Raw genomic sequence first — 144,179 nt, 5'->3', positions numbered from 1 at the left:
TTTACAATTTAAAAATTGTAGAAATTCTCACCAGCACTTTCTGAAATTGGCCTCACTCCTGGTTGTTTCTTGGTCTATCTATTTTGTTGAAAACGGAGATCACCTTTTCATACCCTCAGAAAATGCATGTGCATGCAAACCAATACTTCAGATTCTCTGAGAGCACCCGATTAAAAGAGGGCTTTCTCCCCTCTGGTAAGTAAGCAAGTTCCTCAGGACATGCGCTGGATAATACTCAGAGCTGAAGGGAGCCTGTGTGCGAGTTGAGAAACGGGACCACTTTCGATATACTCCAGAATTATTTGGTTCTTTTAAGGGGTGGTAGTGAATCAGAGATACAAATAACTAATTAGTATACGGTACCTATATCTATGAATAAACAGTAATCTTTATATGTATAATATGGAAAATATATATTGCACATTGTTTTTGTGGCAGGAGATATTTTTGAAAGATAGCATTGAAGGTTGAATTGGGCAATTCAAAAGGAATGGCTTAGGAAGCCAAAGAAATACTTGACATAAAATATGAAAGTTGGAACACCTTTGCTACACACCTCACCAACGAAATGGTTATATCATACCTAGCCTCAAAAAAATTGGAAATTTAACCAAAACATATATAATAGCTTCCTAAAGCTACTCAAAGAAAAATAAGACCTCCTATGACCCGCCCTTCTATAAATAATTCAGAATAATCATGCCCAGCCTTCTTGCCCTTCTCTGAATAAGTCCTTCGTATTCTAACATCTTGTCTTTAAGATACCTTATATATCTGGAAGAGCCTTTGAGATAATTGTTTAAAGACATATAGTGCAGATGGCCCTCATGTGAAAAGCCCATTCCCTCTTATCAGAAGTATTTTTTTCCTCTCTGGGTACTCCACATCTTGTTTTGCTGTTGTTGTTGTTGTTTTCATCAAAGTATAATTGATATACAATGTTTCTTCAATTTCTGTTGTACACACAGTTCCCTCTGCTGTGCAGTAGGACCCTTTGCCCATCCATTCCAGATGTTACAGTTTGCATCCACCAACCCCAAACTCCCCATTCATGTTCATCCCACACCCTCCACACAGCCCCTCCCTGCCCTGCCCCTCCACCCCGCCCCGCCCCGCCCCGCAACAAGCCTCACAAGCCTGCTTTCATATCCCTGATATATTTCTTTTTTTTAACCTTTTATTTTTTTTTCTCTACTGTACAACGTGGTGACCCAGTTACACATACCTGCATACATTCTTTTTTCTCTATTATTTTTTAATAGTTATTTCCCCAATAGAATTTTTTTCCTACTGTACAGCATGGTGACGCAGTTACACATACATGTATGCATTCTATTTTCTCACATTATCCTGCTCCATCATAAGTGACCAGACATCCTTCCCAGTGCTACACAGCAGGATCTCATTGCTAATCCATTCCAAAGGCAATAGTCTGCATCTATTAACCCCAAGCTCCCAGTCCATCCCTCACTTAAATAAGCCAGCATACAGATCTAAACGTGAAGATGTTAAAACAAAAAGACATCAAAATCATACAATGTGGGAAGTAAGAAAATACAGATCCTTTTTTATTTTAATGATGTGTTTGAGCCTATATCCCTGATATATTTCTATTTTGTTTTAAAATTTCTGTATGAAAGTATTGCCCACAACCTGCCTTCAATGGGATTTTTTCCTAAGCGTGTATTAACCACGAATTTTGGATCTATAAAATTCAATAAAATTATTCCCTGAACACAGTAAGATATGAAAATGTAAAAAATGTTTATGTTCTGTGCACATTTGAATAATGTCAAAGGTAGGAAATTTCAAGAGAAGGAGGGATAGAATAACTTTTTAGGTAGTAAACAAGCGAAAATTATATTTAAAAAATTAGAGTAAAAAGATAGTACAGAATATGTTTAAATAATTTGAGCATGACTTATACAAATGTCAATACTTATTAGGTTGAAGACCTCACGAAAAATGATAGAATGCTGGCATTGATTAATTTGCAGGGGAATAAGAATTTAAGCAGTAGTTCCTAACAATTTTGACTCCAAGGACCCTCTGGTAATCCCATAAAAGCAAAGGAAAATGTACACATGTGCAAACTTTCTCTCCCTCCCCCCTTCACACACACGCACACACACACACACACAAACACACTCATTCTGTAATTTCAGACAATACACAGCTATTAAATATCTGCCAAACATCAGTTCCAGGCAGTTGCTCCAAACCTCATGAGCCAGAGTCCATTTAGCGGAGGCAAAGACAAGATCAAGCATTTGTCTTCTCACTCATCATTAAAAATATGACTTTGTAGTAATAATGTACTAAGATTTAAAAACAAATATTTGAGAGGACAATTAAAACTGAGAATCCAGGAAAATGGACATTATATCCTAAAGCAAGATGCAGAATTTATGGTAAATGATTAGACATCTGGTTTCGAGTCCCTTAAGCCTCCCACATTTCTTGAGGGTGTAATAGGATCAGGGATTCGAAATCAGAGGAGGATTTTTGAAGAGCATTTCTTTTTAGAGAGCTGCAGGCCTAGGAGACGTCCTTTTTTAACAGAATAGAAAGGTTTTGCTAAGATCATTTGGAGCTTGATTTTACTCCTTTGCAATTTAAAAGCAACATCCTAACAACTTGTCTTTGAGATGCCTTAACTATCTGGAAGAGCCTTGATAATTGTGTAAAGACATAGAGTGCAGCTGGGCCCCATGTGAAAAGCCCATTCCTGCTTATCAGAAGTATATTTTAGAAGTAACAGGGAAGAAGTCCTCATTCTCATTTGTCTGATTTAGCTGTTTTAATGTCAGAATAAATAGAGGTTGATGAAAGGAGCATCTGATTCTTTTAGATCTCAGCAAGACAATGAAATGTTTCCAGTGATCGAACTGAGGCCACATGCAAAAAAAGGCTTGTGTGAGGTCTTTTAAATGAGACCACCTGGAGAAGTAAAGAGAGTCCAGTAACTGAAGCTAGAGGTATCACTAGATGACCAGAAGCTGAGGTGAGAGTTGGTGAGCAGGAACAATGGTACCTTCAGGCTGTCAGAGGAATCACGAGGTGATTGATGTCTAATATTGGGATGGACTCCATGAGATTCAGTTTTAAACACCTGTCGAGATTGGCAAGCCCTGTCGGTAGATCATCATCATTGCAGGAGGGCACTTGGGATTCTCCCTTCCACTTGCCTCCTCTCTGTCCACATGCTCCAACTCTGGAAGAGTCAGGAACTTCAACATCAAAATCTCCTAAGTACAAAGAAAAATAGGCCACGGGAGCTCCCATGATGGCTCAGCAGTAATGAACCCAACTAGGATCCATGAGGATGTGGGTGTGATCCCTGGCCTCACTCAGTGGGTTAAGGATCTGGTGTTGCTGTGAGCTGTGGTGTAAGTTGCAGATATGGCTCGGATCAGGCATTGCTGTGCTGTGGTGTAGACTGGCAGCTGTAGCTACCATTCGACCCCTACCCTGGGAACTTCCATATGATGCGAGTGTGGCCCTATAAAGCAAAAAAAGGTGGGGGGGGGGAGAAATAGGCCAATTTATTTTAATTACAAACTTAGCTTCAAAAATCCTATGTTACAAAAATAATACATCATGATCAATGAGTAGATTCCAGAAAAGAAAGGATGATTCTAGCCACGTGATATTCAGCTTCAAAGTTCAGACGGAAAAAAATTAAAACAATCATCATATTAGGAGTTGAGATGCCTTTCATGAAAACTAGCACCCGATGTATAAATAAAAGTTCTTAGAAAACAAAAAATGCTGGATGAGGCCGCTCACAACAAAAGAGGAAGTTCCTCTCCCCAAAGGGAATCAGATCACAGGTGCCAGACAAAAAGGAAATAAAAGCAGCACCGCTCACATCAACAGAAACCTCTGACAACAGAGCCAGTCACCCTCCCAGCCTTTGCTCATGTGGGAAGCCAGCTGCTGTCAGATCCAACAAAGCCGGGAGAATCAAGGCTGCTCTGTAAAGCATCTTCCTCTGAAATCGTAGTTTATTGTTTGGACTTTTAGGAAACGTTGACTCTTTTTTACCCCCTTCTATCTTTACTTGTCTCTCTGCAAACAAACCATCTAGAAATATGCATACGTTTCTAATGAATGACTCAAATCAATTGTAGATTGTTAAACAGGCAGGTATTTTCCCCAGGAAAAGTCAGTCTCAGTAATTTACTATTCACAGTTTCCAATGGATAGAACAGAATATGCAAAACAGAATGAGCTAGAGAGTTATTTTGAAAGAAAGTTGTCAGAGTCATATTAAGCCGAACATCCCTCATAGAAGCAGCTCTGCTTTCTTGTGAAAGAATCCTGTTCTGAAATTAAGGCCCTATCAGACTGGCAAAGAAAAAAAAATGTGCTTGGAAGGACCTAGATTTATCCTGCTGTCTCAGTGAGGAAAGAGGTTGTGACTACAAAGGACCACGGTGCAAACTGTGCCTCTAAACCATCTACATACGAGTATCTTCCCTGCGTCTATAACCTGAAATTCGATTAAAAGGAGGACTAAGTCTTATAAGCCAGGTTTGATTTATTCCTATGGTTTCTCAAGGATTTAATTCCTATTTAATTTTTATTACTTTTTTAAAAACAGGACTAACATGTGGCCATGGGAGGCAGAACAACTCAGAAGATGCTTCAGGGTCTCAATGGCTGGTAAACTGAGTACCCGGCTGACCCTGTTGGGGCAGCTGCCCAGGGACACCCAGCCTATTGCGGCCCTCGTGCATATTCTACCTCTGCTTTTCTTTGGAGAAGCTCTTTTTTGCTCATGCTCTAGAAATAAAGAGAAGCCCAGCCCCAGAACAGAGCTTTGCTGACAACCACTGTCAAAGAACAGCTGGTACCCATGGAAGTATATCCCCAGTGACAGGATCCTCTTTGGATTTTTGCCCCAGTCTACGCTGTAGTTTGCAATGGAGACAAGCAAAGAGGAATGGGGGAGAGGAGGACATCTGGCTTAATTAAACAGAGGATTTGAAACGTATTTGTTTCATGTGTGGGTAGGAACAAGGATTCTGTGTTTAAATCTGGCCTGATTTTTTAAAAAAATATGATGACGTGAATAAAATCTCTTAAAAATACAGTGTTTTTGAGAGCAAGTTTTCCTAGCTCTGTGATCTTTGATATGTCATTTAAACTTTCCTAACCTGGATTTACTTATTTGTAGAATAAGTGTCTGCCCTTCCCATCCCAGAAGTCAAGTTGAAATAATGAAAACACTTAAGCACAGCCAAACTGAAGTGAAATGGAATTATTTCAAGGAAGCAGCTGGATGTAGTGCAAATAACATAGACATTTCATTAGGAGATCTTGGTTGAATTTAAGACTCTTTACTTAATATATAGGTATTTATTTGGATAGTTCAGGTTGCAAGAACTCATAAGAAATAGTAGAGATCATTAGCATAGGTTGATAGCCAGACAACATAGGTTCAAGTATAGATTCTGCCACCTAATAATACTTGGTATTAGACAAGTACCTTCTCTTTAAGACTCAGTTTCCTCTCTTATAAAATGAGAATAACATTCTCTACCAACACAGGAATTTAACTTCTGCTATGCCAGAATTAGGAAGAGAAAATCAAAATAAAAAAATAAGGCAGCCTTAGATGCAAAAAGAGATGAGAAAATTTAAAAGGCAAAAATAAACTAGGCAAAAAGGATAACAGTGGCTGCAGTTTATAAAGAACAAAAAAAAAAAAAAAGCCAATTTTTTTTTAAGCTATTTAGACAGGCTGTAAAGGCAACTTTAGGAATCTAAACCTTTCCAATGATCTTCTTTAAGGACATCAAAATGGGTCAGGATCTTTTTCCACCACATATTCAGCAATAAGCAATGCAAACTGCATCGATGAGGTTTTTCTCAGCCTAAGTACCTAGGAAGATAAAATATAAATATGTCACCAGGGCATGTTCACAAGGTTGCATACCTTCTTTTCACAGTAAGTTGCCAGTGAGCTTTTCTGAGGATTCAAGCAACTTGTATTTATCAGTTTTTAAGATTTAGATTCTGTAGAACACAGAGGCAGTTTGAAAGCAAACTTTCAAAATTAAAGCAACTTGCAGCTAAATTACCAACATGCTATCTCTGAAAGCTATGTTAAAATATTTATGAGGCAAGAACTTCAGAATGAAGATGAGTAATAGGTTGGGTGCATATTTGTGGAATATATTGCATTTTAATTTGTAATTTCTTTCTGAGAAGAATTGAAGCAAAAAGCCACGTGGAATTCTAGCTATGAATAATTCAGCTCTGTATGTTTGAGTGTAAAAGATGTACAATTTTTAAAAATAAAGCTAGACCCTCTCTATATTAATGATGATAGTGATCATATAATGAGGTTATTGTAAAGATGCAAATGAATTAAATCCAGTTTTAGTCCGACATCTATCCATCAAGAAAACCACAGGAGTCCAGAAATCTCAGCCCAGAGGTGTATACTTTCATGCCGTGTCCACCACTGAAGTGGTTCATTACCGCCAGATATCTGCTTATTTCTGACCTTCACAAAGTGTCTTCAAGTGACTTCCTTTTTTTTCCCCATATTAATCTGTTAGGATTTTCATTCCCATCTTCTTGCTAATGTGCGACTCTCCTAATGTGCAAGCTCTTTATTTGTTGTTCTTCATGCTTTTCTTTCCCTTCCTCGAGATTCCCTCTCTTAGATGTGCTGCCGAAGTTAAATAAGGATTCAAGCTTGCAGACTTGAGTCTTTTTCCAATTTCCAATTCCAGTTGGCCCCAGGTTCCCTGTACACGCAGCGCCATCTCTGGTCATGATCTGGAACTGCAAGGCAGAAAAATTCCTATCTCATTAAGCCCAGCAGCGCTCTCTCTAACGTGCTTTGGGAGGTTTTTATCCCTTTATCTTCCAAAGAATCTGGCAATGGCTTGCTGCCACACTGCCCAGTCTTAGAGTACAGTGCCAAGCTAATGAATTTATAACCTCAAAAGTGTAAAGTTTTAACTGAGAACCAATTAAGTGAGTTTGAGGCGAGACTACATACACTGCACAGTGAAGATGAAATATGCTCTTTTTTTTCTAGAAAATATCCATTGTTATTTGGATGTTTTAGGTATATTCATTTTGCAGGGCTTCAGTAAACATGTAATTATGTAAACAACTGCATCAAGTTTTTCTTTTGTGTGTTTCAAACACATTTTCTATATTTATGCATTTTAATTTTGTATGGCATCATGTTCAGTCTTTCTCTATTTTTTTTTCTACCAATCTTTCTATTTTTCTCCTTCATCCACAGTACTATTTTTTTCCTCTTCCTAGGCCAGAACTTGTGTGGGTAAACATTTAAAAAATAGGCACTTCATTCTGCTATGGTTAAATTGAGTATAAATCAAATTGCACTATTTAAAAATAATAGTTTATATATGAACAAAATGTTATTCTTTTCATTTCGTGAGAATATTTTGGTTAACTAGTATGCTTTCGTGGAGTTATAAACAGTTGCACTTGTTCTTTTTATTACAGTTATTTTCCTCGTGGTTCTGAATACTTTAGAAGAATGAAAACTATAACCATAAAGAAGCAAAATATTAACTCTGATCTTCTTGCTCAAAATAAAAGTTACTGCAAAGTGCCTGCCAAAATAAAGAAGCATAAAATTCTGGACATTAAAAAATGACTTTTTGTTTAAATAAAGTACAAGAGAGCATGAGAAAAGTTGGAAATGTAAAAATGATTAACCACATTAAATGACCGAATGACATCTGTTGTAGAGTTGTATAAAAAGAATGCCACTAAAATATGCGCATTGCAATGGAAACTTGCAAAAATTAAATATTTCTTTAAAAGTTTTGTTAACTCCAAATCTGATTTACCTTTTATGACTCTTCTCTGGCTCCTACACTTCAGTCCAAGCCATCCAAGGACAAAGACTGTCTTCTCATCCTGTTCTAGCAGAAAGCACGTTGCATTGTTATTCGAGATGCACTCTTAATGGTGAGCTGCAAGTCAGCCGTAGTAGAACTCTCTTCATTTAGATGCAGTATCTTCAGCTTCTGTGCTGAAATCTGGTAATAGCAGTTTTTCCTACACAGTAAACTTTCACATGCAAAAGCCAATTTACCATTTTAGGAATACAAGAGGCAAGACAGCAATAATATTTTTTTCCATATTGAATTACTTCTATGAGGAGAAATCCTGCTGTATGAAATTCTTTAAACTCTGAAACAGAGAATCTGTTTGCAGCCTGTCTCAAAGCCCAGGTGACTTTTGTGTAAGAACAGACCAAGCACAAACAGCAGACAAAGTCCAGTCTTTATTTGTTCGTTTGTTTAGCGAAGTTTTGAGCACCTGTTTTGCTGTAGATACTGTGTTACGCCCTGGGCTATAGTGACAGATAAGCCCAGACACATGAGGGTCTTATACAAAAGATCACACAGGAATATAAATTACTGTGCATACATTATATATACATACAGCATGTAATAAACATGTATGTGAATACGGGCATGAGTTACTGTGTAGCAAAACAGTGTATGAAAATTATCATGTACATTTTATAATCCTGCTGTTCAAAAGAGATTCCCACTACACCTTGCTGAACCATACTCTGACACTTTATAGTTGCCTCCTGTAAGTACTAGGTTTTCCAAGTTTCTAATTACCTCATGCTGCCTCATACCTGTAAGCACAGTGGGATGAATGTCAGAGAATTAGTTACTAACACATAAAATATTACAGCCCTTTTTTTCTACAGTCTGATTATAAATTGCTTATTTGGAAATCTATATCTTTAAGATCCTACCATACAGTATAGCTTGATTTTCAAGATAAGATGTTATTATTCAATATAATGAATCTCTATATTTTACTTTTTAAAAATGTTGAATTTTAACTAAGTCTTTTTTGGCTTCCTATAAAGAAGTACGTCTTCTGAAAATTTTTACTCTCATTTCAGGGAGTAAAGAGGAATGTTTTGGGGCTAGGGAAGATAACGGAATCCCTCAACCCATACTACAGAAGAGTTTATCTTTTTACATCCTTATTTTGAAGGAAAAAAATTAATTGGCTATAGCTATGGGATTTAATTTTCACAGCTATAAAAAATATATGCTATGAAATAAAATAAATACAAGTCAAATATATGCTAACATAAGTTGAATTGATATATAGACATTGCAAATAGTTATTAAGTAATTTCTAAATTAAAATAATAAACTTGATTGAGATAATATCTGTACCACCACTATTGAAATTTTTACGGATTTGTTTTTTTATACTTTCCTAATTTTTAATGTTTTTCCAGAATTTTTTTTTAATCTAGAGAAAGACTGATTATCTAGATTATCTATCCGGAATGTGGTCTGTCGTTTGTTAAAGAACTTGGTAACTACTTCCACGGTATCACCGTACATTAGACTTTATCCTGTCAAAGATCTAACCCCTAAATGTGTATTCAAACCTTAATACTGTTCCTTATGTTAAACAATGGCATATATTTTAGGTCAAAATATGCTTGAGCACTATAAAAATTTATGAAGAACAAGAATAAATTATTGATGTATTTTCATAGCATAAAAAGATAAACCTATTTCTCTGTGCCAGGTTAAGTTCCCAGGAAATAAAGCATCAGCAAGAAGATGCCCTCTATTTCAGTTATCAATGGAGGGAGTCAGAAATCAGCCAAATTCCTGGTTTACAAATTTATCTTGCGATATTTAATTAAAAATAAAACAGACCCACAACTTTAAGACAGATCCGCATCTTCATCGCTCCACTCTTAGAATTTGGCCAGAGGTAAATGACTGACACTTGTTTAGGTGGTCCGGTTAAAAGCATCCTCCAGGGAGCTGTCACACCCAAGAGAATCGTGAAGAAATCAAGAAGAAGGCGAGAGAGGGCTAGACCCACCAGACATGAAAATAATCCAATCTATAAAATCCCTATTTTAAAATAACGTGAGATTGTGCACTGTTCAAACAGAATCATGAAAAAAAATATTCTGAAATACACACACAAGTAAGATATGATTAAAGAACTATTTTAAATTTGTGGATATTATTTTTTAGTGAAGTTGGGATAACTTGATAGTCATCTTTATATACAGTCAAATATTCCATTACTCACAGCATACAACAGGATAAGAGCTTCAAAGGGATCAGAAATTTAAACAAAAACTGAAGTCATACAAGAACTAGTAGAAAATTAGATGAATTACTCTATAATCTGCAATGAAAATATCTTACCCATCTAAGATTCAAAATCCAGAAGCAAAAAGAAAAGAAAAAGTAATACAAAAATTGGGTGAGGTGAATAAAAAAGTTTAGGGAGTTCCCACTGTGGCTCAGTGGTTAACGAACCCGACGAGCATACATGAGGATGCAGGTTCAATCCCTGGCCTCACTCTGTGGGTTAAGGATCTGGCATTGCTGTGAGCTATGGTGTAGGTCACAGACGCAGCTCAGATCCTGTGTTGCTGTGGCTGTGGCATAGGCCAGTGGCTGTAGCTCTGATTAGACCCCCTAGCCCGAGAACCTCCATATGCAGCAGGTACAGCCCTAAAAAGACAAAAGACAAAAAAAAAAAAAGTTTGAATTGTTAAAAAACACTATAAGCAAAGTAATAAGATAAATGACTAGTTTGTAACTTAAATCATAGAGAAATAATCAATATCTTTAATACGTTGTGTTTCTAAAATTAAAAATGGACAGTGCCTCTATAAAGATGGGCAATAGAAATTAATAGCCATTTCACAGAATAAGAAATGCAAATGGCTTTAAACATGTAAAGAGGTATTCAACCTTGCTCATAATAAAAAATATGCAAATTAAAACTACACCAAGATAGTGATTTTCACTTATTACTTTGGTGCAAAATCATAATACATACTCCATTAACAAAAGGGTAGACAAAGGAGGACTTTTACTTCTCTTTAGAAAGAATGAAACATAGAGCAATCTCTTTGAAAAATAATTGGGAAATATCTTCCAAAATTACACAGCAATTATCTTTTGACTCAGCAATATTTCACTTGCTCACACTCTCGAATCTATCTCATAGATACACTGGCAAGATAAATTCTTCTGTTAGACTGTTCTCAGTACAAGAATAAGAAGATATAGGTGTAAGATGGAATATACTGGGTACAATCTCCATTGTCATGAATTTGCTTTGGAAGTATAAATATGAAAAGATAAGGAATATCATCTTTTATTCAAAGAAGTAAATAAAATAGCTCATTAAGCAGGTCTGGGCAGAAAATAAAACAAGCTGAGCCTAAAACATTTTGTTATACCAGATATAAATAAAAGACTCGTATGTTCATAAAAAGAACTCATGACCCAACTTATGAAGACTCCCATTGACCAAAACTAGGTGAATAAGAAAAATAAGTCAATAAGAAAAATAGCTAAAATGAGAGTTCCTGTCGTGGCGCAGCTGAAACGAATCCAACTAGGAACAATGAGGTTGTGGGTTCGATCCCTAGCTTCGCTCAGTGGGGTAAGGATCTGGTATTGCCATGATCTGAGGTGTAGGTCGCAGACATGGCTTGGATCTGGCATTGCTGTGGCTGTGGCATAGGCTGGCAGCTACAGCTCTGATTAGACCCCTAGCTTGAGAAGCTAACCTCCATATGCCATGGGGTGTGGCTCCAAAAAGCCAAAAAAAAAAAAAGCTAAAATGGATTAAAAAGCATGAAATATAGATCTGTCATTAGTTCACAAAGATTCCAAATAAACATTTTTAAAATTTTAGTTAATTAATATTTTGAAAACTGGTAAATTAATGAGACTTGTAAATAAAGGAATATAAGCTCTACCTTACTGATAGCCAAATAGTAAATGAAGAGATGTTTCTATTTATTAATCTAACTATTAAATGAGAATAAATTGATAAAATTGTGGTACTACCAGCTGGCAGCCCCTCATGAATTAATGAATCAATGGTGTGAACATCTTGCATCATAAAAATAGAGGTAACCAGACAGTATGTGCTCCTGAAAGAAAAACCATACTTCCTCTGAAGTAATCTCATTAAAAAAAAATTGAAGCTGCATGTGATTAAATCTCTAGATCCAACTACCAACACAAACAAAAGAGATTTCAGAACATTATACAATATTGAAGCCATTGGCAAAATCTTGATAGTTGGAAACTCCTCTGGATAAATAACCCAATTTCCTCTGCAAATAAGTTGCAAGGAGAAAATTTTGGAGAAAAAACCTGTAGATAATATATATAAAAGTAAGTCATTGGCACTGTTTGCACCCTGTTTCAACTCAGATCCAAATAGCAAACCATAAACCATATAAAAATTAGAAAAATTCTAAAAAATTATAACACATGTGAAACAGTTGAAAATTAAATACTGAATGGGTATTTTGTATTATTAGTAATTATTCTGGATAACATTGTGATTTGGTGAAAATAGTTTTCTTTAAAAGGTATATACTGAAACAGAAAAAAATAATATGACAGTATTTTGGAAATTAATCGCTTTTTTGTTTCTTCATTTGCAAATATTTTCTCCTATTCTGTGGGTTGACTTCATTTTGTTTATGGTTTCCCCTGCTGTGCAAAAGCTTTTAAGTTTAATTAGGTACCATTTGTTTATTTTTGTGGGTTTTTTTTTTGGGGGGGGAGGGGTGCATGACTGTAGCATGTGGAAATTCCTGAGCCAAGGATAAAAAACCCTCACCACAGCAGAGAACAGAGCTGCTTCACTGACACCCCTATCTTTATCCCTCTGTGACACAAGGGAGCTCCTGTTTTTTGTTTTTATTTTCATTACTCTAGCTGGTGAATCCATAAAGATATTGCTGTGGTTTATGTCAAAAAGTGTTCTGCCTATGTTCTCTTCTAAGAGTTTTATAGTATCTAGTCTCATATTTAGATTTTTAATCCATTTTGTGTTTATTTTTGTGTGTGATAGAGATTGTTCTAATTTTATTCTTTTACATGTAGCTGTCCTGCTTTCCCAGCTTCACTTATTGAAGAGGCTGCCTTTTCTCCATTGTATATGCTTGCCTCTAAAATATACAAACAACTCATGCAGCTCAATATCAAAATAACAAACAACAATCAAAAAATGAGCAGAAGATCTGGAGTTCCCATCGTGGCACAGTGGTTAATGAATCCGACTAGGAACCATGAGGTTGCGGGTTTGATCCCTGGCCTTGCTCAGTGGGTTAACGATCTGGCATTGCCGTGAGCTGTGGTGTAGGTTGCAGACTCAGCTCGGATCCCGCGTTGCTATGGCTCTGGCGTAGGCTGGTGGCTACAGTTCTGATTCAACCCCTAGCCTGGGAACCAACAAATGCCATGGGAACAGCCAAAGAAAATGGGAAAAAGACAAAAAAAAAAAAAAAAAAAAAAAAAAAAGAGCAGAAGATCTATATACATTTCTCCAAAGATATACAGATGACCAAAAAAAAAAAAAAAAAAGATACTCAACATTGCTAATTATTAGAGAAATGCAAATCAAAATTAAAATCAGGTATCACCTCACACCAATCAGAATGACCATCATCAAAACGTCTGGAGAGGGTGGATGCTGGAGAGGGTATGGATGGAGAAAAGGGAACCTTCCTACACTGTTAGTGGGAATGTAAATCGGTACAAATTATTATGGAAAACAGTAAGTAGGATGTCTCCTCAAAAAAGTGAAAATAGAACTATAATGTGATCTAGCAATCCCACTCCTGGAAATAGATCCAGAGAATACCATAATTTGAAAAGATACATGCACCCCAATGTTCATTGCAGCACTGTTTAAATAGCCATGACAAGGAAGCAACCTAAATGTCCACTGACAGAAGAATGGATAAAGAAGATGTGGTACGTATATACAATGGAATATTACCCAGACATAAAAAAGAATGAAATAATGTCATTTGCAGCAACATGGATGGACCTAGAGGTTATCATGCTAAATGAAGTAAATCAGACAGAGAAAGACAAACATCATATGATATCACTTATATGTGGAATCCAAAACAAAAAATTACACAAACTTATTACAAAGCAGATTCGCAAATTTCAAAAAAGATGAACTTATGGTTATGAAAGGGGACAGGTGGTGGGGAGGGATAGAGTCATGGTTTGGGATTAGCATATGCATACTATTGTATGTGAAATGGATGGTCAACAGGGACTTGCTGTATAGCACAGGAAATTCTACCCAGTGCTCTGTGATAATTTATATGGGAAAATAATCTGAAAACGAAGAATGGATGTGTGTATGTGTTTAACTGAATTACTTTGTTGTACAACAGAAAATATCACAACCTTATAAATCAACTCTACTTCAATAAAAACTTCAAAAAATGCAAAGAAATAATATGACTAGTGGAAATGCTTCAAATAATTAAGCAGGGATGAAATATATCTGAAAAATATTTGTCATGAATTGAGTTTAAGAAAAGTAATGGTTCCATGGAATTTCATTATAATTTTGTCTATTTTTTTTTATATGTTAACAATTATCTACTAAAAAAGAACAATAAGACTGGTGCTCTTGAAAGACAGATGAAACTTAAGTTAGAGGGTAAGGAAAAGATTCTAAGAAAGAATAACAAATGGTGTAGAGGTGTAAGGGAGCACATTTCAAGAGAGAGACTTCATCTGCAGAGTTGCTGCCCAGAGTTAAAAAAGCAGAGAGGATGTAAAGTTGGAAGGGTAGGCAGAGGTCAGGTCTTGGAGGATTTTCTATCATATGAAAAAAGCTGTACTTTATTCTGAAGGCAATGGGGAACCATTAAAATTTTTTAAGCAGGATAGCACACCAATGGAATTGGATGTAGAGAGCAAGATAGCACCTGTGAGGAGAACTGATTGAAGTGAGAATAGACAGTCTCAGAGCAGACTGTTAGAGTAATTCAGGAAAAAAAATTTTAATGGAGATAAAATTGGCAGGACTTAGTCATTGGATACAAGAGATCAGAAATAAAGAAAAAATCTAGGATGACTCCCAGATATGTGCGGTTTTTTACCTTAAGGATGGGGATATAATTAAATAAAAATAAAAATAGAATTAATGTTTCAGGTTTCTGGGGACTCTCATGTATCTTATACTAATGAGATGCCTGGGTGTTACAAACAAGAGCTGCAAATCACAACCAAGAGGCAATTCTGACACAAGTGTCCACTTAATATGAAAATTGACAGTCACATAACCTGGTTCTTAGAATCATGCATGCAAATACTTCTCTACATGACGGTAAATAGACATTTAAATATTCTGAGCCACAGTTCTGCCGTCTTGACAGTACAGATAAGAATATTTGCTTCCCAATCATTTAGTAAAGACACGCCAAAAATGTTAAGTTTTTCTGGATTGAAAAAAATGATATTTCTAACTGATGGGCATTCAATAGTGTTTGCCAATTTAAATAAGATGTGAATTTCATCCATTTACTATAATTTTCTGAGTTGCTCTCTATAAAAGATAGGGCTTTTAATAGCTGTCTTCTGGTCTATTCCTTTAAGGTTAGTATGAAAGTGTATTTTTAATATTAAAATTATGATTCTAGGAGTTAAAAGTGATAGGTGAAACAATAAAGAGGGTGAATTTCTTTTCCTTTTTTTTTTTTTTTGCCATTTCTTGGGCCCCTCCTGTGGCATGTGGAAGTTCCCAGGCTAGAGGTTGAATCAGAGCTGTAGCCACCAGCCTACACCACAGCCACAGCAACTCAGGATCCGAGCTGCATCTGCAACCTACACCACAGCTCACGGCAACGCTGGATCCTTAACCCACAGAGCGAGGCCAGGGATCGAACCCACAACCTCATGGTTCCTAGTCAGATCTGTTAACCACTGAGCACAACGGGAACTTCAAGAGCGTGAGTTTCTTAAAGAGTCTATAACAATGTGATTCCTTCCACAGCTAAGTCACTAGCTTTGTTTGTTTTTTGGGTTTTTTTTTTAATTTTTTTAGGTTTTTATTTTTCCATATAGTTGATTTACATTGTTCTGACAATTTCTGCTATATAAAAAAGTGACCCAGTCATACACACACATATATATGTGTGTGTATATACATATATATGTATATATACATTCTTTTTCTCACATTATCCTCCATCATGTACCATCACAAGTAACTAGATATAGTTCCCAGTGCTATACAGCAGGATCTCATTGTTTATCCACCCCAAATACAATAGTTTTCATCTAATAACCCCAAATTCCCAGTCCATCCCACTCCCTCCTGCTCCCTGCTGGCAACCACAAGTCTGTTCTCCAAGTCTGTAAATTTGTTTCTTTTCTGTAGACAGGTTCATCTGAGCCATTTATTAGATTCCAGGTATAAGTGATATCATATGGTATTTGTCTTTCTCTTTCTGACTTACTTCACTTAGTCTAAGAGTCTCTAGTTCCATCCTGTTGATGCAAATGGCATTATTTTGTTATTTTTTTATGGCTGAGTAATATTTAATTGTGTATATATACCACATCTTCTAAATCCGTTCATCTGTCAATGGACATTTAGGCTGTTTCCATGTCTGCAATGAACATAGGGGTCAGAATGGCTATCCTTAACAAGTCAACAAATAACAAATGCTGGAGGGGGTGTGGAGAAAATGGAACCCCCTACACTGTTGGGGTGAATGTAAATTGGTACAACTATTATGGAAAACACTATGGTGATACCTCAGAAAACTAAATATAGAACTACCATATGACCCAGCAGTCCCACTCCTGGGCATATATCTGGACAAAACTTTTGCAGGGTCACTGAATTTGACGGCTCTGGAAAAAGGAGAAGGGGAAGTTCAGAGGAAGTATCTTAAAATTAAATTCAGATATGAGGTGTAATGCTTGTATTTGAACGGATGTTTATTTGCATGGTTTCAGGAACTGATGGTAACTGAGGTAAGCTAAAAAAACAGTTAACATTTGGGTTTGCCGTTGGTCACTATGGAAGGCTTTCAAGTTTAAAAAGCCTGTTGGCCTCAGTTAATTAAATCCAAGGAGGCAGAGAGATGGCACTCTCATTAAATAGTCCCAACCAATGTGTCATGACTTGAGAACAACCACAGTGCACATGACAACAAGCCTATAAAATGTGAAACCTATCTCACCACTGAGTAAACTACATCTGCTTCTTGGGGGTTCAATATTGCTCAAAACTGGGGCTTAAGCAGGATGTTTAAAGTTAGTTTAATAAACTAGTTAATATTCATTTTAACTGAAAGGCATATAAATATTCACACTACAACAAGCTCCAATTTTTCTCCATTGTTATTTATTCCATGGGGAAGAATTTTATAGACAGCAAAAATTAACAGACACCTTCTCTGGTTCCCTGCCACAGACAATATAAAGAGCAGAAAATATGCTTTGATTAAATAACACAATGCAAATTGGAGACATTTACCTCCAGGACTCATGACCAGTTTATTTTATAGAGTATTGTTCTCCTTTTCTTTTTGAGCGTTGACTTTAACAAATAATGCTAGTGAGATTCTTTGCTCTATAATTCCATTTGATGAGATTTTGGCATAAGAAACTCTGAGTTCAATGTCTAGGAAGTGAGGAAAAAAATATAGAAAAAGTGTATAAACTATGAACTAAATATGTTTGCCACTCCCCACTTGAGTATTAATTTCTTTTAGAATAAGCGTTTTGTCCACTTCAGATGTAACTTTTTGTGATCCAGTAAATTTGAAAGAACAGATTTAAAAGGCTCTTAAGTAATGTTAACTTCATTATATTTTATATCATTATTGAAAATTACAGAAAAATATTCTCTGCTCCCTGAAAATTATTTGCTCTGAACACACACACACACACACACACACACAGACACACACACAGACACAGATATACACATACACACATACCACTTATACAGAGTGATATAAAATATTGATGAATAATTTGGTTATTTTCATTTTATAAAAATAAAAATTTATTTAAACAGATAATAAGAACATTTGAAGCACTTGCCCAGACATTTTAAAGCATAAGAAAACTATTCTATTTGCTAAAATAAGAAAGACACGATTACAATATTTTCAAGCTTTAATAAAAACCCTAAGTCATTGTCTGAATTTTCTCCTTTTACAGAAGTGTGTTTGAACTATTTTACACTGATAAGATTCTAAGAATTGTTGAGAACAAAGGATGCATATTAAGGTATGGTTGAATACCATCTTCCAGACTCAGCCAAGATGTTCAAACAGTCCTGGCTATCTGATAAGTAGCATTTTGTCTTGCAATTAGGATAATAGCAGCTATTACAATATATCATGTGATAATTCTGGGTTCTATGATGGTAAGAAAATGAAATTCAATTTCTGTAACTTTCTGTTCTTTTGGCATATTTATGTATGAATTTTCAATTATCTATTTCAAACCCTTAAAAGCATAAATGCTACATATATTAAACATTTCTTCATAACTCATTCTGCTCTTGTTTAAGGCCTTAAGCTCTGCATGTCAGCTATGTACCAGGCAGCTGTTGCTAGGATGTATCTGTTTCCATAGCAATAGATGAACTCTTCAGATGCATCTAGAATTCCTCTTCTTCTTTGCTATCCCTGTATCCCTTGTCAAATGTAAATGAGTGCAACAGAATCATTTGAAGTAATAATACTCTACACTTAATACTCATATATGTGCAGTATAGTGCAATGCAATATTGGCCTTTTTTCCCCCTTAAGCTCTGCTTTCCCAAGCTGTTTAGACTGTAGAAATCCCTATGACTTGAAGATTAACACTGTGTCAAATTAATAAAGATCAGGAACATTTTCTGCTAATGCACTTTTCATAAACATCAATTAATAGGAGAAAACAACTAGGTGCAAATTGAATTCTTTCTTCTTCAAAGAAAATAATTCAATAGGGAACCAAGTATGTTATAAAACTAATGGACATAATCACCGCCCCATGAATTTGAGCCAGTTCATTTTGGACTCGATCTCAAACTGCACACATAGGTTAAGATTGACCCTTTTGAAGGGTTTCCAATGTTCTCGAGTTTTTGATGTATGGTGGCACCATAGTTTCTCTGGCTATTGAAGAAGATTGTCATGTGATAACTCCATCTGGGTCTAGAATTGCCACTACAGGTCTTACTTTCTGATGCTGTTGCTCAGGAGCTTCAAAAATCAGTAGGTTTTGTAAATTCACTCAACCATCTAGCAAGGTCCTAAAGAAATAGAGAGAGAAGCAGTAGTGCTATCACAAGATTCTTTTCATTAGGCTCTACAAGTTCTGACAAGTGCTACACAGACGGAGAACTTTGCAACATCTGGGAGAAATAGAAAAAGTAAAGACAGCGGAGAGAGAAATCTCCACAAGTAATATTGGGGTGGATTCTCGGAACAAACCCTTGTTCTGGGAGCACACCCTCGATACTGGTTTTTACACAACTTCATTCTTTCTGAAAGTAAACATCACTTTCAGTGTCATGTTGCTGTTCAAACACCAGCTCTTCCTTCTGTTCAGGAAGCATTCCCACTTCTCTACCTGTCTATCTTCCCTAGAGGGAAACACAAGGCTCTTAAACGAACAACGTAAGCTTTTTCTCCAATTATCTATGACAAAGGAACATATAATGGTTATGTTAAATCCATCAACACTTATTTTTTTCATTATGTTTCCTAATGAAAATACACTGACTTTTGTAGTAATCACTATTACCTAAAGAGAAAATAAATAGAAACTTTGAAAATAATCTTCCTAATATATCTTTCATAAAATAGATTTAGAGATAAAAAATATGTTATCCCATTTATATAAATATCTTAGGAAAGAAGTTGGACCCTTGAAGTAATGTGTTATTAATGTAATGTGATGTCTTCGATGTTACTTTTATAAATGGAAGTTAAAAAAAACAAATTGTATTTAAAAATACATATTACCTACTTTTTAATTGCTGTGCAACAACTTCCACAAATAAGTACTAAACACATTAGAAATAGCAGCCTTGCAGTTCCCTGGTGGCTCAGCAGGTTCAGGTTCTGGTATTTTCACTGTCGTGGCTCAGGTTGCTGCTGTGGTGCAGGTTTGATCCCTGGCCCAGGAACTTCTGCGTGCTGCAGGTTTGGCCAAAAACAATAAAGAAACAGCATCCTCTTCCAATTCCACAATTGGATCTGACTCTTCTGTAAAATTAAAATATAGTTGCTGTACACTACTATATGAGCTACAGGTATCCAGTAAAATGATTCGCAATTTAAGGTTTATACTCCGTTTATATTATAATCAAATATTGGCTATATTCCTCAGGTTTGATTTTAAGATTATGAATGGCAGAGAACTAGGACGTGTCTTCTCTGGATGAGGATGAACTGCAACTGCTTAACAACAGCTGGGGACTCTTTCCACCAGCATTTGGCAACCTGGTGGTGTCTCGTGTCATGTCCATTTCTCTTCTGTCCTCATTGTGAGAAAACAGCGGAAGATAATTTTCAACACGGATTATATTCCTCACTAAGAATTCGATTAGAAAAAAAGGAACTAGCTCAAATAAATATCCATTTCAATAAATGTTTCTCATAGATTTACTCTGTATCAATTTTTACATTCAACATAGAAAAAGAAAAGAGTGATTTAGAAATCCTGAATTCAAATTACTTCCCCAAACATAAAGTTTCATTCATTCAGGTTTAATCATTCCTTAAACAAAATTGTAGACCTACTATAATTCAGACTTTAATTAATTTTTTTAGGTCATGTAGTTGAGTCATATATAGTCTCTGCCTTTGAGGAGTTTTGTTTAATACTTTTTAAAAGGTATTGGAATTTCTTCCATTTATTATGTTACCAAGAAGAAATCATTCTATACAAGATATTAGAAAGGTAATAAAACATTCTGTGCAAAAGGCATTTTGACACTTTAAAAATTACTGCGTCTTGATTTCGCCATTGAATCTGAACAAGAACCTTGCTGGGTAGAGTACTCTTGGTTATAGGTTTTTACTTTTTATCACTTTATTTTTTATTTTATTTTATTTTGTCTTTTTGCCATTTCTAGGGCTGCTACCGCAGCATATGGAAGTTCCTAGGCTAGGGGTTGAATCGGAGCTGTAGCAGCCGGCCTATGCCAGAGCCACAGCAATGTCTGAGTCTGCAACCTATACTACAGCTCACTGCAACACCAGATCCTTAACTCACTGAGAGAGGCCAGGGATTGAACCTGCAACCCCATGGTTCCTAGTCGGATTCATTAACCGCTGAGCCACGACGGGAACTCCAACTTTTTTATCACTTTAAATGTATTGTGCCACTCCCTTCTGGCCTGCAGAGTTTCTGCTGAAAAATCAGTTAATGACCTTATATGGGTTCCCTTGAATGTTTGCAGTAGTAATTATTAGTATGCTAAATATATAAGATAATATTTAATGAATATAACTTTTAACAACATTCTTTGTAATTTAATGTTACATTTATAATGAAAAGGAAAAAGGTAAAAGTTAGATAATTTATAACTGCTTTCACAAAGCCTTAAGATGGCCTTCTTGTTTCTCGAATTTGCTTTAATAAAATCATAAGCGTTTATGAAAAGAAGAATGTACAAGAATAGAGATTGGTTAAAATGATGAAATATCCATACAATGGATTTAATTCAGCCTTAATGTCATAAGATAGAAGTGTGTTTAGCAACTTCTAAACTTACAAAATTTGTTACGCAAATAAAATGATTACATTTCAATCCACTTTTAAAAACACATCAAAGTGATAACAAGGTAGTTATAGTGATAGCATTATAGGTGATTTTTCTTCATTTTATTTTCTAATTTTTATAATGAACACATACAGGATTTTCTGTTTTATAGAAATAAGTACCTTATCCCAGCACCAGATATTCTAAGAGTAAGAAGTCAAGACATCACAATGTTTCTCGTGCTAAATTACCAAAAAATTGCATCTCAACCTGATAAACAAGATACCGGAGTTGCTTTCAAATCCACAATACCTGGTCTGAATCCTAAAATAAAGTAAAAATAGTAGGGACATTTATATGAAAAATCCATCAAAACCACAACACAAACTCTTTTTTTTTTTTTAATCATAAATTTGATGAGAACTAGACAACATGGAAGTTCCTGGGCAACATGTGTTTACAAATAAACCATGGAGTTCCCATCATAGCTGAGCGGTTAGTGAACCCAACGAGCAACCATATGGATGTGGGTTGGATTCCTGGCCTCACTTAGTGGGTTAAAGGTCTGGGGTTGCTATGAGTTGTGGTGTAGGTCACAGACACAGCTCAGATACAACATTGCTGTGGCTGTGGCATACGACAGTGGCTGCAGTTCTGATTGGCCCCCTAACCTGAGAACCTCCATATGCCACAGGTGTGGCCCTAAAAAAGACAAAAAGAGCAAATAAATAAATAAAAATAAAAATAAACCATGCACTGAAGGTGGTTTGTGTGAGCATAGCTATATTTGCAAGGATATGTCCCTATCTCAGCTAATAGAAATGGAATTTTATGAATGGTCATCCAGTTAAACATAAGATTTACATTTCTGTTGATGGTTTGTCTGAAGAAGTGCTCCATGAGAAATCTGATTGCAAAACGCTCTCATTATTTCATTTGAGAATGGCATAAATCGCCACTCCCAGAGCACAATTTCCGGCCTCAAAATCTTTTGATCTTGCTGTTTGCTTTGCCAGAAATAATCCTCCAAATTTTGCCTAGAGAGACTCTTTCTCTTCTTTAAACTCAAGCCTGTTTTGTTCACTTCTGTTATTCCCTAGTGCATGAACCAAGCCTGGTACATAGTTAGAGTTAAATAAATATTTGGTGAATGAATGAATTATTGAAATACTCATTCTCAATGTCTTTCATTTCAGGCAAAAGTGTTTGTGCCTGCCTCAAAATACCTTTAATATTGTGTTGGTATTTTTCATAAGCTACCTAAAACATGCTGCCTAAAACTATTATTTTGTTCTTAGATAGATTCCTCCCCTATAAATGGAAAGACTATGAGTGACTACTGTTTTAATTTTATTTAAAGGAATTTGTTTAAGAATTTTTTTAGGGCCACACCCATGGCAGTTCCCAGGCTAGGGGTTGAATCTGAGCTGCAGCTACCAGCCTATGCCACAGTCACGGCAATGCAGGATCTGAGCTGCATCCAAGACCTATACCACAGGTTGTGGCAATGCCAGACATTTAACCCACTGAGTGAGGCCAGGGATCAAACCTGCATCCTCATGAATACTAGTCAGATTCATAACCCAGTGAGCCACAACAAGAACAAGAGATAATCTTAAATTAACTTCTCCGGCAAAGCTGAAATTTTAATTTAAGTCCTTAACAGTATAATTGGCTAAGTGAGATGCTACGAAGGCTCTATCTTGGTTGCCTCTCTATACACATTAGATGTCTCAAAGATTAGGAAACGTTCTCCCTCAAGACCTCTTGCCCATTCAGAAGAACTACTACTTGGAAATACTGTAAGATTTTCTTTGCAGTTTCTCTTTGTGCTGCAATGTGGCAGCAAATGAAAAATCATGAAACAATATTTAGTTGACCAAAGCCTCAAATGGTAAGAGTCAGGCCACCAGAAACAGACTTAAGAATTATTGGATTGTTATGATCATTATACAACTATAGATGTGACAAATTCATTTGAGTAATAAAAAAAAAAAGAAATGAAGTCCTGCTGTACAGCACAGGAAACTATACCCAATCACTTGTGATGGAACATGATGAAAGATATTATGAGAAAAAGAATGCGTATATATGTATAACTGGGGCACTTTGCTGTACAGCAGAAATTGCCAGAACATTGTAAATCAACTATAATAAAGAAATAAAAATTTTTTAAGTTTTAAAAAAGAATTATATGGAGCATGATAATGTGAGAAATAAGAATATATACATGTATGTGTAACAGGGTCACCTTGCTGTACAGTAGAAAATTGACAGAACACTGTAAATTAGCTATAATGGCAAGAATAAAAATCATTATAAATGGAAAAAAAAGAATTAGATGTGTCGTATAAAGAATGGAAGAAATAGCAGGACAGGACACCAAAATATGATCATTCAATCATGAGGAACAATAGGCCCATCAAAGCTATGTACTGAAAAACCACAGACAAGTGAAAATTGCCTTGATGCTTTTCAAATAACTGGGCAAGGAAAGATGAAATCCTGAATTCATAGTCCCCTGTGAGCTACTGGCATACAACATGACAATCTTATTTTTCCTGAATATACTTGTGATTCCAAGCAAACATGATTTTCTATCTATCTCTCAAGAACATACTAGAACCACTCATTGGCACCAACTTGCCTGAAGCTAATTCCTCAATAAAACTTTTAGTTGGAATTTTCAGATGGATGGGAATAGAAACGATAACATAGAAGATCTGAAACATCAAGTTTTTCATATTTTTAATCAACACTTGAACACTAAGTAATCACTGATCTTCAGTCCCTTCTGTCTCTTACTTTTCATTCTATTATGAAAAAAGCATAAGTTTTGAGATCAAGTCTGAGTCCCAGTTATTCTGTTAACTAGATAGATGGATTACTGTAGATGTATTCTCAAATTATATAATTTTTTAAAAAAATACTACAGTTGATTTACAATGTTCTGTCAATTACTACTGTGTAGCAAAGTGACCCAGTTATAAATATGTATACATTCTTTTTCTCAAAATAACTTCCCTCAGGTTTCATCGCAAGTGATTGGCTAGAGTTCCCTGTGCTATACAGCAAGATCTCAAGTGTTTATCCCTCCAAACGCAATAGTTTGCATCTACTAACCCCAAACTCCCAGTGCATCCCAATACCTCCCCTCCCTCTTTGGCAACTACAAGTCTACAAGTCTATTCTCCATGTCTATGAATCTGTTTCTATGCTGTAGATAGTTTCGTTTGTGCCATATTTTAGATCTGGATATAAGTGATATATGACATATGATACCACATGATGGTATTTGTCTTTCTCTTTCTGACTTACTTCACTTAGTATGAGAATCTCTATTTCCATCCATGTTGCTGCAAGTGGCATTACTTTGTTCTTTTACAGCTGAGTAGTATTCCATTATGTAGATGTACCACATCTTCTGAATCCACTCATTTGTCAAGAGGCGTTTAGGTTTTTTTCCATGTCTTGGCTATTGTGAATAGCTCTGCAATGAACATAGGGGTACATGTATCTTTTTCAATGAACGTTTTTTTCTGGATATATGCCCAAGAGTGGGATTGCTGGATCATATGTTAGTTCTATATTTAGTTTAATGAGGTACCTCCATACTGTTTTCCATAGTGGTTGTACCAACTTACATTCCCACCAACAGTGTAAGAGGGTTCCCTTTTCTCCTCACCCCCTCCAGCATTTGTTATTTGTAGACATTAATAGCCATTCTGACTGGTGTGAAGTGATACTTCATTATAGTTTTGATTTCTATTTCTCAAATAATTAGTGATGATTATTTTTTCAAGTTATGTTGTTTTTATGAGAGTTTCGTGGAAAATGATTTTAAAACGGAGTATTTTTATGTTATTCCTTTAGGTTTATGTGTTTACATTTTAAAAGGGGAATTTGAGAACAAAACAGTAAGCTCAAACTTGCACTTTAAAAAATTACAAGATGAATGTGAGCAAAACTTGGCTGCAATAAATCCTTAAATTACATTTTTAAAGCAATCTGTTAAACATACTCCCATTGTTCCTGAAGAAAAACACAGTTTAAAGCACCTTGATTATCTGGCTATACATATTGGCTTGCCTGGGTTCCATAGTTTTTCCCATATTTATCTGTTTATAGAAATCTTTGCCCTCCTTTGATCCTTGGATAACTCTTCTTTGCAGATATCTGAGCAACATAGTATACACGTCCAGCTTGAAATTCATCCTTGACAATAAATATTATTCTTACAAATGTATTAATTTTTTACCATTCTCTGCCTCATACTCATAATGTGCATTGGAGAGGTCTTTCCTTATTTGGTCAACATCTTACAATTTATCATTTTAATGTTGGTGGTATTCACTGTGTACCTAGAACCAGGTTTAGCAATTTGTGTGCTCTGAAGAGGCCACTTCGGTATTGATATTATGCAGCGTGTTGCCAGGTGTAGCAAAACAAAATATAGGGGATCGAGTCAAACTTGAATTTCAGATGAATAACAAAAAATTTTTTCATGTGTGACGTCCCTAATTATATTCCACAGCATTCTTCCTAAGCATATTCCTGGACCAGGTCTAAAGGATATTCAGATCAATATAATATTCAGATTAATATATTATAATATTAATACTAATATAGCATTACTTCTCTCAGATAAACTAGAAAATAGAGCAATATAGTCTATTCATGATATTTTCTGAATTTGTTAAAAGCCACTGTATATATATATACAGTAAAGCCTAAAGCATTCTTAATTTTAACTGTAGAATTTTATTTTTAATTTTTATCTTTATTTTTTATTTTTATGATTTTTATTTTTTCCATTATAGTTGATTTACAGTTTATTGTGCACTTTGCATTCTGTCCTAAAAGAATGAATGGTAAGCCAAATATAGAGTAAATTGTGAGTAGAAAGAAATAATACAAACCAACTTAAGAAGGTAAACTCTTAAAAAGTACTTAAACCTACATCAGCAATATCCATGTAGATACAAGTATTTAATAAATTTTTCAATGCTCATTACCATTGCTTTTTTCATTTTTTAATCTATTAAATTTATCTCTAAGAGATCATTACCCAGCAGATACAAATTACATACTAGTTCTTCCACTATGCATAAGTAACACTTCTTTTTATAATTGTGGAATTCAAAGTCCTATAATTCCCAACTTTTATTTACCTTTAAAGATGTTTTATTGTAATTTATTCCCATGAATACTAGAGGCTTTAGATTTGTATCAGGTAATTTCACAACTATCTTTTCTGAAGTTTGGCTGAAGAGTTTATGGATTTCTCTTAAGCAAGTGATGAATTACTTGTCCTCAAATAAAGGTTGGCAAATGGATACAAATATAATTGTATCCATAGATTCACATAAAAACACCTGTTTATGTGTCTTTAGAAACTATATGAAGATCTCATAGAACTCAGAGAACTAAAGAGAGTTTTAAAAGTAATTCACAACTCAAAACATAATAATTCACAACTGAAGAGTGAAGAGCAGAGTTTGTGTTATCCTTCAGCATCTACTAGGAATGTACTCCAAACTGTTCATCGCTTATAGATAGATCAAATATAGAAAAATAGAGAAACATGATTAATAGACAGGTAGATAGGCAGATAGATGATAAATATATAGATAGAGCGAACGATTTTAAGGCTCTAATTTAACCCACAAAATGAGTCAGAACAATGATTGAAAACTGGTGGAAATGTTTCCTGGTCTAAGCTTTTTATTCATTTGGGGGTTGGTAACACTAAAACACACTGTAAATAAGAAGTCCATGTATTCTTGGGAACTGTGCCTCTTTACTCATAAGACGTGGCTTTCCTTAAATGCTTTGTCAACTTAATTTCACTGTAAATCCTGAAATGATGTGAGTTTTCTTACTCTAGAAATAGGAAATCCCTGATATTTCTATGAAATTGAATTCTCTGTGTGTCAGATTCTGTTCTATCCATACTAAAATGTCTGATGTCACCAGCATTGTGTAGACAATCACATGCTGTTATCTCTGGCAATTGGAAGTCTTACTGTCCAAAATTTGGAAAGATTGGAGTTCCCGTCATGGCTCAGTGGTTAACAAATCCGACTAGGAACCATGAGATTGCAGGTTCAGTCACTGCCCTTGCTCAGTGGGTTAAGGATCCAGCGTTGCTGTGAGCCATGGTGTAGGTCACAGACGTGGCCCGGATCCCGCGTTGCTGTGGCTCTGGTGTAGGCCGGCAGCTACAGCTCTGATTCAACCCCTAGCCCGGGAACCTCCACGTGCCACTGGAACAGCCCAAGAAAATGGCAAAAAGAAAAAAAATTTAAAAATTGGAAAAATGTTGGGCAAATACTTGATGAATTCTTTACTATTCAAAATCTTCTTATCCACTCTATGAAATCCAAGACTCAAGTACAATTGGATATCAAAATATTCCCTTTATACCTGAGATCTTTATTGAGCATTTCCTTAATCAAACGCAAGAAATACAGATTTGACTATTGGGATATATTGCTACAAACAAATCAATGTAAATATCTCCATGGTGCAAGACTTTATAAGGTACCCTAATGTAGTCATTACGAAAAGACTACATGTTGGGAAAAGAAATTTCCAAGTCTCCATAATAATAAAGATCAAGCTCAATGTCTACTGAATATTAATTATTTTATAGCACACACAATTTCAATCAAAATTACCTGGTTTTCATAGCACATATAATATGTTAAAATAATCAGGAATTTTAATAATAATAATAATCATTGGAATTACTATATTTCTAAAAAGCAATGAATTCCTATTATTTTTTAAATATACAACATATTTGCAGCCTAAAAAGTATGCATTCATTTATCTCCTATAAAAAACTGGTTTTTTGTTCCCAGCTTAACTGAAGTAATAGATGAACAGCTACTATGTATTGCCCACTGCTCCTGTAGAAACATTTGGAAATTGGTCAAAGTAAATGAATATTATTAAATTCTCCTAAAGAACTGAAGATGCTGTCTTACCTAAGGAAAACAAGATGTTGTTTTACCAATGCAAATGATAAATTTATTTTAAAAAGTTACCTTTAAATAATAACCCAAGTAAATGAAGCAGAAACCACAGAAAAAAAGAGTATATTATTTAGAACTAATTTTATTAGTTTTCAAATATTGGGATTTTGTTAGGCTAAACTGATGTGAATGATTCCTAAATTTATCACGGTGTAACAGAAAACCTTAAGTATAATGTGAGTTTTTTAGAATATACAAAGGCTTCCTTTGAGACTTGGTTACTGATTTTCTCATGTGTTATAAAGATGAGTTTATATTATCTTTCTTGGATATCGATTCTTTCTATATCTTTTAGGTCAGTTTTGTGAATTATTTTTAAATTGTCCATATCTTGTACTTTTTGAGATTTATCTACTTCTCCTTGTGATTAGAGCTTATGCTTCATAAGGTCAAAGACTTTGCCTTTTCTGCCATATGTAACTAATGCTAAAATTTTGTTAAATGAATGAAAGATAAATTACATAAACCATCTCAGCACTATGTGGAGAAAAATTGACACAATGATTCTAAATATATTATTGAATAATAAAGGTACAATATGGCTAAAATTTGATAAATATTAGAAACAGTGGGTTTCACAGACTAACAGACATATTACAAAGGTATAAAAATTGATTTCTTTTAAACTTGATCCACAGCCCATGCTACTTTTTATTCTTTACATATTATTTGAAAAAATAGCCTATGCAAAGCTGAATTGTTTCCTTCATCTGAAATAATAACACAGAAACTATAGCAATTGAAAAAAAATGAGACTAGATATGAACAGGTAAGTAGAATTATTGAAACAAAGTAGAAAGTCCAAAAACAATTCTACATATGTTTACGGAAATTAGGTATAAAAGATGTGGCACTGCAAATGGTATAAGAGCTAACAGTTAAATACTCACTACATGTCAGATATGATTATGAGTTCTTTACATAATTAAGTCACAACTGTTCATAATATACAAGGTATTTTTACTTGCATTTAATGGATTAGAAAACTGAGACGTAGAGAATTGGTAAGATTTGCCCAAGCTCAGAAAATTGATACATAACAGAGCCAAAACTTGAAACCAAAACTTGACGTGCTGCCTTTCCCATAAATAGATGGAAATAGATAAATTATAAAATGTTGTTGGAAAAATGAATTCAAGCCATGGGAAAAAAATGAAATTAAAATTAGATCATGGAGTTCCCATTATGGCACACCGGAAACGAATCCAACTAGGAACCATGTGGTTGCGGGTTCGATCCCTGGCCTTGCTCAGTGGGTCAAGGATCTGGCGTTGCCGTGGCTGTGGTGCAGACCAGTGGCTACAGCTCCGATTAGACCCCTAGTCTGGGAGCCTCCATATGCCGCAGGTGCGACCCTAAAAAGACAAAAGGACTAAATAAATAAATAAATAAATAAATAAATTTAGGTCATTTTCATACCTTATTAAAGACACTATCCACAAAGTTTAAAGAAAAATATAAAATTCAAAACTGTGGAATCATTTTGATAAAATGTAAGAAAATATATTTCTGTGCCTGAATTGAAGAACAAAGTTTTAAGTATAAAACTTACTTCTAGCTCTGGGCATGATGGAGTATTATATATCAAATTTATCCAGTACCCTCAAAAACAAAATACATAAAGCACCCATTTTCAAGCATGGGAGAGCTGTGATGCTTAAGAGAAGTGAAACACATGAAATGATCTCAGGTTCATCTTGGCTTCCTGCCTGGTGGCCATTGTCAAACCATGGCCTAGAGAAGTGATATCCCAGCAGGGAGGACCAGCCTCCCTGAGTGGAAGAAATAGAAATCAAGTTCCAGAGAGGCTGGGTGACTAGAAATAGTGAGGCAGGAGATTCACAGAAAAGTGGATTACAAAAGATTCATGTTTTGGTCAAATAATACTAAGTTGCTCATACCAAGGCAAGGCTGCAAGGCAGGTAAAGACAGATCCTGAAGATTGTAGGCTGAATGAGGTCCAGGAGATTACAATGTTGGCAGAGATTATAGCCTTGCCCATCCAAAGTGGAGAGAAGCGCTGAACACCTGACCTTCCACTGAAACTTCAAAAGAGCCACGCCTTGAAAGTAGGGCTAATTTGGAGAGAAATAAAGAAAGAGAAAGAGAGAGAAAGGAAGGAGGGAGAAAGAGAGAAAGGAGGGAGGGAGGGAGAGAGGGAGGGAGGAAAGAAAGAAAGAGAGAAAGAGAGAAGAAAGACAGAAAGACAGAAAGAAAGGGAGGAAGGATGGAAGGAAGGAAGGAAGGAGAAAGAAGAAAGAAAGAAAAAGAAAGAAAGAAAGAAAGAAAGAAAGAAAGAAAGAAAGAAAGAAAGAAAGAAAGAAGGAAGGAAGGAAGGAAGGAAGGAAGGAAGGAAGGAAGGAAGGAAGGAAGGAAAGAAAGAAAGAAAGAAAGAAAGAAAGAAAGAAAGAAAGAAAGAAAGAAAGAAAGAAAGAAAGAAAGAAAGAGGAAGGAAGGAAGAAACTTCCATGGCATGTGGAAGTTCCCAGGCTAGGGGTCAAATCAGAGTTATATCCACTGGCCTACACCACAGCCACATCAATGCAGGATCCAAGCCGTGTCCATGACCTACACCACAGCTCACAGCAATGCCCGATCCTTAACCCACTGGGCAAGGCCAGGGATAGAACTTGCGTCCACATGGATGCTAGTCAGATTCATTTCTGCTGAGCCATGACGGGAACTCCATAGAAAGCAATTTTGGACAAGTGTTGATGCAGACCATTAAGTAATACTGAAATAGTTATTACATAAAGTAATAAGTCTTATGGCTAAAAAATGAATTCCTTGGGTATCTGTCAAAAAAAAAATAAGCAAATCTTACAAAGAGATTATAAATCAGGCTGGTTTTATATTTCACCACAAGCACACTCAATTCTGGAAGCAAGGAAGCAGAGCTTTCTCTACCTCAGTACTATGATATTTTGGGTTGAATGAATCTTCGTTGTGAAGGGTTGTCCTATGAGATGCCAGGAGCACACTGTCCTCCCAACAAATATGACTCCAGATTCATGATGTCACTGCTATGGTTTCAATGTCTGTGTCCTCCTAAAATTCATATACTGAAATCCTAACCCCAAGGTGATAGTATTTGGATGTGGGGCCTTTGGGAGGTGATTAGATCAGGAGGATGGAGCCCTCATGCGTGGGATTTATGTCCTTATAAAAGAAGCCCAAGGGAGTTCCCGTCGTGGTGCAGTGGTTAACAAATCCGACTAGGAACCATGAGGTTGCGGGTTCGATCCCTGCCCTTGCTCCGTGGGTTAAGGATCTGGCGTTGCCGTGAGTTATGGTGTAGGTCACAGATATGGCTTGGATCCTGCGTTGCTGTGGCTCTGGCGTAGGCTGGCAACTACAGCTCTGATTAGACCCCCAGCCTGGGAACCTCCCATAGGCCGCAGGAGCAGCCCAAGAAATGGCAAAAAGACAAAAAAGACCAAAAAAAAAAAGCCCAGGAAAACGCACTCGCCCCAATTTACACATGAAGACACAGTGAGAAGATGCCATTCATGAATCAGAAAATAGTCCCTAATCAGACAACAAATCTGCCCATTTCTTGATCTTAGTCTTCCTATGCTCTAGAACGGAGAAATAAATGTTGTTATGAAGCCACCCAGCTTACAGTATTTTGTTACAGCAGCTCTAACAGAATAAGGCAACCCTTACGGTGGAGGATGAGATTAAAAAACCCCTTCAGTTCAAAACTACTAAGCTAGAGTATAAAGTGTAGAGGAAAAGTATGGCCTGAGAGTACTGTATCGAAGATGACATACACTGCAAAAAATGGAAAAACGAAACCACACATCTCCTTGATCATTCACTTGCTGATGGAACATTTAGGTTGTTTCCGTGTCTCAGCTATTGTGAATAGTTCTGCTATGAACATGCGGGTGCATAGCTCTTTTTGAATTGTAGTTTTGTCTGGATATACGCCCAGGAGTAGGATTTATTACATTTAGAATGGATAAGCAATGAAGTACTACTGTAGAGCCCAGAGAACTATATTCCATCTCTTGAGATAGAATATGATGGACAATAACACGAGAAAAAAAATACGTATATGTATGCATGATTGGCTCACTTTTCTGTATAGCCGAAATTGGCACAACATTGTAAACCAACTATACTTTAATTTAAAAAAACATTAAGAATTGTTTTTAAATGAAAGAACCATAGGAAGTCATTCTTGAATGACTTGAATCATTCTCTAAAAAAATAAAATCAAATCAACAATAGAATCCAGGTGACCAAAAAATAGGGGCATAAGTCCAAGTCAAAAATCTGGTAGCTTATGATTATTGACTCCATTCTAATAATAAAGAATAAATCTCAACAAATAAATCTAAAATATGCGTAAATAAATCTAATATAAATCTAAACATGGGATATATGCCCACAAGAGATAAAAGCTATGAATTGGAAGAATCTAAAATAATACTTAAGCAAAAAATATGGTGACAGAAAACAAATTGAAGAATATGTGTAATTTCATCATAGTTCTTAAAGGAAATTCAATAGCTCTTATAATGAATAAATTAAGGATGAATGGTGTAAGCCAATTAGATATATTTATTAAAAGAGAAGAAATAAAGTTTATGAAAAGGGCAGATGTAGTAAATTATGTTGATGTTCTTATCTTTCAAAATAAGACATTAATAGATGCACCTATGGTGGTTATACAGAGATATAGTGTTAATTGTTATAAAGATATTTACCAGAAGAAGTAAAACTAGACTAGAAACCTTAGAGTCACATAGAAACTCACACATTCACTCTATTCCACATAAAACAAAACAGAAAAAGGAAGTCCATCTAGCAAAAACAGAGTCCAGGAAACATTCTAAACAGAAAAATACGTTTTTAAAATAAATACTAGTTACACCAGTTTTATTAAAAATTTTAAATGGAAGGAAAACTAATTTATTGAAACATAGATTCATACCAAGTTTAATAAGCCAAAACAAGCTATGTGCTCTATACAAGTAACACAATTAAAGTGCTTCAGATACATTAGAAGTAAAAGAATGAAAATATTAAATCAAGAAAGTGGAGTTCCCATCATGGCTCAGCGGTTAGCAAACCCAACTAGCATCCATGAAGAAGCAGGTTCGACCCCTGGCCTCGATCAGTGGGTTAAGGACCCAGCATTGCCGTGAGCTGTGGTGTAGGTGGCAGATGCAGTTTAGACCTGGCATTGCTGTGGCTGTGGCATAGGCTGGAGACTACAGCTCCAATTCCACCCTATCCTGGGAACCTCCATATGCCACGGGTGTGGCCCTAAAGAACAAAAAGACCAAAAAAAAAAAAAAAAACAAAAAAAAAAAACGAATAACAAAAAGTATATTAAATTACAAAAATAACATCAACTAAGATTGAATTCACAATAAGTAATGTTAAATCAAAAAGGGCACTAAATTTACAAATTAATGTAAACAATGAAATCTATCCTTTCTAAAACGTGGAGTTTTAAAAAGCAAGGTATTACAAATGTATTTACATTTATTTTAGTGTCTTTAAAAGAGTTTTATCTTCTTTGAATTAATAAAAAGAAAACTAGATTTTTTTTTTAGTTACACAAACTTTGATACAGCATTCCTACACTGGGGACTCTGTCTTAAGACATAAAATCTCCATTATGAAAGGTTTTGTATTGTTTACTACAGCTGTGTTAGAAGATTGAAAATACAAGGCATGTATGTCCAAGAGTAAACGACTGCATAAATTATGGCATATCAAAACCATAAACTACTAGGAATTGTTAAAAAAAAAATGGTTCGCATAAAATCTATCAGAATGCCCTTTAAGTTGCAGTTTGCTCGGTAACAGACAATTCTTAAATGTATGCGCAACACAATATTCATGTCCTATGCGCGCTTGTTTCTGTTTGACTACTCATAGACCAACTTGTGGAGCATATAAATCAAACCATTAATATTGCTTGTTTCTGGTAGAGGCATTTTATAGAATTGGTAAAGTGACTTTATTTCTATAAGCAACTCAACGCTTTGATTTGTTATAAAGAGCATGTATTGCTTGGGCAGTTTAAAATATAAAATCTTGAGGCTTCAAAAAGCAAATTTAAAAAGACTGTTTCCTGAAAGACTTATTAATGTTATTCTAGATCAGGAAGTGATGATTTGGTTCTGAAGAGCCATGTGCATGTTTTTCTGTTTTCTAGGTTAAGGTAGGCAAAAGTCATCTGTAAAGGGCCAGATTGTAAATATCTTGGGCTTGTTGAGCCACATGGACTCTGCACAACTACTCAACTTTTAAACACAAGAAACCACAGGCGACAGGTGGACAAATGACAGTGGCTCAGTTCTAGTAAACTTTATCTATAGCTGCTAAAATCTAAATATCACTTAACTTGCATTGTGCCATAATATATTATTGTTCTTTTGATATTTTTTTCAACTATTTAAAAAAGGAAAAACGTCCTTGGCTCACAGTTGCCCCAAAACGCGTTTCGACCCTAATTTCCAACCTTGGTACGAAAGAGTAGAAGTGGAAGTGGAAATACACCTACTGGAATTGGGTCCTGCTGTCCAGGCCAGTGCCTTTGGGACCCTGGTGAGCCCAGTGCAGAACTTTACCCAAGATTAGAGGTCATCACTCCTATAGGACATGATACATGAATTTGGAAAAATAATATCTCTCCGTGTTCTTTCCTGGTAAAAATGTACTTGACTGTTTTACCAGATTTAACTCTATACTTAGAAGTCTCATCATTTCAAAAAAAAAAAAAAAAAAAGTTAAAATCCTAAGGGAGTGAAATGCATCAGGCTATGTTATCTCTCATTGTGTGGAAAGGTGAAAATTATTTTCTCCTAACACCTATATCCAGTAAATGGGAGATGTAATGGGGTAGAAAAGAGAAGGAAAGCCCCCTTGTAGATAATAGATTGCTACTGAGAAAGGCTGTGTGAGCGGTGATGGTGGGGTGCTGATCAGGCAGAGAGACGGTGCATGAGAGAAGGGCAGGGAGGTGGCAGTGAGCATGGGCTGGGAGAAAACAGCAAAAACAAATGTAAATAACAGTTGGCCCCAGAAGGCATCCTGATTTTTTTTATATATAGTGATTTTTATTTTTTTTTCTGTTATAGCTGGTTTACAGTCTTCTATCAATTTTCTACCATACAGCATGATGACCCAGTTACACATACATGTATACATTCTTTTTTCTCACATTATCATGCTCCATCATAAGTGACTAGACATGGTTCCCAGTGCTACACAGCAGTATCTCATTGCCTATCCATTCCAAAGGCAGTAGTCTGCATCTACTAACCCCAAGTTCCCAATCCATCCCACCCCGTTCCCCTCCCCCTTGGCAATCACAAGTCCATTCTCCAAGTCCATGATTTTCTTTTCTGTGGAAAGGTTCATTTGTATTGTATATTAGATTCCAGTTATAAATGATATCATATGTTATTTGTCTTTCTCTTTCTGATTTACTTCACTCAGTATGAGAGTCTCTAGTTCCATCCATGTTGCTGCAAATGGCATTATTTTGTTCTTTTTTACGGCCGAGTAGTATTCCATTGTGTGTGTGTGTGTGTGTGTGTGTGTGTGTGTGTGTGTATCACATCTTCTAATCCAATCCAATTAATCTTTGACGAAGTAGGCAAGAATAAAATGGGAAAAAGAAGTCTTTTCAGCAAGTATCGCTGGGAAACCTGGACAGCAGCGTGCAAATCAGTGAAACTAGAACACACCCTCACACCATGCACAGAAATAAACTCAAAATGGTTTAAAGACTTAAGTGTAAGACAAGACACCATCAAACTCCTGGAAGACATAGGCAAAACGTTCTCTGACATCAACCTTATGAGTTTTTTTCAGGTCAGTCTCCCAAAGGGGCAGAAATAAAAGCAAAAATAAACCAGTGGGACCTAATCAAACTGACAAGGTTTGCACAGCAAAAGAAACCAGAAAGAAAACAAAATGACAACTTAATGGGAGAAAATAGTTTCAAATGATGCAACTGAATTGTTTAAAAGGCATTTGAAGGAAGGAAAGGAGAAAGGCAAGAATCACTTCCATTGGAATTCAGATTTGTGGCAAGGATTTTGATGTTTTTTGGTCAGAGAACTAAACAGGGCATCACACATCGATGAAAACATAGGGCTGTAGAGTATGAGTTAGAGGCAAACCAGGATTTCATGAAGTAGGGATGATGAGAACTCTAGTAAGAAAGGAAAATGTTCAGTTTCCAAAAAGTTGAAAAGAATGTGTCAAAGTTACTAAAGGAGGTTCATTTTCTGTAGGATATTTAAAGTCCTAAATATTCTCATATGGTTTATTAACCTTCAAAGGGAGTGTGTGTGTGTGTGTGTGTGTGTGTGTGTGTGTGTATAAAACCTCTCAAGATTATCCCCGCAAAACACTTTTTGGAAAATATGACTTTGGCTGTAATCTTCTATGAAAAAACGTTGTCCTAAGCCAGTAAAAATCACCAGGAACTTACACGCACTGATGTAGATGGAGAAACAAAATTTTTAACAAGCAGTGCATCGATATACATCTAAGAGAATTGTCTTCCTGTGACATAGATTGTGGGATATTTTCTAAAAGCAAAGAATTAAAAATACCAAAGGGATTTCACATTCCAAAAGTTCATTTGTGTTGCTCTTAATAACTCAGAATGTACTTTCTCATAGAAACTGATAAAAATGGTGGCAAAGTTCCCAGCCATGCCTACCATTTTTTAAAATAAATTTGAAATACAGTTACTGATGATACAGTAAAACTTTAAAAAAATGCTGTTATTGAAACCATAGTAGTTAAATAAAAAAGAGATGCAGAGATCTATTTTTAAAACATTGTATTACATGCAGTGATTCTAGAAAAGAACAATGAAAGGAGGCATAAAAGTCAAAAAAAAATTGTAAAGAAAATTTTTTTTGCCTGCTACAAGGCTGAGGTATTTGTTTTTATTTCTAACAGCTTTATTTTCTTTCAAATTACAAAAAAAATAACGAAATATGTAAAATAAAAAAACATTGAATAATATAAAATCATCTGTAATCTTACCACACAGTAATTTGGTTGAAATATATACTCCCAGACTCTTTTATTTGTCTACATACATATTTATTAGAAAGAGATTTTGCCTCACTGTATTCCCTTTAACTGTTTTTATTTGAGTAGAGCAAACTCAGAAAATGTGTTCAGAAAAAAATATTCATCTCAGTGATTTATTTACAAGATAAACACCCTATAATCACCACTCTACAGAAGATAAAGTATGTATCCCAGAGTCCCTTTGAACTCTCTCTCAGTTACCACCCCCTCCTCACATATAACATGATCCTGAGTTCTTTTTTGTTGCTGTTGTTATTTTGTTTTTCTTTTTATGGCCACACCTGCAGCATATGGAAGTTCCCGGGCTTGGGATCCAATCAGAGCCACAGCTGCAGGCCTACACCACAGCCACAGCAATGCCAGATCCCAGATTCATCGGCAACCTATGCTGCAGCTTGCAGCAACACCAGATCCTCAACCCACTGAGTGAGACCAGGGATTGAACCCACATCCTCATGGACACTATGTTGGGTTCTAACCTGCTGAACCACAGATGGAACTCTTGCCCTTGAGTTCTAACATAATAGTTACTTTGCAAGTTTTTGAAATTGCTGAAAAGAAAAGCCATAGCATATCTTCTAAGTATGACTCTTTTTTTTGTTTATGAGATTTGCCCATGTAATTATATCTTGCTGTAGTTTGTTTCCTTTGTTGATGAATAGAATATCACTATATGAATATACTGCTATTTAATTATCTATCTACTTTTCTTTTCAGGTTTTGGTTCTTTTACACTAATATCTGGTTAATACCCATCAGTGGAATAGCTAAATCATTGGGACTAGGTACATTCAAATTTAATAGATAATGATACAGTGTTGCAAATTGATTGATCTAATTTATATTTTTCCCACAATTTCCAGTGCTTCATATTTTTGTTTACAGTTGGTTTTGTCAGCTTGTTGGATTTAGCCATTCTGTATATGAATGGAATGTCATCATGTTTTAAGTTACATTTCTCTAATCACACTTTTATATTTATTCAACATTTCTAGATCCTCTTTCCTGTGCAAGATGCTTGCCCATAATTTTACTAGGTCTTCTATCTTTTTATTTATATTTTATTTTAATAATTCTTATTATAGCCTGGATAAGCCCCATTCTATTTTTCAAACTATTTTTTTTTATTTTCACATTTTGGTGAGTTTATCAGGAAAAGCTAGGCTTATGCTGAGGGAATAAATAATCCCCAAAGATCAGTGAATTGACACACAAATGTTTAGATTTGCTGCTGGTCATTGAATTTGGGAACAGCTACTTTTTTCCACACAGTCCCTCAAGAGTCTAGCGTGACCAGTGTTCCATCATGTGGAATGTTGCTAGTTGCTAAGGAAAAAGAAAGAAACTGGAGAATCTCACACCAGAATCAATATTTGTTATTTCTGCTCATGTAACTTTATCCAGACTAGTAACTCATTCATACCTGACTATAAAGAGATGGCAGCAACAGTCTCCCTGATGCTCAGGAAGGAAAGAATGCAGTGTTGTTGAGAACTAGCAACCTATCATACCTGGACGTTTTCCTTCTTAATAATAGAGATCTACTTTCCCAAATTATTTGCACAATGGCACAAGAAAAAATAACATTTCTATAGCAAAATGGGATAAATGCTGGAGTACCGAGTCATGCCAGTGGCATGTATATGGTATTTGATGAAACAACTGTATTGCACTTTCTTTGTATTATTTATTTTAAAAAATGAGTTCAGTCATATAAAGCATGATGACTTTCTGAAAACCAGTCAAATTATAGGTTTTCAAAAATGCAAATGAGAAATTTGAACATGTTTCTATAAACACGTATTTTTGACATCAGATTTTGCGCTTGAAATGGTAAGATGCAGTTTCTGATCAAGGTTTTTATTTTCATTTTTATTTTTTGTCTTTTTGGGGCTGCATCTGCGGCATATGGAGGTTCCTAGGCTAGGGGTCCAGTCGGAGCTGTAGCCGCATCTGCGACCTACACCACAGCTCACAGCAACGCTGAAAGGTTAACCCACTGAGCAAGGCCAGGGATGGAACCTGCAACCTCATGGTTCCTAGTCGGATTCATTTCTGCTGCACCATGACAGGAACTCCGGATCGAGGTTTTTAAGTGATAATTATTTTCAAGTTCTTGATGGGATCATCGATAAAATTTTGTTCACAAGAAGTTTGCGGAAAAAATTAAATTACCACAGGAGAAATTATATTTGAAGATTCCAACAGCACTTCTTTTCCTTTCATTCACAAATTAATATTGAAATTGCTTATGAAAATGTGGATGGGTTTTGAAAACCAATTCAACATTGTCAACTCAAATATTTCAAATTACTGATTAAGATGTAATTTGCAGAATACACATGCCTTATTAGAGCAATACTCTACAGCTAGCATAAACAGCGTAAAAGGGACACATCAGCCACAAAGGGATAAAAGTATCCCATATGTGTGAAAACAGAAGTTCAGAGATGTGGGCAGGTATATCCCACCAAGAGCCCCTGTCTACCTTGATACATCACACCTAGGACTGCATGCATTAACCCTTGGACACTTAAGCACTGCTCCTCCTAGCAACCACAGAACTCTGGATCCTACTGGGCAGCAACATACCCAATAGGATATGTGGGCGCATACCCAATAGGATATGTGGGCAGCTGGCTACTAATGAATTTGTCAAGGTGGTTGATGCTGACCAGTGTGTAGCAGTGAAGTCATTAGTGCCAGATATTGCTCATCACCCGAAGAGAACTTGAGTGTGTCACAGCCCTGCTCCAAGGAGCTCCACGGGAGCTATATGCTAAGGCAGAGGCGACTGACCCTATGTGTTTGGTTAAGCTCCATATTGCTGGACTCTATGACTCTTTCCACAATATTTTGGGCACCACTTAACTAGACCAAAACAGGAGGTTATAATGACGTTCACCCAATTTAACACATGAGGAATCTGGGGCACAGAGAGATCAAGTGACTTACGCACAGTGACACAGATTGCTAAATGGAAGTCAGGCGTTGAAGCCGGAGAATTTGGCTCCGTAATTGGCATTCCACATTCTAAAGATACTCATTGATTTTTCTCAAGATGAAACAAAAATGTCACAGTTGAAAAAATGGGTATGCTATGTTGATATTAACTCTCCTCCAGGGTAGCCCTGTTATCTACAGATCATAATCTGCAGATTTGCATTTAAAAAATATTTCAAATAGCCTTTTGCAACATATCATGACTGATTCTTCTTTACTTAACAAAATGAACTGAGGAGAATTAGTTTGCTGATAAGTTTAACGTGTTAGAATGATATGGTGAATATTGTGGTAGTTACAATTGTAGTTTGTACAGAATTCTTTAATTTTTTTCAGTGTTTTAACATGGCAAATCATATCAACAAAAATGTGTTGGATACTTTTTTTCAGGGTGAACGAAGCGAGTAGAATTTTAGTTGTCGGAATTGACCATTCATTGAATTAGAGCTTGAGTGGGTACATTAATTTAGTAACTCAACTTCCCTATTCTCTCATCACAATAAAAAAGTCACACTGACACTAAGGAAATCACAAATCATCCGAAGTAATAACATTCTGAAAATTATTACTCAAGCATACTCTCAATTTATTGTCTAATACAAGATTTGACTAGTTAATATGATTACTTAAGCTCAATCGATAAAATATTACTGTAGATTTCCATAAAGCATGTAATTATATTATAGGAGCTATACTAACAGATTTAAATTAGTAAAAATAAATCTAGCAAATTTTTCCAACATTTAGAAATCAGAAAATCCACATGGCATTATCTTTCTAACTGAAGCAGATCTAATCATATTTTAATTTCAATCCAATACTCCAAAATGAAGAAAACATTACATAAACTAAGAATAGATTGAACTTGAGCAAGATCCAGCAGCAAAGTGTGCTACAAACAATATTATTCTGATACGGTTCTTGCCTTGTTCAATTTGTTCATTTTTGATATGATTTAGCTCCACAAATTGCAACTTAAAGGAAATAGGAAATAGTTTGTTATTTTGTTGTGTTTTCTGGGAGGTTTTATTCTTTCGGACTTCAGGTGCATAGAATTCGGGCAATCAGCCACAGTTTATGGCACATTACAGTATTTGCTCTTGCTATTCTTTTATAAGTTAATTTTCATCTGGTTTTTTTTCTGTTTTATTATTACTAAAGTGTAGTTGATTTAGAATGTTTCATCAAGTTCTGCTGTACAACAAAGTGACCCAATCACATACATTTTATTTGCTTCCCCCTTCCTCCTTTTTTTCATCTTGAATATCACATCTTCACCCCAGCCCATCTTACCACCACAAATTGTGTGGACACAATTTACAAAATGGCTTGGAGCTATTCAACTCTTTATGCTACTCCACAATTTTAATTCAAAATATTCTTGTGAGTAATCCATCCTGTACCCTATAGATACTTCAGTGTCCTTTTCTCTGTAGCATAGTATTCCGTTATTGACAATACCACATTTTAGCTATTCAGTCCTTGTCGATAGGCATTTAGGTTGCTTCCCATTTTTTTATTTTTCTAGCAATGCTGCAGATTTCTTTGTTTAATATAGAATGGTTTCCTCAGGAGTACATATCAAGAAATAGAGTTGAGTTCTGACCTATGTACATATACAAATTCACTGCAAATTGCTCTGCAGAATAATCAACTTACTTATATTTCAGAAGTAGGAAGATATTCAGTTTCCCAAACTTAACTTTGATGGCAAAAATCGGCATTTCACTGTTGTATTTTAATTTGAAATTTTCTCTCACTAATGAGTTTGAATAATCTTTACGGCCTTTTAGGTTTTCATGTTTCTTCCACGGAATATAATTAATCTAGTATATCTTTTCTTGGCTAATTAGCTGTTTTACTGTGTGTTTTTTTTTTCTAAAGTGAATTTCTTATATATTTAAGATTTTAATCATTTTTAGTTGTGTATTTTGCCAGAATCATCTCCAAGTCTATGCCTGTATGCTAATTTTGTCCATGATGATATGACCAAGAAATCTTTACTTGTGTTATATTCAAAGTCCCCAAATTTTGCCTTTATATTTATGATTTTTTCATACTTTATTTTTTAAGGTTTTGTTGAAGTCAAACATGCATAAAGAACATAAATTTTGAACACACAGTTTGATGAGTGTTTATGAATTCTTGTACATATTTTTTTCCAAGTTCTTGAATTGGGTGCTTTATTTTCTTCTTTTCACATTTTTGATTATTTATTTATAGTTATTTTATTCCATCTGCATGCCAAAGGTTCATATATGTAGTCTTGTCTTTATTTTTATTTTTTCACACTGTAGACTTCCTCTTTTACCAAATTTTTTGAAAGAATTTTATCTTTTATTTTATTTTTCTGCTGTTTTGATTTTCTTTTAATGAATAAACTAATTTTTATTGAATTTCAATCAGAATATGCCCAAATGTCTTCTTTCAGTCAGAAACTTGTTTTTCACTTTTGCTAATGTGGCTTTTTAATGAATCGAGTTCTTTAATTTAGGCAAATTTGTCAAATGTTTTATTTATTATCATTTTATAATTTTTTTTTAATTACTCCTCAAAGGTAATACAGTTTCAGCCTTCGTTTTTTTCTGTTTTCATTTTGCTTTTGACATTTAATGCATAAATCTACCTGAAGTCAATTTTCATATATGATATGACATCCAAGTTCAATTTGCCCCATTTCCAATCTACTTTCACAACATAGTCTATTAATTTTTTCTTATTTTACAATTCCGCTTCTCATATCTGTTGATTTATATCGATTTATCAATTTGTCTTTCCTAAGTCCAACACCTCATGGGCTAAATTAACTACCATATCTCCATAAAGCTTTGAAGACCAATAGGGCAGTTTTCTACCTCTCATCTTAAATACCTTTTTAAATTTCACACACACACACACACACACACACACACACATGCATTCAAACCTTACTGGAATTTGAATATCAATTGTCTCCAACTAACAGACCAATTTGGGGAAAATCAACTCTTATAACCTAATAATTCAACATATTTCTCAACATATTTCTCAACATATTTTCTTGACTTTGCACCAGAAAATGCTTACAATTTTTTCTACACATGATTTGTATATCCTTTGTTAGACTTAAATCTAGGTAACTTATATGGTTAGTTTTACCTGACATGTAATTAATTTTTTAAACTTAATTTCTGCTGTATAGAAATGCAGTGATTTTTTAATATATTAACATTATATCAGCTCTGTTCATGAACTCTCTATTTCTTCTAATGGTTTGTAAGCATAAACTTTAGATTTTATATGAAAATAATAAAATATCTGCAAATAATTACATTTTTGTTTCTTCCTTTTTAATCTGCAAATCTTTTGTTTTGTTTTCTTATCCTGCAGTGGGTAATAGTAATCTTACTCCTGAAATGAAACAAATTTTTAAAATACTCTGTCATTCTTGGAGTTCTCATCGTGGCCCAGTGGTAACCACCTGACTAGTATCCATGAGGACAAGGTCTCAATGTAGGCTGAGGATCTGGCATTGCCACATGACCTGTGGTGTAGGTCACAGACACAGCCGGGATTCTGCGTTGCTGTGGCTGTGGCTTAGGCCTGCAGCTGCAGGCAGCTCCGATTCAACCCCTAGCTTGGGAACTTCCCTATGCCAGGACTTTGGCACTAAAAAGGGCGCGCACACACACACACACACACACACACACACACAATATTTGTTTTTGGTTTATGTTAGTAGCTTTTGTCAAGAAAAGGAAGACTCATTTTTATTTTGCTAAGACTTTTATCATGAGTGAATGCTAAATTTCATCAAAAGCTTTTTTATATGTATCAATATGACCATATGTATTTTTCTTTCTAATACCTTAATGTAGTAGAGGATATGCCTTCTTGGGATGAATTCAACTTGCTCATGATATGTTCTTCTTTCACTCATAGATTTTACTCACTAACATTTTGCTTGGGGATTTCACATCTTGTTGAGTGAGATGGGACTGTAATTTTGTCCAGTGTGGACTTTAAGTTTCTATTGGATTCAAAGAATGAATTAGGAGACATTTTCTCTTTTTCTATTCTTTGGAATAGTTTGCATAAGATTGCAATTCTCTGTTCCTTAAGAATTTATTAGAGCTAACCCATAAAGCTGTCTGGTGCAAGTGCTTACCTTGCAAAAAAAAGTTTTAACTGTAAGTCAATTTTGTTAAGAGTAAAGGAGTTCCTTTTTTTATTAGCAGCTATTTCTTTTATTAGAAGATATTTCTTTTTAATAAATTATAATAAATTATACTTGTGTTCATTTTGTCTCCCTAATCTTATTTTACTTTGCCTAACATTTTTCTTGCCAGAATTCTAAAGATATTCTTTTATTTTTCCACAAAAGAACCAAATTTAGTTTTTGTTGAGATTATGTCATCTTTCATCTATTTCATTTAATTCCTACAGTAACCTTTTTTATATACTCCTACTTTTAAAAAATCCTGTTGCATTAGGTTCTTCTCTATTAGGAAATTTCAACTGTATGATACAGTGTTATCAACTGCAGTCACTATTTTATACATTACATCTTCAGGCGTTATTCATCTTTAGCTAAGATTGGTTTTGTTCTTCTAACTTCTTAGGCTGACCTCTTAGTTCGTTCATTTCAATTTTCCTTTTCTTCTCATACAATATTTTCAATCCATCAATTTACCTTAAATAATGCTCTTTTTTACATTTCATTATTTCGCTGTGTAGTATTGATTCTTTTTAATTTTCTGCTTTATTTTCTTATTGTCCTTTTATTAAGTTTACATATGTAACATATACATGCATATACACATATGTGTGTCTATTTGATTGGTATTTTGTTGTTATTGTTTTTACTGTGTTCTACTAAGATTACACTACAGTCAAAGAATATCATGTGTTCCAAAGTCACTGAGATAGACTTTAGGACTTGTATTGGGTCAATTTCTATAAAATTTCCATGCATATTTGAGAAGATTGTTCATTCTCTTAACAGGTATGGTTTTATAATTGTACTTTTAAAATCCTAAATATGTTTTCTAAGTTCTTCCTTTGATTAACTTCTCAAAAACTGAATAAAATCTAGTAAGAGTAAATTTTGTCAGTATCTCCCAATAGGTCTCCAAATGTTTGCTTTAAATATTTTGAGGCCATTTTATTGCATACACTATATTAGAATCACTACATTTTTCCAGTGAACTGAATATTTTATCATTAAGACTTGCCCTTTATTTTTAATAATACATCATTTCTTTGTTTAACTTTTTTTATTACTCAAATGAATTTATCACATCTGTAGTTGTATAATGATCATAACAATCTGATTTCACAGGATTTCTATCCCACAGCCCAAGCACATCCCCCCACCCCCAAAACTGTCTCCTCCGGAGACCATAATTTTTCAATGTCTGTGAGTCAGCATCTGTTCTGCAAAGAAGTTCCGTCTGTCCTTATTTCAGATTCCACATGTCAGTGAAAGCATTTGATGTTGCTGTCTCCTTGTATGGCTGACTTCACTTAGCATGATAGTTTCTAGGTCCATCCATGTTGCTAAAAATGCCGGTATTTCGTTCGTTGTAATGGCTGAGTAATATTCCATTGTGTATGTGTACCACATCTTCTGGATCCACTCCTCTGTCAATGGACATTTAGGTTGTTTCCATGTCTTGGCTATTGTAAATAGCTCTGCAGTGAACATCAGAGTACATGTGTCTTTGCGAGTCGTGGTTTTCTCTGGATAGATGCCCAGGAGTGGGATTGCTGGATCAAATGGTAGTTCTACTTTTAGTTTTCTGAGGAATCTCCATACTGCTTTCCACAGTGGATGCACCAATTTACAATCCCACCAACAGTGTACTAGGGTTCCTTTTTCTCCACACCCTCTCCAGCACTTACTGTTTGTAGACTTTTGGATGATGGCCATTCTGGCTGGTGTAAGGTGGGTACCTCAGAGTGGTTTTGATTTGCATTTCTCTTAAGAATGAGTGATGTTGAACATCTTTTCATGTGTTTCTCGGCCATCTGTATGTCTTCTTTGGAAAACTGTCTGTTTAGATCTTCTGCCCATTTTTTGATGGGGATGTTTGTTTTTTTGGTATGGAGCTGCAGAAGTTGTTTGTAAATAATACATTATTTCTTAATGTCTTCTTTTCCTGATAGCTACCTAAGTACCTCAGCTTTCCTTTGGATACCATCTGTACGTATTTTCTGTATCTTTAAACTCTATCCATATCCTTAAGTTTTATATATGTCTCTTGGAAACCACATATAGGGTGTTGTTGGGGTTTTTTTTACTTATTTTGCTTCATTTTATTAAAATCACAGTATTTTAATTAATAAATTATTTCCTAGGTTATTAACATAATTACTAATATCTACCATTATACTTTGAGCTAATTTTAAGTTTTTCTTTTTTTCTCTATTTAATCGCATTTTCCTATCTATATCTTTTTTTTTTTTTTTAATTTTCCCACTGTACAGCAAGGGGATCAAGTTATCCTTACATGTATACATTACAATTACATTTTTCCCCCACCCTTTGTTCTGTCGCAACATGAGTATCTAGACAAAGTTCTCAATGCTATTCAGCAGGATCTCCTTGTAAATCTATTCTAAGTTGTGTCTGATAAGCCCAAGCTCCCGATCCCTCCCACTCCCTCCCCCTCCCATCAGACAGCCACAAGTCTTTTCTCCAAGTCCATGATTTTCTTTTCTGAGAAGATGTTCATTTGTGCTGGATAGTAGATTCCAGTTATAAGTGATATCATATGGATCTATTTCTTATATCTGATTTTATTCCCTCTTATCTAATTGGAATGTATACAATCTATTACTATACTTACTAAGCTTCACATTTCTATATTGTAGTTTTTAACTCTTGAAAATAACCCAGGAGCTTGAAATACTTAAGTATAGATAGATCAACCTCCCCCACCTTTCCTGCTATTATTGCTCAACTCTAGTGCTATCATATTGGCCCAAATAAAGGAGACATCACTAGTGTTACTATTTTTCATGAATTTCTTTTCACATCATTCTTTCCTACATCACAAGTTCCTTCTGAAATCATTTCCCCACTTCTGCAGATTTATCCTTTAGAATTTAATTCAGTCTCTATTTCTGGTAGCTATTACTAATATTCAGCAATGCCTTCTCTTTCCTGATACCACATGGTCCCTATGTAATTAGGTAGGGATGTTTGACTAATTATTGGCTAAAGAAGTGAGAGGCTCTCCCCACACCTGCGAAAGATCTGCCAAAATGGAGTCAGAGGATGTAGTATATTAATTCCTAAGTAAAACATTTGGAAATACCTACTTCGGAAAACCCCAGAAGCACAGCAAAATTTGTCTGATTAAGAAATAATTTTTTTTCATGTGCCTGCTGGCCATTTGTATGACCTCTTTGGAGAGATGTCTGTTTATGTCTTCTGCCTATTTTTTATCCAGTCTCTTGGGATAAAACATGATGGAAGATAGTATGAGAAAATAAAGTATGCGTGTATGACTGGTTCGCTGTGCTGTACAGCAGAAATTGATACAACCCCATAATCAACTATACTCTAATATAAATAAAATTTTGAAGAAGAAATAATGTTTTAATGTTTTCAGCCACTGAGATATGAGGTCAATTTGTACCGGATCCTAACCTAGAGTAACTCTCCAGTAAAATATATTTTATGATGAACCACATTGTTGTTTATCTGAAGCAGCCTTTATTTCTTCTTTGTTACTGAAAAATAGTTTTGTTAGGTACATAAATGCTAAGTTGTCAAATACTGTTTCTCTGAACTTCACTTATATTATACTATTGGTTTTAGACTTCAAATTTTTTTCCCGCTGAAAAGTCTATTAACTGTCCAAATTTTATTCCTTGTGGATGACTTGCTTTTTCTCTGACGGTTTTTAAGATTTTTCTCTACACCATTGGTTTTCTGCTGTTTCACCACAATTTATGTAAGTATAAATCTCATTGTGTTTATCCAGATTGGTGAGTGCTTGGCTTTCTTATAAATCCATAAATTTGTTTCTTTAATCTATCAAATTTTCAGAGATTACCTTTTCAAGTAGTTCCATTTATACACTTTTTCCTATGCTCTTTTTCTGAACGTCCACTTAATTAGAGTAAACTTTCTCATTTTTTCCTCCCTATATCTTAAACTTTTTCATATTTTCCATCTCCTTGTGATGATCTCAGTAGTACCTTCAAGCATGTTTATTCTGTACTATGCTTTTAAGTTATTTTAGCATTTTTCTATTTCTAGAAGTTATATTTGGTTCTTTTTCATATGTGCCTATTTTCCTAGTACCTTTTGTTTGTTCATTTTATGTCACCTTTTACTTCTTTAAACATTTCATCTACAGTTACAATGTCTTTTCTATTTCAAGGATTCTTACTCTAAGTGAGTCTATCTGAATTCTTCTGTACTGACAGTTTGATAATTTCTGGAGTCGCAGTTTTTTTCTCTCACAAGATGGTTTAAAACCTATTTAAAGCCCTCAGTGCTGCAAATGAGTAGTCAACTGTCAGACTAATTTTTTCCTTTGTAGACAACATATACTCTCTCTATTGACTTTTTAAGATATTTTCTGTATTCTTAGAGTTATTAAATATTATCAGAATATGTTTGGACCACTTAATTTTTCATCTTTCCTACAAAGAATTTAATAAGCCCTTTTCAATCTATAGATACAAATTTAGCTTCAACTCAGGAATTTTTTTTTTCCTTTTTAAATAATGCATATCCTTTACCTGTCATTCTCTTTCCTTTCACAATTATTCACATGTTAGGTTCCTGGACCTATCAAGCAAATCTTTCATCTTATCCCTCATAAATGTTATCTCCTTGTCCATACTCTGAGTTTGGAGGTAATTTATGCTCTTTGATCTCAAAGGCTTTTAATTCTGGTCTCAACAGTGGCAATGTGTTCCCTCAGTTCATCTACTGAATGGAATCTATTTGGATAAGTATAATTCCCAACTCCAGGAAAATCTCTTGTGTGTTGCATTTATGTGTGAATCCACAAGACCTGAAGGATTTTCTTCCAATTTTTCATTTGCCTACAAAATCAATTCTCCTATACCAAGAGTATTAAACCTATTTGTTTTCATTGAGGACCATTATTCCAGCTGTTAGAGCCCCTTCGGTGAGACGTATCATTCTTTACTCAATCGTCACAGAAGCTGAAAAGCAAAATGCCTGTAATGAGGAATATGGCAGGCTTCCTGCCAATGCACCTGCAAGAGGCTTCCCTTACCCTCAGAGTCTTGAACTCTACGGCCTCAAGGACAGGAATGACTTGGTCCTTCAGCTCTGCTGATGATCTGAGTCATCAGAAGAACAGGCTCCCTAGTTGTTAAGCCCTACCCATTCTCTGCTTTTCAGGGCTTACCCCACAACTTCTGTACTAACTTATCACATACCCAATAACTTCTTGCCATTCTCTGGTTTGAGCTTAACCCCAGCCTGCGGACATTCACCAGTTCTGTTTCCAAAAGCTCAATTACATGGACTAAGTAGTAGTTTCTCTAGAGACACAGGGCTGAGAAAATTCTGGGTGCTATCACTGTTATTTCAAAAGCTAATTCCCATTCCACAAAATGAAATATTTATCCCCCAGGGGAGCCAAAGAAGCTAAAGAGCATGTTGAAATCATGTGCCCATTATCACTTCTGAATTCTTCTGCTGATCATTCCATTAGACAATTTAGTAACTCAAAGCCAGATGTTTTTTATCCCCAAGTGAAAAGTCCTACATTTGGTTGAAAATTACAAATACACCGCAGTGCAGAAAATGACATTCTGAAATTGGCCAGAGGGTTTTATTGAACATCAGAGCACTTAAAGCCTTTCTGAACTAGCACCACAAATTTATCTTTTATAAATATATTCTCTGTATCATTATGTGTTTCATGACGTTTCAATACTTACTGTTCTGGCCAGTGAAACTTTGTTTCCATACAGTTCTGGCATAAGGTAAATGAAGTTATGGCTCAAAAATAGATTACAATCCTTTCTTTCTTTCTTTCTTTTTTTTATTTTTTTTGGTTATGGGGAAGACAAATCACATTTCTTTGTCACTCCTCCATGGTTTCCCTCATCAGGTCATTTCCCCTCTTTTTTTTTTTTTATAATGTTGGATGTTCTGTTTGTTTTCGTTCGTTTTGGTTTTTTTTTTAATTTTTTAAATTATTTCCCCAACACATTTTTTTTCTACTGTACAGAATGGTGACACAGTTACACATACTATTTGCTTTTTAAAAATACAGTTAAGTAGGCTATTTTAAAACTCTAGCTTCTGCTAGCGATTTTTTTTTTTTACTTACCACTTGAATAATTGAATGATTATCTTTTTAAAAAGTTTATTTTTATTTATTTATTTATTTATTTAATTTATTGTCTTTTTAGGGCTAAACCTGAGGCATATGGAAGTTCTCAGGCTAGGCATTGAATCAGAGCTACTGGCCTATGCCACAGCCACAACAATGAAGGATCTGAGTTTCATCAGCAACCTACACCACAGCTCACAGCAACACCAATTCTTAACCCCCTGAGCAAGGCCAGGGATCGAACCCACATCCTCATGGATAGTAGTTGGGTTCATTATTGCCAAGCCACGATGAGAACTCCTAAAAATAAGTTTAAATGTATAATATATCCACAACTCTTAGTACTTAGGAATTTGAGATCTTCCTCTACTTCTGTGGATTTTCACTGATAAATGAGGAATAAGTCAGGAAAAAAAAAAAAGCTTTGTTGATAAATATGTGTTGACAAGAATTCTGGAGGGGCGCGGCAGAATGATAATACAGTAAGAGTAATTCATAGTCACCCAAAGAACAGGGAAACATCCTAAGAGGAGCTGCGTGACTTCAACGAGTCAGTGGGGGTAGATCACAGTTTCTATCTCAAGTATGAAATCATATCATCTGAAATAATAAGGCCAGAGGGTGTGTTTAAAACTTTCACAATGACAAAAATGTATTTCAGCCCATAGAGAGTTTAATAAGGACCCACCCTGAATCTATCCCCCACAGATATGGAAGTTGGGGAGAGCCACTCGGCCACATATATATTAGATCTCTGGCAACATTAATTCAGGACAATTTCAACCATAATTTTTGGGCACAACAGCAGAGTTTGTAGCAATAGGACAGAGCATCAGGATTGGATCACTCTTGTGTGGAAAAGCAGAAGCTCAGAACTTCAATACGCTTCCCCATGCCTAGTCCATTAGTTCTACTCAATGGATTATTTCACAATATTGCATTTCTCTTCAAAACTCCAACATCTTCTCCCCCTAATATCATTCAAAAAACAAAAACAGAAGCACTCAGGAGATAACGCCCTCATCTAATTCCATCAAATCCACCAAGATAAAATATCTGTTCTTGGTACACTGCTTCCTTCCCAAACAGTAAGTGAACAGTCTTTCTCTTAGATAAAGGCAATCCCTACAACCATTTTTCTGAATCTTAGCTCCTGAAATTCCCTATTTCATCTCCCCCACCATAAGTTTTCTCCATTCACTGAATTTTTCTCATGATACAACAAACACATGACATCATCCTGCTTTTAGCAATCCTCTTGCAACCCTACATACCTCCAATTTTGAATACTTTTCTCTGCTCTCTTTAGTGGCAAAAAAAGAAATAAAACCAGTGTTATCCTCATTGTCTCCATTATTTCATCACCCACTCTCTCTTGAACTTATCATTTCAGGTTTTTATCTTCACCACTCTACTGAAACTAATCTTCTTCTTGGCCAATAATGACATTCACATGGTCGGAGTCAATGGTTATGGTTGGTCCTCTACTCACAACAATCTCTCAGGAGCGTTTGACCCAGCAGTTCATATGTGCCTCTTTCAAACACTTCTTTTCCTGGACTTAAAGGTATCATCTTTTCCTGATTTTCTGTGCTCCCTCTGGTCATTTCTTCTTGGGCTCCTTTGTTTGGATTCTACCCATCTTCCTGACGTCTGGGTGCTGGCCTACTTGAGGGCTGCGTCTTGGACAACGTCTATTCTCTGACTACAGTCGTTTCTGGATGATGTCATCCAGTACCATAGGTTACTGTCACCCATACGGTGGTGCCTCCGATAATTATGCTGCAACTCCAGAATTCCCCCTGATGCTCATCCAGCTTACATGGCATTTCTCTTCGATGTCTCATAGTCATATTAATAAGGATATCTAATAGCTAAACTCTTATTTCCCCTTCTTAAATTGATTTTCCCTGACTTGTTCTCAACTCTAAGTGTTATCCTTCTTAGCCCAGACGTCCTAGCCAATAAACATAGAAAATCTTGATTCTTTCATTTATCTCCCATCACACCAGACGTCCATCAAAAAATCCTGTCATCTCTGACTCCAATATTGGCTTACTTCTCAAAATGTTAGTTCAAGGCCACAATTTCTCTCATCTGGACAACAGAACCACACTCTAACTGTTCTCTTTTCTTCTTTTGCCTTTTCACATCCATGTTCTCACTTCCTATTGTTGTGTAACAAACTTGACTTGAAAACGACAAAAACTTTATTGTTCTCTATGGTTTTGTGTTACGACTTGGACCAGCTAAGCAATTATTTGGTTGGTCTCACTTGGGGTCTTTGACACAGTTGCAGTTGGAAAGTGATTAGAACACTGAAAAACCTGCACTTCTCTCTTTCCATATGGTCTCAGGGTTGGTCCTTGTTGGAACCCAGAGTAAACCACTCCAAACATGCCTCCATGGCATACTGATCATTTTGGGTTTTTTTTTTTTTTTTTCGTTCTCAACCTGTTTAATATGTAAAACAGAAATAACAGTAGGCAGAGGTTTGGTTTTAATACATTCTCAGAGTGCTGGCCATCCAGAGCGTTATTCTAAACAGCTGAATTATCTAACTTTTGACTCAAAGAATTTACATTTTGAAAATACCTAATTTCATGGGATTATGGAGACTAATTTAACATGAGAATTAAATATAGAAATTTAAAGGTTCCAAGCTAACAGGAGGGTAAGGACTAATGTGACAGCAATCATAAAGTTTTTTCCCTTGTAACAGAAGTGTTAATACTTTAACATAAATTATCCATTCATCATGGTGTTTAAAAACAGTCAAGCCTAAGTAAATTCTTCGTACCATCAAGAAGATACACACACTGAAAACCTGCTTAAACTTCAAATTTTTTTCATTTGACAGTTCTCGGCCAGGGCCACACACATTTACAGGGAGCTTTTGCTTCTCAAGCTTAATGCAAGTCTGGCCATTGTTTTATGTAAAAATGAAACTAAATTTAAAATCTCACCAAACTAGGAATCTGCTGTAGAAAATCAGTGAAGACACCAGAGTAGCTCAAGCCAGTGGTTCTCAAACTACCTGGAAGACTTGTCAAACAGCTGCACGCTTGCCCCAGCGCTGGAGCTTTGAACTCAGGAGGATCGAGCAGGACCTGAGTGCCTGCATTTGTAGCAGGTTCCCTGGGGACACGGATGCTGCTAAACCCCAGGTGAGAACCACTGGCTAAAACACCTGTAAAAACTTAGCACCATCTCCATCTCTGCTCAGCAGTGGACAGTACCAGCTCTGTCAGTTGCCCTGCAGGGACAGTGGAGGTGGCCCCCAGGAGTAACACCGTTTGCTATTTCCTATGGTCAGAGGAGTCCTGGGCTCTCTGGGTCCCAGGGAGCAACTTCTCTGCCAGCATGCAATGTAGTTTACCACTAAAGCCATATACAGCGCATTTGAAATGTTTATTGTCCCTTACCCTAAGGGACAGAAGGAAGTCAAAAGAAAGGAAAAGGCACGGTAATTAGGTAATTAAGTCGTCCTTGGAAATGATGAGGTTTCTTTTTCTTTCAAATAACTTCACTTTAATGTAACCTCAAGCCCAAACCTTCTGGGAGGTGAGCAGTCTTGGTGGCTCTGGGCGAGGGAGGAGGCAGGCTGAGCTCTGGGAGGGATGGGTGGAGTGCTGGGTCTAAAAGCAGGGTTTTGGCCTTGAGCAGTCTGAAGACAAAAAGACTCCTCCAGTTCTAGAAGGAAGGTACCATACTGATCATTTTGAATTAAAGTTTCTTAAGAAATGGCCAAGAAAAGAAGGACACTCTGACCCTCCTAAGATAGGAAATTCAGGCTAAGGTGCTTGTATAAATGAGAGCTGTTACTTTTTTTTAAATTGTTATTTCCCCAATACAATTTTTTTTTCCTGCTGTACAGCATGGTGACTCAGTTACACATATATGTACACATTCTTTTTTCTCCAATTATCATGCTCCATCATAAGTGACTGGACAGAGTTCTCAGTGCTATGCAGCAGGATCTCATTGCTAATCCATTCCAAAAGCAACAGTTTGCATCTATTAACCCCAAGCTTCCAATCCATCCTACTCCCTCCCCCTCCCCTTTGGCAACCACAGGTCTGTTCTCCAAGTCTATGAGTTTCTTTTCTGTGGAAAGTTTCATTTGTGCCATATGTTAGACAGGTGACTAGATCAAGAAGATGTGGTATATACACATAATGGAATACTACTCAGCCATTAAAAAGAACAAAATAATGCCATTTGCAGCAACACGGATGGAACTAGAGACTCTCATACTAAGTGGAGTAAGTCAGAAAGAGAAAGGCAAATACCATATGGTAAAACTTGTTACTTCTTTAATTTATTACCCCAAGCTCAAACCTTATTTATATTCTTCAGTAAATGGGCAACTAAAACTTAAGTTTTATTGTCTTGCCAATTTTTCAGAATTTTTTTGCTTCTCTGTCTAAAAGTGCAAAAGTTCCCTGTTTGGCCACTTCTTAGGTTTTGTCTCTATGGACCCTCCATGTGCATGAATTAAAATTTATTTCTTTTTCTCCAATTAATCTGCCTTGTGTCAATGTTATTATGAGTCCAGCCACAAGAATTCAAGAGGGATAGAGAGGGAAATTTCTCCCCCCTCCAACATCCCCTTGCAATCTCTTTAGCATGATAAACAGGCTGATTACACGGTATGTACACGGTACACGGTATGTAAAGGTTCCCAAAGTGACTGTGCTCTTAAAAGGTAGACCTGGGGCTCGTACAGCATCGCTTTTGTACATTTTATTGCTTAACCTAAGTCAAAGGTTGGTTCAGATTCATTGTGGTGGGAGAGGACTACACAAGGATGTGACTTCTGGGAAATATAGCCTCTTGTGAGCCATCTTTGGAAGTTACCTGTCATGTTCTCTAGGTGATTCTTTTAAAATAGAAATCATGTCATATAACTCTTCTCACAATGCTCCAAAATTTTTCCATCACACTCAAAATGGATTTCAAAGTCCTTCATATGACCTACCAGATCCTGCATGATCCTGTTCCTGGGTACCTTTCTATGTTATTTACCATCACTCTCTGGAAATGCCAAACAAGTGTACCGGTATTCTAAATTATCTGGAAAATTGGTCCTTATGTCCTAATTCATCTTACATGTATAGTCTCCGATGGGCTTTAGGAAATGCACATCTGAACAAATTCACAGGTGCAAGACAAGTGGATAAAAAATAAGCATTGTCCTACAGAACCAAGAGATTCAAAAATATCATTTCTATTACCTTCTAGGGTTTTGTTGCCTGTAAAGGCCACCACATTTATCACACCTCCTGAACATTGCATTAACAGGCAGAGCGGGAATTCTTTTTCTAGTTTTCAATTTAAGAACCTACAGTAACTTAGAGAGATGTACTATGTGGTGGAGCCAGACCATATATTCAACTTCTCTAATTACTTGCTCAGTGTTTCAGCTACTTTCTCCTAATAAAAGACCAAATAGAAGAAATTCTGAGTATCATACTCTCACAAAAGAATAGATAAACTACATCAATTTATGCTTGTAGTATGCAGTCATATCTCCTCAATTCAGTTACTGGATAAAAATGATATTGCAAGGTGTTCCTTGGCATTTTATTTTCTTTATTGTAGACAAATAAAGACACATGTGTTCAGAGACACATGAATGCAAATTATACTTTTCACAGAGCTACTCTTTTTAACGTGAGCCAGAGGGAGCGGATGTTCTCCTTATCCTGGTATTCATTCATTTATCCACACAATCACTCTTTCCTTCATTTGCTTGTTCAACTATATCTTTAAAGGCTCGGCAGCCCCTGTTTATGCAATGCTTTTGTAGCTGGTGCCAACACTGCCAAATAAATAAAAGATGGGCTCTCGCTGAAATAAGTTTGAGGCCCAGCCGATGAGAAAGAAAGACATAGCAATGCAAGAACAAAGCAAGAAATTTAGCCACAATGCAAAAATAACAACAGTAAATGTGGGTGTGTGAAAGATTTTTAAAAGTTCATGTAAAAAAGAAGTTCGTTACTTCTTATGGGAAGGTCTCAAATTATTACTGATCCTGGACATAGACTGCTTCTCATACCACATCCGGGAACTGATGCTTCTCAACTGTTACTAGAAAAGCTATTCCTTACAAATATTTGAAGGACGGTAGAAGCTAGAGCTATTCATTTGGACAACTTTTCACCAACTTACTTGATCTAAATATTTGTAATATGTTATCAGTCTGGCTAACACCAGTGAAGTCTAGTTAGAGAATAAACTTCAAAACTTGCCTCATTTTGCAGACAAATGCCATAGTCACCATGCTTAGCATTAAAGGTTGGAGACAACAGCCCATATATTTTCATCGTTAGCTTCAGAAATCTAAAAATGCTGTGCTGATTCCCACAGACAACCAGAGCAACCTCTCCTGTAGAATTTCTACTTCAAGCCATGTTGGGAAGCTTTTGAATATAAATAGAAGTTTTAGGAGCCGAGTGGAGCTTATTTCCAAAGCAGTGTACTCCTAGATGTCCTTATCCATCAACAGCTTTGTGAACGGCCTGTCCATTTTATGAGAACCGGTGGGGACATACATCCCTGGTCTCAGTATCAGGCAGAGTTGTGCGTCTACAGAGCACCTAATTATTGAACTTTATGAAACACAGAACTGCCTGTGTTCCTTTTTTAAGCAAATGTATAATATATCATGGTTTATGATGGATGGTTAATTCTGGGTCATCTGGGCTGAGGCACAGTGCCCAGTTATGTGGTCAAACATCATTCTGAATATTCCATGAGGATGTTTTTGGATAAGATTAAATTTAAATCAGAAGACTGAGTACAGAAGATTGTCCTCCATAATGTGTGTGGGCCTCGTCCAATCAGTTGAAGGACTGAATAGCACAAAATGCTGACCTCCCCTGAGCAAGAGGGAATTCTGCCAGTACGTGGTCTTCTGACTTAAACTTCACTGTTTTCTTCTGGGTCTCCAGCTTGCCAACCCGCCCTACAGCTTTTGGGCTTGCCAGCCTCCATAACCATGTGAGCCAATCCTTAAAATAAATACATATTATTGATTATAAATATATATTATATCTATTTCTTGAGTACATATAACCTTCCAGGTTTTTTGCAAAGAAGTAAACAATATAAACAAGATCCTTGTCCTCACAGTACTTATGGTTTAGACCTGTGCTAATCAATAAATATAATAGCTGCTAGACACATTCAGCTACGGACCACTTATAAAGTGGCCAGTCCAAATTGAAATGTGCTGTAAGTATAAAATACATATTGGATTTCAAACACTGACTAAAAAAAGTTAAATGTTTCAAAGCTTTTATTGATTACATGTTGAAATGATAATAGGTTAGAGATATTGGGGGAAAGAAATTTTTAAAGACACCACCTAGTATAACCATTTCTACACATTCACATAGAGAAAGGTAACCCTAGCAGAAAGAGAGCAGGAAAATGATGACATAAACTATTTATCCTGAGATGTGGTCTCCAGAAGCCAGGCAGTAGAGACAAAAGAAACCTGGTAGCAGCAGTGCATGCTGGGAGTTGTAGTTTTTATGCTTTACAGTAATTCAGAGTATAAAAGGAAATTGGGAGCTCAAGAACAAGGAAATTATTATGAGCCCTAAAACCAGCTAAAATAGAGGATCTGGAGTTCCCGTCGTGGCGCAGTGGTTAACGAATCCGACTAGGAACCATGAGGTTGCGGGTTCGATCCCTGCCCTTGCTCAGTGGATCGAGGTTCTGGCGTTGCTGTGAGCTGTGGTTTAGGTCGCAGACGCGGCTCGGATCCTGCATTGCTGTGGCTCTGGCGTAGGCTGGCAGCTGCGGCTCCGATTCAACCCCTAGCCCAGGAACCTCCATATGCCGCAGGAGCGGCCCAAGAAGTGGCAAAAAGACAAAAAAAAAAAACTGTGTGTGTGTGTGTGTGTGTGACAGAGAGAGACTGGGTCACTTTGCTTACAGCAGAAATGGACAGAACACTGGAAACCAACTACAATGGAAAAAATAAATAAATAGATAAATAAATAAAATAGAGGATCTTCTAAATAAAATAAATTAAATACAAAAATGAACATTTTTTTCTTAGAGAATCTATTTTTGAGAAAAAATATATGCACACTCTTATATACATATTTCATTTGTTCTATTTCTCTAATAAAATGGTGCACACTTTGTACACTGCACATTCCTTTGACTTTAACAGACTTTCTTATCATTAATGTTTGTTTGGCTGACTTCTCTTATCAAGTTCATTTTATCTAATGAAAGAGAAACACAGTCCCTGACAGGTAAGATCCAGCCTGGTATTCCTATCTAGGCATTGGTGCTCTCCTATGGAACATCATTTCAGAGAACATCAGTGTCACGCAATGCCAGTCTGTGACGCTGGTGGATCAAGACAAGGACAAGAACGTACCCTGTCTGAATACAAACAGAAATACTAACATTGTCCAAACCACAAATATATCTAAACATCCGTCTGTCTTGGCTGATAGGAATGCCTACCGTTTTAGCCTCTGTCTAGTCTTTTCTTCAGGTATGTTAAGATTTAATTAAGACAATTATTCCCACTCTCTGTCAGCATACAATTCAGAACAAAGTCTCCTTTCTCAACCTTATCCAAAATCAATAAACTCAAGCCTCTTAAAAAGTTATTTGCAAAACTCTTCTACTGTAATGACTCACAAATCTTGATGGTGTGAATTTTCCCTTTCTGAATCAAGCAATAAACTCAATTTGTTCAACCGTAAGTATACTTCTTATAGTCTTTGGCTAAAGAGCATTGGCAGATTATTATGTATCATAATTGCCTTAAATTATTTCCAAAACAAATCAAGGCAGCTACACAGAATCTGAAATTTAAAAATGCCAATAATAGTTTTGAATTCTAAACACATTCTCAATGCTACATTGACTGATTTCAATGTTTACTTTAGTATCTTATGGTGAAAATCCAATATTGAATATCATAAGCTCTCTGAAAATTGCCACTTGGGAGTATTAAATTAATCCCAAGTAGCTATTGCTTCCTTTTCCTGAAGAAAACTGAGGATTTATAACCTGTATAATTCTAATTCTTGTGAGTATCTGTAGCAAATACTTTTTAAGTGCTGCTGTTAATGAAGCTACCAAATGAAAAAAAAATTGGGGCACAGAAAAGAGTACAGAAGATAATACGACAAACAAATGCAAATGTATAAAATAACAACAACAACAAACAAACAACAAAAAAAACTCCTCTGGGAGGTCCCACCATGGCTTAGCGGAAACGAATCTGACGAGCATCCATGAGGATGCAGATTTGATGCCTGACTTCGCTCAGAGGGTTAAGGATCTGGCATTGCCATGAGCTGTGGTAAAGGTTGCAGACACCGCTTGGATACCACATTGCTATAGCTGTGGTGTAGGCCAACTGCTGCAGCTCTGATTCAGCCCCTAGCCTAGGAACCTCCATATGCCGCAAAATAAAAGTCAAAAAAAAAAAGAAAAGAAAAAAAAAAACCAATTATTAGTATTAACACAATTTTACAAAACAACTATCCAACCAAGAATACCCTTTGAATTTAACAAGAAGAGTTTTGATTCAGATTCCTATAAAATTACGGTAATTCACATGATGTGTGTAGCTATGGAATGCTTCCATTCTCTGACTATAGAAAACTAAGCACTATCAGACCAAAGACAGAGAGTTTTATCTTAAATTTAACTTTAAGATATGCTTTTCCTACAATTTTACAGCAAAAGGGCCAAACTCACAAGATACTTCCAGCAAATGTGAGACTTCTTCTGTGCTTTTCCCACACATGGGTGAGTTATAGATAGGTAAAGAGTAGGTAAATAAGCATAAATGAAGAAATGAGCAATGTCCCCAGTTGCAAGGGAACAGTTTAGAAACTAGTCTAATTATTCAATATAAAAACGTGTAAAGATAAGTAAAAGGACTATTTTTTTTAATTTAGTAGTTTCCATCCAAGAATGCCAAGCATATTCCATTCATTCTTACTGAACACAATGAGGCTGACCTTAATTATTTTAATTTTAAAGATGAAGAAATTAAATTTTATGGAAGTTAAACATCTTACCCAAGTATACGCACCTGGTAAGTATCAGAGCTAACATTTAAGTCCAGTTTTTCCAAACCCAAAGCTGATGTTTCCAAAGATACAGCATCATGATCAGTCATAGAAGGGAATGTTTCCGAATGTACGCTATGAACCAAACTGCCAAAGTTCAATACCTAATTCCATTCCATATTAACCTGTGAATGTGGGCAGGTTATTTCTTCCGTTCTATCTCCGTTTTTTCATCTATAAAATGGAGATAATGATAATATTTATCTCAGAGGATTTTTATGAGAATTTAATGAGTCTAAACAGTGCTTGGACCATGTACCTCAGTGAATGACAACCATTAGCATACTAACCTTCTTTTAAAAAGAATGGTTCTTTTTTATTTGGTAAGGTCACCCTTTTATTAAAAGTGTTCTTAGTAACTAGTGAGCAAGGACATGTCACAGTCAAATCATTCTAAACCATTTTTTTTTTTTTTTCCTTTTTTGGTCATCCCACAGCATATAGAGTTTCCAGGCCAGGGGTCAGATCTGAGCCACAGTTGCGACCTAACCCACAGCTGTAGAAACGTAGAAATGAGGAAATGCTGGATCCTTAATCCACTGTGCCAAACTGGAAACTGAACCTGTGTCATAGCACTCCCAAGATGCCGCTAAGCACATGGCACCACTGTGGGAACTCCCACCCTAAACCACTTTTGAGCTTATATCTGAACACGGACAACCAGGTTTTAATTTCAAAATTCTGACAAAATTGTCTTTGGCCCCTCAAAGACAATTTATGTATTTGCTTGTAATTCAAGTGTTCCCTACCCCCGCACCCCAAGAAGTCTTTGTTTATCTTCCTGTAAAGAGAAGAATAGTGGACTAAATCTATCATCACTAAAGCTGGGAAAGTTTCCAGGTTCATTTGGAGAATAGTCCGCAGAGCTTAGGGAAGTGTGATTTGTCACAATATCATAAGCTTGCACTAAGTCTGCCTTTAAAAACTCCCTAGGAAAACGGAAAGCCAACAGGAAGGAGCAGCTGGTTCAGCAGGCTTCTCCATTCATTGTTCATTAATGACTTTGCCCATACTAATTACCCCTTTCTCCTATAAACAAGCAAATTCAGACAAGTAGCAGAACTGGGTTGCTCTAAGATGACAGACAAGGGCTCCTGTCTTTTATATAATTTAGCCCTTTGTCCTTGTGGTTGTTACATGCAATCAATGTCATTCTAGGAGAAGGACTAGTGCTTACATCCCATCAAAATCCTTCCCGGAAACCGGAGCATAGAACTCTGGAATCCTCTCATTTTGTGGCAGAAAAGCAGCAGTACAAAGTACACTACCAAAACAGCAAGTCCAAAGGAGGTAAAGTTGATTTGCTTTGTTGTAGAAAGCCTTTCCACTGAATTTGCTGAAAAAGTGGGAGAAAGGGCCACTTACCCTTCCTTTTGAATATTATGCATTCTGCTTTGTCCCTGTGATGGAAGCATAGAGAAACGAAGGACAGCAAACACAAAAAAGTCAATAATGTTGAGGATAAAATGATACTGGCAGGTGCATATCCATGTTTTCCTGGAGTAGCTAGGGAATAACGTGATATTCATGGCATAGTATGGCTTAAGAGAAATTATTTCAGAGTTTCTGTGGTTATTTCTTAATTTTATTATACACTCAGAAGCTTATAAACACAGCGAAAGCGGGGCTCTTAGCTATGGGAATTAAATATTTAGAAAATCAGCTAAAAACAAAAAAAAAACTTCAACAGACTAAAAGTTTCACAAAAGCGTTGTTTTCCAATATAAACATAAACTACCTAACAACTGTCTGTGTGCTTGTGTGTGTGTGTGTGCACGCGCGCACTCATACATGGTCACACACACAAAGAATTTAAGGCCAAGAAATCTGAATTGAAATAGTACATATGGCTCAGTTATCTGGATCCTACAAGAAAAAGTAAAAAGGATTCTGACCACAATCACTTTTATAATTGTGTTAGTTTCCATTTGGATCATGTGTAGACTGTTTTATAATAGTTTTTTCTTCTCAAGAAAAATTTTTGGCAGCCACTGAAATGAAGAACAAAAGAAGCCTATTTTTTTCTTCACAAATGGAACTACTAATACAGATGGTGCTATTAAAATTAGGCCAAAGCAATGGTCACAGAAAAGTGAAATTTAAATTCAAATTTTTTTTTAAAGTTCATTCATAATGAAAAAGAGTAATCAAGATAAGGCAACCTTCCAAATAATTTAGGCAATACTTCAATCATCCACAAAATAATGTTAGTTATTGAATTTCTGCTTCCAAATATAAAAACTTAAATACCTCCTCATTTTTTTTTTTTTCTTATGCCATGGAATTGTCAGGTTCCTCTGCTCTGCACTATCTCTCCCTCAGTCCTGGGTCTTTTTGAACAAACACGGCCTTGTGATAGCTCTGACCCTGGGCTCATTTAACGAGCGATTCCAGAAAGACTCCTGCCGATTGCCTCAGAGGTCAGTCTTGATCACAATCAAGAGTCAGGTGGCAGTGTACAGCAGGTTTTATTTATGCCTTCAGAGAGGGCAGGCCGCCCTGGGGTAGGGACTGGGCCTGGCTGCAACTGGGTCTCTTATATTCCTAAATCGAGGACCTCTGCAGGGACCTCTATTTTCTTGCACTAGGCCCACTGATTTCCTGTCCACCCACCCCCACCCCCACCCATCCCCCGCCCCGTGCCATATGTTGTTTAGACCTCTATATTGGGGGAGCGAGTTTTGATCCTCTCATTGGTTCTGGGTGAGGATGCCTTATTTGCATAGGGAATAGGTTATATAAAGGCAGGTGAGGAATGGACCACATTCCTTCACAAGCAGGGAGTGAGCAGCCCAGGCTGGTCAAGGTGGGGGAAGGGGCCTTACAGTGTTACACGGCCAGAGGCTTTGGGGTTTAATTTCCTTGAAAGGGGCTTGAAGCAATGTAAGGCAATCTCCATCTCAAGTTCTAAGTGGAGAAAAGGAATGATTTCATCTTTAGCATTTGTGTGATGTGACCAACTCCAAAGAGCAAAGCAATGGAACTGATTATTTACAATTATTGCTTTAGCAAATGGTTTAATATAGGCTAAATAATAAAAAACATAATAAGCTAGGATTTTTTTTAAAGGCAGGCTTGAATATTTGACAAGCCTGAAATAATCTAAACCAAGTGGAACTCAACAGGAGAAACATTTGTCTTCTAACTGATGTCATGATGAAACCTTTCCATAAATTAAAAATTGTCAACTTGTACTGCCCACACTGGAGCAGCAGAGAGATGATCAACCTTGGAGGTAGCACATAGATCATCAATAGTAGTCTAGATCGTCATTAGATAAACTGCTTTCCTCTCCGAGTTTTTGAGTAGACTAAGGCTGAAAATACAAATGTGCAGAGCTCCCACTGTTGGCAGAACATGGCAATATAATAACATCTGCTTTCCAGAGCCCTTCTTAAATATTATACTTCCAAATGGTTAGAGTGTCAAATAATACCACATTCTAGGACCTGTGAGCCTAGCCTGGGGTCTTATATTCAGGGTGGAGCTAGATGTTTTAATTATATTTCATTCATTAGTTTTTTTTTCTTTAAACGTATTCATCTTCAGCAATGTTTAAAAATAAAAACAGGAGTTTTTGCTGTGGTGCCACAAGATTGGTGGCATCTCTGCAAAACGGGGATGCATACAATGATAAGCACTGATAAACTAACTGTATGTGTGGGATCCTAAATACAAAAATATGTATATAATATCTTAAAGGAAATGTAATGTCTATTTAAGGTAAAGTGACTTATATTTTGCCCATGCTGAATTTAGAAAATAGCCCAGCTAAGCAGAGACTTCAGTATGAGTTATGATCTTGGATATATTATTGCTAGGCTATCTGAGCACCGATGTCCTTCAATTTATATAGTATATGCATTTCTGAAGAGTTTTCTGGGGTTTTTAATTTTTTAAGTGAAGCAATTTCCCAATTACTATAATTTACACTGTGTAACCCCATGCAAAAATGAATTAAAATTTCCCAAATAAAAAAAAGCTACAAACAATAATGGAATTTAATAAAGTGGCAAGTAGAAAAGTTAGCATACCAATATCCTACATATATATATAAATACATATAAACATAACCAAATAGAAGATACAATGGAAAAAAGATATACATTTGCAAAGGCAAAAAATATAATAGCAATAATATAAAATACCTAGGCTAAACTTTAAGAAAAAATAGAGACAGTATTATGAGGAAATCTATAACACACTCTTAAATGATGAAAAAAATAAATGTAAACAAATGAAAGTATATACCATATACTGAGATGGGAAGAATCAACATCATAAATAGATCAATTTTCCTTAAGGTAATTTAGAAATTTAATACAATACCACTGAAAATCAATCAGATTTTTCTTTTCTAGAACTAGACAAGTTAAAGTTCATTTGAAAAGACAAGGAAAAATACTGAAAAAGAAGTGGAGGAGTCTCTAGTTTTATCAGTTATCTAAATACACTATAAAGTCTCATAACAGTATGGAATCTATTGCATAAAAATACAGAAAGACTAATGGAACAGAATAAAACATTCAGGAATAAATCCAGTTGCATATATATATGCACACACACACACATACACACACATATAAAATAATACAATAAAAATGGCATCTCAAGTCTGAGGAGAAAGATAATCTTTATAGTAAGTGGAATTACAGTATCTGAATAGCCACATGGAAAAAAAAATAAACATTGGGTCCATTTCTTATGCTATAAATAAGAATAAATTCCAAATGTAGATTGTAAAAAATAGAACATGTTATACTAGATGTAAATATGGCTAGATTCCTCTGGGAAAAAAAGGTAGTGGGAAAATTTGACTACCTACTACCTAAAGTCCAGAAGTAACACAGGATAATACAGATAAATTTGAATACATAAAATAAAAGATATTTTTGAGTGGCAAGAGATACCATGAGCAAATAAAAAATACAAATGACAAAAAAAAATTAGCTAAAGTGTTAATATCCTTAATATATAAAGAGTTCCTAAAATAAAGAAAAAAAGACTAATGGCTTTATCTTTTTTAATGAAATAGGGAACTCAAGAAATCTTAAGGAAAATGGCTCAACTCTAAGAAAAGATGTTTAATGTCACTAATAAGACACATAAAATTAGGATTATACTGATATATTATTTCTCCTCTACTAAACTGGCAAAAATCCAAAAGGTCAAAACCATACTCTGTTGTTAAATCAATGAAGAATCATCACGCATAGATTTCAGTTCAAGCTGCAAAATATAAATTCCTATAGAGAGAAATTAAATAATATCTAGCAAAATAACATATGTACTTAACCTTTGACCCAGCAAAAACTCCAGGAGACTGTATAAGCCACACTGACAAAAAAAATGTGAAAAGCACAGAGCTTTTAATTTCACTAGTTTTGCAATATCAGAAGTCTAAAAACTCAATGGATTTACTGGACTTATCAAATGCCCATTAAAGGAGGACTAGTTGGATAAACTATGGTACAATCACATAAAGGAGTCACTTACAGCCATAAAAAGGAATGAATAATATCTCTACATATTACTCTGTGCTGTGACCAAGGAAACTTACTAAAGTAGCAGATAACAAAATCAAGATGTAAAAAGTATAAGTTATGAGGAGAAAAAAAAATGTATGATGTACTAACAATTATCCATGAATGGAAGTAAGGCACAATATATATAAACAGTTATAACATATAACCATGATTTTTAAAATTATGGAGAGAACAAAAATTTTTAAATGATTACTTTTAAATCAGAGAGGAAAACAAAGGGCTGGTGGGTAGAACAACAAGCACATGAAAAAAATGCTCAACATCACCAATTATTAGAGAACTGCAAATTCAAACTACCATGAGGTACCACCTCACACCAGTGAGAATGGCTATCATTAATAAGTCCACAAATAACAAATGCTGGAGGCGATGTGGAGAAAAGGGAACCCTCCTGCACTGTTGGTGGGAATGTAAGCTGGTACAACCACTATGGAGAACATATGGAGCTGCCTCACAAAACTAAATATAGAAGTATTATATGACCCAGCAATCCCACTCTTGGGCATATATCCAGACAAAATTTTCTGGAAAAAGGCACATGCACCTGCATGTTCACTACAGCACTATTCACAATAGCCAAGACATGGAAACAACCTAAATGTCCATCGACAGATGAATGGATTAAGAAGATGTGGTGTATATACACAATGGAATACTACTCAGCCATAAAAAAGAACAAAATAATGCTATTTGCAGCAACATGGATGGAACTAGAGACTCTCATAAATGAAGTAAGTCAGAAAGAGAAAGACAAATACCATATGATATCACTTATATTTGAGATCTAATATACGGCACAAATGAACTTTTCCATAGGGGAAAAAAAAAAAAACTCATGAATTTGGAGAACAGACTTGTGGTTGCCAAGGGGGAGAGGGAAGGAGTGGGATGGACTGGGAATTTGGGGTTAATAGATGCAAACTATCGCCTTTGGAATGGATAAGCATTGAGATCCTGGTGTGTAGCACTGGGAACTCTATCTAGTCACTTACAGTGGAGCCTGATAATGTGAGAAAAAAGAACGTGTATATGTTTGTGTGACTGGGTCACTTCGCTGTACAGCAGAAAATTGACAGAACGCTGTAAACCAGCTATAATGGAAAAAAAGAAAATCATTATTACAAAATTATTACCTTTAAATCAGAGAGGAAAACAAAGGGGTGGTGGGTAGAAAGTAGCCAAATTTCTTTAGAATGCACTTGACATTGTATACTTCAAACTAATAATTTAACTGGCTGATAATGCATAGTTTAATAAGCTTTAGAACTGTATTGAAAGGATTTATACTGAAAGTCATTTCCTTTTCTTTCTTTTTTTTTTTTTTTCGGTCTTTTTGTCTTTTTGTCTTTTTCGAGGGCAGCGCCCTGGCATATGGAGGTTCCCAGGCTAGGGGTCTAATCAGAGCTGTAGCCACTGGACTATGCCACAGCAACGGCAACAGCAAATCTGATCCGAGCCGCGTCTGCAACCTACACCACGGCTCACCGCGACGCGGGATCCCAGTGAGGCCAGGGATCAAACCCGCAACCTCATGGTTGCTAGTCAGATTCGTTTCCACTGTGCCACAACAGGAACTCCCCTGAAAGTCATCTTCAACCCTGGACATTCTAATGCAATTTTTTGAGTTTGTAAATTCTAATTCAACTTTTGTATCAAAACATTAAAGTATTTTCTACAAGTAGATGTAACTAACAGATATTTTGTTACATGTGAAAGCAGAACATGTGTATATTGTATTTTCACTGTGAAAGTGCTCTGTTGTCCAGTGGAGAAGGAGATTGAGTCTGTGGAGAGTTTCTTGAGTAGAAATCAGGTTATCATAAAAAATTTTTTAAAAGATCTTTAGAAATATAAATTAATAACTTTGTGAGAAAATTAAAATATTATTAGTTTATTCGTTCAATGTCTATCATTTTAAGATCTCAAATAGAAAAAAAAATGTTCTATTTCTTTGTCTTTTTTTTTTTTTAGGGCTGTACCCATGGCATATGGAGGTTCCCAGGCTAGGGGTTGAATTGCAGCTACAGCTGCCGGCCTACGCAGCAGTCACAGCAACATGGGATCCAACCCATGTCTGTGACCTACACCACAGGTCACAGCAACACTGGATCCTTAACCCACTGAGCAAGGCCAGGGATCAAACCTCGTCCTCATGGAGGCTAGTCGGATTCGTTCCTGCTGAGCCATGATGGGAACTTCAAAATGCTCTATTATAAGAAAGATATTTATTGCTGTAGAGCACAGGGAAACATATCTAATCACCTGTAATGGAACATGATAGAGGATGGTGTGAAAAAAAAGAATGTATATAAATGTATACCTGGGTCACTTTGCTGTACAGCAAAAACTGACAGAATATTGCAAATCAGCTATAATAATTTTTTTAAAAAGAATGTATTTAGGCTTATGAATCACTTAAATTGTATGCTTGGATGAATGATTTGAAAGAGTTGATTGAGTTGGACTCAGAGACAAAAATCTGTAGACTCTTAAAAGAACCAGGTTCAGAGTTCCTGCTGTGGCTCAGCAGGTTAAGGACCCAATGTTGTCTCTGTGAGGATGCATGTTCTATCCCTGGCCTGGGTCAGTGGATTAAGGATCTTGCATTGCTGCAAAGTGCTGCATAGATTGCAAATATGGTGTTGTGATGGCTGTGGCATAGGACCCAGCAGCAGCTCTGATTTGACCCCTAGCCTGGGAACTTCCACATGCCACAGGCGCAGCTGTAAAAAGAAAAAAAAAAAAAATCAGATTCTTTAGGGTTAATTCTATGCTATTAATTACAGTGTAATAATTCCAATAATTCTTCTTGCTAATCTCCAGGCCACATACAACAAATATCAAAAGCCAAAAGATAAAAGATAAATTATTTCATACACAAGCAGTCCTGCAAAAACACTTTGAAGTTGATTCTCAAATTTTTATTCTACAGAGGAAGAAACCCCATATCAGGAAGCGTGAGTAATCTAGTTAAGTCACAAGGAAGTAAAGAGCAGAGCCTGGATTTTGAGTTGTTTCCTAATTTAAAGCCCTGGGCTTTTGTCCATTCTATCCCAGATATCTCCACCTTAGGCTTATCAAGTTGAGGCAGTTGTGAAATTTTTTTCTTGTTTATTTTTATTTTTGCCATGCAAATAAAGGTATCTGTTCCATTTCACTGAATGTTTATGCAACAGTATAGAGAGATCAAGAATAATATTTTATTAAAATGCATTGACAGTCTCATAGATAGCAGATAAGATCTGTAAACAAATATATAAAATATTCTTCTATTGAAACCTTGCTGCCTCCTTTTTTCTGAGCAAAGCTAGTAATAATTTTTTTTTTTTTTTGTCTTTTTGCCTTTTCTAGGGCCACACCCGCGGCATATGGAGGTTCCCAGTCTAGGGGTCTAATTGGAGCTGTAGCTGCCAAGCCTACGCCAGAGTCACAGCAACACGGGATCCGAGCAATGCCGGATCCCTAACCCACTGAGCAAGGCCAGGGATCGAACCCGCAACCTCATGGATTCTCTAACTACTGAGCCACGACGGGAACTCCTAGTAATAGTTTTATGCATAGTATTTTTGTCTGTACTCCTCGCTAATAGCTGTTAATCATGTGTTCCATTAACAGCCACTCTCCAAAAACTCAGGACTAAGCTCTTAAAATAAGTGTGGGATGAAGGCAATTATATGAATAACTAAAGCAAATATAGTTTGAAATTCAAGGAAAAGGAGAGACTCTTGGCACTTGCCTACTACCCATCCCATATTATTGAATGCTTTGCTTCAAAGGAAATATTTTTATGAAAAAAAAGTATAAGTTTTATAGCAATGTTAAATCTTAACTGATAGATGTTTTTCTTTTTCAAATATGAAAAATAGAGTAAGCAAAAAATATCCAAAAAATGACAGATATTTCTAGTATACAGATAACATAACCAGGCTCAATTTTGGTTAGAATCCATGTTATATGCAATAAATGGGCTTCTAATGAGCCCATTGACTCATTTATTTACAGTCTACCTCCTGTCAAAAGAGACTTGAGGTTTCATGCAGACTTGAGACACCTCTGTCAGGAAATGTGCAATTATGGAGAAAAAAGAGAACACCCTATAGAACAACCAAGATGTAATGAAAGCTGGAATTTGACGTCTTTTCACAATGTATTCAAGTAGCTTTATTTTTTGCTATAAAAGCTCTTTTCTGGGTTTCTCAAGGCTGTCTTGATATTGGAAAGAGAAATTAAATTTGTCCTGCTTTTTCCCAAATTGTATATTGAATAGATGGGAGACGCTAAAAGACACAGATGTTAATACAATTTAAGGGCCAGAAAATCCTGCATTCAAAATTGAGATAGTAATTCTGTTTTTGTGAAACTTGAGAAAGAGTAATAGAAAACATCCACATTTCAGTTAAAAATATATTGTTGAACCACAAAGCTCAAATTCCTACTCCATAGACTACTTACACTTTTTATAAAATAATATGGATAACAAATATTGTTTCTGGAAAAGGATAGGTGTGATTGGGTTGCTCTTTGACAGTAATTGTAAAGTCCCATGGCTAGTCCATATTTCTGTACATTTAAGTCCTGGCTGTTGACAGAATATACTGAGTTAAAAGGGATAAAAATGTTATCATGAAAGTATGCATAAGATGGTTTTGTTTGTAAACCCTGCCACTTAAAAATCACTCATTTTATTTTAGTTGATTTTACTGTCTTAGTCAGTTTGGGCTGCTATAAAAAAATACCATAAACTGAATGGCTTATAAATGACAAAAATGCATTTCTCACAGTTATGGAAGCTGGTGCCCAGATGTTTGGGTTCTGGTGAGGGGCCTTCTTCCGGGTTGCAGATGACTGCCGTCTTCTCATTGTACAGTTACATAGTGGAACGCGAGACAGGAAGTCCTCTGGGATTTCCTCATAAAGGGTTAAAACCCACTCGTGAAGCTTTCACCCTCACGACCTAATTACCTCCCAGAGACCCGCATCCTCTGACACCGTCCCATCGGCAGTTAGAACTTCAGGGTATGAATTGGAGGAGCACACCCGCATTCAGTCCATAGCATTGAAGAAATATGCTCAGTTAGAATAGATTTACAAGGAGATCCTGCTGAATAGCATTGAGAACTTTGTCTAGATACTCATGTTGCAACAGAAGAAAGGGTGGGGGAAAAAATGTAATTGCAATGTATACATGTAAGGATAACCTGACCCCCTTGCTGTACTGTGGGAAAATAAAAAAAATATATATTAAAAAAAGAAATATGCTCATTATTTTTAAAATAAACTAAAGCATAATTTATGTACATATATATTTATTACACAGAGAGAGCAAGGAGGGGACTCCACCTTGTAGTGATTGAACTGCCCTCAGGAATCTTACTGTACAACACAGAAAGCTGAGTGAGTAAATAAAGTATATAAAGGAGGAAGTATGGGGTTCCCAGGTGGTCCAGTGGGTTAAGGATCTGGCGTTGCCACCGCTGTGACTCGGGTCACTGCTAGTGGTGTGGGTTTAATCCCTAGCCTGGGATCTTCTGCAGGCTGAAGGCATTACCAAAAATAAATAAATAAATAAATAAAATAGGAAGCATGCATACAGAAGATGACTGAATCATCATTCTAAAAGATCTTATTGGAAGGGAATCGTGGACCAGTTCTGATTAAATGTAATTTAAAAATAAAAAATTGTAATGTTATATTCAGATCCTTTTCATACAACCATGAATTTATAGGAGAAGAAAAACATGACTCACGGGGCATAGAAGGTAAATTTCTGTAATCAAAAATAACAGCATATATCTTTTTAAGTCCCAGCACGAGTCCAAAGTAGATCGTTAATAAATATTTGTTGGAGTTCCCGTTATGGTGAAGTGGAAAGAATCTGACTAGTATCCATGAGGACACAGGTTTGATCCCTGGCCTCCCTCAGTGGGTTAAGGATCCAGCACTGGCGTGAGCTTCGGGGTAGTTCTCAGACATTGTCTCATACCCAGCCTTGCTGTGGCTATGGTATAGGCCAGCAACTGCAGCTCCATTTCAATCCCTAGCCTGGGAACTTCTATGTGCCGCTGGTACAGCCCTAAAAAAAAAAGCAAAAAATAAAAATAAAAAATAAATAAATATTTGTTGAATGACTTGGACCAGGTTAAGAAATTTGGCCAATACTAGACCTAAGGAGAGTCAAGAGAGCAATATGACTTCAAAAGCAAAAATGAATGAACTTTCCAAAACCTGTGTTGATAGAAACAGGGAGTTTATTTTTATTTTTTTTTTTTTTGTCTTTTGTCTTTTGTTGTTGTTGTTGTTGTTGTTGTTGCTATTTCTTGGGCCGCTCCCGCGGCATATGGAGGTTCCCAGGCTAGGGGTTGAATCGGAGCTATAGCCACCGGCCTACACCAGAGCCACAGCAACGCCAGATCGTTCACCCACTGAGCAAGGGCAGGGACCGAACCCGCAACCTCATGGTTCCTAGTCGGATTTGTTAACCACTGCGCCACGACGGGAACTCCTAGAAACAGGGAGTTTATAATTTGCTCAGTGTGTACTGATTGGGCCATTCTTGGGACACTGTTTTAAGAGCAGATAAGCAAACTATAATGTGACTAGAAAAGAGGCCAGGCTACTGAAAGCACTCAAAACTATGTCTTATGAGGGACAACCTAAGAGACTTCCCGTCATGGTTCAGTGGAAACAAATCTGACTAGCATCCATGAGGACAGAAGTTTGATCCCTGGCCTCACTCAGTGGGTTAAGGATCCGGCATTGCCATAAGCTGTGGTGTAGGTTGTAGACCCAGCTCCTATCTGGCAGTTGTTGTGACTGTGGTGTAGGCCAGCGGCTACAGCTCTGATTTGATCCCTAGCCTGGGAACCTCCATGTGCTACAGGTGGGACCCAAAAAATAAAATAAAATAAAATAGAAAACCTAAGGAAGCTAACATTTAACCTACAGAAGAGACTACTCAGTTATTTTCAAATATATGGAGTATAATCATAATGAGTTATTTATTAAATAACTACTATTGCATTGTGAATCTCATTTAATCTTGCTAAAAGTCATATAAGGTATTATCCTTACTTTTTTCCTCACTGATAACAAAACTGTCATTCAGTCAGGTAAAGAAACATATCCAAATTCCTACATTTAAAAAGTTTTAAAAGTTAAAAATCTAAAGTTCACAAAATGATTTGACTTCAAGTCCAGGCTTATGATACTGTTCTTATTTGTCTTTCACGTAAAGTAGCTTTGACTTGTTCTGTGTGTATTCTCAAGAGATTGAATAATGGCAAACAGATTTCAGCCCACCATGGCTGAATTAATGTATTAGTTTATAAGAGAATATGTACAAAGGTAGTTGTATTAATCTTTAGGAGATCTTTGTAGCATTTGATTGCTGAAATTATACCCTTTAACATAAAAGGATAAAAATAATACTGAACATTGATGAAATCACCTTTGATTAATAGAGTTTACTGGTGTTATCTGTTTCCTCGACAAATGATAAAAATAATATTGGAATTGGGAATTCCCGTTGTGGCGCAGAGGAAAGGGATCCAACTACGAACCATGAGGTTGCGGGTTCAATCCCTGGACTCGCTCAGTGGGTTAGGGATCCAGCGTTGCAGTGAGCTGTGGTGTAGGTCGCAGATGTGGCTCAGATCCAGCGTTGCTGCGGCTGTGGCATAGGCTGGCAGCTGTCGCTCCAATTCGACCCCTAGCCTGGGAACTTCCATATTGCACAGGCGCAGCCCTAAAATGACAAAAGACAAAAATAATAATAACAATAGTAATACTAATAATGGAATTAAATGTTCTTTCCAAGCTCCCTATCTCACCTCTTGTCCCTGCTCCCCAAGAATATAACTTTATACAAATAACCAGGGAGATTTAATGATAATTTTTATTGTTAAATGATATATACATAGACAAACATATCCAGGTACAGAAATGAGAATTACTTCAGAGTTTAGTGTTAACTTTATCAAAAAAATAAAAAATTAAAAAATAAGACAAAACCTTGATCCTGAAGTGAAAGCATTTGTGGATTTAGAAGTGAAATATCAAATTTTAAAATGTATCAATATTCCTCAACCTTGTGTGAGCCTTTCCAGTTCCAGAAGTCTATAGAGTTTCTCCTGGTTTGTCTACACTAGAAAACATTGAAATAATGCAAATACTGGTTTTTCTCAGTCTTCTACTGAGAAGCACATGTAGGAAATCTGGTGATAAAACCATAATTAATAATTCCAAAGCTATGAGATTTACACATGGAATGCCGCTGTTATCTTTCTTTGACCTTCCTGGATGCCACAGCTCTGATTTCTGTAGCCAGTTCTTGTGTCTTTTCCTCACCAAGATAGAAATCAAATGCGAATAAATCTTCCACTCCAGGAGAAATAAGAGAATATGGAGTATAGATTTCCTCTCTCAAAGTTTGTTTCTCTTTTCTTTTGCAGAGAAGGAATCACTCCGGATTCAAGCAGGTTTGAAGGGTTGGATATTCTCATTTAGTCCTAAGAAACACATAATGACCTGTTCGCGGACCGGTGGGTCTGAGGTAAGGAGGGCTAAAGAGGGTTTTGTGTACCCTGCCCCGAATGACTGCTTGGACAGCAGGAATGGAAGGGTGCCGGGGTGGAGAGTTAGGGTTTCATCGGCCAGTGTCTTTCCTCTCATGTTGCCCTGAGAAAAAGGCACTGGAAAAACGGTGATGTCAGCTCCCTTTCTTATGCTTTCCAGTCGCCAAAAATTCTGTTTATCTCACTCCCCACCCCTTCCCTCCAACTCCCTTCCTGGTTCTGCTCCCCCCGCACCCCCCCCCTTAGACAAGTGCGAGTGCTGAGTGCAGAGACCAACTCGTTGGATCGCTTTGCGCAAAATCCACTTCTCTCTCCTCCCTCCTCTCCAGCCTCCGGATCCCGCACAGCCCTCCCTCCCCTCCCCCGAGCGGTGTGGGGTTAGGGATGCGCCTGTGTACTTCTAAGATGGGAGGGGGCAACAAGCAGAAGATAATGTCAGAAGCTTAGCTCTCCTTCTGCCTGACGCTCCTCTCTGGCTCCGCCTGGGTTGGCTTCTGTAAGAAGTAGCAGGAGCCGTGGCGGGGGCTGGAGGAAGCGGCTGAGGCGCGTGGAACCCGAAAAGCCCGGGTGATCGCGGTTACCTCACTGCGTGGTCCCAGCCGCCCAGCCGTCAGCACCATGGACAGCAGCGCTGACCCCCGAAACGCCAGCAATTGCACTGATCCCTTCTCGCCCTCTTCAATGTGCTCCCCAGTACCTAGCCCCAGCTCCTGGGTCAACTTCTCCCACTTAGAAGGCAACCTGTCCGACCCATGCATTCGGAACCGCACCGAGCTGGGCGGGAGCGACAGCCTGTGCCCTCCGACCGGCAGTCCTTCCATGGTCACGGCCATCACCATCATGGCCCTCTACTCCATCGTGTGCGTGGTGGGTCTCTTCGGAAACTTCCTGGTCATGTATGTGATTGTCAGGTAAGGAAGGCGACAGGGCTCCGAGTGGAGATTTCAGAGGCGGATAGTGGCATAAAGGGACATCTGGGTCCCCCCAGGCAGAGTTTTTGGCGGGAGGATGAGGGAAAGGAGGTGAACAGGGGAAAACGTGGAGGCGACAGTAGTTAGCGTGGTTGCTGCTTGAGTACAAGACCTACTTTTCTCTGCGTCCCTCCACTGAGAAAGAATCCAAAATCTCAGGAACAGAGAAGTTGCTTTGGTAAAATCTATAACGCTCTGGGGGAGGGGGAGAACGCTCGATATCTTACAGCTTGCTTCATCCACAGAAGCTGCAGAAACAGTCATTTGTGAACAGTGGAAGAGAAATTCTAGTTATTCTACCCCCAGCTGGGGGAGGGGGAGAGGGGGCAGGTTTCCTTCTCAGTTCTTTTCGGAGATGAACGTTGGCAACTTTCCCACCCCTGCTGCTGGTTCCAGTGTATTTTGCTGCACCGCGGCCCCACCCCCCCTCCCTGATCAGCCCTTACCTCACTCTTCCATCCTAGAGGCACACTCATAGAGGAAGTTTTCCTGGTGTCTTTCCACCGTAAACAGTGTTGTTTTGCTGTAACAAACATGATAGCCGTGTTGCCTAGTCGAGTTTGCAGTTGGCAGCTGCAAATCTGTTAGGGGAGTCACAAACCGAATCAGGAATGGTTAGGTGGTTCAGAACTGTGGGACATGACAGTTTTTCAATGCCTCCAAAAGTTGAAATGAGTTAGAGGTAACCAAAAGCATCATAATTCTGGATTATAAACTATTACATAGAAAGTTGTAATGGTTGCTCCGGAAAAATGAGACAATGCTTTATTCAGTGAAATTATTTTAAGAGTTTGTGACCCCCTTTCTATTCCAGATGCCTCAGGTTTATGTGGCAAAGTGTATGCAAACTCTCGATATTAAGAGTCATGTAGATTGTGTTAGTGTTGATGCATATATTCAAATCCTACATGTTAATATTGAATACTATATTTTTACTTTTGTTAAAATTGATAATTATTTTAACACTGAAAATCACTCCTAACTTAGGGGTTTCTTCCTACTAGGGGTTCTATGTACGTAGTGAACATGGCATTTTCATATTTGACTGCAATATTGGCTTCATCTATTCGGCAGGAATTGCAATTGCAATGGAGCTTTCTAAACATTTAATAATGATTTTCTCCTTTATGTTTGCATTATCAAGGTGCAGCAAGTGGCTTGTAATCAATTCTTTCTACATATATCTTTGATTTATCTAATTAATGATCGTTAAGAGTAAAACTAATTTTCATGATCTTTGAATGAGGATTAAGATAAGTAATGTGTCTGAGAAAAGAGCACCATCTATTGAGAAGAAAGCTAACAACAGAAGGAAAAATGCAAGAAAAGAATCAATGAAAGAATTTATTTTAAATAAAATATTTACTTCATGTAATTCAATACAAAGATTCATATCAAAGATATAAACTATCTAATTTTGCATTTATCATAATAAAAGTATAATTAAAGGCACATATCATGAAGGGAAAGTATATTTCAAATTCATACAAACATAAGCTTATAGGGCTGGAAGGGAAACTAGAGCTTACCTATGCTAAGGAAGTAAATTTTGGCACAGAAAATATAAATGATTTCTCCAAGGACAGATAATTCATTAGTTCAACACCACTGACTCACTCTTAGACAATATAATTTTCTGTTTATTAAAGTGGCAAATCATGATTTGAGTCAATTCAACTAAAAGAGTGACAGAGTAGGTTTAGGTAGTCATGTAGAAATAATAAATTAATCCAAATATGTGTCTGGAATCCTGGAGAATAAAAGATGGAGAGAAATTTCCAAAGCCTCTAGAAATCCTGCCATCTCAAATACAATATTTTATGCCCTTTTTTTGTTCTCTTGGTATTTTCCTTCTTCATTTTTCTCCCCTCTCGTTTATGCTTTTCTATAAAGAACGTCAATAGAGCAGCAGTTGGCTGTGAAATAAGCAGATTGGTTTTAGTCTAGTGTTTAAGAGATTACTAGTTGGGTGAGTTTGTTTTAAAGGTTTTACCTCTGAACTTCTTATGACTTGGAAAAGGATGATAACATTGTCTTTTACTAAGAACATGATATTATGCTTTACTTTTCTATATTGAAAGTTCTAATGAAATGCAGTACAGTTTGAAAGGTCACCCCAAACACCCACCTGTGGCAAATCCAGTGTCTAATTCCAAGGTCAGGCAATGCTCTGGGAATATGACCGTGAAACAGAAAAATAGTTTTGTGACCAATAAAGTGATGAGAAAGCCTCTGAGGAGTGAAGAAAATATAGTTATTTAGCCAAGAGTATTTAACTGGACTGTTTCCAGGTGGTGGTGTTTTCACAGCAGAATGATCAGTTCAGGCATGTTATTGCCCCTGTTAAAATGCTGCATCTATTAAAACATTAAGGAGAAATGTTTACTTCCTGCTATTATCTAAAATCCAGCAAATACTTTGGAATTACAGTTACAGTTTTCTGACCAGATTGAGATAATATTTATTAGAATGTCTTGGCACATGGAGTGAACCATGAGGCTTGGATGACTATGGCAACACAAACAACAAAAATAACTGGTAACACAGATGTCACGAATGATTAAGGATGTTCTGTTCTGTGTCTTAATTTCATCATCATATCTTCATCAGCAACATAATTAAATAGTATAACTTAAGTGACATTCCTACACAGGGCTGTTCTAAGGAACACAGGGAGGAAAGAGATACTGCCATATGATCTCAAGATTTAAAATCCAGATAATAACAATAGAATGTTGTAACTATTCATCATCTGAAAGCTATTTGGGGTTTTAAAGAAAAAAAAATACTTGCAGGATAACTACGTTATAAAAATTACCACAAATATTCTGGAAAATGGGGTCATAAGCATATTACAAAATGTGGCAAGCACTTCAAATGGGATGAGAGTTTATTATTGTCTAGAATGGTTTAAAGATAAAATCAATCAAAGCATGGCCAGCAGGAGTATTTCACTTATTGAAAATATTTGACCAAAGTATAGAAGAAATCCTAACTGTAAAAATTAACATAGTCCCAGACATATTAATTTTGAGAATTTTCTTTTTCCAAAAAAGATGTGCCCATGTAGTCATGAATATGGTCTATGTAGACATTGTTCAAAAAAGTAAAGGATTAGAAGTTATAAGATCTCTCTAAACTGCTAAGCCATCCTTTCATAGAAAGTTCCAATGAAGAATGCCACATGATAAGATCTTCTTTTTTAATATTATTTCTTAATTTGATGAGATAAATTCTCAATATGACTAGCTATCAGAGAAGACCATTTAAATAGATGGAAGATGTTAATGTCTTTTATTTCACTAAAAATTATTTCTAATTTTAAAACATGCCATGTGAGCATGTATTAATTGTTATTAGGTATTTGATTCAGATTTAAAGTACAAAATGACCACTAGAGAGAGCTTCTAGCTTCACTATCACAAGTCGAATTGTAACTGCTGTTTCCCATACAGATGCCAGTTCTGGCAGGAACACCTCTTATTCATTGTGTCCTGACCACACTAAATTGCTTCTCATTTCCCCTGTTGTAGGCTCTGTCTCTGTCATTTGCATAGAGTTATCACTGAATTTCTTTTCCTTCTCTCCTTTCACAAATGAGCTATCTTATACTTTATGAAGTACTACCAACATAAAGGAATGTATAGAAAATAATATAATTCTACACCTTTAAACATTATATATGTAATTAAAATGTTTATACACATATAACTCTAGTAATATATATCATATGTTTTATATTATATAACATTATTTATATACATAATGCATAAGTATATAATATATATATTTATATAAATAATTTTATATAATACATAATCAATATACATAAAACATATGATATACGTAAAAAGCTGCCTTTCTTCCCCTCTTATACTCCCTCGCCAGAGACTATCACTATGGCAAATTTGGTGGTTATTATTCATATGCACATTGTTGAAACTTTGTTTCACATGTGTTTATAATCTTTTAAACATGTTCTTCAAACTGTATATATTATCTATATTTTACGTTAATGTTGATACGTGTAATTTCACTTTTCGCCCAGAGCTACTCTAGTTCCAGCAAATCAGAGAAAGAAACAAGATGCCAAACAAAACAGCATAAAGGCAAACAAACAAAAACACAGGCCATTACCTCTCCTGACTACTTTTAACTTATCTCTAAATATGGGTCTAAAATTATTGCAAAAATTTCTTTGTTTCCCAAACCCACATTTTCCCAGTACTTATCTACAATATTCAGGGAAAAAAAATTGTCAGCAATTGCTGCAACAAGTATATCTGTTCATAAATAAATCCCAGGCACAATTTCTCTACTTCTAATAAATAAATAAAAATAATTAGTTTCTGACTACTTCAAAATGTCATTCAAGGAGTTCTCTGTGCCTCAGCAGGTTAAGGATCCAGATTTATCACTGCTGAAGCTCTAGTTACAGCTGTGGCACAGGTTCAGTCTCTGGTCAAGGAACTTCCACATGTCGTGGATGCTGCCAAAAAAAAAAAAAGCTGTCATTCAAGATAAATGCTGACAATATTTACTCTGGGGTTTTGTATATCTCAGAGGACCCCTTATACATAAAAGCTGAAAATATTATTTCTTCTAGTATTCCACTTTAGTTATGAATTGAAATCAAATTGTTTCAGTCAACAGGAAAAGATAAACTTGTTTCGATAAATAATATAAAACAATATAGCCTATTAAAATATATTAATGATAAATATGAAGACTAAATGTCATGTGGGATTTTAAAATGAGAGGATTTCATATTTTAACCTCACAAAGTTTAATGTATATTTAACTCAAATAATGATTTAAGACAGTAATCTCCAAACATGTTTTTTCAGTGTAGACACTTACTTTAAGAACTTGGAAGCCAATATACAAATTAGATCAAAGAAGTTCTGTTTCTGATTAATCAAGTGTTGAAGCCTAAGAACACAGTTCAACTGTCACCCCCACCCACCCTCCATCGCTATTTTTTTGTTTGTTTGTTTGTTTTTCTTGAGCTGCTCCCGCGGCACATGGAGGTTCCCCAGGCTAGGGGTTCAATTGTAGCTGTAGCCACGGGCCTAACACCAGAGCCACAGCCACGTGGGATCCGAGCCACGTCTGCGACCCACACCACAGCCCACAGCAACACCGGATCCTCAACCCACTGAGCAAGTCCAGGGCTCGAACCCGCAACCTCATGGTTCCTAGTCGGAGTCGTTAACCACTGCCCACAACGGGAACTCCTCCATCGCTGTTCTTAAAGCACCTATATGGAATTTGAAGGGCTCCCTCTGGTGATATTTTAAAACAACGGTTTCCATCTGCTTCAGACCCTTCTTATATCCTACCTTCTGCTCACCTTTGACTTTAGTGATTGGTATGGCAGTCGTTTTCACCCAGATATAACTTGATAACCTTGTGCCTTAGCTGCATCTATATCCCTCATCTTCTGCCTTGGATCCTCCCAGACTCCAGCGCCCTCTGCAGGAATCAGCTTGGCACTTACGTGTGAGGAAGTGTGAGGCAGTTGCTACCTCTGGAACAACCCTTGGCTGGGGAAGTGGGAGTCCATGGACAAAAGGTTCCCTCTTCTTCCTTCTCCCCTTAGGGGCACAGTTCTGCATGAGCACAAAGCACATTGGAAGGGCGGAGCCAAATTTTGAGCATTTCAAGGATATGCTTGTGTTTCCTCCTTTCCTGTTCCAGTGTTTTCTTCCCCACTTCTGTTCCTTGCAATCAGTTTCCAAAATGAATCACCTTCATACACGCTCTTGTCTCAAACATTGCAAAACTCATTATTCCTTTTACTTTATAACTGACTACAATGCACTGGCACCATAAAATCTGATTAATGCGTACAGATTTGCAGACTCATTAAGTATAATTTTTCTTAACAATTAGAAATTCTCAAGAAAAATATCTAAGTAGCCTCAATTAGAACTACCAAGATAGTTTACAAGCTAAGATCTTCCTTTTTATTTTTTTCCTGCCTTGAGATTCAGGAGAGGTCTTAGTTCGCTTTGCTTAATGGATAGGGAGTAGGCAACAGCCATGTAGAGTATTGAGTTATTTCCTCTTCTTTTTTTTTTTTTTTTTTTTTTTTTTGGTCTGTTGTCTTTTTAGGGCGGCACATAGAGAACTCATTCTATTCTAGATATCGGTTTCTGTCTAGGCAAGAATACTGTCAACTACAGGTTGTTTTTCCCTTTAATCACATTTTAGCTTATCAGTTGCCTGTAAGTAGGTGTCCTAAAGTGATTCAAATAGTAACCGTTTGGATTTACTAACAAGTATTAATGTAATTTAAAGTTTGAATAAATTAAACCAACCTGATCCTTTCACTGTTTTCAAACATGCTGGATATTCCTTTTTTCATACTTTTTTCTTTGCTTTTCCTATTTCCCCCATCACCTCTCAAAACCCTTCCTGTTCTAAGTCCCAATTTAAATCCATTCCTCTTCGTAGCCTCCTCAAAGTACTCTAACAACTAATTTTCCTGGCATGTAATCCATAATACATGCTACTGTTATAAAAAATCTGTGCATGCCCTCATGGCTTTTCAAAATGTCAGATAATCCTTAAAAACTTGATCTGAAGTTGTAGAACTCTCTGTGCTAGCTAAGAAATGCAACATTTCAAAGTTGAACAATAGAATGGTAAATCTTTAAAATATTGTGTAATTCAGTTTTCACTGAATTACAACTGACCTGAGATTATTCAAATGTAAAACCTACTTCAGACCATTCCCTCAGTTTACAGCTTTGGTCATGCATATTTAGCCTTTATGTCTTGAGTCATGAAAACTGATCTGTACCAGTGGATGATATCAGCAAATAATAAATTCAAATAAAACATATATACATATATATATATATATATACACACATATGCATCTGCACACAAGTCCACAAACATTGGCTATGAAATAGAGTGTTACTCTTATAATTTAAAGGCAGAAAGTAGAATTTTAAAGGGTGAAAAATGAAAAGTTGCTACAGTCAATTCTCATTAACTATGGTAGTTATGTTATATACACTCACGCTGGCGACTGAATTAGACTGAAAAGACTGCAGTTTGGGGGAGGTTCCTATGAGCCTCCAGTCATGACATTTTTATCAACTAATTAATACATAATGTTCTCTTATGTGTATTTGTGTTTGAAGGCATCTTATTTAACATGTATTGTTGATTCATTAAACTCTGAACTCATAACCAACAGCACTAGGACCAACACCTGCAGGAAGCTTATCTGAGACGCCTGCTTTCTTCATTAGGCACCTCCCAGCCGTCTTGTGCTGAGGATAAGACACAATACTTCAGCACTACACCTAGGATCATTTTAAGCTATGAAATCACCAACAAAAATATATATTACTGCACTATAGTCATACAATCACAACCATTGCTGGATACTTATATTCAACAATCTTTGGAATAATTTGTAAGCCACAAAACTCTAGTTTTTCAATAAGAAACTAAACTGCCTACAATGGAATGGCTCCAGCAGTGTGAATTAGCCTTGCCCCTCAACACTGAGAAGAGTGAGAATGCACATATAAAGTAGGGATGCAGTCTGCAACCCGAAAACCCAAAAACCTATTTTATACCAAGATGTTTTCATGAATCAGTGTAAAGTTTGGATTTAAATGACTCCAAGGTAAGACTATCACCTCTAATTTTAACTGTATTTAGATGTACATATAACTCATACCCATCAGATGAAGAGGGGTCACTTCTCAGTCTAGACCAGAGGGTGACAAATGTTTACTATAAAGGGACAGAAAGTAAATATATTAGGCTTTGCAACTACATGGTCCCTGTCATAACTATGCCGCTCTGCCATTCTAGCCCAAAAGTGGCCGTCGATGAAATGTAAATGAAAGGACATGACTATATTCCCACAAAACTTTATGTAGGCACTGAAATTTGAATGTAACCTGCCTTGAAATATTATTTTTCTTTTGACTTTTTTCAACCATTTGAAAACATCTAATTACATTCTTTGATTATTCTAATTGTGAAGATGTGAAAGGCAGGCATGTGAAAGCTTAGCTCCAAAACTATTTCTCATTAGCGATAAAAAAATATTGATTTTCTCACTAGCATTTTTAAATAATGTTCGTAATCTTTTAGTTGACTTTTATGAAAATCCATGCATTTGATTATCAGAAAACTAATTGTGTCGTATATTCTTTTGTTAACTCATTTTATAAGAATGAAATGATTCTTTATTCAATACAAAAAAATTCTAACTTGCATTTTGGTTTACTTGATTATATAAGGCAGGTTATTTCACAATAAGTATTACCAAATTACTTCCTTATGACAGCCTCAGGTTAAAAACAACTAAGCTAATTATTATACACACAGAAAATTAAAATACAAATAAAAGTGCAAAACCATTCTTGGCTGACAGGGGCTGTGAAAAGCAACAGTGAGCCAGATTTGGCCCCAAGCTGTCATTTGCCAAACTCTGGTACAGATGTGCTAAATAAAATGTATATTCTTGCAGTGGTCATAAAAAGAAAATATCTCTTTATTTGGCAAATTCGATTACATATTGTTGTTTACTAGATAGAAACAATGCATTTTGTAAAAATAACCTAGTACTAACTTGCAGCAGTTTTCAACCTGAGAAAAAGAGTTTGACACAAATCAGATTTTTATGACCGGAGGACACTGCTTTTCTGAAACCGAGGATGAAGTTGGCTTTAAAGAGTAAACACTCGGGATCCTATATCCATCTCACCCCAGTTGCCCATTTGCAACCCCCGCCTCTCCATCTGACCCAAACAATCCACAATAGTCATTACCACTCTTAACCAGTGATTAGGGAGTAAATGCTTAGAAAATAGCGGTTCTGAAAAATTTCTATTAGATATGCTTTGTGGTTATCTTAAATCAGGGCAATTTTCTAGGCTTTCTCACAGTATTTTCATCTTCAGTCATTTGAAGCTTTCAGGAAAAATTGAAACTGTCATCTGTAAATTCACATTAACTTCTTAGCAAATATAAAACCTGTCCTCAAAGACACCTGTGCCTGCACACACACACCACCATGCACCCAGACGGTGACTGACAGCTCCACTTCCCCCCACCTCTCTTTAGGCCCATTGACACACAAAAGCTCATTGCTTGGATTTTTTTTTCTCTTCTTTCTGACTTATGTAACTTGCTCATTTAAAAACAAAAACAAAAACAAAAATTTAAAAAAAACCACTTTGCTTTCTTCACCTCTCAAAAATCACTCTGAAAAATGTTATTCCCTGTGTTTTAGAAATCAGACAGTCGAACTGGATAGAAAGGACTAGGGTAAGCCTAGAAGTTCTGTGATATTCGTAATCCCCTGGCTTCTTGCTCATGGTTTCGATCAACAATTTCCTAAAACTCACTGATATCTCCTCCCTGCCTGATTTTAGTTCAGTCCCCGTGTATATACAAATGATTGCTCCTTTGATCACTTGTTCTCAGAGAAAACTTTCTAGCATGTACAGGAATTCTTTAGATCAGCCAGATAGACACCAGGTACAAGTTTGCAAGAAGAGCCAAAGTAGGGAGAGTTTTTAACTGGATGATAAATAATCCAGCTGAAGAATGCTATAGTTCCCAAAAGCTCTTAGATTAGATTTGGGTCTAAATCCTATCAAGGAACCAGACAGAGTAAAATGAATAATAAAGTTTGATTTTGCTTCCAATTAATCCACGGAACATCAGAGCTGTTGTATAAATCCTTGCAATGCACGTAGACACAGAAAAGGAGAAGAGCTCCCAGATCTTCCATTCCAGTGCATCTCAATCTTGGGTGCACATTAGAATCACCTTGAAAGTCTTTTAAAGAGGGAAAAAAGAGCAATTCCCTGGAGGTTCAGTGGGTTAAGGATCTGGTAGTTGTCACTGCTGTGACTCAGGCTGCTGTGGTGGCATGGTTTGATCCCTGGGAGGAGTGTATGTCATGGGCACAGCAAAAACGAAGGAAGGAAGCAGGGCGCAGGGTGGGGGAGAGAAAGGAAAGAGAGGAGGAAAGAAAGAAAGAAAGAGAGAAAAAGAAAGAAAGAGAGAAAGAAAGAAAGAAAGAAAGAAAGAGAGAGAGAGAGAAAGAAAGAAAGAGAGAAAGAGAGAAAGAAAGAGAGAAAGAGAGAAAGAAAGAAAGAAAGAAAGAAAGAAAGAAAGAAAAAGAAAGAAAGAAAGAAAGAGAAAGAAAGAAAGAAAGAAAGAGAGAAAGAAAGAAAAAGAAAGAAAGAAAGAAAGAAAGAAAGAAAGAAAAAGAGAGAGAAAGAGAGAAAGAAAGAGAGAAAGAAAGAGAGAAAGAAAGAAAGGAGGAGGGAGGGAGGGAGGGAGGAGCAGAACCCACTTCTACCTAAGTGTAATTAAATTAGAATCTCATATTGTACATTATAACATTCTGAAATACAGCTTATCCTTTGGGGATCACAATTTCTGCAGAGGCAAAGCAAGGCATTGCATGTGTGTCACTGTCACCATTCTTTGATTAGGTCCAATGCACTGGATCATTCTAATATCATTACATGATAATGTAAAGAGAATTCTAAGGAAAAATAACTGCAATGGACTTCACTCCCTTTTGACATCTTTCTATTACTATCCAATAAATTTAGTAGAAACTAAAGACACAAACTAATTATTCTTTTTTGGAAAAAGTACTTCTTTTCACTAAAATATTTCACATGTAGACTGGTGTTGCAGTCAAAACGTCTAAAGCAGAATCTACATGCAAATGCTGACTGCATGTGATGAAACTCCTTTTTACTCAGCAGAGTAGTTTACTTGAATGAGAAGAAATAACGTATAATAACGGTGTCCTCTGAACACTAGCTTTGGAAATTTGGGCATTTAAAGTACCCTCCCTGTGAAAAGCCCTGGCTTCTGTTATGAGTCTGACTCACTAATCACAGCAAAATTGGCCCCAAAGACCGAGTTCTTCATGGAGGATGACTTAATGACAGACCAGTGAATCTGCGTGAGTGAATGTCTTTTCCTAACACCTTCGTAATGGATTTTTCCAGGACTTGCAAGGTAATGCCTGTCCTTTTAAAATCAGAGTAGTAAACTCTATAAATAAAGCAAGCACAAAGTGAAAAATAACATCCTTGAGGCTTGCCGTGTCCCTGAGAACTGAAAGTATAGTATTCTAGGTATAGAACCTGTGGGGAAGGAAGAGATCAATGAGAGAAAATGCCTTCTTTGCTTCCAAGCATTTTTTCACTGAAACACTGAGTCCAGTGCCAGTGAAAGGTTGAGCATTTTGTGGGGGAGTATTAAATGTTAATTGAAAAATGCTGCTGGCAGTATAACCTGAACATCAGAACCTCATTGTGCCTGCCAAGAAGAACAAAGGAAATTATTACCAACATTATAATTTCATACTTACTCAACCCCCATCAGCTCTGAAGAGGAAATCACATGGGTTGAATGAAATTACATATGAGCGTGCTTCTGATGATGTGATCCAAGGCCACTAAAATACAAGGTCCTCTTTAAAGCAGACATTTAGATCCTTCAAACAGTATTTCCTTCTGATGAGAAAAGGAAGCTTATTTAACTTCTTTGCAAAACAAGCAAAGCATACATTTAAAGAATAAAGGGAATACCGTAAAATTGTAGAGAACCTTATTTTTTCATTACATTGAACAATTTGATTCTTATAAAATTTTTGTGAGTATAGACAGGGAAAAATTGTTAACCAAACTGACACTAAATAAGATGAAACTGGAGCTCATTTATTTGTTTGTTGCGTTTGTTGAACACCGTATACAAATCAGTTTCCCAGTAGCTCCAAGTGAGCAAAACAGACCAGTCCTATCTCTTTCCAAAAGTACAGTCTACTGGAGAAGAAAATTAAACCATTCCACCAGTTGATAAATGCCAAGCGTAGGACTCTGCCTGGTGTTCTTCAACTACAATGTAAGACAAACACTATTCCCACGGTTTGTTACAATTACTGTAGATGATTTTCCTCCATCACCAAGACCAGCAATGAAATAACTTTTAAGTCTTCATTTAATTTTCCAAATTTTATTAAAGGTATTATTTATGTCTCAGAGACAAGCTAGAAAAAAGTGAGTGTAGAGTGCCTTGATTAATTTTCACAGAACAATGAAAGAGAATCCTATTAATCAGGATTTGCAAGTATTTCTCAGAGCAGATTTTATAAACATCCCACAAGTACTAAGGATAATGCAATGGAATAGTAGAGTCTGGAAAGAGTATGATTCGAAGGAAGAAAATTTCAAGAACCATGGCTCTAGGACATTCATTAGTGTGTCACTGCACTGAAATAATGGCAATTCATTCATTCAGGAGTAGCTTGATTTGGAAGTCAGACCCCAAACTTCTGTTCTTTAAAATTACTATCCATTTTGGAATTTAGGAAACAAGTATCAAAGGAAGAATTGATGCCATCTTTTGACAAAGGATTATCACCCTAAAAAAAGTAGAAATATCCTGCCTAGAAACAAATGTCACATTTCAACAAAGAACATTGGTACATTGGTGCATGAGGCAATGCCACAAGCATATATTAAAACACACAAACACATAATTTCCACAAGAGTACTATTTTCTCAACACATTAGAAACTCAAAAATAATAGCGTATGAATGAATTAGTTAACATGCCCATCTACATTCCCTGCTTTAATTGCCTTTTTTATTTTTTATTATGATTTACAATTTTCTGACAATTTCTGTTGTACAGCAAAGAGACTCAGTCATACGTATATGCATATACATTCTTCCTCTTACATTATCCTCCATCATGTTCCATCACAAGTGATTAGATTTATAGTTTCCTGTGTTATACAGCAGGATCTTATGGCCCATTCACATCAAATGCAAGAGTTTCACCTACTAACTCCAGATTTCCAATCCATCCTACTCCTTCCACCTCCCCCTTGTCAAATACGAGTCTGTCCTACATGTCCATGATCTTTTCTGTTTTGTAGATAGCTCATTTGTGCCATATTTTAGACTCCACATGCAAGTAATACCATGTGGTTCCCGTCTTTTTTACTTATTTCACTCAGGATGAGAGTCTAGTTCCATCCATGTTGCTGCAAATGGCATTATTTGTCCTTTTTAATGGCTGAGTAATATTCCATTGTATATATGCATCACTTCTTCTTCATTCATTCATCCATCGATGGGCATTTAGTTTGCTTCCATGTCTTGGATATTGTGAATTGTGCTGCAATGAACACATGGGTGTATGCATCTTTTTCAATGAAATTTTTGTCTGGATATTGCCCAGGAGTGGGTTTCCTGGGTCATATGGTAGTTCTATATTTAGTTTTCTGTGGTATTTCTATACTGTTTTCCGCAGCAGTTGTACCAATTTACATTCCCACCAACACGGTAGGAGGGTTCCCTGTTCTCCACATCTTCTCTAGCATCTGCTATTTGTTGATTTCTTAATGATGGCCGCTCTAATTGGTGTGAGGTGGTACTTCATTGTAGCTTTGATTTGCATTTCTCTAGTAAGTAGTGATGGTGAGCATTTTTTCATGTGCCTGCTGGCTATTTGTATGTCTTCCTTGATGAAAATATCTATTTAGGTTTCTGCCCATTTTTCAATTTGGTTGATGTTTTTGTTGTTGTTGAGTTATATAAGTTGTTTGTATATTTTGGAGATTAAATCTTTGTTGGTTGAGTCATTTGCAAAAATTTTCTCCCATTCTCTGGGTTGTCTTTCCATTTGTTTAATGGTTTCCTTTGCTGGGCAGAAGGTTTTGAGTTTAATTAGGTCCCATTGGTTTATTTGTGTCTTTATTATCTTTATTTTAGGAGGTGGATCAAACAAGATGTTGCTGTGATTTATGTCAAAGAGCATTCTGCCTATGTTTTTCTTTAGGAGTTTTATAGTCTCTGGCCTTACATTTAGGTCTTCAATCCATTTTGAGTTTATTTTTGTGTATGGTACAAGACAATGTTCGAATTTCATTCTCTTACTTGCAGTTGCCCAGTTTTCCCGGCACCATTGATTGAAAAGACCATCTTTTCTCCACTATATGGTCCTGCCTCCTTTGTCATAGATTAATTGACCATAGGTATTTGGGTTTATTTCTGGACTTTATATCCTGTTCCATTGATCTATATTTCTGTTTTTGTGCCAGTACCATGCTGTCTTGATGACCATAACCTTGTAGTAGAGTCTGAAGTCAGGGAGCCTGATTCCTCCAGTTCGTTTTTTGTTTGTTTTTTTTTTGTTTTTGTTTTCGTTTTTTCCTTTTCAGTATTGCTTTGGCTATTCAAGGTCTTTTGTGTTTCCATACAAATTTTAAAATAGTTTGTTCTAGTTCAGTTAAGATTATAATTGGTAATTTGATAGGGATTGCATTGAATCTGAAGATTGCCTTAGGTAGTATTGTCATTTTGACTGTATTGATTCTTCCAATCCAAGAGCATGTTTTATTTGTCCATCTATTTGTGTCTTCTTTGATTTCTTTCATCAGTATCCCATAGTTTTCAGAGTATAGGTCTTTTGTCTCTTTAAAACATACTTTAGGAGTTTTCCTTCTGGCTTAGTGGGTTAAGGACCCAACATCATTCCTGTGAGAATGCAGGCTCTATTCCTGGCCTCACTCAGTCTTTTGAGGATCTGGTGTTGTTTCAAGCTGCAGGGTAGGTTGCGGGTATGGCTCGGATCTGGTGTTGCCATGGTTGTGGCTTAGGCTGACAGCTGCAGCTCCAATTCAATCCCTGGCCTGGAAACTTCCATTTGCCACAGGTGGGGCAGTAAAAAGAAAAAAAGTAAAGATATATAACCTGCATCAAAAAAATTTACTCTCTTTGCTTTGGTGTAGCTGAGGTATTTTGTCTACACAGTTGTTTGAAGTTGATACTTGAAACATAATGTATTGGTCAACTTTGTAGTTAAAATAGATGAAGATATGGAGTTTAACATGGTAAATAATTTGATAGTGGAGATGACTGGTCAAGGAAAATAGCCTCCATTTTAGAACATTCATAGGCTCTCACGTATTGCTGATCTTTTGTTTGCTTGTTTGCTTTCTATGGCTGCACCTCAGGCATATGGAATCAGAGCTGCAGCTTCTGGCCACAGCCACAGCCACAGCAACGTGGGATCCAAGCCAATTCTGCAACCAACACCACAGCTCACGGCAACACCAGATCCTTAACCCATTTGGTGAGGCCAGGGATTGACTCCACATCCTCATGGATACTAGTCAGGTTCATTACCACTGGGCTACAACAGGAACTTCAACATTGCTTATTTTTAGCATACATGAGAAAACATTTTTAAAAAGTTAATACGAGAAAAATAAGAGTAATACTTTTATAAGTATAAACATTTAGCATGTGTCTCATCATAGTAGCTGCCTCATTAAATTTGAAACCCATGAGGAGTATCATTATCATCATCTTAGCTAACATTTATTGAAAATTACAACACACTAGATTATATGCCAATAATCCTTAAATATACTATTCCTAAAATTTTTCATCTTTACACCAACCATTTAAGGAAAATATTAGTGTTTTCCAAGTATTATGGGAGAAGAAAATAGAGCTCGGAAAATTTAAGTAACAAGCCCAAATTTGTCCAGCTATTAAATTTTCATAGTAAGAATCTTGAATCAAGATTTTTATCACCTTGAAACTCAAGGTCTTTCAAAACTGTTATGTTCACTTGCATCAGGGTGAGATTTTCCAAGCTAGTTACTGAGGTTTTATTAGGATTGCTGATTAGCCTACAATCTTACCTTCTATAGCATACTTCCTACAAGGTTCCCTAACTGACAACCTGTTCTTGACTTTTTCTTTATTGATAGGCTGTGCTCCCATTGAAATGAGAATGAAGAAAATGAGAAACCTGTCTTTTTACAGGTCAAAATTCTAGAGTTTCTGCTTCATATTAGGCTGTGACATTTTGAATTGAACTTATGTCTCTGGGTTAACTGGATACAGGTCTCTAATTGTGTCTGCCATTCAACCTGGAAAAAAATAGACTCCATTAATTATTTGTGGAACTTCTAATTACAAAACCTCAATTTTGATATAAAGGTGCTCTCATACTTTAGCCCCAGCAGCATAATTTTATTCTGCGAACATCATATGCTAATAATTCATATCAACAAACCGATCAGCAGACAGCCAGTGTGCCAGACGCAATGCTGAGGGCTACAGATCGAGCTAGGCTCTCTGCTCTATTATTCAGCCAAAAACCATGCCATTTTCATATTTCCCTTTATTTCAGCAATTCCTTTTCACATTTTGGGGGAAAAAATGAAATTTCCAATTTGGAAAATTCTAGGCTCCTTGAGGATGAGAATATGTTGTTTTTGTTTTGTTTTTTTAACATTCTTGTATCCCTGAACTTCACAGAGTAACAAATGGTAATGGGACACAATTTAACTGAAATGTTTCAGTACAGTGAATTATACTGATTATACTGTTATGTTAATGCTCTATTTATTTCAGCCCTCTGTGTTTAAGTGCCCCATTTCTGGTTTGCAAAAATAAGAACTTTTAGAGCACTGTTCCCCTGAACGTTAAAGTGAAATTCTTATAACCCAGGTAGCTTTTGTTTAATTGGGGAGCAAAAATATTTTCCACATTCAGGTTGAGAACCTGAGTCCATGGAGTTCTTGCCTTTTAATTCTTCAACTACAGTGTTTCAAGGAACCTAGATGGGAGAGGGATTGTAAAAAGATAATAGTGCTTGAGAAAAATTGGACCTGGAAGAATGAATTCTGGAAGAATCTGAGAAGAATCAATCTGGAAGAAATTTTACACCTTTACTCAAGCATTTTGCTAAAGCATTTGCCTAATTAAATTCAAAGAAAAACATCCTACTCCATGCTTTTTTCTCCCTACTGAGAAGAACACCAGATGGACAGACTAGGGGCAAGTCAGCTGGAATTACTGCCAAGTGAAAGTGGCCAGACATGTCAGCGTTACTCAGAGAGCCCAAGTGAGGTCGAGGGATGCCTAAAGCACTGAAATTCCCCCTTCTCACTCATAGCTCTCACCTATCGCTCTTCCTTTGCTTCACAAATGCTTATGGTCACCTATGAAAAGTATAGAAATCTATCCTTTTCAACTTCCATGACAAACTTTTCCCATAGACTCTACTCCAGTTCATTTCACTTTCCATGCTTTAAAAGCAGATGGGAGAACATGAGGTACCCAGGGAGACTACCAGTCCGTGGAATTTTGCCTCTTGCCTCAACACAATAGACTGAAAGATGACCAACACTGGGAAAAGAATTCTCAGTGGTGAGGGTTCCCCCACCCCAAAAAATCAAATAGATGTATGCCTCCCCAGGAGAAGAAGGATGAGGTGACAATAGCTATAATATTGAGAACAGCAGAGGGGGGCTTGCCCAGAAATAGAAAGAGAGAAATCACTAAGGAGTCCAGATCCATCTTAGAGCTGTATCACATTAGACGGCTAAAGGAACTTTTCTGGCCTTTGCTATGGACAAAACATTTCCCAGACATTTTTTTCACAAATGTAAACAATTTATTTTTTATTTTTTAAAATTTTATTGGGGTACAGTTAATTTGCAATGTAGTGTTAGCTTCAGGTTTACAGCAAAGTGAATCGTTTATACACATACATACATCCCATTCTTTTTCCCCATAGGTTATTACATGACATTGAGCAGACTTCCCTGTGCTGTACAGTAGGTCCTTGTTAGTTATCTATTTTATATACAGTGGTGTATATGTTTAATCTCATGCTCTCAATTTATCTCCCCCCTCCCACGGTTTGCCCTTCAGTGGCCCTATGTTTGATTTCAAAATCTGTGAGTGTGTATTTGTCTTTTAAATAAGTCCTTTTGGGAGTTCCCGTCATGGCTAAGGGGTTAACGAATCCGACTAGGAACCATGAGGTTGCGGGTTCGATCCCTGGCCTTGCTCAGTAGGTTAACGATCCAGCATTGCCATGAGCTGTGGTGTAGGTTGCAGACGCGGCTTGGATCCTGCGTTGCTGTGGCTCTGGCGTAGGCTGGTGGCTACGGCTCCGATTAGACCCCTAGCTTGGGAATCTCCATATGCCGTGAAAGCGGCCCAAGAGGTAGCAAAATAAATAAATAAATAAATAAGTCCTTTTGTATCACTTTTATGAGATTCCAGATATAAGTGATATCACCGATATTTCAAAGTACAACATTGTGGCCAAGAGAAAGAAGCCCTACTTCACAAAATAGAAAATAAACTGGTAAAATTTGATAATTACTCACTCACAGTCAAATTGTAGTAAAATTTGCCAGCTTTAGTGTATTTAACAGAGGTTTGTATCTGTTTCTGGAAAACAGATACATGATAGGCTAATTAGAGAAGCTAGATTTACATTTATTTCTGGAAAATCGATGAGATGATGTATTTGGGGTCGACCCTCTACTAATCCTATCCTACCATCAGAGACAAAAATCTTTGGTATCATGGGACAGGCATATGAGGCCTGAGAAGCAAATTTAATATTTCTATGGGCACTCTCCGTGCAATAAAACAAACGTGAATAATTGCAACTTTCCTGAAACTTAAATACAGATTAAGTACTTCTCTCAACATTGCCATAGCACCCATCATCTTGCCATAACATCTAACATGCTGTTTTGAAAACACTTCGTTCTGGTTTCTCACCAGACTGAAGGGGGCTCCAAGACATATCTCCACTGAGAACCATGGCCCAGCACATCACTTAGCAAAAATAAAAATTTTAAAATGTGTTGGAGTTCTCCTGCGGCGCAACAGGTTAAGAATCGGGCATTGTCACTGCAGCAGCTTGGTCACTGTCGGTGGCATGGGTTCAATCCCTGGCCCAGGGAACTTCCACATGCCATGGGTGCAGCCAAAGTAAGTTGTTAATTAATTAAGTTAATAAAAAGAGGTGCTAAATAAATGTACGTTTGACTCAGTATTGACACTAGAGGATTTTCTGATGAAAAAGTCATTCTGAAAATATAAATAAGTTTATGGAAATTAAAAATATGCTGATAATTCTTATGATGTCTATTTCATACATAAAGCCTAATTTAATTATTAAAATAGGAGAAATTTGAAACTTTGATCAGAGAGCTAGAATATTAAACATAAAATATTATCAAAGTTTGTCTCTACCTATTAAGCTTATGATAATTTGCATTTTACCTTGCATTTATTTTATTTTATTTTTTGCTTTTTAGGGCCATGCCCACAGCATGTGGAGGTTCTCAGGCTAGGGGTCTAATCAGAGCTGTAGCTGCTGGCCTATGCCACAGTCACAGCAACCAAGAATCTGTGCCACGTCTGTGATCTACATCACAGCTCAGGGCAATGTCGGATCCTTAACCCATTGAGTAAGGCCAGGGATCGAACCTGCATCCTCATGGATACTAATCAGTTTCATTAACCGCTGAGCCACGATGGGAATTCCTATATTTTATCTTTCATAGTCTTCAGGTTCTAAAAAAGTAAAAATGCAATGGTATGATGAGGAAAACACAATTAATAACATGAAAATAAAAGAGAAAATTTCAAAAGTAATAGATGATCCTGAAAAGTAATAAAATATTGCGTTAGAGGGCTTTTTCACTGAATCATAAATCAAGGTCATGTGCGGACTTTTCCTAATAAAAATATTGTTACATTCATTAATTCATGACTAAAAATATTGTTAGTTCCCAAGTGATTCTGTTCCAAGTTAGATACAATTCTATACTGATTTAACAACCTTCCTTGCACCTTAAGCCTAAAACGTCAAATTTTGAAAAACTAATGGGACTTATTTGCTTTGCCAAATTATTGATTTATTCATGAATCATATTTTCTCTTAACAAGTGCTATCAAATTCTCCACAGGGGAAGGAAAATAGCATCCAAAAGAAAAATCTCTCTGCCTGAAAACGCTTTGCTAAAAATCTCAACAAATTGCTTTTTGTTTCCTAGAAAAATCCCAAGTCAGCATGATAGCTAAGTTATAAAAGATTATATAATTCTTGGATAGAAAACAGTTACTATAAACACACGATTTTATATAAGCCAAAATCTACAGGCACTAATTGCATTCCTTTATTTTTCCTTCAATTGGTCCTGAAAGATTTTGGACAGCTACTGTTGTAGTAATTAATTGAATGCCAAAATATTTAGAAATCAGCAGGTGCTATGACACATTAAAAGGGATAAACAGAGAATGCTCATCAACAGTTTCAACAAATGGAATTTGAAATTAAGTCTTTATGGATCTTAATTAAATCTCTGTTGCAAAACTCAGGAGCAATGAGAACATTCTTCTTTCAACTCCCTACACAGTATCCTGATACATAATTCTTTCCAACATGCTGTGCAACTATCAGAAATCACTAATGGTTTTATCTATAGGACACACACACACAATTAAAAATCCAACTTATCCAGGTATTTTGCCTGCATAGCAACAACCACTCAAGTATTTCAAATGTACAATGTTAAGCATTTTTGTCCACGGCAACTGTTCTAAACCTCAGTTCACTTTAAAATCGAGACAATAATCATAACTGTTTTAGCTACTAATAGGATTATTGTGAGCACTAGTTTACACAAATATGTATAAATGTTTGTAAACCTTACTGCAATTTATGAAAATTATTTATAATACAGATAGTTTATATTTCATGGTGCATATTGTAGCAGTGTAATGTAATAGCAAGAACATAAATTATAACAAATAGATATGGATTTAAATATTGCTCTGCCACTCTTATTCTTCAGCAAGTTATTTAACCTGAATAAACATTGGTTTACTCATCTACAAAAGAAGTGATCATATGCAGCTTATAAGTAAGAAAATTCAGGTAAACTGCTTACACAGTACCTAACACCAAGTAAGTGACTGTCATAAAAGCAATCGTTGTAAGTAAATTGTAAGTAAATGTTGGCTATAATTGTAACACTCAAAAAATAACACCTATCACCCTCATCATTTAGTTTGTTTTAATGGTAATTTTCAGTGGTATTATAATCATTTCTTTACAGCTGTGGAAATTGAAGCTCAATCACTTGGCCAAGGTCCTTGTACAGTAATTCCAAGTCGAGTGTTCTTCCTACTAGGTTTTGTTGCTTTTACTCCTAAGAAGCCACACTGGGAGAAAATTTTAAAAATCAAGGTAGAGAGAGGCAAGAGGACAGAGGAGTAACAGGATGTGTTCACCCGCTCCCACAGACACATCAAAAAAACACATCTACATGTAAAATGATTTGCACAGAACATCAACTGAATGCTGGCAGAAAAACCTAAAACTCCAAAAAGGGCAAGAAACTTGCCGTAACTGGGTAGAACAAAAGAAAAAAAGAGAGAAAGAAAAGGAATCAGGATGGGACTAACACTCGTCTGAGTGAGTTGTGAAGGAGAAAGGGAACTCACACCCTGGGAAGCCACCTGACTGACGAAAGATCGGTGCAGTTGGAGGAAATTCCAAAAAGCCAAGAAAAGCGCAGCAACTGGACTGAGAACCAAACAGCAGAGTGAGAGGGGCACAGACCGTCTGAACCACTGGCACAGACACCACAGCCTGAGACACTCTGGTGAGGGCTGGGTGCTGAGACTTAGGTTCTGGAGGTCAGTCTCTGGGAGCGGGCTGGAGTGGGCAGTGTGGACACAGCCTAAGGGACTAGGGAGTGGTGCACTGCGGGCAGTGGGAGTGATACACTAAGGGCTGGTGAGTGGAAAGCCAGGGCAGAGGGAATCTGGAAGAAGGTCCCCACCTGCTGGAGAGACAAGGTGCCATTGCTGGGAGGGGAGAGGAGGATGGGCAGGCCGCCACAGAAAACTCCTGGCCCACATGATCTCTGAGAGTAGAGAGTTCCACGCACAACACCACCCCTCCCCCCACAGCCAGGAGCCCCGCAAGCCCTGCTGCATGCTCCTGGTACCCGTGCCCCAGCCGCACAGAGCCAGCCTCACCATGCACATTCCCGGCACCTTTCCCCACCCATGTAGAGCCAGACCCGCCATCCCTGCTGTGTGCCCCCACCACCCACAACCCACACGAGCAGACCAACACACTCCGGTTCCCCTCCCCCACCTGTGCTGAGCCAGCCGGGCCAAGCACTCCCAGCGCCCATGCCCCACCAAGGAGGAGGTGGAACCATCAACGCCACCACACATGCCCAACACCCACACCCCACCTGTGCAGAGTGGGACCTGCTGGTCCTGCCACATGCCCCTGGCACCTGTGCCCCGCCAGCACAGAGCCAGCCTTGCCAGCCCCACTGCACGCACTCCCAGTGCTGTTCCCAGCCTGGGCAGAACTCCCCCCACTGGCCTGCCCTGGACTGTGCCAAACCACACTTTGGCTTCCCCAGATTCACAGAAAAAGAAAAACACAGGCACGATGAAGAAGCTCAGAAAGGATTCCCAGTTAAAGCAACAGGAGAATTCACCTAAGGCAGTCAACAATGAAACAGACCTCTGCAGTCTGACAGACTTTGAGTTCAAAAGGAAGATAGTGAAAATACTGAAGGAATTAAGAAAGGATATAAACAGTAATGCAGATTCCCTCAGAAAGGAATTAGAAACTATAAGGAGGAGCCAAGAAAAACTAGAAAACTCACTTGCAGAGATACAAACAGAGCTAAAGGCAATAAAGACCAGAATGAATAATGCAGAGGAATGAATTAGTGATGTGGAAGATAGAATAATGGAAATCACCCAAACAGGACAGCAGACAGAAAACCAAACGAAAAAACATGAAAGCAATGTGAGAGACCTATGGGATAATATAAAGCAGGTCAATCTATGCATAATAGGAACTCCAGAGGAAGAAGAAAAGGAAAAGGGGATTGAAAATATATTTGAAGAAATTATGGCTGAAAACTTTCCAAATCTAAAGGATACTGATATCAAGACACAGGAAGCACAAAGGGCCCCAAACAAATGGAACCCAAACAGGCCCACACCAAGACATATTATAATAAAAATGGTAAAAGTTAAAGGTAAAGAGAGAATCCTAAAGGCAGCAAGAGAAAAGCAAAACGTTAATTATAAGAGAACCCCAATAGGGCTATCAGCCGATTTTTCTACAGAAACACCACAGGCCAGAGGGATTAGCAAGATATATTTAAAGTGCTGAAAGGAAAAAATCTGCAACCTAGAATACTCTATCCAGCAATAATATCATTCAAAATAGAAGAGGAAATAAAGAATTTCCCCAACAAACAAAAGCTAAACGAGTACAGCAATACAAAAGAAATACTGAAAGGGCTTCTCTAAATTAAAAAAAAAAAAGAAGAAGAAGAAGTAGGAAGAAATAGGATGGAGGAAACCACAGTTGGAAAACAGTCACTTAAATAAGCCAGCATACAGATCCAAACATGAAGATGTTAATAAAAAAAATAAAATAATATAAAATAAAATAAAGACATCAAATTCATACAATGTGGGCAAGGGAAGTAGGAAAAAAATAGATTCTTTTTTTTATTTTAATGATGTGTTTGAGCTTATATCATTATCAGGCTAAAGTAAGCAGATATGGGAAGGGGTTAATATACTTTAAAAAAAGGGCAACCACAAATCGAAACCAAACAATACATTCACAAAAACTAAAAATAAAAGTACTCAAGCACAAAATTAATGCAAACCATCCAACCCAAAAAAGAAAAGAAGAAAAGAGAAACATAAAATCAACTGGAAAACAAGGTTTGAAATGGCAATAAATATGTATCTATCAATAATCACCTTGGAGTTCCCATTGTGGCGCAGTGGTTTTATGAATCCAGCTGGGAACCATGAGGTTGCGGGTTCTGTCCCTGGCCTTGCTCAGTGGGTTGGGGATCCAGCATTGCCGTGAGCTGTGGTGCTGTGGCTCTGGCATAGGCTGGCGGCTGCAGCTCCGATTGGACCCCTGGCCTGGGAACCTCCATATGACATGGGCGCAGCCTTAGAAAAGGCAAAAGCACATTAAAATAAGTAAATAAATAAAGAATCACCTTAAATGTCAATGGACCGAATGCTCCAATCAAAAGAGACAGAGTGGCAGATTGAATAAAGAAGCAAAGACCTTCAATCTGCTGTCTACAAGAAACTCACCTTAGAGCAAAGGTCACATATAGATTGACAGTGAGGGGTTGGAAAAAGTTATTTCATGCCAATGGACAAGATAGGACAGCAGGAGTTGCAATACTCATATCAGACTTTAAAACGAAGGCCATAAAGAAAGACAAAGCAGGACAATATTTAATGGTTAAAGGATCCATTCAAGAAGATATTACAATCGTCAATATATATGCCCCTAATATAGGAGCACCCAGATACCTCCTACGAATACTAACAGACTTAAAAGGAGAAATTGATGGGAATACAATCATACTAGGAGACTTTAACACCCCACTCACAACAATGGATAGATCCTCTAGACAGAAAATCAGTAAAGCAACAGAGATCCTAAGGGACACAATAGAAAAGTTAGACTTAATCAACATTTTCAGGATATTACATCCAAAAAAATTAGAATACACATTCTTCTCAAGTGCACATGGAACATTCTAAAGAATTGATCACATATTGGGGCACGAAGCTAACCTTAACAAATTTAAGAGTATAGAAATTATTTCAAGTATCTTCTCTGAGCACAATGGCATGAAACTAGAAATCAACCACAGGGAAAGAAATGAGAAAAAAACCTACTACATGGAGACTAAACAATATGCCACTAAAACACCAATGGGTCAATGAGGAAATCAAGAAGGAAATTAAAAAATACCTCGAGACAAATGATAATGAAGACACAACTATTCAGAATCTATGGGACACCACAAAAGCAATGCTCAGAGGGAAGGCAATACAGGAGCCTTCAAAAAAGAGGAAAAATCTCAAATTGACAACTTAACCCACCACCTAAATGAATTAGAAAAAGAAGAACAAGAAAAACCTAAAGTCAGCAGAGGGAAGGAAATCGTAAAGATCAAAGAGGAAATCCATAAAATAGAGATTCAAAACACACTAGACAAAATCAATCAAACCAAGAGCTGGTTCTTTGAAAAGGTAAACAAAATTGACAAACCTCTGGCTAGATTCACCAAGAAGAGGAGAGAAAAAATCCAAATAAACAAAATAAGAAATGAAAAAGGAGAAATCACAACAGATACTACAGAAATACAAAAAACCATGAGAGAATACTATGAACAATTGTATACCAACAAATTTGACAACCTAGAAGAAACAGACAACTTTCTAGAGACTTACAGCCTGCCAAAACTGAATCAAGAAGAAACAGATAAACTGAACACACTGATCACTGGAAATGAAATTGAATATGTCCTAAAAACACTCCCTATAAATAAAAGTCCAGGACCAGATGGCTTCACAGGCAAATTCTACCAAACATTCAAAGAGGATCTGATACCCATCCTCCTTAAACTTTTTCAAAAGGTTGAAGAAGAAGGAACACTCTCAAAGACATTCTATGATGCCACCATCACCCTGATTCCAAAACCAGACAAAGATACCACCAAAAAAGAAAACTATCAGCCAATATCTTTGATGAATATAGACACAAAAATTCTCAACAAAATTTTAGCCAACCAAATCCAACAACACATCAAAAAGATGGTACACCATGACCAGGTGGGATTCATCCCAGGGTCACAAGGGTGGTTCAACATACACAAATCAATCAATGTCATACCCCACATTAACAAAAGAAAAGTCAAAAACCAGATGATCATCTCAATAGATGCAGAAAAAGCATTTGACAAAGTCCAACATCCATTCATGATCAAAACTCTCACTAAAGTGGGTATAGAGGGAACATTCCTTAACATAATCAAAGCCATTTATGACAAATCCACACCAAATATAATACTCAATGGAGAAAAGCTGAAAGTCTTCCCCCTAAAATCTGGAACAAAACAAGAATGCCCACTCTTGCCACTGTTATTCAACATAGTATTGGAAGTCCTAGCCACAGCAATCAGACAAACAAAAGAAATAAAAGGGATCCAAATAGGAAGAGAAGAGGTGAAACTGTCACTGTATGCAGATGACATGATACTATATATATAAAAGGACTCAACCCCAAAACTACTTGAACTGATCAACAAATTCAGCAAAGTAGCAGGATATAAGATTAACATTCAGAAGTCAGTCGCATTTCTGTGTACTAACAATGAAATATTAGAAAAGGAATACAAAAATACAATACCCTTTAAAACTGCACCCCCAAAAAATCAAATACCTGGGTATACACCTCACCAAGGAGGTGAAAGACTTATATGCTGAGAACTATAAAACATTAATCAAAGAAATCAAAGAAGATGTAAAGAAATGGAAAGATATTCCATGCTCCTGGGTTGGAAAAAATAATATTGTAAAAATGGCCATACTACCCAAAGCAATCTACAGAGTCAATGCAATCCCTATCAAATTACCCATAACATTTTTCACAAAACTAGAACAAACAATACAAAAATTTATATGGAACCACAAAAGACCCAGAATTGCCAAAGCAATTCTGAAGAACAAAAACCAAGCAGGGGGCATAACTCTCCCAGACTTCAGGCAATATTACAAAGCCACAGTCATCAAGACAGTGTGGTACTGGTACCAAAACAGACATACAGACCAATGGAACATAATAGAGAACCCAGAAATAAACCCTGACACCTATGGTCAATTAATCTTTGACAAAGGAGGCAAGAGCATAAAATGGGAAAAAGTCTTTTCAGCAAGAATTGCTGGGAAACCCGGGCAGCTGCATGCAAATCAATGAAACTAGAACACACCCTCACACCATGCACAAAAATACTCAAAATGGCTGAAAGACTTAAATATAAGACAAGACACCATCAAACTCCTGGGAGAGAACATAAGCAAAACATTCTCTGACATCAACCTCATGAATATTTTCTCAGGTCATTCTCCTAAGGCAACAGAAATAAGAGCAAAAATAAACCAATGGGACCTAATCAAATTGACAAACTTTTGCACAGCAAAAGAATGCAAAAAGAAAACAAAAAGACAACTTACAGAATGGGAGAAAATAGTTTCAAATGATGCAACTGATAAGTGCTTAATCTCTAAAACATACAAGCAACTTATACAACTCAACAGCAAAAAAGCCAACAACACAATAGAAAAATGGGCAAAAGACCTGAATAGACAATTCTCCAAGGAAGAGATACAGATGACCAACAAGCACATGAAAAAATGCTCAACATCCCTGATTATTAGAGAAATTCAAATCAAAACTACCATGAGATACCACCTCACACCAGTCAGAATGGCCATCATTACAAAGCACAAATAACAATTTCTGGAGGGGGTGTGGAGAAAAGGGAACTCTCCTGCACTGTTGGTGGGAATGTAAGCTGGTACAACCACTATGGAAAACAGTATGGAGGTATCTTAGGAAACTATGCATAGAACTCCCATATGACCCAGCAGTCCCACTCTTGGGCATATATCTGGACAAAACTTTCTTTAAAAAAGACACATGCACACACATGTTCATTGCAGCATTATTCACAAGAGCCAAGACATGGAAACAACCCAAAAGTCCATCGACAGATGATTGGATTAGGAAAATGTGGTATATATACACACAATGGAATACTATATAGCCATAAAAAAGAATGGCATAATGCCATTTGCAGCAACATGGATGGAACTAGAGAGTCTCATACTGAGTGAAGTAAGTCAGAAAGAGAAATATAAATACCATATGATATCACTGATAACTGGAATCTAATATACAGCACAAATGAACCTTTCAACAGGAAAGAAAATCATGGATTTGGAGAATAGACTTGTGGTTGCCTGGGGAAGGGGAGGGAGTGGGATGGATTGGGAGCTTGGGGTTAATGGATGCAAACTATTGCTTTTGGAGTGCATTAGCAATGAGATCCTGCTGTTAAGTTTGAGAGCTATGTCTAGTCACTTATGACGGAACATGATAATGACAGAAAAAATAATGTAAGTGTATATGTGTAACTGGGTCACTATGCTGTACAGCAGGATAAAAAATATTGTTGGGGAAATACAATAATAAAAAACAATGTGATAAAAAAATAATAAATAAATAAATAAAATAAAAATCAAGGTAAAATTAGTTACCCACTACTATGCAGCCTCAGAGCATTTTAATGAGATTAGACTTGCTCCTAAGATTAAATAAATAATTTCTATGACTCAAGAATTGCCAGGAATGAATAGTCCTACCTTGTTCCTTAATCTCCTAACACTTAGGATTTTATTTAAGGGAATATTATAGAGTTTTTAAAATTCAAATTATCTCTAAAAGACCTTGAAAATACACATGATAATTATAAACCAGTTCACTACAATTGAGCAAGCAGGTCTTTGCTTTGATGACTACTAGACCTAAAGATGCACAGTCCACAGTTCCTAAGGGATAGAATGAATAATAGGTGAAAGAAGTTAAGCTAGGGCATTGTGAGAACCCAGCTAAAAATACAGTGCATGGTTGTGAGCTCTGAAGGAGGATAACATCCCTCGAAAAAGAGGAGATATTATCTAATGTGAGCTCTCACATCCCCCAGTTCCACCTTGAATAGATTCTGCCTGCTACTTATAAACACTGAGTGAATGTATTTGCCAAGATTCCAGCAGTGTAGACAGTCGTTGTAGCTACATTGCACTCTAAGTGGCCTGGATCCATTTGTGGACATCATTGGAGAATTTCTAATGCTTCCCTCCAATTGCTGATTGCCGTTTGCCCACTGCTGCTGGCACCTCCTGATGCAAATACACTTGGCCATCAATGCTCAACAGCCAGAAGCCACCAGAAATACACTGGAGACAAACGAAATTAGCCTTAGTAAAATTTCTGCAGCAGGGGAGGAAGAACACCACAGGGATTTTATGTTTGGTGATTTAGAAGATGATGCAAGGAAGCAGGGGTCTGTCTAGAAAGGGTGGTGTCTCAAAGCAAGAGGAAGTTGACATGTGGACATCAAAGATTTCTTTAGCCTAGGAGGCAGCATTAACAGATTAGGACTAGAGTTGTCATCAAATAAGAAACAGTTAACCAGGAGAGAGAGATGTTTGGTGTTTTTATGGTTATGGGTGATTTGGGTTTTCACTCTGATCAACCATGGTTATAGCCTCCACTTTTTTTTGTCTTGTCCAATCACAGTCATAAAGAGTTCTCGTGTGAGGTTGATATTCTGCAGAATTATGTTCCTCAGAGGACTACCACAAGCTGGCAGTTAGCAATGAGGCTTGCTCCCCAAAGCTGTCAGGGGCTTTCTCTTTCTCACAATTACTCAACCTCACTACTTCTACGTGCCACTCCCTATTTCCTTCTGGCAAGAGTGGGGGAGGGAATAAAAATGACGATCAGTGTGGGAATAATAAGATGGCATGAGATGGGAAGCTATGATTCATACTAATGGGGCGAGGAATCCCTTAAGAACATGAGATAAATGGGAATTTCATTTTTAAAGAAACGATATAGATGGAGCATTCGGATCAGGAGAATTGATCCTATTTCTCAGGCAAGCAGGTAGTAGAGTATAGATTGAGCCTGTCCCTATACACCACAAGCTTACAGACAAAACAACAAAACAGATAATACTAATATAATCTACATACTAAAATATCATGCACAAGCATACGAACGGAAATGTATTCTCCAGTTCATTAATAGCATAAATTTTGCCCAGTACTCAAGCTAAAAGTGAGCACAAAACCATCTTTCATTTTCAGGATGATTGAGAATAGTTACAAGACTTTACTTCTGGCCCCTGAACACCTTTCGGAAATCATTTTTGAAAGAACACAAGTAAAATCAAGAAATCCATGAAGAGCCATATATAATTCTTTAAATGACCCAGAAATTCTTGGTAAGCAATGTGAATGCTTAAGTGATCCTATCAATGTCACTCCAACTTTCTCTGATGTTTGAATCAACTGAGAAATAACAAGCTGAATCAGCAGACAGAGAAAAAAAGGTTAGCTTTATTACTAATAAATACTTTGCTGAGGTGATACAGTTGTGCAGTAATAAATGGCTTCTTAATTATAACCCCAGAAAGAAATACACTAACCCAGCTAGTCATAGGCTTGGACCACCAGGAACCTCTGCATAAGGGGACCTTTTAAAATTTGGAATCTGGAGCAGTGAGATGTAATATGCATTTCCTTTGAGTAGCTGAATCTCAGAAAAAGACAGGAAAAGGGGCACAGCTGTAAATAACCAACTCTTTATCCTAAACTATTAACTAGATATGCCACTCCTTTCAAAAAGAGTGAATGATGGAACAGAGAGAGATCAATAGAGTTAGAGTTATAACTTTACTCTCAAATTATGAATTCAGAAGAAAGGGGGTTCTTTCGCTTCAGATAAACTAAAATGCTGAAAGAAAGCTTGGGACAGAGAATAGACAGATATGAGCCTCGGGTTGGGGAGGCACCCCTGGGGGTTCCATATCGGGGTGGATTCTCACAGTGGTTGGCATTCATGTGGGTTAACCCTTGTGTGTTTTCCAGTCTAGAGTCTGGACAGAAGCAACAATGTCCATTTAAAAGCTGGGGCAATGCTTGGAGCAGAGATGCTAGGCTGTAGCTGGAGACCAGCATTGTTCTGGAGGACTGGAAGGTAGATACCAGGGTACTATGTCAACCTCAAACCCATCCCATCTTCATTCTTATTGAAAACACTATGATACACACGTCTCGGGTGCTGATTTCAACTCCTGTCCCCAGTCAGCCAATAATCTACCAAGGAATATTAACTTCAAGGGTCATCACAAAATCAGTGGTCATTATATGGTTAATGTGTGACTACACCATGAAAGGGATGGGGAAGTGTGCACAACAAACAGAAGAACTTCTACGTGAGGAAACAGAATTAAAAAGTAATCAGATAAGGACTTTAAGTTACATTTAATGTCTTCAGAGAGATGGAGAGTATTGTTTCCGTGACACATGAAGAAGCCATTAGGAAATAATAAGAGGTGTTTTTTAACAAGCAAAGCATAGCAGCTAAGGACCCAAATAACGTGAGCTCAAATGCTACTCCAACAATTGCTAGTCAGGGGCCCCTTGAGCAAGTTGCTTAACCAATCTGTGTCTTAGTTTGTTCACATATGTAATGGAGATAATCATAATACCTTCTAATTATTTAGCAAGTGTAAAACACTCAGAGCAATAGCCAACACGTAAGTGTTTGTTACATAAGGAACCAAGTCCTGAAAATAACAATAATAATATCTGGCCTTCAATATTCCATGGATGACACAGAAAGAGGGAAGGTGAAGAGTACGTCACTGATCTCAAAGAGTGTGGTAAATGGGATAGAAATGAAAAGTATGAAGGAAACAAATAAGATATCAGCAGTACAGACAGAGAAAAGCTGTCTATGAGAAGTAAACAAGAGAGGGAATGGAAGAGAGGCGATATTTGAAGAAATAATAGTCCCACATTTTCCATAGCTAAAAGTGATGAGACTTCAAATTGGAGAGGCTCTCTTCGTGGCAAGCACAATCAATCTCAAAAAACTTCTCATCATATATTCATGAGATTTGAGAACAAAAAAGAGATAAAGTTGCAAGAAAAAGAAGGGAAGAGAATTCATTATAAGGGAATAGAATCAGAGATTTTCATCAAGACCATTGGAAGAAAGAAGAAGATTAATGGGAATAAAGTGGGTAAAAGCCACTGTGAATGTCAAGCCAAAGTAGATATTTCAGAGGTTACTCCCTCAACATGCAAGAGAAGCATGTTATTTAGAGGTATTAAAATAAAGACTTGATACTAAAAATGACCACGGGAGTAATAAGAAAGAGATGGGAGACAGGAACTGGCATTTTCCATCGCAGGGATGAAATTATATTCAGGTGTTTCTTTGATAAAGATTAAATATATTAATTTAGACAACCAAATAAAATAAGAATGTTTGAGTGTCTGCTATGTGCTGGGCTTGGAAGAGTAAAAAGATTCGAACCTTGTCTCTAAGGGATTCCTGTCCATTAGCGGGAGGCAGCATGAATCAGTGAACAAGCCTGGGGTGAGCCCAAAGCTGTCACTTCTACTTTACAACTCTGGGCAAGGTGGCTGATCACTGAGGCTTAGTTTGCTCATCTGTAAAATGGGGTGATGAAATGCCTCTCCTTTCAATTTTATAAATTTGCTTAATCCAATGCCAGGACTGAAGCTGGTATTAATTAATGTTACTTTTCTCATGTATAAGATGTTTAAAGCAATATTAGCCAAAATGCTATCCCCGAGTGGTTGAGTTTCAGATTTTTTTTCTTTGTGCCTTTTAAAATTATTTTCAAAATAAGCATGCATATTTTTTTAAAAAAATTAAAAATACATTCTGAAAAATCTACATTTTAAATTATTAAAACTAAACTTCAGAAATTTTTAATAACCTCACAATAAGAAAAGTCTTTATGAAAAATGTATGCACACACACACAGGCACACATCATCAAGGAGGTTAAGATTTGATACTTTTAAGGGACAGAAAAAAATAATGAATAACGTTAAACAGTAGCAGTCTGAAAAGAGATTATTTACAGTATATTTTTTTAATCTCTGACAAGTCATAAGAAACATGTGATCCAAAAAGATGGGTGGAAAATAAAAACAAATTAATAGGAGCAACATAATTGACCAAGGAATATACAAAATTCTTTTCAACCTCTAGGGTAATTATAAAATATTAATTGTAATGGTAATGATATATTATATATCACTCATTAAAGTGGTAGAAATTTTAAAGTTTTTTAACCTCAAATACTGGGAGGGTGCAGGAACCAGAAATTGTCACATGCAACAGGTGAGAATACAAAGACTTTGCCCGGCAATTAGGGAGACTGTCTCTAAACTGAAGACATGCATCCTCTATGATCCAGCTGTGCCAGGGCTAATGGAGCTCTGCACTTGAACAGCAGAGGTCAGCCACAGAACCATCCAGGCTGTCCTGTTAATAATACTGAAACATGAGTTACAGAAATGCCAGTCGCCAACAAGGACACACAAAATGAGACATATTCATATAAAATACTGACAGAACAGCTGCTAAAAAATGAATTCGATCTCAGATATTAAAATGGAGAGCCCTCGAAATCATCTTGCTAACTAAAATAGCAAAGAAACTCAAAAATGATACATGTAACAGGGTACTACTTGAGCTAAGGAAATAAGAAATGCAGCATTGTGCATGTTCTAAGGGTACCTGCTTATGCACATAATTATGGTAAAAACTGTGTGAACAAGCCACACTCATAAGAGTGTATGTGTATATTATGAGGTTGAAAAAAAGAAAGGCATATGAAAATAACGGGGGCTAAGAGGGATCTTGAGCTTTCTTTGGAACTTGTGTTACCATAAATTAATTTAAAGATTGAATAGAAAAAAGACAGGTTTGACACAATACCTGTTGTTTTAAGCATTACTGTCCTATAGAAGATATCATAAATGCATTGCTAAGGTTAAAAACAAAATAACTGGAGGAAGAAGAAGAGAAAGAGAGAAGAAGAAAAGCAACAGAAAAAAAATTAAAAAGGAAAGCATTAGCAGCCTCAGCAATAGTAGTCATGAAGGGAAGAATTTAGAGAGGCCACATCCCTGGGCCCCAGATGCATCATGAATGAGAGAGTGTTAAATTGTGCTCACTAGTGATATTTCAGTCTAGCTGAATTTCAGTCCCATTTTACATTGTCGTACCCTAGAACTAGCTGTTACCTAGAACTCCAAAATCTCCCCTTTAAGGATCCCCACTGCTCTTAGATGAGCTCCTCTTAACTCTCCTGGCCCTGAACCTGGTACCTCCTGCCATACTGAGCTCTCTATCCATCATCCTAACCACTTGTTTAGCAAGCTACAACTCTCAAATGAGGAATGAGGACTTCACACCACCTAGCAAGCGTTTCTTTACTACATTTATTTTCCTGCTCTCCTCTCTGCTAGACCTCCCACTTTCCCTAACTTTTTTCTTTTTTAGGGCCACACCCAAGGCACATGGAGGTTCCCAGGCTAGGGGTCGAATCAGAGCTACAGCTACTGGCCTATACCACAGCTCATGCCAACGCCAAATCCTGAACCCACTGAGCGAGGCCAGGGATCAAACCCGTAACCCCGTGGTTCCTAGTCAGATTCATTTCCGCTGTGCCACGACAGGAACTCCTCACTTTCCTTACCTTTTCGCCTTCTCTAGGGGATGCCCCAGGCTTTTACCTAATGTATGTATTCAACAAATACTTTTGTGTACCTATGCAATAGAATTGACAGTAAATATGGTTTTTTTCCTAGAAACTGTGAAAACGAAAACCAGAAATAGAAGTAACAAAATGGGGAATGAGATTGAGAGGGATTTCACTACATATCCATATACATATACATATACATATATCTTTATATATCTTTATATATAAAGAGAGAGAGAGAAAATCTGCAAAACTTTCCTTCATCGGTTGCCATGTTTTCAGTCGTGTTGCTAGTGATAGTTAAGAAGCGACTAGTCACTCTACACGTGCTATGATCCGCCTCCTTTCAGTGTCTCCAGGACCCTGCTGGCACGAGGATCCTCTGTTCCCCCTGCTTCATCAATTCCCCATTGGTGCAACATGATGCAGTGGCACCCACACCCTCTCTTGGATGTCCGATCAAGTTTTAAAATAAACCCTTTCTTGAAGTCACTCTTTCTGTTCCTATTCTTAGCAACCTATTCCTACATCATCTGCTTCCCTCACTCCCCATTTACTTGTTGACCTTTAATCTATGTATCTTCCAGCCCCACCACACCATGGCACTTGTCAAGACCACTAATGATGGGTTTTTTGCTAGTGCCAAAGGACATATTTCTGTCCTCCTTTTACTCAGTCTCTGCCACATTCAGCAAAATTGACCACTCTAGACGCCATGGTACTCTTTCCTCTCTTGGTTTCCTTAACTCCAACTCTGGATTTCATGTCCAATTCTCTGACTCTTTCTTACTTCCTCCACCTGTACTAGGCTCTTAACCTGAGCCCATTCTTCTTCCTTATACTTTCTTCTCAGATGTTCTTCCTCTGTTCCGGCGTTATATATACTACCCATGTGCTAACTACGCCCAGGATCACACCTCCGGCTCTGTCTTGTCTTCTAGTCTCCATACTCCAACCACTTCTGTAATTGCTTCATCAGCTATCTAATAAGCGCTCCATAAAATGAGAACCTGAAGTACCACCCAGTGCTTATTGTCCTTTTTAATAATTCCTTTTTACCCTACAGCTCTTGTGTCTTTGGAACTAGACTCTGCAAAAGAGCCCAGAGAGGATGAAAAATAAAAATCTTGACTATATGGTCCATAGAAGGGTTTCGAAAGCCGTAGATTGATAAGAAAATGGTGTTTTCCCTGCCACACAGAGGAGAGAGAACTTTCTGGGCTGAAGGAAGGCCATTTGGAGGGATAGGAAGAAGAAAACAGAAGGTTCAGCCCTTAGAATGGGACCCTGTCCTTAACACTTGCCCACCTCATTCCTGGGGAAAACTCTTTTTTTTAATTTATTTTATTGAAGTATAGTTGATTTGCAATGTTTTAATTTCTTCTGTACAGCAAAGTGATTCAGTTATACAAACATATACATTTTTTAATATTCTTTTCCATTATGGTTTATCTCAGGATTTTTAATATAGTTCCCCTGTGTCATACACCAGGATCTTGTCATTTCTCCATTTTATATATAATAGTTTGCATCTGCTAATCCCAAAATCCTATTCCATTTTCCCCAACCTCACTTCCCCCATGGCAACCACAAGTCTGTTCTCTATGTGAGTCTCTGTTTTGTGAATAAGTTCTTCCGTATCATTTTTCAGATTTCATGTATCAGTAATATCATATTGTATTTGTCTTTCTCTTTCTGACTTACTACACTTACTTTAATAATCTCTGTTGCTGCAAATGGAATTATTTCATTCTTTTTAATGGCCAAGTAGTATTCCATTGTATATAGAGACCACTTCTTTTTTATGCATTCATCTGTAAATGGACATTTAGTTTGTTTTGATGTCTTGGCTATTGTGAAAAATGTTGCTGTGAACATAGAGACTCACTTATCTCTTTGAATTATCAATTTGTCCAGATAAATGCCCATGAGTGGGATTGCTGGATCACATAGCAACCCTATTTTTAGTTTTTTGAGGAATCTTCATACTGTTTTCCATAAGCGGCCTATTTTATTTATATTTATTTATTTTTATTTTAGTTTTAGTTTTTTGAGGGATGTTTTCCATAAGTGGCTCATCTTATTTATATTTATATTTATTTATTTATGCACCTATTTATATTCCCAGGGAAAAATTTATTGGAGTATAAATTTAAAATATTATTGTTAATACACAATAAGAGATTTGACGTCATACCTGGCTGGAATTCTGCAATGAATTTTGTGAGCTGCCTCACAAAGTATCCCAAGGCACCGTTGTATAGCTGCAGTAGAGGAGAAATGGTGTCAAGGCAGAGCTAGGCAAAGAGAAGAACTGAGATGGTCTTACAATACAGCCTTCAGCATCTGCCCATGCAGAACGCACAGATACACACGACCTGATTATACTGCCATTGTACGTAAGGGACTCATGCATCCAAGTATTTTGGTACCCACCGAGGGTCCTGGAACCAATCCCTCAGGAATACTGATAGCTCTATATGGAGACCTTAAAGCAGGGCATAGGAGATAATTGGAGTTGAGAACTATTGTGCCATCTAGAGGCAGCCCTATTATATGCAGTAAGTGAGGCCGAAAGTCCAGAGCAGAAATCAGAGAGGTTATGGCTTTGAATCTCAGGAAGAGCTCTCTGTGACTAGAAACTGAGATGCGGCCAGGGGTGAGTTCAGGAATATGTGAGGTGAAACTTAAAGCTCATATACTTTGGTGTGTTCTTTAAGAAAATGATATAAGCTTACAAATAAAAAAAAAATTTTGGCCACACCTGTGTCCTGTGTAAGTTCCTAAACCAAGGATCCTACCACACCACAACAGCAACCCAAGCTGCTGCAGTGACAATGCCAGGTCCTCAACCTGCTCACCACAGGAGAGCTCCCCCCCCAAAAAAAACTGTAATTAAAACAAATAATTAAATTGAAAAATCATAAAAGGTACAAAATTCTAAAAGCTAAAAAATACAAATATAACAAAAACCAGAAAAATAATTTTTATTAGTTAGCTTCCTGCCATACCACTATAACACTGTCCTAAATTTTAGGCTGTATATTTTTCAAGTGCCTCATTAACCAATAACACTTTTGTATTATCATTTTTATGGGAAAGAAGAAAAATAATTTAATTTTTCCTCTAGCATAGGTGATCAGAATCTATTTATTTTTATGGATACTGTTGAAAAATTACTTTCCATCCTACAAATTTATATTGGAAATTGTAGAGTAAATTTTTAAGATTGTCAAATTTGTGGAAATTTCTATCAATTTTTTTTCTTATGCGAGTTATAAGATTTATAAGGAAATTATCATACAAGTAAGATGTGATCTAATATTTTAGGATACATAAAATATATGATTTCATATATAGACATACTCATAGCTGTAGTATTACTAAAAACTTGCACTTTCAAAAGCAAGAATTCTGATAAATTCTATTTCAAACAATTGCCATCAGGAATTATAGTCTATGAATGGTTGCATTTTGCATTGTATAATCAAAATATGATAGAAAATAATTATTTTGTTAAATATTGATAAAAATCAAATTCCTGATTTACAAAAACATGCGTCTTAGAGCTGAGAAAATTTTTCTATAGACTAGTTTCTGGCTCTGACATTTAAACTCAGTTCTCTCCCATATATATTCTGATGCATCATGTATAACATTCATATACTCTCTCTTTCTCTCCCTTTTTCTCTTCCTTCAACATTCTCCACATTTTGCATCATACAAAAAGGCAAGCTTATTTGCTTGATTGGAATTACCATTAGACGTTGAAGACATAAATAAATTGCTCCATCTCAACTGCAAACATATATTCAGGTGCTTAATGGTCATTTTTCTTTTGTTGCACAACATACTACACTCAAAATTGAACTTTACACCAATACCAAATCTGCTTTTCCTCTCCTTCTTCTCTGTTAAATAATGATATTCCCACCTGTCCATTCTCGCCTGCTAGAGTTTTGGAATTGTGTATCAGCCTTCTCCTTTCCTCCCTATTTCTAATTTTGTCTTAAGTACTTCAACTGTACATTGTTACTTCTTCTCCAACTGATTATTTTGCTGTAACTGATTGGGATGATGGTGAAGGTAGTGTGGTAGGTAGAGGGTGAGAAATAAGCATGCTTGGGGAAGCATTGCATTGGGGAAACCAATGGCAGATTGAAAATGTCCCAGAGAGTTGGAAATATAGTTATGGAACTTGAGAAAGAGAGGCTGTGAGTCAACTATGTAGAATCGATAGATTTAAATCATGGTTTGTGAGAGAGTAGAGCAAAGGAAATGGATCAAACTCCGTTCACCTTTTAAAAATATGATTCTGTGACAACATTCAGTATAATGAAATAATATCTCAAAATGTCCAAGATATTCCCAGCATGGGCATCTTTGAAAAGAAATGAAAAAGCTTTGCATGCCTACCTTGTTTTAGCTACCCAGTGGGTTGAGTAATCAGCAAAGCACATCCAGAAATACATATGGCTCACAAGACAGTTACAGCACAGAAGGTACATTTTAATTTTAAATGGAGCCTAGGGAAATAGGGGAAAAGGTCTCAAACATTTGTACATCTCTCTATGCCTATGTTCTTCCTCCATGAAAGAAGGCTATCTGAACATGTCGTCTTGAAAGCCCCTTTCAGGTCTTACTTCTCATCATTCCATGCAATGACCAAAAGTCATGACCAAAGTTCTTTTTAATCTGACAACAAATTGACAAGACAAAAAGGAATATTCCCTTTTGACTTTTACTTCAAAAGCCACTGCTTCCCTTAAAAAGTTTGTTTCATCTTACCACAAAAAATAAAATAATCCAAACCATTATTCTTATGTGAATTCAGTTCCATTTACCCACCTTGTGCTGGGTTCTGCGTTGAATGGATAGTTCAATTATATTTTTTAACTTTTCTGTTCATGCTCTTTTATATTTGTTTTAAGTGATTATATGCACAACATCATCACCAAAATCATAGGTGAAATCTTACATCTATTGCACTAATTGTAGAAAATAATAATTCTACTGATCATCTACGCCCTCTAAACGTTTGTCACCTATAGCATATACTTGAACTTCTTCAAAAAGCAATTTTCTAATATTGCCATTGGTAAAATTGTTTTATTATATTTGAAGTTTTCTCTTTTGTTCCCCCAATATTAAAGAAATAACTGGGGATACATCATTATTAGATGTTAGTGGTAATGCACACTTGATCCCTTTTTATGTTCAAAACTTTCAGATCCAAAAATCAGATCTTAGAACTCTCATATTTGAAAGCTAAAGTATTTCTAAAATTTAAAAACCCAACCTTTAGCATAAAAAAAAATTGGTTATCTGTGAAGCAAAAGGTTAAGGGATATGTTCTAATGATATTGTCCAGTAATTTGGTCTAGAGAGACATAAATCTATATTTCAGGAAACAAAAATCAAGTCACAAACAAGAAATCTCTTCCAATTATAACGGTGTATATACATCAGAGGATCTACCACGGTAGTATTTTTCTATAATACATACATGTTTTTTATCACAGAGTACAGGAATCAAGGAAAAAAACATTATTTTTCATATAAACTTCTCATGAGATAAATGTTATTCACGTCTAAAGTCACATTTTCAGAAATCAAATAAAGCTGGAAATAAGCACTTCCAAAAAGCATAATGCCAAAAATGGTCAAGCAAAATCTCTTGGCCGTACTTCCTTTCCTCTGCACTGAGGTGTGGCCCCGTTCTCCACCTCAGTTTCCCACCCTAACAGGAGGATTTTAAGGGCCTTTCAAAAATGCATGCAGTAAAATAAGAGAAATGAAGAAGAAAACAGACAAGTAGGAAGCCAAATGAGAATGAAATGATGAGATTCGTGGGAGACATAGTACAACTGAAATGTATTAGATTCTGGTGTCATTAGAATTCTATGCAATTTTTTTTTTTTTTTCGTCTTTTTGCCTTTTCTAGGGCTGCTCTCGCGGCATATGGAGGTTCCCAGGCTAGGGGTCGAATCGGAGCTGTAGCCGCCGGCCTACACCAGAGCCACAGCAACGTGGGATCCGAGCCACATCTGCGACCTACACCACAGCTCATGGCAACGCGAGGTCCTTAACGCACTAAGCAAGGCCAGGGATCGAACCTGCAACCTCATGGTTCCTAGTCGGATGCGTCAACCACTGCGCCACTACGGGAACTCCCTATGCAATTATTAAAAGGAGCCACACATTTTACTCAGATTTTCTTTTTCAAACACCAAATGTAAACATGAAAATACCATCAGATGTTCTTTTCACATTTTCTATTTATAAAGTCCCTCCATTTCTTCAAGAAAGCAGGTTTTTGTCCTTGTTCCATCTGAAGGATATTTTTTTTTCACCAACTGTCTTCAATGAGGTAGGAAGTAGGAAGAAATTAAGACTATAGAGAACAAAAGAAGAAGAAGTAGGTGTGGATGAGGAGGGAGTACAGAGATGAAAGAGGCAATTGACCTTTGGAAGGAGGTGCCTCTCTTTAATTTCCCTTAAACCTCTCTCTGTCTACTCTTTTGAGGCAAATTAGCAAACAGTGGACACTTTCTTGTTTGCAGGGCTGAGGTCTGAGATGATTGCTCTCTTCTTTTGCTACTACAAACTCCTTGGAAAATTGGTGTTTGACCACTGAACACTTTGAAATGAATGTAAATGAAACGTTTTAGAATATTGTATAGCAAAGTGAGAAATCCCCTGTTCCCTCCTTTATTAAGCTAATAGAGAACAGAACAGAAAAGAACAAACTAATATGTGCTCTCTTTCTGTTAATACCTAATGAGTGTGTATCCCTGGTTTTGGTTTTGGTTATTTTCAATCTCTATCGCTGTCACACACACACAAATTTGCCTGATATATCAGAATGAATGTATGATGAAGGAGAAATTCAGGTAGGTACTCACACAACCAACTTCTTCAACTAAACAATAACCTGAAAAGTAGAACATGCGCCTTTATGTCATTGGATTTATCCAATTAATCATGAGTATTCAGAGATGACACTCTAAAGAGGTTTTTCCCTCCCGTTAAAAAATGTGAACTTCTCTAAGTGAGGGTAAGTGGACATAAAAGTCATGGCAGATGAGAAAAAGTATCTTTCCAAGCACAATGCTGAACATATAAAAGGGGCTCATTGAATCCTTACTGAGTTAGATATCTTCCGTCTCCACTGATAACAGAGAAGAAAAAAAAGGAAAAACTCCATTTGGTAAAAACATCAAAGGGCAGAAAACCAGTCCAAAAAGAGGCAAAAAATCTTCTGTACATCCCAGCTCCTCCAATTGTGAACTCCCAAAACAGGTGGCAGAGCCCTGTGAAGGGCCTGACTGGGGAATAAATTGACAAGCTGGATTCTAGAATATGTTCTTCCTTGTTTCAAGTATCCCTGGTCAGTTTTATTTCTGGCCCAAGATAGAGTCCTCACAATTCAAGATTTAACATATAGGAGTTCCCGTCATGGCTCAGTGGTTAACGAATCTGACTAGGAACCTTGAGGTTGCAGGTTCGATCCCTGACCTTGCTCAGTGGGTTAAAGATCCGGCATTGCCGTGAGCTGTGGTGTAGGTTGCAGATGCGGCTCAGATCCCGCGTTGCTGTGGCTGTGGTGTAGACCGGCAGCTACAGCTCCAATTCGACCCCTAGCCTAGGAATCTCCATATGCCGTGGGAGCAGCCCAAGAAATGGCAAAAAGACAAAAAAAACAAAAACAAAACAAAACAAAAAAAAAAGATTTAACATGTAAACAAAATAGAACAACAACAAAAGATTTGCAAAGCCCATCCCCTGGGTATACAAGAGTAGTTTACTAGGTATAGCGTCATTTACCACAAAGTGCTGAAAAACTCACTGATATTTTGGAAAGTTGTAACTATTGAGGAAATGACATGAAGAATGGGTCTGAAGATAAATAGGACTTATCCTATAACCACAAAAAAGAAAGGATATTTACAAACAAAAGTTTTATGTGGGTCACAGGAGAATAGGTGAGCTGCCAAGGAAATGGGGTTCATATGTGTCTTCCCCAACACAGAATCTAGAAGCTCCATAAACTCACTCTAATGGTTCAAGTGTTGAAGAGGTTCTGAGAAGAATGCATTTTTTTAATTGCATTTTCAGTCATTGAAATCCATATAGCAAATAAGCTAGGCAACCATTTAGAACAAATTTTTAAAATTCATGCTAGGAAAGTTTTGATGGGATAACTAGGAAGGAAAAAATAGCTTGGTCTGCTACTTGGAGGAGAAGACCCAATTCAGTGAGAACAGCAGGATCAGTTAAGGTCAGGAGGGCCCTGTAATCCGGGTGAGACAGGCTGAGAAAATGTCATATAACCCTCCCAGTTCCTTTTGCCCACTCTGCCACTAAATTCATTGATGACACAGTAAGAGGTAATAAGCACAAAGATCCGAAAAAGGATTGTGTGTTGATATCCAGAAGGTCTATCCAGATAAAGTGAACAGAGAAGGTGATCTTTCGCCCCCCCTCTTTGGCATCCTTGCTAACTCTGTCTGCTCTTATAACTGGGAGTGTGACTCTGATCATTCACATAGCTTTCCTAGAGCGATGTTCACACCGCCACCTCGGAACAGAACAGAATGAAAAGCTCGTGTTTGCTGGACAGCAGGATCCTTTTTCCGATCAGACTATCCCTTCAGGCTAAAGTCTTTGGAGATATGCTGGAGGCAACTGGAATCCCCAAACCTTTAGTCTTGTATAATTAATCCTCTTTCACATATTTAGGAAACTGCTGAACCCTCTTTTTATATGTTGCTTTGATTCAAAGTGTGAGTAATCGGAATAAGAATGCTGGTTATCTTTAGAGGAAGGCTCTTTGGATAAATTGAGAAAATGAAATACAATTGCTCCTGTAACATGCCAATTGAAATAGCTTTTATAGATAAAGTTTCAATTTTCCTTTTGTGATTAATGTAGGACCCTAACCTAATTTTGTTTCACAAACATCTCATTCTGGGGAAGGAAAGGATTACTTTTTTTACATCAATAAGTACCTAGTCCTAAAATGAGCCTGAGGAAAAGGTTAGAAGTATGATGAGTCATAAACTGACAATAAAGAACTTGATTATTTAACATAAAACATTCTACTAAAGATATATGAAATATAAGGTCTGCTGGCTGGGAAGGTGGCTAATGCAATTGAGCATGTCTTTGCTTCACCAAGTCTATAATCTATGGTGTAGTTAGCAAGGTTTCAGGAGGGTTATTCTTTTCTGCTTTGGAGGGGAAATTTCTGCTCATAAACAACATTAAAATTTTTTAAGCTTCTTGAGCACAAGGTCAGTTATTCTAACATCTTAAAAGTCATATTTTTAAATTTGTTTTTGTACTTTCAAGGAACTTTTCCAAGTTATTTTTATGTTTGCCACAGAGTCCTCACTAAAATCAAATCCATTTATCTCCTCAAGTTCAATGGCTTTCTCTATCTTCTCTCTTTTACATCCTTTAAGGAAGTCAAACTTCTAAAGCAAGTCAAAAGTCCCCAATCTGAAAATGGGGAGCCTTTTTGGCAGTAATGCAACTTTTGGTGTTACAGCAGATGAGACTGGTGTCAGAATTTTAGAGGTCAAGAAATAATTTGAGCCTATCAGCCCTAAGGAAGTTTTTGAAAAAAAAAAATCTCTTTTTATAATCTCAGCTTCTTGCTGCTAAAAAAAAAAGAAAAAAAAAACTTTTAGGACAATAAATTGGCCCTTAACAAATATTACAGAGTCTGTAATATCACCCCCTCTAACCAACAGCTATCTAGTACTGAATGAGTTAGACTCTTAATTTCATGTGACTGAAAAGCAATTAACACAAGCTCAGCTTTAGGAAGAATTTCCTCCACGATGTAAATAAAAATTTCAAGGTAAACCTGTCTTTAGGTATGAGTTTCTCTCTCATGCACTCAGATCTACCTACTCTTGGTTAAATCCATTTTCAGACAAGCTCTTCCAACAACTACATACCTTACATCCTCTCGAGTTAAATTATTTAAGAATAATACACTCTTTCCCCAGATCATTGGCTCTAATTGAAACACGACACCAATGCTGAACACTCTTCATGCCTCGAACTAGCATTAAAGTGCATTGCAAAGCACATGGACTGAGAGTGGGAAAAAGAGGGCTCCTTAGAGTGAACTTGAGGTCCCGTTACTGACAGTAAATACATGTGAAATGTTAAATATATTTGACAGTTTGACAATATATTTGCAAGATATTCTTCTACCATCAGATATAATTTGTTAGTGTGTCACCATACATGTTTATCTCTTCTACTTGGTAGTTCTAATTTCTGCAGCTTTGAGGACTTATAACACACCTAAATACTTACCTCAAAGACAGAAAGAACACATGTTCATGCAAATACTTGTAAACGAATGTTCGTAACTTCTACTTTGTACCATCTAAAAAGTGGATGCAAAGCAATCCCCATTAATAGATGAATGGATAAAAAGTTATCGCATATTTATACAATGGAATACCACCTGGCAATAAAAAAGTGCCATGTCCAGTGCTGCAGGGCAATGAGAATCCTGAAAGAGGGATGGCTCGGAATAACAAAACACACAAGACTCTTTTACATTTAGAGAGTGGGGGGTCCAGGAGGCACTCTGTTTCCGGGAACAAAGGCACTGGGCTTTAGCCCACAGGACTTTTATTAAGGAAGCTGCCTTATGTAGATTAGTGAGCAGGACCAGGCAGAGGCAATGACAAAGCTACCTCTTAGTGAATAACAAAGGAAACTATTAGCACCGGTGCATCCCTCTAAGGCATAGTGCAGCTGCTCCTAGAATAGCATAGTTTATGCATAACTCCCTAATTTTGTCTTTGAAGGAGACCCTGTACTTTAGAACTCTGCATCAGCAGATACTTGCCTTCCACAGAGTTCAGCTGTTCAGCGGTCTCCAACAAAAAAGAATGAATTATTGATATATGCAACAACATGAATAAATCTCAAAGAGTGAAAGAAGCTAGACCAAAAAAAAAAAAAAGTACATACTGAATGGTTCTATTTACGTAAAATTCCAGAAAATGTAAACATCTATAAGACAGCAGACCCAGATCAGTGACTGCCTAGAGAGCAGGGAGAGAGGGGGTCAAGGGAGAGAGGGGGTCAAGGGAGAGAGGGGCAAGATGGAATTAAAAAGCTGCACAAGGAAACTTTGGAGCGTTACCGATACGTCCATTATCTTGATCAAGAGTTGGCGGGTTTATCGCTATAAAGGAACAGATAATAAATATTTTAGACTTTACAAGCCACATAGTCTCCATGGCAACTACTCAACTCTGCCATTGCATCAACAGAACAGCCATAGATGAAAAGGAATTCAATGAGTGTGAGGGTGTGCCAAGAGAACTATTTATAAAAGCAAGTAGCAGTAGCAGTCTAACTTCACTCAGTATGATTAATTTCTAGGTCCATCCATGTTGCTGCAAATAAGACAATGAAAGACAAATACCATACGATATCACATGTATGTGGGATCTAAATAAAAGGAAACAAATGGACTTATTTGCAGAACAGAAACAGATTCACAAACTTTGAAAAACTTATGGTTACCAAAGGGAACTGGTGGGGGGGTTTGGGATTGGCATATGCACACCGAGGTATATAGAATGATTGGCCAACCTGCTGTACAGCACAGAGAACCCCACCCAGGATTCCGTGATAATCTATGTGGCGAAAGAATCTGAAAGAGAATAGATGTGTGTACATGTATAACTGAATCAATTTGTTGTACAGCAGATATTATCACAACTTTGAAGATAAACTATACTTCAACAAAACTTTTTCTTAAATTGGGGGGGGAAGTTGGGAAAACCATGAGAAAAAAAACAAGTAGCAGTGTAACTGAGTGTGCAGACTAATCCTGATCTTGATTATGGTGATGGTTTCAAAAGTGTGTACATATAGCAAAATTTCTCAAATTGTACATTTGAATGATATGCCTCCGTAAAGTTATTAAATAATAAAATCAAAAACACCTTAGTTTCCCCATCACAGACTGGATCAAGTTTAATCTTCTCACCATGCTACATAATCCCCTCTATGTGCTGGTCTCTTGATTCCTCCTCCGTCAGATCTATTGTTGCTCCTGGTGGGATTTTACTCTTGCAGGGCCAAATACGCATCCTACCATCTCAACTCTGTGCCTTTGTCTGGACTTCTTTCAGTCTTCAATAATCTACTCCTACCCCTACCAACTGTGCATCTACACGCCCAAGACACCTTCCTTCTTTCGTCATCTTACCTTTACTACGCTCTGTCTCCTCTCTGTGCTCCCATAACGGCTCGTATATTTGTGTGTGAGGACACGCATATGCGAATACACAACCACATATGCACACTCTCGCACAATTACATTGCTCCATAATTTTAACTCTATACCTTTAAATTTTCTCTTACGCATATAGAAATAAAAAGCATTATTACCCCACATTTGAATACTTGACTGAGTGCTCCCTGTGTCTATTATACCTAAGAGTAGCTGGCATGGCAGCTACTCTTATCATCATTTTATAAATAATATAACCGATAGGGAAGGAAATTATATATTTAGCCCATAGGTACATGGTTATACATGATCAATCTAGAGCGAGAAAATAGTTCTTCAATGTCTAATCTAAAATGCTTTCCACTAATCCTTATGCTTGTTTTTGCGTTGGTTTCAGCGAGGGGGTTGTTTTGTTGTTTTTTGTTTTGTTTTGTTTGAAAGCTTAACTGTATTTCACACTTTTTTTTTTTTTTTTTTGACTGTTCTGCTGCTCTTCTTCCGTCACCTAGATACACCAAAATGAAGACTGCCACCAACATCTATATTTTCAACCTTGCTCTGGCGGATGCCTTAGCCACCAGTACCCTGCCCTTCCAGAGTGTCAATTACCTAATGGGAACGTGGCCGTTTGGAACCATCCTCTGCAAGATCGTGATCTCCATAGATTACTACAATATGTTCACCAGCATATTCACCCTCTGTACCATGAGCGTGGATCGCTACATCGCCGTCTGCCATCCCGTCAAGGCCCTGGACTTCCGCACTCCCCGCAACGCCAAAATCATCAACGTCTGCAACTGGATCCTCTCTTCAGCCATTGGTCTGCCTGTGATGTTCATGGCAACAACAAAGTACCGGAATGGTGAGGGATGCAGCAGGCCTGAGGGATGGTGACTCCATAGACAGATATATTGATGACGTCCTGAGCCAAGTAAAATTTATGGAGTGGTCCAAAGCCAGAGTCAAACTGTAATGTTAATGATTCTTCCTAGCAAAATACTTTTGAATATTTTGAGATAAAAATTTCTCAATTTACTTAAATTTCAAATTTTTCTAGGAAATATTTTAAAGAGAAAATAATCCATAATTTAATAGTTCCTAATTTCTTTGCACTTACTTCATCAAAATGATGGGAAAATAGGAGTTCCCGCTGTGGCTTAATGAATTAAGAATCTAACTGCAAGGGCTTGGGTCCCTGAGGAGGTGCGGCTTCGATCCCTGTCCCCGGTGCAGTGCCTTAAAAGATTCCTGGGATTCAATCCCTGGCCCAGGAACTTCCATACACCATATATGCAACCATTAAAAAAGGGGGGGAGGTTGGGAAAATAAGAACATAGCTCTTTCGAAAGTAATTAAATTTTAAACCCAAAGAGGATTAAGTGGAAGCTTGTTTTAAAATCTCAGGTGGCTGCTTACATGACAAATTTATCTTTTTAAGATTTTATATCAGAATGATGAACCAACCGTCAAAAAGTGGAAATCCATCAGCTGGAAATTCCTATAGAGTTTGGACAGTGATTATAGACTTTAGACTTTGGACAGAGCTGAGTCTCCTCCACAACTTCTTTAAATCTCCCCTTCCTTGCTTATGTAGGAATAACCACAGGTTAGCTCAGGTCAAGGCTATAAATAAGAGAGCAAAATGGCAATGTTAATACCTAATAACATAATTAAATGTTGCTAACTCTTGCTTATAATTCTTTTCTACTAGGTTCCATAGATTGTACACTAACATTCTCTCACCCAACCTGGTACTGGGAAAACCTGCTGAAAATCTGTGTTTTCATCTTTGCCTTCATCATGCCTGTCCTCATCATTACAGTGTGTTATGGGCTGATGATCTTACGCCTCAAGAGTGTTCGCATGCTCTCTGGCTCCAAAGAAAAGGATAGAAACCTGCGAAGAATCACCAGGATGGTGCTGGTGGTTGTGGCTGTGTTCATTGTCTGCTGGACTCCCATTCACATTTACGTCATCATTAAAGCCTTGATTACAATCCCAGAAACTACTTTCCAGACTGTGTCCTGGCACTTCTGCATTGCTCTAGGTTATACCAACAGCTGCCTGAACCCAGTCCTTTATGCATTTCTGGATGAAAACTTCAAACGATGCTTCAGAGAGTTCTGTATCCCAACCTCCTCCACCATTGAGCAGCAAAACTCCGCTCGAATCCGTCAAAACACCAGAGACCACCCCTCCACGGCCAACACGGTGGACAGGACCAACCATCAGGTACACAGCTTCTAGAATTGGGTATACTTACTAGGGGAGACATAAAAATTATGGAGCTTTTTAAAATCCAAGATTTTAATCCATTAGAAGTGGCTCAGTAACCAGGGGATTAGAGTCAGTATAAGGACGGAAAGAGGCAGAGAGCAAATTATAATTATTGTGACAGAGAGGCACTTCATTGTATAAACTGAGCTGTAGATATTGGGTACATATTCATTTGATATAGAGACATACCAATTAGAAATCCATAAATCTGGGAGTTTCCATCGTGGCTCTGTGGTAACTAACCCAACTAGTATCCATGACGATGCGGGTTCGATCCCAGGCCTTGCTCAGGGGGTTAAGGATCTGGTGTTGCTGTGAGCTATGGTGTAGATTGCAGACACAGCTCAGGTCTGATGTTTCTGCGGCTGTGGTGCAGGCTGGCAGCTGCAGTTCCAATTGACCCCTAGCCTGAGAACTTCCTTATGCCACAGGTGCAGCCATAAAAAGACTAAATTTTTAAAATTTTTTAAAGAAATCCATAAAGCTGCTAAAAATCTGTATCTTAACAGCCTTTTCTTCTATGCAAAAATAATGACCTCAGATAACTGAAAATGACCCTAATCTAGAATTTTTCCCATTTGCCCCAGTGTGAGAGAGTGCATGCATATCACTCCCAAAGTCACTGTCACTTCTCAAAAGCCAGTCCTGCTCTGCTTCTGCGGTGACAGAGAAAGCGACAGCACTTTCCCCACTGCAGTGATGGGTACAAGATGTTCCTAGCAACTCAGTGTCACAGCAAAAGAGAAAAGGAAATGAAATGACTGGCCCTTAACTTTGTTAAGTCATTGATTTATAAACTTTTTAGATCTGAACACCAACCATATGATGTAATTGTTAGAACTAAATCAGATTTATAACAGACATTGTATCAGTTGAGGTTAATATCATGAGCAGTGATTATCGTTGGAAGATCAATTCCTACGAGCAGAAGTGTAAAGATGGGAGACTGCCAAGATTTACACACAACAGTACAATTACATGAGAAATCAAAAAAAGAGGAGAGAGAAAAATCTGTCTCTAAGTTAATATTGCCTCGTTAAGCCACTGGTTTGGAAAATTTAGAGTCTGACCTGTAATGTAAATCAGTCACTTAATTATTAATATGAATTCAAGTAAGTAATTTTCCAAATAAGAGTGCCAGCATTTCCAAATCACTGCCTGTGTAATTTTATAACACAGAATTCAAATTTAAACTCCCCGTGAAAGTAAATCCTCGTGTCAGAACCTTAGATAAAGTTTCTTAGATCAGGGACCTGAACTCTGGGGACAGATGGCTCCCTAGAAATGACCAGGAAGTCAAACTGAGGAGCCAGAGGACCCTTGGGGTTCAGCTGCTTCCTCTTTGCTTTCTCTTCATCACACTCCACCCTGCTGTGTCCTGTCACCCCCCCGCTACCGTCACCGGACCCAGCCCAGGCTCACCCCTTGTAATTGACCACAGGACTAATGTAATAGGGCCCAGAAGGATCTGCCATGGGGGACATCCATCTTGATTCCCTTGATATTGAATAATGCTGAAATGAACCCAGGAACTGGAAAGCCCTGGGGAGTATGAAGTAATGATGGCAGAGCTCCTTCCTCCAAAGGGAAATTATTAACGTATTATATCTCACTTCCAATTCCATTTCAGAAATGAAAGCCAGAAAGAAATGTTTTTCTACTCTGCTCCTTCTTTTTTTTTTTTTTTTTCATATCAAGACCTCTAAACCTACTCCTTTGACTAAGCAGCTCTCCTTCTCAATGGCTATGGAAATCTTGTCAATAACTTAAACAGGGTAGGAATTTAAACAGGTTTTTCTCTGACTTGAGGATAATGCAGTAAAGAATGCAACGTAAAATTTCTAGTCCTAAACTAAGGTTATCATAAGGTTTTACATTGGAGCAATATATTTCTTTGGAGCAAAATGATGGCCATTTTAAAGGATCGGTTCTTTCTCCTAAAGCACCTAATCATACCTCCCTCCTTTCAGGCACCTTAGAGTGTGGGTCTTGGTATTGTACCCTGGACCACTGCTGAGTCTCTTGTCACATCTGATTCTCTCAGTATCCTTCACTTGCCTTGCTCTCCTGGAAATACAGTCCCAGCCTGACTGGTGGAGCATTTTTCCTGAACTCAGCCTGCCTGTCCTTCAGTTGCCCCAACACTGCCCTTGACTGCCCTCCAAATCCAGCATTTTCACATTAGTATGGTCCTTGCACAGCCAGGGAGAGGAGAAAGGAAGTAATTGGGGAAGCTCTGTTCTAAGTAACTAAAAGGTTTGTTTTAAAAATACATCCAATTAGGGCTTATCTTCAATGCTGCCTCTATGAAGCAGGATCAGTGTCAGATAACAGCAGAAACACATTAGCCCTGGAATTGGCTGCTTTCCCAAAATGCCCAGCTGGGAGAGCTGGACAGAGAAGAACAGCTGCCAGGAAAAGAGGAAAAGACACCCTGACATATTTGAAAATTAAGATGAATAAGATAACTCAAAGATCCCCTTCATTAATCTCCACTGATGTGTCATCGTTACACCCAGACATCTAGAACATTTCAGAAACCTTCTATATGTCTAGAGGACGTAGCTGAGTAGTTGTACAAATTCAGTATCTGACAAAGAGGCTTTAATTTATTTTTATTTTTATTTTTTAAGTCATGAGCCATCATGTTAGGGAACAAAGCCAAGCAGATTTACATTAACTTTCTAACCACTTTCTAACTGTTTGAAGTCTGTGCTGTTGTAAATGTTTATGTCCTGCCTGCATAGTTTTGTTTTCTCCAAGAAATATGTTGTACTATATATGTCACATCTCAAGCACATTAGTCGACTTCATAGTCTGCAGATCAGAGATCCAATATCAAACCTTCCCAGGGTGTCTGCATTCTGACAACTCTACATATAACGCAAAGTCAAGTGGAGAGTTGGCAGTTACCAAGGTAATTTGATAAGCCATTGGAAAATTCTGTGCCCAGAATAAACCTTGAGTCATACTCACACAGTCAAGGGCTACTCGGACAGTATTTGCTGCATAACAAATCTGTCCAAAATGTAGAGCCTTAAGGCAATCATTGATTCAATTCACAAGCCTATAGATCAGTAATCTGGGCTGGGCTGGGCTAGACAGTTCTTCCCATATTAGCTGGGCACACTCTGTGGTCAGCAGCAGCTGCTCCATTAGCAGTCAGCCAACTGATCTAGAATGGCCATAGCAAGAATGGCCAGCTCCACATGGGTCATCATTTTCCACCATCTGTGTTATCCCAGGCTTGTTGTCATGGTGATCACAGGTTCCAGATTTAAGGGTGGGAAATCAGACTTCCACTTATGGATAGTAGGAGCTACAGTCCCTTTGCAAAGGGTGTGGATGTGGGGAGGGGAGTCCCTGTGGCCACTTGTGCTAACCATCTACAGGAGGCACACGCTATGTGGGACAGGCAAGCCACAGCTTCCAGAGAGCACAAGGCAAACTGCCTTTCTCTTTCTCATGCCTCCAGTATCTGCCTAACACAGGGTCTGGCACATTCGAAGTACTCCAAAAAGGAATTCCCATTGTAGCTCAGCGAGTGAAGAACCAACCGTGTCCATGAGGATGTGGGTCTGGTCCCTGGCCTCACTGAGTGGGTTAAGGATCTGGCATTGCTGTAGCTGTGGTGTAGGCTGGCAGCTACAGCTCCAATTTGACCCCTTGCCTGGGAATTTCCATATGCCACAGGTGCGGCCCTAGAAAGAAAGAAAATAAATAAATGTACTCCCAAAGTATATATTGAATAAATGAATGATCAGTGGGCTCTTGATATTTCAGGGGATATGGGGGTGGTAGGAACGACCCCTTTCTTGATGGACAAGCTAAAGGATCGTGTAACACTGACATTATTCCAGGCCCACCATTCAGTAAGAGGAAATACTCAAAGGAGAGAGTCTTCATTTGTTTTTCTCCTCCAGCCTTTAGTCCTCTGATCATAAGTTACACTTTTCAAAATTTTTCTACAATGTTGTAAGTCAACTATACTCCAATCAAATTATCTTTTAAAAAAAAAATCATATGACAAATTTTTTTTTCCTTACATTTGGGCTTGTCTTCTATTTTAAGTGCTATTCATGTGGAGGTCAAGAACCAGACTCAGTGCCCAAAAGAGGTCGTGCCAAGGCTCAGTATGGAAAAACTACCAAAAGATGGTCTCCTGTACTTTGTGCATTCTGGGGCCCAGCCCACTGCCCCAGCTGTAGTGCTCCATGCCTGATGTATGTTCAGCTTGGTGTCTTTATGTTTTCTAGGTCTTTGGTAGGGAGACTTAACATTCATTTCCCATCTGCTCTCAATGCAATTTCATTTCTTTGTACCTGTACCTGCTTGTTGATGTCCTCAGTGGACTCCGCTGGGCTTCAAAACACTTCCAGCATTTGCTCAAATCAGGCCAGGTCCAGCTCAGATCTGAGATCCTGGCCACTACTGACCTACCTTCCTTGCTTAGTTTCCACCACAACCACAGTCGATAAGACATTGTTTTGTTTTCACACTTAGATTATTTTGTTAATGTTTAACATTATATGGGAAAAGAAAATTATTGTGTCAGTTGGATTATTATTTGAAGACTTTGATAATGGTCTCTAATACTTGTATGACAGCATGCAGATTAAAATGTGCTTTTATATGTATTATCACATTTCCTATTATAACCCTGTTGGGTAAATATGAAAAAATAAATGTTCAAGGAGTTTGAATGATTATACAAGATCAAAGCGCCAGTAAGAGACTGGACCCAAACATCTGAACGTCTAATATGAATCCAAAGCTTTTTTCTGCTATCTCACAAAATCAGTAAGTCTTATAGGACAAAATCATATAACATTGATAAAGCTAACACTATGGTACCTCCGGCTAACTTCACATCAGTATGATAAGCCCATTCCTAGAGCCTCAGGTTACTATTTTTAAAGCAGTTTCTTGACACTTTAAACAAAGTAGCAGGTCGAGAAATGAGGAAATGCTTTGTATTTGTATTAACTACAAAACTAAAAGCAGAAGACTAAGTTTTCAAATCAACCACATCAGTATCAAAAATTGGCTCAGTTTTTTTCCAAGACATCTGTGGAGAGCCAATTTGAGAAGGAAATGCATTTCTATTCCATGACAAAAGCCCCAAATGCAAATAGCTCACAAAATTACTGTGCTTGACCACATTAATGCATATTTTGTGAATGAGGCCAAAGTGACTATTCTTTCAATTCTTTGGCTTAAAAAGAAAACAGTTTCCATTATGAGAGAGAGAGATAGCATACACACGTGTGATATGGGTAGGCCTCTATTCACATGTGGTACTAGAGTATATTTAAGATTAATACTTTTCATAAGTAGCAGAACGACTTGGTATGCTTCTTTAAAGTGGCTACAATCTGGGTGGGGAAAATATGGCTGACTTGGAAATATGTTTGTTTTCACAAAATATTTGGCTTTAAGACTATTAGCAAAGTTCCCTTGTGGCACAATGGGTTAAGGATCTGGCATTGTCACTACAGCAGCTCAGGTTGCTGCTGCAGCACAGGCTCAACCCCTGGCCTGATAACCTCCTCACGCCTCAGGCCAACAAAAAGGACTCTTAGTAATAACAGTGATTGACCAGTTCTGTATCCGGCATATCTTCCTTAATCTATGAGGTTTGGATTATCATCTCTATAGTCGAGGAAATCAGTATTTAAAGAATGAACTTGCCCAAGGTCATAGTTAAAAAGTAGTGGCTGAGGAATAAATCCAGTTGAATTTGATATTGCAACCTAGGCTTTTAATTAATGTGCCATACTGTCTCAGTGATGGTTCTTAGAAAAAAATTTTAGCATTTATATTCTGTCAGTTTGAAGGCCATGAGGTCTTTATGTAGGCTTGTTTACATGTATTCATAGTGTATTTGCATATCTGTGTGTAACAGTAAATATTCAAATATATTAAGAATATCATGGAAAATTAGAACTTCACTAATGGGGAACATGGTTATCATTATATGAGCTCAAATTATTTGACTTAAATCTTTGGCCATCGGTAAAGTCATATTGACTCTCACTGAATGATACCATTTGCTTTTACACAAGTTAAATTTTTTTATCAGTGACAGAGAAGTTTATTTAGTATTTTCATAAACTGACCTGTAGGATCAGGTGCAATCACATTTATCCTACTAGAGAAGGCAGCTTGGCCAGGGATTGGGGGTGGGGTGCCAGAGGGACCAGGATAGGGAGTCAGGTGAATGTTCTGTCACACTCTGTCTAACCAACATGTGATGAAGAAAGTCCCTTTATCTTACAAAAACTTGGTTTTTCTCAGCAGTCACATTAATAGGTTGAACCAGAAGATTAGTCTGTATAACAGAACTGCAGGTGAATACTAATGTATGAGTTAGCTAGACTTTTCCTGACCGAATACTCTGAACTGGGTTTTAAAGATTGGAGTAACTAAAGCAATTTACTGCTGCATTTTCTTGTTGTTCCAATTAATGTAACTAACTGCTAAAATAAAGCAACATGCTTTTCTCCAAAACGCTAACTCAAAATGATATGTCATGAATTTAACCTTAAGCAGTAAATTGCCATTTTATAATCATTTATCATGAAAAAGTTCTCGCACTAATGTTTAGTGTTTTGGAACAAGTCAATATTTTCTATCTTACAGAGCTTATAATTACGAGACATGTACTCTTTTAATCTTCTCAGCACGTATATTCTTCTATGTTTATGAATTTGAAATACAGTTTTCAAGTATTTTTTTTTTGCTTTTGCATTTTTTTCTCACATCAAACAACACCATTGGAAAGAAGACGACCTATCATAAAATAGTCACTAGCTTTTGAATATCATTCTGATTGTGATCATCTATGTTTTGGTCAGCTTCAATAAGTATTTACAAATTGCTACAATTTTGCAAAAATTATAAATTATTTTGGGGGTGACCTTGTGAGAACTATAAATTTCTAAAATAAAATATGCCAATATTTCTTCGCTAATTATTATTTCTAAATATTTAAATATTATTGATAATTATTGATCTCCTTCTAATTATTAATTAATTTATTATTATTATTTAATGAAGAATCAGAGCTTCAGCTTTTGTCGCCTTCTGCCTTTACGTTCAAGAATTTCATTCTTATAAGGTAGAGTTCCTAGATTTGAAATAAATAGGAACTTTCCATGATGAAAAGAAATAGTAGGGAGTTCCCGTCGTGGCGCAGTGTTTAACGAATCTGACTAGGAACCATGAGGTTACGGGTTCGATTCCTGGCCTTGCTCAGTGGGTTAAGGATCCGGCGTTGCTGTGAGCTGTGGTGTAGGTTGCAGAAGCGGCTTGGATCTGGCATTGCTGTGGCTCTGGAGTAGGCTGGTGGCTATAGCTCCGATTAGACCCCTAGCCTGGGAACCTCCATATGCTGCGGGAAGAGGCAAAAAGACAAAAAGAAAGAAAGAAAGAAAAAGAAAAAAAAGAAAATAAATATTACAGCCGTATTTTCTATGACTTCTACTTTTACTGCAATAAAATTCCATATATATATGTATACATATAGATAGATAAGGGGAGGCTAGAAACGGGACTCATTTTGAATGCTAAATAATTGTAATAGTACTTTTTTTTTTTTTTTGGCTTTTTTAGGGCTGGACCTGCAGCATATGGAAGTTCCCAGGCTAGGGGTAGACTCAGAGCTACAGCTGCTGGCCTAAGCCACAGCCACAGCCACAGCAACACAAGATCTGAGCCATATCTGCAACCTACATCACAGCTCATGGCAATGCCAGGTCCTTAACCCAGAGAGCAAGGCCAGGGATCGAACCCTCGTCCTCATGGATAGTAGTCAGTTTCCTTTCCACTGAGCCACAATGGGAACTCCATATAATAGTACTTTTTCAAAGCATGAATAGTTTTCCTAATGCTTGTCCAAAAAATTTTAATGCCCGCTTTCAAGACCTTATGTGAGTTTGGCCATTCTCATTGCCAGGATGTATGCTGAAGGAATGAATAGTAACCATACCTGGGTGAGAGATAAGTAGATTTAATTTAGTGCTTGTTGCTTCACTGTGAATGAAAGGAATGAACCACTTCTTCATTCTATAAAAGCTGCCCTGTTAGGAACACATGCAAATAATTAGCCCGATAAATTAGCTCCAAGTAATTACAAATATCCAATAAATATAAGCTGAAAGTTTCATTATAATTTAAAGTACTAGCCCTCTCGGTCCAAAAATGAGTATGTAGAAAAATAATTCATGTCATTTATCTCTATGGAGTGTAGTATTTATTAGGAGGGCTATTCTGTTTCCCATAGAAACACCAGAAAGTCTAGGGATACTGGAAATCTACAAAGTCTATCAAGCCCTAGTTGTTTCCTTTTTTTCTACATACATTATTAAACCTTCATAAAGGTTAAGAAAAAATATTTCTTGTATATTACATATATGATCCACGTCCCCATATGATATGTCTAAGTCCCTTAAAGTACAAGAAATGAATGATTTTTTCTCGTGATAAAATAGGTTCTTCTAAGACTTCTGATATGAAAGCCAAAAAGTAAAGTATATGGAAATTTACATTAATAAATAAGAATATCTAGGCCAATTTAAAAGAAGCTGACATTGAGAAAATGCAGTGAATAGTGGATATGAAATGGAATATGGTCACTATGTGTTTGACAATGCAATCACCTATTTAACTCCTTCCATGATTTACCAACTTAAAAAGAGTATCTCACTCTTGCTGGTCTTTCTTCTTCTCTACTAGGTCAGCTAACATGTCCATCAACTTTTTAAAAATACTGTCTTTGAGCTGCTCTTTGGAAATAAATGAGATGTATGTCACTCACAGAACCCTAAAATGCTTCAGAGAGAGGCTTGCAGAATGCCTGACATGCACTTTAACAACTGAAAATTTTTCTAGCTATTTCAGAAATTCAGTGGAATAAATAGCCTTTCGAATGACTACACTATGAGTAAATATTAACATCTAAGTCCCAACAATGGAATTGGATTTATCAAGCGGATGCAAAATGTTCACAGATTTTAAGATATTGGAACTGAGAAAGAAGATAGATTATCTAACCCAAACTTCCTCACCTTTCCAATGGGGAAATTGTGGGCCGGAAATACATATTTTTATTGCATGCTTTTTTTCTAAATATAAAATATATAATTGTGAGAGTCTTTTCAAATATGCAGTTTCCAAATACAGTTTTTAAAAATTGTGACTAAGAAAAAGATAGCTAATTCTATTTTATATAAATTCTAGTATATGTAAAGTTAAGCTATCAACAGGTAAGAGGAAACTCTATAACTAGATAAGAATAACAGATATATTACAAAATCTTTAAAATTTGGATGGCTCATACATTTAGTTGGATCCTACCAATGACCAGCTGAATGTCCTTGGGCAAGTTTCTGAAACTCTCTGTATTTCAATTTCCTTGTATGTAAGAAGGGTTATAATTATAATGGCTAATATTGAGTTTTGATGTGAATGTCATGTATAATTGTCTATGCAAAATACACAGAACAGTGCCAGGCAACTGGCTAATATTGCTGGTCTAAGCTACTCAATGAAGTTTTACTGTTTTCATTTCCTTTCTCTTTCCCCCAAGAAGCTGACTTACAGCTCTTACCACAAAAATTTTAAAGGAACGAACTAATGCAGCTAAAAGGGATCATAAATTTGGTCTAACCCTGGCCTTGCAACGTATATCCCTCCCCAAAAGAGAATTACCTGGCCCAAGCTGTCACTAGCGCCAAGGCTGAGAAGGCTTGGGATCAGAACAAATGACTCTCTCATAAGTTACTTAGTTTTTACAAGTTTCTATCCAGTTCTTACAGAACACTGCTACAGCCAAGTGCTAATACATGGTCCGTGAAGAAATAGCTCTTTAGACAATTGTTCATAAATATTCTATAACTTTTATCTGTCATAGGGATAATATTGTGAATTAGCATTTGAAAAGCTTTGAAAAGCCCTGCTATGTGTGTATATGTGAGTGTGTGTGCTCGTGCTGCATTTAGTTCTATAATATGTACTTGCATTTTGTTTTTTAAGCTAAAGTTCTCAAACTTATCTGAGCACATGCTCAGTTTTTCAAGACCTCACAAAATGAAGTTCTCACTACACATTTCAAAAAGTTCACGGGAGATTACTGGTCCCAATTAGGCACAAATCTGTCCCAAATTCGATGTTTTCCAAGAATAAGTGGAAATGTCCCATAATTCCAAGTATTAACCAAGGTTCTAAAATTGATTATTGATCTCTTATTCTCACTCATTCAAAATATGTGGTCTAAATACAAAGGAGATATTAAAACTTCCTTTTTTAGGTTTTCACTTTTATTTTGCTTTGTTTTGAAGTTTGTCGCTTTCTGGTTGCAATCTTAAAGGGAGAAAAAGTCTGTGCAGCCTTGGGATGTGTTTTCACTGACTTAAACTACATATTGCTAAGAATAAGCCTTATTATTGACACATTCTTTTGTTGTAAATGAAACATCTTTGAAAAAATAGGTTTCTTTTTAAAGTGATGTATATTCAACTGTAGGAAACATACCGCAGTTTTAATAATTACAGTCTTCCTTGTGAAAGAATGCATGATTAGAAGCCAAGCGTCCTGGGTTCTAGGGGCAGGCTGCTGATAACCAGCTATGTGAGCTTGGCATACCATGCTACTGGCTACTTAAGGGACCTCTTCACAAGCAGGAGTTTCCCAACTCCTTTTTTTTTTCCAAGTGACTTTTAAAAAAAAAAATTTTTTAGGGTTCCTGTTGTGGCTCAATGGTAATGAATGCACGTAGTGTCCATGAGGACATATATTCAATCCCCGGCCTAGTTCCATGGGTTATGGATCCAGCATTGCTGTGAGCTGCAGTGTAGGTCACAGACGCAGCTCAGATCTGGTGTTGCTTTGACTGTGGTGTAGGCCAGCAGCTACAGCTCCAACTCTACCTCTAGCCTAAGAACTTCCATATGCCACAGGTGCAGCCTTAAAAAGAAAAACAAATTTTTATTGAAGTATAGTTCATTTACAATGTTGTATTTGTTTCAGGTACATAGCAAAGTGATTCAGTCCTACATATACATGTATCCATTTTTATTCATATTCTTTTCCCTTAGAGGTTATTACAAAATACTGAGTACAGTTCCCTGTGCTATGCAATAGGTCCTTTTGATTACCTATTTTGTATGGTAAAATATATGTGTATATGATAATCTCATCCTTCTAATTTATCCTTCTCCCCCCCCACCTTTTCCCCTTTGGTAATCAGAAGTTTGTTTTCTATGACTATGGGTCTATTTCTATACAAGTTCATTTGCATCGTTTTTTTAGATTCTGCCTACAAATGATATCATATGATATTTGTCTTTGTCTGGCTTACTTCACCTAGTATGTAATCTCTAAGTCCACCCGTGTTGCTGCAAATGATATTATTTCATTCTTTTTATGGCTGAGTAATATTCCATTGTTTAAATACACCACATCTTCTTCATCCATTCATCTGTCCATGGAAATTTAGGTTACTTGGATATTATAAATAGTGTTGCAATGAACGCTGGAGGGCAAATATCTTTTTGAATTATGGTTTTCTCCATATATATGTCCAGGAGTGGTATGGAGTTTCCTTAAAAAACTAAAAATAGAAACTACCATAGAATCCTTCAATTCCCACCATCTTTTGATGGCCAATGAATTAGGGCTCATTTCTGGGCCTGATTAATTTCTCCATTCACACGCTGGAGGCTAGTTTCTCCTAATGGACAAGAAAAGTGACCGCTAAGCCTTCCTTTTGTGCAATAATTTACTATATTCATATTGAAAGCAGAAGGAAGCATATGGCATATTGAGCCTGGATCCTTTCTGCTACCAGGTTATCCCACCTCTCCTTAAATTTTTCTCTACTGAAATGCTATCCCTTGTTATACTCTGGATCCCAATATGTCTGATTCTGGCAATGGAACTTGGAGGAAGGGATGAGTTCTCCATTATTTAGGTAAAAGGAAATACTCGCCTATGAGTCATCCATTCCCAAAGTTTTGTGTGTGTGTGTGGCTCTGTTTTTACGGCTTCTGTAATGAATGGGGTTTTGAAGTCCATTACTGACTGAAACTGATCAGCTTCAGAAATACCCAAGTCTATTATTGGCTTCGATTGCAACTTTGGATGGCATCGCAAATAATAGAAAATGGAAGTAGAAGAGAGTGCTGCAAAGAGCAAAAATAAAAATATTAAACCGGCTTTCCTCAACCAATACTCTGGGGCATGTCAGTTCACCTCTCAGGACCTCTATCTCCTCCTATAGATTAATGAAATTGAAAAAGGCAATCTCTTAAATGCCTTCCAGGGATAGGAAGTACATGCCAATTGCTTTATGGAGAGAGATTAAAAGTGCCTTAAATAAGCTTCAGTTTGAATCTAAAAGCTTTTCAAAACTTTATTTTTCAAAATAGGCTAAAAAGTAGCTCAAGGGGCTTTACTTCTTGACTTCTCAGGAAAATAACAATTTAAAAGGCTGATGACAAAATTGGAAAGGTGATGGTAGATTAAAATATTCTATCTATGTCAAGTCTACTGAATTCATAGCCATACCATGGTTATTGTCAGGAATGAAGCCTGGTCTTAAAAAATGGCAGGGAGTTGCAAGTTTCCAAAGGAAATATCTCAGCAAGTGAGCAGGTCCACTTGTTAAGCCATGGGTGCCAAAAAAAAAAAAAAAAAAAAAAAAAAAAAAAAATTGTGACTCAGTAGATCAGAGAAAACAGTTTACCACTCCCAGCATAGCAAACAGCAGGAACATCAGCACAGGAGAACTGGTTTCCTTGCCCCCATGACCCATGGGGTGACACAATAGACGCTGACTGTCAGTAGGCACACAGTTGACTGTCAGTACACACAACTGAGGACCCCAGAGCTAAGACTTCAGCACCTTTTGTCACAAGGAGTAAACAAACCAATCTTCCTCCCCTGGAAGCAAGCAGTCATGAAGTGGTCGTGCTGTGGTCTTCATGGGGTTTGGCAGCAAAGGGTCTTAACTGACTATGCGACTATAGAAAGAGCTGAGACACACAGAAGATGGTAAGGCCTTGCCGTTCAGCTCCATCAGCAAGACAGTACAAGGACACTTGGTGAACTGTCTCTCCTAGTAATTCACCCGTCAGCTCGACCTATTTGTGGATGAACTCAATTCTCATATGAATATGCCACCCCATTAGAAATTCAGGTTAGACATACTGACAAGGGCTAAGGCCAAACCTGTTTCATTTATTTCAATTAATACTCGCTTACAGTTATTAGCCGTAGAATCCCTATCGACAAGATCATGTTCATACTTTTGACCTCAGCCATGTACTCCAGGATCTCAGACTTCACTAAGTCCCTGAGAGGACTAAGAGGTAGCTTCTTTCTCAAAATATGCATGGATTGCACCTCTGTACTGTTAGGATTAATTCAAACACAATAAGAGTGTTTGGCAACTGTACCAACCAGAATGTGAAGGCCAATCAATGACTCATTTACAATCAGGGAATTCAGCCTGACCTGTTGATCGCTTATGGCTTGGTCCATCTGATTGGACATATCCCTGACCTATCTCTAGAATGTGGATACTGATGATGCGAGGGAACAGTACGCACCCCACTGCATGGGACACAGGGACCCACGTATCCTTCAGGTAGAACAACCTTCTTTACTTGAGGGCCTAAGGAAGGGAACATGGTCTAGGGAGTGGCTTCATTGCCAGTAATTACTGGGAGTCGAAGATGGGCCAAACCTCCTCTGCCTCCATGCCTAATTAATAGATATCCCGAGACCATCTCTCTCCCATGTGGCAAACATAACTAAAGGGACATGTTACTCCAGTTCCGGATTTCTTAACAAACTCGATTGGATCACCCTTGCTTCAATTTGGATAATCCATAGGAGCAGGGTGATTGAATAGTCATGGCCTTGATAGCCATATAGGGCACAACCCAAGGGCACTCAGGTGCAGGAGAAGCTTGTGAATAAGTAGGAGCTTGAATGAAACAAGACTGCATCTCTCTGTGTATGTTTGCATATGTATAAGGGTTTCACATTTAGGAGCTGCCTTTGATAACATCAAGTGCCAGTAGAATAACTCAGGATCAGTCAAGCCCACACGAGTTTTTCTGACCTTACAGCACACAGACAGGGTGATAAATACTGCAGTAATCGGTTTGCCAATCAGAGCCATTTCTTGTCTCATTGGACCATGTAATTGCTTTGCCAGACTGCAGGGCTGGAACTTGGAGACAAAGAGAACATTAACCATCCCTCCCACACCAGCACCTTCAAAGCCTAAGATATTCCTTCCCCAGTGGAAAGTGGGTAGTGGTACCAGGGAGCCGCAAGGGACACTCCTGGTGAAGGCTGCCTCCTTTTATGGAAATCTGTAATTCCAAAAAGCTCCAGGGCTGGGCTGTGTCACACTGCCTCCAGTGTCACCTGCTGCTTATAACCTCCCCAGCCAAATCTGACAGATTATCTGATTAACTTGAAGATTCAGATTGTAATGCATACAGAGATCAGGCACAAGTTGTCTCCCATACCTAAATAGTACAATTAAGCACTGAGCTATGTTTCTGGTAATGGGGAGTCATCATGCAAAGAATTTTTTTTTCCTGCCTCTAGAATCCACTTCTGAGTCAGTCTACCCAAGATTTTGACATGGGTACCTGGTCCCTGTACCTGACCAAAATTAGTAAACTTTCCTGGGCTTTCATATGAGTTAGCATCTGCTAATTTCATTGGAGCTTATCGACATAATATCATCAATGAAGTAGGACCAAGTCACTTACAAAGAGAAACTTCCGTGTTTTGACCCATCCATTGGTGACAAATAGCAGAAGAATTCAAGTAGTATGGCTGCAGCATAGTAACCATGTTTTGGCGGCTTAACTAGGTAAAGAATCTTAAACTTCTGGTGCCAAAGGGATAGAGAAAAAGACATGACCAAAGTCAAAAAAAGCATTCCAGTTACCATCATAGGCAACTGATTCAGCTCTAGTCACAATGTCTGGGAAAAACAGAACCGCAGGGGCAACAACGGAGTCCAGTTGGCGATTATCTTTGTCAGATTCCATTAGCATCTTTCATTGGCTGCATAGCACAGGGCTATTTTATTGAAATATTTCATTTTTCATAAGCCCTGTTGCATTTAAGTCCTGAATTGGGTTGTGGTTTCCTTTTCTCCTCCTGGAATTCTCAAGGATTTCTTTTACAAAATGTGGAAGGACACCAGAAGCCGAGGTATGACCTCCTGGGCATAGGTCCACCCTCGCCTATGGAAGGACACCAGAAGCCGAGGTATGACCTCCTGGGCATAGGTCCACCATCGCCTCTCTGTAAGTGGCTCCTCCAGATCAGGACTATCTCCCCTGGACAAAGAAGCATTCACAGAACAAACACATAAATTACCAATACCAGTTACATGCTCAGCCTCGGGAGCAGCAGGTGTGGCGCATGGCAAGGGTCCAAACAGCTCCACCAAAAGGTTACAGTCACTTCTTCCCCCACGTTATCACTGAACGTGTGGTTCTTACCCCTCAAGAGAACCTAGTGCATTAGTCATTTAAGCACAGATGTCAAATAAAAAGACATGAACATTTGTGCTTTCCCCCACGCTTACCTTTCTCCCCTGCCCTCATTGTGCCTTCCTTGGGGTATAAGATCTTTTATTCCTCCTGGGAGTGAAGATAGCCACCCCCACCCCACCCCAGTGCCCTTTATCCTTAAAGACTTTCGTATTAGGATACAGACACATAGGATCAAGCAGTAGAAGTTCTGAAGGAGCAATTTGCTCTAAGGCAGCCCCATGTTGTTCCTCAATTAGAGGGAAATTGAGCTCCACAAAGAAATCTGGTTCTATAGCATCATGCAGAATTTTATCTGCCTGAACAAGTAACTGCCTCCATGGAGGCCACCGTATCCTGACATCTGGACTGTATTTCTTTGCTGGTCATTCCATCGGTCTCCACTTTGACAACCCTCATTGTAGTAAGCATATCTGCATTGCCTTACTCTTTGGAGCAGGTTGGATTTTCCCATCCCGGGTTTGTCTTGGGTTGCAGACACTTTGCCTGGTTTAGGGAGCACTACCTTTATTCTGGGCGTACATCAGCACAGCTTCCAGCACAGGGCCTCTCAGTGCAGGGCCTCTCAACACAGGAGTGGGGCGATTCTGGAGGGAGTGGGGCGATCTTAAAAATGCATCAGCCGTTCTCTGCATGAGGGATCATGATCATGCTCTCATTCTGGCCACGATAGACTCAGTCTAGAGCAGCTTCAGCCCTCAGGCTTTGAATAGCTTCCTTCATGGGATCCCATGAGACTTTATCAACCTTGAGAAAATCTCCTGGGGTTGGCCAAAATGCAGTCACTGAAACATAAATTCGCAGTAGTATTTTAGAATATGCTTATGTCCCAATTAAATAATCTGCACAGTAGCTTACATGATGGGGTCCCATGTAAGACAGCCTATGTAGTTTATTCACCCACTAAGAACATAACCTTCCCTGCCCTTCATTAGCCACAAGTCTAACAGCGGCTCAGTCTGTTGATCAAAGAGCCCCTGAACTTCCTTCCTCTCCCTCTCACTAAGGGTCTGTAAGTTGGTACCCCTTGTAGGGGTATATCGCCCTCTAAATGTTTCCGGTTGTGACTTAAGCCTGGATGCAGTTGTGCTTTCCTCCCTGGTGGAGCCCAGAGTGTTCTCCTGGTTCCATAGTGCACAGAAGAGCAAGCAGCTACCATGACACCACTTAAGCAACTGGTTAGATTTTATCCCTCACCTTTCCATCTCCATCATCAACTCAACTCATGTTTGTCAACTGGTAGGTCAGGGCAGACCATTCACTCTCTCCTTATGCACCACAGGGGCCACAATATTTGCCACCAATTCCCAAGGAGTTCCTTAACATCCTCTAATCTCATCCATGAGCCCTTGCCTTTGCTCCCTAAAAAGTCGTCATCTATCTCAGCACCCTGTTTGTTGTACCAGTTTGGGAAGACATTCACCCTCTTAGAAGATGGCAAGAAGTGAAAAAGACTCCAAAGGATATGGCTGAATAAGCAAGCAGGTTGTCTTGCCACAAGCCATATGTGCCGTGAGTGGACAAAAATACGTACTTGGTTGTTAGTCACAGAACAGTGAATATCAGAAGCTTGGTAGAGCCTCCTCACTCCCGGCTCCCACAGGGTGATGCAATGGGACCAGATGGTGGCTGCATAGACAATGGGTTGTGTCACAGTTAAGGAACCCAGAAGCAAAATCACAACCCCTTTTGCAGCAAGCAATGCACAAACCTCCCAGGAGCAAGCAGTCACACAGTGATCAACACAGTGGTCACCTCAACCTACTTATTGCCTCTGTTCGGAGTCTGAGATCGGTTAAGCCTTACAGTTTGGTACAATCAGCAAAGATGAACAGGAACTTCCATGGTTCATGGCAGACTGCCTCTCCCATGGGCAATAGTAATCACTCTATTCCTTATTCTTAGGAAATGTATATTGAAATAGAGATAGGTTTAGCATTGAATAGTTCAATAATATAATTTTGTGTGTGTGTGTGTGTGTGTGTGTGTGTGTGTAGATAAAAAAGGAAGAACCACTGGTGAGGCAAATGGGACACAGTGTCAACAGCAGGTGAAGCTGGGTGAAGGGTACACAGTGTTCTTTGTACCATTCTTATTCTTGCACTTTTCCTGAAGTTTGAAATTTACCAAAATAAAGTTAAAGAAAAAAAATTGTCATCCCTCTACACTTACTACACAAACATCTCCTTTTTTCTCTACAAAAATTATAGCTATGACAGCAATGATTATTTGTTCATTATAAAACTTGTTTCAGGCACATCCTCCTCCTCCCTTACTTGAAAACATCAAATCACATTTTTGTGTGTGAGCAAATGTCATGTTATTGCTCAACAATATTGCTTTACAGTGAAGGTGGGGGTGGAGGAATCGCTGAACTTTAATTCAGTTGCTTCAGAAAGAAATCCATTGATTTGGAGAGTTGGATGAAAAGTAAAATTTCATTATCTAGAAATTTGTGCGGAACAGATGCAGAAGATGAAAGATCCTACAAAGAAAGGTGTTTCTTTTCTTTTGAAATTTTGGGCAGATTATGAATACTTTGAGGCTAAGAAGGGAAGAGGGTCAAGGATGTGGGAATCAAAGATTTGGGGTTAAAATCTATTTTTTTCAGAGAAGCTTTCAATAATATTTCATTGACGTCTACTGTACATTTTATTCTTTAGTGTATAAAATGCAATAGCTTGTTCATAATGACCCAGGAGATTAAATGATGTCTTGACATTTAGGGAAAACTCTCAGAGTTGCTGGTGAAAGTATACATGACGATTCCCAGTAGGGTTCTGACACAGAGAAGATGCCCAATGACTGTATAGGGCAATCCAATCTGAAATATTCACTGTCTTTGCTCTTTCTCTTCTTTCAGCTAGAAAATCTGGAAGCAGAAACTGCTCCATTGCCCTAACCAGGTGTCATGCCATTCAGATCCTCAATGAGCTAAGACAGCCACCATCTACGTGGAAGCAGGTTGCCATGAGAATGTGTGGGAGGCACTATTTTCCTAGGAAAGTGCCTGCTCTGAGTCATCAAATCTGTTTCCTCTCTGGCCGCTCTGCTCTGCACATGAGAGGGACATCCAAACTAAATCAAGCACTAGGAAGGAAAGAACTAATCCACATTGAGTTTGCCTGTGCACATAATCTCAAGGAAGATGACCCATGGGACCGAAACATGCTGTGGTATGTGCGTTGAGGTCATCCTCAAAGATGGCCCTTCTGTATGTAATGTGCTGTTTTCAAGCAAATGTTTACGTCCTCATCAAAGAAAAAATGTCAGTTGTTAAATTCACCATAGTAACTTGTAAAGGCTACCTCTGATCGAAGCATCTTATGTGGAAATCCAAGACTTTGCAGTCTTCTGTAAGAGAATACGTGGCTCTATTTTTGACCTTTAATGTTAACCTTAAAACCATCTCCAGTTAAGACATGACTTCCACCTCCATTTCTTGGTTTTGTATTTAAAAAAAAAAAAAGAGTGATATCTCTTACATTGCTCTATTATTGCAAGAGAAGGAATTAACACAAAAGGCAATCTGAAACTCAGAAATATGTCATCTGGGGAAGAGTTGATTCTTGTGCCATGCAAGTACTTCCTGAGAGTCATAATGGGAGATTCTCCTCTCAAGCTTTCAGTAGTTTGCTCCCAAGTTTTAACTGTGCAATTCCCCTGCTCCTATCCCGATATTCAAA

General features: G+C 37.2%; 1 protein-coding gene across 1 annotated transcript; it reads left to right on the top strand.

Moving 5' to 3' along the window:
* OPRM1 (opioid receptor mu 1) lies at positions 75,664 to 143,834 on the top strand. Its single transcript, NM_001001538.1, is given in 4 exon segments — positions 75,664 to 76,182; positions 123,139 to 123,491; positions 124,341 to 124,861; positions 143,357 to 143,834. Coding segments are annotated over 4 exon segments (1,206 nt in total). The 5' UTR covers positions 75,664 to 75,889; the 3' UTR covers positions 143,396 to 143,834.

Source organism: Sus scrofa, chromosome 1, assembly GCF_000003025.6.
Source record: "Sus scrofa isolate TJ Tabasco breed Duroc chromosome 1, Sscrofa11.1, whole genome shotgun sequence".
In the NCBI taxonomy this organism is placed as follows: Eukaryota; Metazoa; Chordata; class Mammalia; order Artiodactyla; family Suidae; genus Sus; species Sus scrofa.
Note: the sequence above shows the minus strand (reverse complement) of the source record. Positions and strands in the feature narration are given on the sequence as shown.